The sequence below is a fragment of the Lepidochelys olivacea genome (assembly GCF_965140295.1).
Source record: "Lepidochelys olivacea isolate rLepOli2 genome assembly, chromosome: 17".
NCBI lineage: Eukaryota > Metazoa > Chordata > Testudines > Cheloniidae > Lepidochelys > Lepidochelys olivacea.
This window is the reverse complement of record NC_140427.1, coordinates 4,048,322-4,159,069: the sequence shown is the minus strand read 5'-3', so window position 1 is coordinate 4,159,069 and position 110,748 is coordinate 4,048,322. Positions and strand designations below refer to the sequence as shown.

Here is a 110,748-nt window from a genome sequence, read left to right as displayed (position 1 = left end):
TCGCTGTGAAAATGACCAGAATACAAATGATGTTAGGGAATAAAGGGCAATCCTAACACAGGACTGGGTGAAAGAAATTAGCAGAGATGGAATCTGTTTGAATGCAGAAAGTCGCAGAAGGCAAAACCTTTCATGCAGAGAGAAGCCAGATGCCAAATTAATGTTCAATTCACCAGATGAACCCCGGGGATAGAAGTGCAGCTAGCAGGGAAAGCAAGAGAACAAAGCAAGGCAGTATAAGGGTACAATGGCTTATACATTGAATGAAATCCCCGGCACTGGCCCTGTGAATGTGGGGGGAGGCCAGGCTTACAAGCTATAGGACCAGTATCACCTCTGACCTGCTTCCTCCAGCCTTGGTTTTTCATTAACAGAGCTAGGCTAAAAGGCAACAATGGTTTCCTTCAGCAGGAGTGAGCAAGCTTGGAACTGAATCCAGCAATGTTAAAGAGGAGCAGAGATCACTGTGTGGGGCTGCTTCCCAACTGCAGATAGACTAATCCAAAGTTAGGAGCCAGGTGATTTGGGGAGCAACCACGAGACTCTATAAAGAGGACAGCACAACCATCACTGGAAGGGATCAGGTGAAAGCCTCAGCCAACCAAAATAATAGGCGGGCAGCTCTTTAAGGGCCTGATCCTGCATCCATTGAAATCATGGGGTGCTTTGTCACTGATTGCAGTGGAGTCAGACCCAAGCAGCAACAGTGTGGCAGAAAGCGTGTGCCTTATCTCAGTGGAACCAGGGGATGCGTAAGTTGCATTGGGTCCGCAGCTTGCCTGTGACGCAGTTCCGTACCAGTGGAAGCTGTAGTGTAGACAGTACTCTAGCGTTGTTACCACCAGCCCCTCTGATCCTATTCTGCACAGATCTAGATGGCGTGGTGGTAAAAAAAAAAACCAAACCCAGAGTCCTGGCTAGGCCCGTGCAGTAGTACGGCTCCACTATTAGTCAGAAACCTGGGTTCTGTTCTTGGCCCCGACACTCATCTGAAGTCACTTCACCTCCCACTCCCTTTCCAGCTTGTCCCTGGCAATTACAAGTGCTCTGGCAGGGACTGGCTCTTGCCTTGTGTGTACAGCGCTTAGCGTAACGAGACCTCGACCGCAGCTGGCACTGCTGTCACACAAACAATTGCCAGTGCAGACACGGCCTCAGGTTGGCAACGTGCAGTCCACAGGGAACAAATCCCGCTTTCCTCCCGCAGCCAGATCTCCCCACTGCATCCAGCACGCAGCCCATGGCCAGGACACCCATGCTAAGTGCCAGGGGTTTATTAAGGAGCATTTCGTCAGTACTGACTCAGAAAGAGGAACGCCACCTTCCGGATCAGCCATGCTACTTTTTGCAGCACCTCTTCTGTCCTTAGGTCTCCCATGCAAATATGGACAAGTACCAGCCTTGCTTAGCATGCAAGACAACATCACAAGGCAGTCTGGCTGCAGGAATTCCCCATCCCCAGAGGTTGCTGTCTCCAGCTGCCCCCATCAGGGCTGTCCACGCCGCCCTGACATAGAATCATAGATGTGCAGGGCTGGAAAGGACCTTGCGAGGTCATCTAGGCCACCCCACCCCCCTCGTGCGGAGGCAGACCCAAGCATACCTAGAACAGAATCCGACTCTGCTCGAGGCTGTCCTGCTTCCCAGCCCTCCTGCTCCTCCTCCATGTGTCCCAGGGACTTTACTCATCACCTGTTCTCAGGCTGTGCCAGCAAGAGCGGGTGGCGGATAGGGGCATGCTTGCTCAGCCATGGCCGAAGTGCACTCTGCTGTGGTTACGAAACCGTTGCCCGCTCGGGTCAAGTGAATCAAACGGGTTTAACCAACGGGGAAGAAAAAGAGGGTTAGTTATTCCCTGGCACAGCAGCAGCATGGAGCTTGCGGGCCCTGCTGATGAGAACCCCTCCAGAGACACCAGGAGCATCGTCCTGCACGTGCCATCCTCCGGCCAGAAGAGCAGCTGCTGGATTCGCCAGCTGATCCCATTCAACTTCTGGGAAGAGGTGAAGAAGCTGCTGGTGCTGTCGGGACCACTGGTGAGAGCGAGGGAGGGCTAGAGATAGCCAGGTTTGTCCAGCGTCTTGGTGCAGAGCCCCTTGCTCCGGGTCTGCGACTCCCCTCAAGTTGGATCGGCAGAGCCCTGAGTCACATGGGTTTGAATCCTGCTTGCTAGGTGGGAGGCGGCTGGATGGATTCCAGACTTCCAGGTGATGAGCTCCTGTAGGTTTTAAGTGGCATTTGGAGGTTTGACCCTCATTGTCCTTCTGGCCCCATCCTGGATCTTCTTCCCTAGCAGGCAGACAAGCTGGCCAGCCCAGCTCAGTACATACCCTTCTTCCACTGCCTCTCCTAGAAAGTCCAGGCCCCCTCCCATTGCAAGGCTCAGAGCCCCAGACCCCTGGTTCAATTTATCCCCTGGTCCTGCCCCTCCCCTTTGCTGTGTGCTGAAACGACCACTTGCCGCTTCCTGGAGTATAATCAGCAAAGGGGAAATGGGTCAGAGAGGAAAGGGAGGTAGGAACCGTAGGATCAGGTACAGTGTGGCACCTTAAAGCCCCCAGCACTGGGGACGCGGGTGGATGGTGCTTGCTCGGAGAGGGAAAGGGACGAGACATCACAGAGACGCTATCGGGAAAGCCCCTGTTCCTGGAAGGAGCAAGAGATCCATGGGCGCTGCTGAAGTCTTCTTGGCTTGTGCCTTGGGGCAGGTATCTTGCCTACAGTAGAGCAGGAGGCGAGCCGTAGGCTGCACAGAGGTGGTTGAGGAGATGCTGCAACCCAAAGGGAATGGAGCAGGGGTAGTTTAAGCATTTAAAATGGTGGCAGCAGCTTGGGGCCCATCTTGACTAAGACTCTTCCCATCAGTGGAGCTGATCAGATATTCCCAAATGTGAGACACGCCTGGGGTGCGGAAATGCAGCTCCGTCGCACCTGTTCTGATCTGGGCTCAATAGTACTACTCCGGGCTTACCCAGATGTAGCAGAGATCAGAGTCTGGCCTATTTAGCCAAAACACAGAGTTGCTGGCATCACCAGCCCCTGTGGAGCGTCAGGTGGAGTGATTAACCCTGAGCTGACCAGGGACTGGCTAGAACCGCGAGGAAATGACTTGGTGACAGAGAGTCATCGCATCAGGCCGAGTCTTTCAGAGAATTTCCAAGGGCTGGTGGATAAACCTAAAACCAGCTTAATCTGGGGGTTGTTGTTTTTTTTTTTTTAAATATTCTAACGTTATTCGTTAAACCCATTTGAATGCAAACAATCCCACGCGCTCTCTTTTGTACAGTACAGGAAGAGTGTGTCCTCAAGGAGCCTCTCGGTGTAATCACACCTCCAATTCTGCAGCCTGCAGTCACCCTGATCTGTTTTTCCTCCCCCCTCCCCGCCCATTTCTAGACCTTGATCCAGTTGCTGATCTTTATGATACACGTTGTAAGCTCTGTATTCTGTGGCCATCTGGGGAAGGTTGAGTTGGCCTCCGTCACGCTTGCTATCGCTGTAAGTATTTTAGTTTTGAGTCTTTACATAGGTTGTATCCTTTCACGCCAGCTCATGTATGTGAAACGTCTCTTATAAAATAGCAACTATGTAGTTGAAGAGGTGGGTTGGTGGCTGAAGGGCTGGTAACAGCCTGGGATAGAAGGGGACCTTTGACATCTCCTTTGCCTTTCAAACCCAGCCCTAGATGAAACTTGTGACCATCTGAAATTGCACTGTCATGTTTTCTCACTGTTGTTTTATTATTATGACTATTTCCAGGTTATAAACGTTACTGGCATCTCTGTGGGGTTTGGTTTATCTTCAGCATGTGACACGTTAATATCCCAGGTAGGTAACAGCTGCTGGTCTCTGATCTCTTTGTTTTAGAGATTGTGTTGTTGTTTTTTAAAGACACTGGCTGAATATAGTCACCCATATTGCACAGGGCTGTCATAATTGGTGTCTGAGCTTCTATAAGAGTCAAAGCCAAGTAGATGAACCCTTAGAAGATCCAAACTCCATAGGTTTTGCCCTTCAGGACACCCAGGTGAGCGGATCCTATGAAATACCAAGGAATGACTCAATTGTCTAAGCAATGACCTAGATGCCCTAGAATATGCAGTTCAAAGCTCCATCAGGGTCCAACGTGGCTCTTCATCTTGCAAGGATCCATCACATGTCATGCTTCTGCAGAATGAGACTGCAGTGTTCTCCCAGGACAGTCTGGCTGCTGGAGTTGAGCCCAGGACTTTTGGATTTAAAGATGTGAGCCTCTTACTCTTGTAGCAAAAGGACCAGGTCCATTAACTCCAAGGCTGTAACAGACTCATAAGCTACTAAGTGGGGTCAGAGAGCCACACTGCGGCAGCAGCTCCTAGACTAGTGGGTCTCAACCTTTCCAGACAACTGCACCCCTTTCAGGAGTCTGACTTGTCTTACTTACCTCAAGTTTCACCTCACTTAAAAACTACTTGCCTACAAAAATTAAACATGAGAATGCAGCACAGTTACTGAAAAATTGCTGAGTTTCTCATTTTTACCATGTAATTATAAAGTAAATCAATTGGAACATAAATATAGTCTATAGAGCAGTATAAACATGACACTGTATGAAATTTTAGTTTGTACTGACTTCACTAGTGCAGTTTATGTAGCCTGTTGTAAAAGTAAGCAAATATCTAGGTGAGTTGATGTACCCCCGGGAGACCACCACATAGCCCCAGAGTTACACGTACCCCTGCTTGAGGACCACTGTCTTAGACCACCCTAAAAGCCACATCCTACCTGTTTTGCATGGACACTGAAGGATCCCAGGGCATGTTTTTAATGACCCTCAAAGTCCTCACATGCCGCTGTGCTACAATAGGCAGTGGGTGATGCCTGACACTCCTGTGCAGTTCCTGTATGGATCCCCGTCCCCAAGTGGGAGGAGCATGCAGGCTTCTAGGCCATGGAGAGAACTGCCCAGCAGTCCCTTAGTCAGCGCAGTCAGGGGGTTGGAGGTGGAGAGGGTGGCTGAAGGATGCCATTGGATTTAACCTCTTGTTTTCCAGACATATGGCGGTAAGAACATGAAGCGGGTGGGAACCATCCTGCAGCGTGGGATCCTCATCCTGCTGCTTTGCTGCTTCCCCTGCTGGGCTGTCTTCATCAACACCGAGCAGATCCTGCTGCTGGTCCGGCAGGACCCGGAGGTCTCCAGGTCGGGCGTGTGCTCCAGTTTGTACAGCTCCGTGCTGCGGGTCACACGCTCTCCAAGAAACCAAGGGGACGGGTGCCTTAAATTACGTGCTAAGGCCTCAGGGACACCGGAGCAGCCCCCTTATGGACCAGGCCCAGCCCTCGGCGACACCGGTGGAGCGCTCCCTTCTCCCCGCTGGCCGGGCCCAGCCCTCGGCGACACCCGGTGGAGCGCTCCCTTCTCCCCGCTGGCCGGGCCCAGCCCTCGGCGACACCCGGTGGAGCGCTCCCTTCTCCCCGCTGGCCGGGCCCAGCCCTCGGCGACACCCGGTGGAGCGCTCCCTTCTCCCCGCTGGCCGGGCCCAGCCCTCGGCGACACCCGGTGGAGCGCTCCCTTCTCCCCGCTGGCCGGGCCCAGCCCTCGGCGACACCGGTGGAGCGCTCCCTTCTCCCCGCTGGCCGGGCCCAGCCCTCGGCGACACCGGCACAACCCCTCTCTCCCTATTGGATGGGTTCTGCCATCAGCCCGCCCCATGCAGCCCGCCATTGTATTAATTGGGGTCACATCCATGGGTATAACCCAAGGGAGAATTTGGCCTTGAATCTTGATGCCTTTTGAAGGTAAATTCTCTGCCTCCCTCTTGCACAGCAGCTGAGGCTTATCAGACAGGTCTCCGCAGGGGAGCCATTTCTTGTAACAATGCTGCGGAGCCACGGTAGGAGGGTTTAGCCACAGTGGAGGAAGGCAGAGGGTAGCTGGTCCTCCTGTGAGCCATACCCCCCCACGTTACCCAGCGAGCATGGAGGGGCAGGCCAGGGCTGGCAGGGGAAAAGGGATGTTTTGGAAGATGCCCTGTACTAATTGGGGGGTTTTGTATCTTCCCCCAGGTTAACCCAGGTTTATGTGATGATTTTTATCCCAGCTCTTCCTGTAAGTTCCCATTACCCTCGACTTCCTCTATCAGTCACTGCTAGGAAGTCACTTCTCTCAGAGCCCAAAGCCAGATGCTGCCCGTCCCCTCAGCTCCATGGAGTCCCATGGCCCCTTTCTCTGCCTGCAGTGGCTTCTTGCATGCAAAATAGTCTCTCTCCTTCCTGCAGGAATGGTCAAAATTGGAGACAGCCCTGGGTGGAGCCTCACAAGAATCTACTTATGTACTGGCCCAGGGCGAGTGCTCTGTGGGATTTTTAGGACAGGCTAGTAAACTGTCTTCACTTTTTCATGCCCTTCAAGGGCTAGTGAATAGATAATATTATTGCTACTGTTATTTTTTCCCTAGTGTCCAAGAGCGTCTTAAGGGTTTTTGTGCCAGGGCTGCTAAATTTTCATTTACCAGTTTTGCCAAGCTGCCTTGGTAGGTTTAATTTGGGGTGCAGGATGAGTCCGGCATCTCACCCCGACTTTGCAGTTAGCCCCGAGCTCTGTTACCCTCTAGGTCTTTTGAATGGCGCTGGAAGTATGTTTTTGTCCTGCACCCCCAACCTCAGTGATGCCGTCCAAATCAGACCCTCCTTCCTGTGCCCCATGAATGCCAGCTAGGCACTGTGCTTTCTGCTTCTCCTGTAATCTCTAGACTCTGCTCTGGCCAGTCCCCTGATCTCACAGGCTGATTCACTGACTTTTGCAGGCGGCTTTTCTGTACCAGTTGGAGACGAGATATTTGCAGAATCAGGTAGGATGCCCCTTTACCTTCACGTTCACATCTTTGTTAAGTAAAGGGGGCAAATCTCTCATTCTGTGCAATTGCTCAGGGTGTCTCTCTCAGGTAATTTGCCCCGAGACATAGTTGTTTTGCACCGTGTCCAGTAGCCCATATAAAACACGCACGCCCAGTAGTATCCTATTGCTGCAGTTTGAGCCGCCCACCTGGGCCTGTGTTCAGTGCAGCAGTTTCATTTGCATTTGTGCTAATGACTGGCCAATCCTCCCTCTGTTAGGAGTTTGGGAAAAACAAAGGTTCTCCGACATGATGTTCCCATTGGAGCTCACTCTGAATGCATTTAGCTGCCCTTTTAGAGTCCAGCTAATTAAGCTTCTCACTTTGCACATGCTAGTATTTCAGTGGATCACCTACATGTCTCCTACTTTCCAAGGCAATAGCGATATTGAATTTTGCTCTCTGGCTTTATTTTCCACAGGTCAATCTTTTTAGCCAGTTCTGGTTAGGTGGGTTTTTGTGGGCATTCCCGACTCTAGCTAATAACTGCAGCAAGACGGTAGGGTATTAGTTCTGCATCTGTATTCCTTCTCTGAGGAGCTCTCTGTAGCAAAAACTGCCACTCAACTTGGCATTTCCATTCCTCAGAAACAATAATATTTGCACAATCCTGAGGATCTCAGTCACGCTTTGCAAGGATGTGCAAAGTACCATTATGCCTAGCCTACATGTAGGGAAACTGAGGCACAGAACGGTTAAGAACTAGACATTTCAGGAGTGGCCTGTAAATCTGTGGTCAGGTTTTCAGAAGAGCTGAGCACCCATAGCTCCCACTGACTTAAATGGAGTTATGGGTGCTCAGTGCTTCTGAAAATCAGGCCTTGGGGTTCTAAAGTTGGGCACCTACAGACTAAAGGTACCCTAAATTAGAGGCCCCTTTTGAAAATTTAGGCCTAAATTACTTGCCCAGGATTACACAGCAAGTTAATGATGGAATTGGGAACAAAACTCAGATCTCCTGCTCTCACCACTCAACCTGCTGCTTCCTGAATGGTGTTTGTAAAAAGCCATAATTCTGATGGAACTGGAGGCTCCTAGCCAATCAGAATACAGAGCTACTTCCCATCAATGCAAGGCTGCTCTCTTGAATAAAATTTCACTATAGCATCATCAGTTCTATCCTCCCCCGTCACTCCACATCTGCCTCAATTGCTCCCCAAGAGTTTGGTATTGAACAGATTGGTGAGGCACTAACATACGCCTTTCTCCAGAAGCCATGTTTATATTTTAGACAAGGCAACAGAAACCTAGGAGTCCAGTTAAAAAAACACAGATCTGTATTTTGTTTAATTTCAGAGGATAATCTGGCCAGAGGTGCTAAGTGGCATCGCTGGAAATATCATAAATGCAATTGCAAACTATGTCTTTCTCTATGTGCTGGGCCTCGGAGTCATGTGAGTAGTGTCTAAATATTTGGAAGAAAAAAAACTAGACGTCCAGCTATGGCTCGATCCTGAGTGGTACTGATTTTGGGGGGCCAACTTGAGACCTCTTTAAAAGGGGCCTGGTTTTTCAGAGACCAGATGCTCAGCACTTCAGAAAAATCAGATCTCTTTAAAGGTGTCTCAAGTTGGGTGCCCAAAAGCATTAGCCACTTTTGAAAAATCTTGGCCTAAGTGAACGAATGTGACTTGGTCACGGATGGCTACAGAGACACAGCCTGGATCCCTAGAAGATACTAAAGCTCTCTTAACTTGCACATGGATTCCAGCTGAGGCTAGTGGGACTTTGCTTAAAGGATAAAACCAAGCAAGGGCCTCAATATTTGGCCCAGTGGTACGACTAGCTCTCTTCATCCAGAGAACCAGGCCCCGAGACGATCCACAGGTATCCCGTTGGCCATCGCAGAAAGGCAGTCCCCTCTCACTGGGTACATTCACCAGATACAGAACAGACATTGCCCTGACGTCCTTCCTCTGTAAAACCCCCCACTTGCTCTGTCAACGTTGTCTTTGACTGAGACGGGACTTCAGGACCCGAAAGCATTAGCATAGGAAGTGAAGCAGCTGTGAGTTCATGTTTGTGCAATGCTTGGGAGATGGAAAGTGCTAGTGATTTGTAGGGCAGAGTCATTTCTCTGGGTAAAAGCACAGGGCAAATATACACATGCCAGCTGGAAACTGACTGGTAGCAAAGGGTACCATGGAGACTTCTGGGATATGGAGTCCAGGCCAATCAGATCGTACGTAGTGATATGTTAGTGCCGTAGGAAACCAGCCCCTGAGGATTAGCCATAACCAGCTGGGGTGCTAGTCCATCCACTCCAGCATTCTGCCCCCAGGGCCCGATTCCGAATGTTTCAGGGGGAGGTGAACACCCCACTCACTGAGTACCTGCTCAGCAACGCACCGCTGTGTGTGGAGTGGGCGAGATGCTATTGTCGTCTGGGCAAGTGTCTTCAGTTCAGCTCCTTAGCGAGGCTTTCGCTGCAGCTAGAGCAACTGCCGGCGAGACAGGGCTCTCTGCAAGAGCCGAAAGTCCAGCTTGCTTTCTCTCTCTCTTTCCCAGGGGTTCGGCCTGGGCAAACACTATTGCTCAGTACGCACAAGCCATCTTCCTGTTCCTGTACATTGTCGCGAAGAAGCTCCATGTGGAGACCTGGGGAGGTGTGGTATCGTTCTCTTATGCTTTTGTGTGTCTGCAAAAATCTCCGCTTCACCTGGGAGACCCTCTCAGCTCCCCCTTCCATTGATTTGCATTCTGTTGGTGAGAAGGGTTAATGTTAACCTTGGTATAAGCGTGTCTGCCAGATGCTGTGTTACGCTGTGTTGGTCTGAGCTGTAACTTGCGCATCACGAGCGCTGGGTGAGCCTGGAAAGAAAGTCTCGTCGGTGATCAGCGTTCCTGGGGAACTGAACCTCGCTTCTAAAGCTGCCAGAGGTCCCCGGGCTGCAATCAGAACAGCACCCATCCCATCCTGCTCTCAGTTCTGTACACGTGCAGGAGTGACCCGTAGAGCTGGGGCCTGGGTTTGTGAGTTTCAGTTAAGGCTCTGTGGGCCCGCTGGGATGTGTTAACGGACAAAGCGCACTCGGCATCTCTGGAGTTCCTGCTGAGGTTACACGTGGCTTGGTAGGGCCCACTGAGTATGGAAAGGGTGGCTGTTTCCCCCTGGGATTTACAGAAATGTCCAAGCTGGTCCCTGTCTCTCTCTCTAATATGGCCTAGGCCCCGAAAAGATTAGGTTGAATTCTAAACGCTCTTGGAGTTTGGGTGCATCTGAATTGGGGCTTTTTCTCTTTGCACGTCACTTGCTCTGGAAAGTGGAAATAGACGCAGTCAGTTTCACTTCCTGGTTCTCCATATGCTAAACCTCCGGGCTGACTCTTTACACCCTTCATCTTCTTATCCCAGGCTGGTCCAGCGAGTGCCTCCAGGAGTGGGACACCTTCGTCACGCTGGCTGTGCCCAGCATGCTCATGACATGCATTGAGTGGTGGACCTACGAAATCGGAAGCTTCCTGATAGGTCAGTGATGGGAGGAGCATGCTGATGGGGCACTAGAAATATTATCACCAAGGAGGATCTACCACAGTGGTTCTCAAGCAGGGGTACGTGTACCCTTGGGGATAGGCAGAGGTCTTCCCGAGTGCACATCAACCCAGCTAGATACTTGTCTACTTTTACAACTGGCTACGTAAAAAGCACTACCGAAGTCAGTACAAACTGAAATTTCATACAGACAGTGACTTGTTTACACTGCTCTATAGACTATACACAGAAATGTAACTACAGTCTTTTATATTCCAATCGATTTATTTTATAATTATATGGTAAGAATGAGAACGTAAGCAATTTTTCAGTACTAGTGTGCTGTGACACTTGTGTATTTTTAGGTGTGATTTTCTAGGCAAGTAGTTTTTAAGTGAGGGAGTTTCTAAACTTGGGGTATGCAAGAGAAATTGGCCTCCTGAAAGGAGTCTGGACAGGTTGAGAGCCACCGATCTGCCTGACGTATCACCTGCCCTTTAAAAGGCTCTTTTTCTGGGGATCAGAATACAAAATTCTGACTTTTCCCCCCGAATTCAGGCCTGCTGAGCGTAGTGGAGCTTTCCGCACAATCCATCATTTATGAGGTGTCCATTGTGTCGAACATGGTAAGAATTTGGGGTTATTATTTACGTTCCGGCACCACCTAAAGGCCCTCCCTGAGAGTGGGGCCCTGTCATGCTGGGCTCTGACCAGCAATGCAAGACAGCCCCCGCTCTGAAGCTCTTATGGTCTAAATTGGCAGAGGAAGCCAGACAGCCAGTCATACTGAAGCGTTAGCCTTAACTACAATCAGCCTCAAACATGTCCCACATCTATCTCCTGGGCCCAGCTTCCACACTGTCACCCCATGTGCCCAGACCTGTCCCTGTCTCCTGCTCCCAGCCTGTCAATCCATAATACCCTGCAGTCTGGGGTTCAGAGAGACGTTACCTGCACTCCCCAGCCGTCAGGTAGGCCAGTGTTATCCCTTTTTTACAGATGGGAAAACTGAGGCTGGGAGGTGAAGTGTCTTGCCCAAGGTCACAGATGGGAATCGGGGTCAGAGGCAGGATGAGAACCTCCGCTTTTGTGGCTACCCGCCCGTGTGCCGATTACACCTGGCTGTTGCCCCTCCCTCTGCCCGACCTAAAGTTTTAGATCATGCTCTGCAGAGCTCCGTCCACATTCACCTTCATTAGCTCACGGGCCACCTCCTAGCAATTGTCTCGGCTGGAGGTGTTTGTAACACTTGTCCCCCTGGGTCGCCCACGACGTCCCCTCCCCAGACCAACGTGTGTTGGTGCTTTGGGATTTCAGATTCACTATGGACTCAGTGTAGCCGTCAGCGTTCAGGTGGGGAACGCGCTGGGTGCTGGGAACCCAGAGGAAGCCAAGAGATCTTCCATCACCAGCATTCTGTGCACAGGTGCGTGACTCTTAGGGTGACCAGATGTCCCAATTTTATAGGGACAGTCCCGATACTCGGGGCTTTTTCTTATATAGGGTCCCCACAACCCTGTCCCGATTTTTCACACTTGCTGTCTGGTCGGCCTAGTGACTCTGCATTGGCTCCATCCCTCCTGGGTGGTCAGTCTGTATGCTACAGTGCCAGACAAAGCGAGATGCTCATGGCTCTGCCTAGTGCTGGGCATAGCAAGGGCAGCTGGTTTTGCAAGCTTCCTACACTGATCTTTGCCAGTTGCACCTCAGTTCTCCCCTGCAGTATCCTATTGTTTCCAGCCCTAGGACTCAGCCGGATTGCCTGCAGTTATTTAGTGATATGGGCACCTAGGGACCAGGGTGACAGCCCCAGTTTTGTTTACACTTGTGGCCTGAGGCAGGTTGCTCAGGCCCTGACAGGAACTGGATTTCACGTAGTCATCCGCTTGTGATTGCTCTGCCCGACTGACTCCTGACTCTGCTTTTCAGGGTTTCTTTGCCTGGTGGTGGACGTCATATTAGCAGCCACAAAGGATGTGCTGGGATACATATTTACCAGTGACAGGTGAGTTGCTCCGATTCGGTACTACGTCTTTCGCAACAAAGATAGAAGTTACTATTAAAGACTGAGCCAAGGGAAGAATTGTTTGGGGGCTTAGGAGAGCCTGCTCCCAAGCCCACTGAAGTCAGGGGAAAGGTTCCCAGTGACTGCAGGGGACCTTAACGCATGGGGTGGACCCACTTGCCTTCTCCTATGCTCTGGCTCATGCATCATCTGAGTACAAAGCAGGGATCTCGCTGGAAAAACGATGCTGCATCTGAGCAGGGATTCACTCGAAGGAGAGAGCACCTTGGTGTATGTTCCTCTTTATTTGGATCAGAGCAAATTTTGTTTCGGAAGACGTCAGCTGATCAAGTCACGGGGAAAGCCTGCTGCAAAAAGCTTAGTTAGCAGGGCGGTACAGATGCCACCCGGCCCAACAGACTTTTCCTGATCACACCCAAAGACACCCGAAACCCTCAATCGCTGGTTAAAGACCAGCCAGCCGAGAGCGAAGAGTGATTGATGAGATGCTGACTTTTCCCAGTGCCGCAGCAGAAATGAGGGTCAAGACTTCCTGTAACTCCCAGCCTGCGGCATGGCCCTGTAGTACTGTTGTGCTCGGTCGCACTGTAAAGTGTGTGCTGTAAGCAAGTCTCTCTCCAGGCACATCTGTGCAAGTCTGTGAGGGTCAGCAGGTTGTACAGAATGCAGCAATGTGTTTGGGGCATGAACTAGTTTAGCTGTGACAGATGCACTTTCTGAGCCTGATTGCCTCCTCCATTCCTTAAACAGAGAGATCATCGCCCTGGTGGCTTGGGTTATACCAGTGTACATGGCCGTCCACGTGTTTGAAGCCGGCTGTGTAAGTACTTCAAGGAATTAACCGTGCTGCTGCATTTGCTCTCAGACATTATTTCTGATGCTGGTGGAATTCGGCTCCAGGTTGATCAAGGAGAGAGTCCAGAGTTATTCCCATGGCTAAGAGCCTGGGTAATGTCTGCCTCCAAGATCACAGGCCCTAGGGAAGGACTCAGAGGAACGAATACGTCCAATGTAATGGGGAAACTGGCCAAAAGGAAAATCCTTTTAATAGAAGGGCTAATAGTCAATGCATGGTGCATTCAGATGGAAGGGAGGGGGTAGGTATGGGGAAAGGAAAGGAAACGAATGCAGGAAACATTCCCTGCCTGTGGGCCTACAGGAATTACTGTGTGGCTCATCTGTGAGCAGGAGACAGAGCAATGAGTACAGAAGAGAGACAAACAGTGGTCATTTGCCAGGGGCTGTATTGAAGAAAGCTGGTTCTCCTGGGGCAAGGCTCTTATACAAGCTTCCAGGGGTTCCCAGCTGCCTGGCTGCAACCAGCCATGAAGCGAGAGCTCAGCTGTGGGGAGGGTGTCCCCCCGGGGGTTCGATAGAGGTCAGTAAGGGGAAGTAAAGCAACCAGTATGTGTGGGCAGTGTTGCTGCCAGCACCAAGCCTAGGGGACTTACTGCAACCAGTGCACGTCCTTCAGAGTCATCTTGTCCTCCCCCCTCGCAGTGTGTAACCAGTGGAGTGCTAAGAGGCACAGGGAAGCAGAAGATCGGTGCGATCTTGAATACAGTTGGCTACTATGCCGTGGGCCTGCCGTTGGGAAGCGTGCTGCTGTTCGTGGCCAGGATTGGAATGATAGGTACAAACATCAGAAGGGTGGGGAAAGGGAATTAACCCTTTAGCCCTGGAAATACCAACGCCCAAATCCCAGGACAAAACGAGCCCAGCACCAGATGTTCTAGGTTAGACTCCATTGGTCGTGTCTCGGAAACAGGGCTAAATTGTTGCCATGCGTCTTGGCTGCTTTTTTTTTTTTTTTTAAACCCAAGGCATAAAAACTTTAGTGCCTTTAAAATGGGCCTAAAGGTTACTCAGTCCTTGTGCTGGCTGGTGTTGGGAGAGGGGTGGGGTCGGAGGCTGGGGGTGGGTTTCGAGGGAGTGGGTTTTGGATGTTGCTCCTGTTTGGTGCATACTAAACACAGCTGAAATTTGCTTTAGAAGCCGGGTTCTCATAGACTCCAAAGCCAGAAGGGACCCCAGTGATCTGTCCCTTTGCCCCTCCTTAAACCAGCCCAAATCCATCTAGCTTCCAGCCCTCCCTAAAAACCCAGTCCCTCACAGCCCACATCTTGCCCCCCAGCCTCCCAGAATAGTTCCATCGCTCCCTGCACAGCCCAAGAAAAATTTCATCTTCCATCCCCACAAAATGCATCTCTTTTCCTTCCCCCTGAGGGGTGCTGGGAGCCATTGAACCAAACTGCAATCCTGTATATAACGAAACCACTTCAAGCCAGGGAGTGCAGCAGCACCCCTTACACCGTTAGTTCCACCCCCAACCCAACCTCGGCTTCAACACCAATGTCCTCTCCAGCTCTCCCCACCCGCATTCCATCTCCCACCACCCTATTCATCTACACCCTGGCTGGCTAACACCCCCCTTTCCCTTCTTACCTGGGCTGGGGGAGTCTGGCAGAAACAGGAGATCCCTTAGGCTGCTGAGGGCTGCTCTGGGCCTCTTCCCTGGCTGGGTTGAGTGTAGAGGGTTCCTTTGGGCCTGGATCTTCCAGCTTCCCTTGGGAGTCCCTCCTAGGTTTGGGGAGGAGCCACCTGAGCAGGCAGGTGTAGTATTAAGGACCCTGACTGTACTGTGCAGCAGTGGCCACGAGGTGGCAGTGTTGCGCAGCCCCCCCCTGCAAGGTACAGCCTGGTGCCTCGAGGCCAAGCCCATGGTCGGCGCGCACCTGCCACAAGGAGCAATTCCCTGGTGGCCCTGTCCTAAGCGTTGGGCACTCGTGTTCTGGCCCACGATGGGCGTGTATAGGCAGCAAAGCACTGGGAGACACAGGCTTGCGGGGCCAGGAGGAGATTCCGTCTGCAGTGTTTCTGTAGCACCTGCCGCCCTAGCTTCATCTGGGTACCAAGTTCAGCTGTTAACACCAGTGTTCCCGCTACCAGGCCTCTGGGTCGGCTTGCTGATCAGCGCCTTTATCCCAGCCAGCTGCTCTGTCATCTACATTGGGCGGATGAACTGGAAAAGGGCCTCCGAGGAGGTAACCAGCTTTACTTCAGTGTATTGCAGGTTATATTTGGCACGCATGCAAGTGGGGGGGACAGGAGGTGATGGCGCAGACCTATTAGTGAAACATCTTAGGGTCCCTGAATAGCCATGACTTAGCAGCAGTGGGCTCAATGCAGACATTGGGTGAGGTTTCCTGCCGTTATGCCGCCATATTGGCCATATCCATGTTAAAAATCACAATGACCTGGCTAACACTCGTCACCATATTTATCCCTCTTGAATAATCAGTAATCAGTTACACTCCTTTAGGGGCCTCCCAGTCACGCTTCTTTAAGCGTTAGCCACAAGTGGTGTCGCCTGTTCCCACGGCAGGGAGCCAGCTGGCCATGTCGTTAAAGGTGAAAGGGAAGGAAGGCCTTGTCCCTGCCCTGTTCTGAGTTCCACGGAGCTCCTGTAATCTTTGCTGCAAGCCTGAGCGAACACAGCCCAGCAAAAGGTGCCAGACCCCACACTGCTGAGTGCTTCTATGTTGCAGGAGAAGGCTGGACAGCACCATGAAAACTGATTTTTAGCTATTTTGGTTTAATGCAAGGGGTTTGTATAGCCAGCGATTCTATTAATGATTTGGGCTCCTGCTAGTTTTTCATATATAGTTAAAAGCAGTTCAGGTCACCTATTACTCATTGGGTCCTTGCGGGCTTTTAATGCCAACCCTGGATAGAGAACTCAAGAGCAAACCAGTCTGGATAGAATCATAGAATATCAGGGTTGGAAGGGACCTCAGGAGGTCATCTAGTCCAACCCCCTGCTCAAAGCAGGACCGATCACCAATTAAATCATCCCGGCCAGGGCTTTGTCAAGCTTGACCTTAAAAACTTCTAAGGAAGGAGATTCCACCACCTCCCTAGGTAACGCATTCGTGTTTCACCCCCTCCTAGTGAAAAAGTTTCTCTTAATATCCAACCTAAATCTCCCCCACTGCAACTTGAGACCATTACTCCTTGTTCTATCATTTGCTACCACTGAGAACAGTCTAGATCCATCCTCTTTGGAACCCCCTTTCAGATAGTTGAAAGCAGCTATCAAATCCCCCCTCATTCTTCTTTTCCGTAGACTAAACATCCCCAGTTCCCTCAGCCTCTCCTCATAAGTCATGTGTTCCAGTCCCCTAATCATTTCTGTTGCCCTCCGCTGGACTCTTTCCAATTTTTCGACATCCTTCTTGTAGTGTGGGGCCCAAAACTGGACACAGTACTCCAGATGAGGCCTCACCAGTGTCGAATAGAGGGGAACGATCACGTCCCTCGATCTGCTGGCAATGCCCCTACTTATACATCCCTAAATGCCATTGGCCTTCTTGGCAACAAGGGCACACTGTTGACTCATATCCAGATTCTCGTCCACTGTAACCCCTAGGTCCTTTTCTGGAGAACTGCTGCTGAGCCATTCGGTCCCTAGTCTGTAGCGGTGCATGGGATTCTTCTGTCCTAAGTGCAGGACTCTGCACTTGTCCTTATTGAACCTCATCAGATTTCTTTTGGCCCAATCCTCCAATTTGTCTAGGTCCCTCTATATCCTATCCCTACCCTCCAGCGTATCTACCTCTCCTCCCAGTTTAGTGTCATCTGCAAACTTGCTGAGGGTGCAATCCACACCATCCTCCAGATCATTTATGAAGATATTGAACAAAACCGGCCCCATGACCTACCCTTGGGGCACTCCACTTGATACCGGCTGCTAACTAGACATGGAGCCATTGATCACTACCCATTGAGCCCGACAATCTAGCCAGCTTTCTATCCACCTAATAGTCCATTCATCCAGCCCATACTCCTTTAACTTGCTGGCAAGACTACTGTGGGAGACAGTGTCAAAAGCTTTGCTAAAGTCAAGGAACAACACGTCCACTGCTTTCCCTTCATCCACAAAACACACACAACCTAAACCTCTCAGCCCTTGGATACTTTTTGGGCTGTTGTTGCTCTTGGGGTTCTTTCTTTAGTCAGAACGTCCATGCCAGCAAAAGCTCCATACTCATGTAACACAAATCTCATTGCTGGGCAGTGATATCTCCTGTGAGACAAACTATATCTGAAATGTGATAGTAAAACTTGCTTTGTAAGACAAATATATTTTCCCTTCCGACCTGCTGCATACAACAGTGATCATCTGAGTACAGTGTGTTTATGTTCCTAGGCTCAGCAACGGGCAGGTGTGAGCCAGTTGGCTGGCGAGGATTTGAACTCAGCTCCTATCTCATACACGACGGCTCTCCCCTCTGGTAGGGAACAGGTTTGATTTACTAATGGCCTAATAGTGTGACCTGCAGATGTTTAGGTAGCACATATATGACCCGAGTAACTGAAGTGTTGGCCAGTGGGTAGCTAACTAAAACCACTACCGTTCTTGGCAAGCGTGTTGAGCAGTGTGTATGCACGTGCCTAAGCAGTTTGTGGGAAGTGGAGTTTAATTGCATTGATTATATAACATGTAAAGAAGTATTACCATGCTCTGCACTAGTTACAATGCAAGCCACACTAGGGCTAGTGTTAGGAAACGAACCCTTGAGTCCCAGTGTGGAAACCTGACATACCTGCAGGGAAACTAAGGGTGTTACGCCGCATAGCTCTGGGCTGAGTGGACTCTTGCCCTTGCTGGTTTAGAGTTGCTGTCTCTCACCCCACGAAGATCTAGGCTGCTCAACAAGTGGAATTTCTAGGCCGCAGTAGGCTGAGCCCAGAGTTGGGCCTCCTGTTGTGCATCTGGGAGGGTGGAGCCTGTTCCGTTGGCAGCTGGCCTGCAATCCAGTTTATTTTAAAACAATAAATGGGGTTTAAAGAGCAGAAAGCGCAAAACCCCTCCTACTTCTAGTAAGTGCTTGGCCTGCTCAGCTCTGTTTTCCCTTGCACCCTGCACTGAAGGGCAGGCACAGGGCTCTTCCTGCAAGCTTGGGAGAGGAGGGGAAAACACCAGCTATAAGCATGGGAATTGAGGCATAAAGAAAGCAGAAGAGGAGGGGATCAGCGGGGTTGTAAGGGCTGCAGAAGGCCTCGTTCACTCCCCGCCCCTTCCAAAGAGGAAAAACAAGCATGCGGTGAAGCAGTTTAAGTTCAGTACTCCCAGAGAGAGTTGGCAAGGAACTCTTCAGCATTGGGCCAGGGCTTAATTTAATTTGTGACGTCTCTGCTGGCTATCCTAGTGCTGCCAGCTACAAACTCATTTCTACAGCCTGAGCAGCCCTGCAGCACCACTGCCCCTCCACCCCCCCTTGTTGTGTTGCAGTGGAAGCAGAAGCCCAGAACGGCGTTGTTCTGACGCGCATCACTAAGAACGAGGGTCAGACGTACCAGCTAACGCTCCAGGAAGCCACGCCTGCCCTTTCCACGGTTGGTGAAATGCTGTCTGTGAAGCAGCTGATCATACGGCGTGGGCTGGCTGTCATTGCAGCTATTGCTGTACTCGCAGTAGGCATTCTAATTAGGGCCATGACTATCCCTCACTAGCGTCACGCCAGCGACCAGCCAGGGGTGTGGATAAAGGGAAGGAGAGCCCCTGGCTCACTAGGTAGCTGAAGCATGGACCCAGCTACAGAAGACTAACACTCCACCAACACTCCACCGGTCCTACTGTCACAGCAAGGGCAAAGAGTCCACTTTATCAGAAGACGAGAGGTGACCAGTGCTATGAGTTGCTCTACATGGTGTCTTTGGAAATGGCTAAAGGTTGCTATGGGAATCTCATCCCACAGCTGGCTGAATAGGCTGGAAATACTTTGGAGGACTGCCCTCTCTACCTGCAACAGCTTTTCAATTGCAAGCACTGATAACTTATCACCACAGTGAACTTCTATTGCTTGTAATCCGCTAGCAGCAGCAGCAGCTTGTGTGTGTTCAGGACTGCTGGCATGGTGATTCAATTGCCTTTAATGATGAATAAATCTCTCAAGCTGCCAATTAGGGTATTGCAATACCTCCTTTGGTTTGAGATTCATATTCGTGTTTGGCTGCCATGGCAGAAGACAGTCACTGAGCTCGAGTTAGCTGTGAACCTCTTCAGAGCATATTCTCCATCTCCGCTCTCAACAGTGGTGTACCTGCTTTAGATGCATGCTGTCTTAAAGGACGGCTCCATAGGGGGAGAGCTGAAGGAACAGTTTCCAAAGGAGTTTGCATTAGCATCAAATCATTTGACACAGGAACACTATGTGCAGATCTCATTCTTCCTTACCTCACTGCCTATCTGTGGGTGGGGAGGAGATTTCAATAATACTTGTAGCTGTAGCGTGAAGCTTCCAGTATAGTTTTGCTGGCTCCCTCCCTAACCTGTAGACACGTACACCACAGCACCAGGCTATACTGACAACAGATAGGGTTACATCTGTAATAGCTTACCACTCAGAGCACTGTTCACCAAGAGGTCAAAGGCCTTTTTCTGGGGGGTAAATATTCCCAGTTTACGAATGGGGGGAAGTCAAGTGAAGAGACTTGCCTGGGATCACACAGTGAATGGGTGGCAGAACTGCATATAAACCTGGTTTCCTGACTCCCTCTCAAGTACTTATCTGTATTGCCTCCTCTACTGAACCAACAAAGCTCAATTCATTCTTGTTTGTCAGGCAGTGTTTATTTAGTACGTTCAAAATATATATATATATTTAACTAAACATCATACATTTATATCTACTGAACAAAAGGCAAATCATTTTTCAATATAAATTCTTTAGTTAAATTTAATAGTATATCAAGTTGTTTATTTTCCTTATTGTTTAAAAATATTTGTTTTAAAAAGCTGGAACCTCTTCTAGTGCTTAAGTTTACCCAGTATTGTCCCCTTCAGCTGAAATACATCCCCTGTTAATTAACTGATGCCTTCCTAGGATTAGGTATACTTCACTTGGAAGTATGTTCTGGTTTCTCTCCAGCAGCAAATGGAAATATGCCACGAGTGAGTTCTCTTAATTCCTAATGCTCTAAACACTGCACCTGAATGTCAGAATGCAAGCCTGGCAGATAGGAGCACAGGTGACTGCAGCATTACGAGAGAGACCCTGCAACTCTCTAGCAGCTGTAGCAGGTCCCTCACTTCGGAAGCTGCAGCCAGTTGAATGTGCGGTCAGATTAAATCACAGGGCTAACAAGTGGACAATCTCTTTTTCTGGGGGAGATTCTAAGGACACATGTCCTAGGTTAGAATGTGAGCAGCAGCCTCAATGTACATTTAGTCAGATTTTACTAATACTCAAGACCAATTCTGTCTCCACCACCCCAGAAAGGAAGAGATACCACACTAATTATGAGGTGTGGAAGATAGTTACTACAACCCAAGGAAGGTACCAGAAAAGGGAAGAACTGTAAAGAAAACGTCTCTGTCCATTAAGATGTAAAAAGGCTACTTCTGTTTTATTTTGGGCTTTTACTCTTTACATTAAGTGGATCAGGTCCTGATTTCCCTCTTTTTGGAGGACTCTGGAAGAATCATTGGAGGAACTGAACTGTGATGGCTCACAGACTGAAATGTAAGCCCAAGTTCTAGTTCTCCAGCAAAGGTGATAGTCCTGAGAAGACATACGCAGACCGCCTCTGACATGGTCTTTATACAGCATGGAGTAGCAGCGGAGGGTGCTGCTGTTTCCTGCTTTGCAGTTCTCTTCTAACTCACTGCTGGTTGCATGACCAATACTTTATACCCACTGCTGCATTAATCCCTTTATTGACGCATGGCTTTTCAAATCACATGAAGTGCCAGCCCAAGCAGTTACTAGCTAGTGCATTCTTACTTTACTTCTCATTGTTTTGTGCACTTAACATTTCATAGAAAAAAGTAAAACTCTTAAGCGGAAAAAGGTCATTACATAAAGTGTGCGGTCAGGATACAAGTACTGCGGCTTGGTTATAACAGGTCAGGTCACTTCTTTTCTTCAGGAGTAGGCTACCTGTGAAGGCAAAGAAAGATATTGTATAACTTCAGTAAAGAGATGGAATAAATTCCAACTCCTAGATATTAACAAAGGTGGGTGCGCATTCCCCACTTGAACAGACTCTAGATCCAATAGACACTGCTTTTCCTGGCCCACTTGCCATTCTCTTAATCCCTATTATCATGCCCCTTTTGACTCTTACTTTGAGTACTGTATAGAATCCACAGCCTAGATGCTGCATGCAAGAGAAGAATCATCCCTTCACAACCCCCATGTGACCAGGCTGTAAGGGTAAAGAGTCAAAGTGATGGACGGAAGGAAAGCCTGCATCACTCCAGGCTGTACCCACATCCGCCGCTCTGAAAGATTCCCCCCTCTACAAGCAGGGTCTGTAATACACCACACAAGGAAAGTCCTATCTTGCTTCAGCAGGACTAGCAGGGCTTTGAAACCTGCTGCTCCTCAGCAATGACTGAGCCAGCACAGTCTCTGCACTGCCAAGGCACCACCCAGGGCTGCTCTCTTCAGCACAGGTCACTGATCTTGGGAAAACCCAAATGCTTTTAAAAATGCCTCTAGTCACCCTCTTCACTGAGAAGGCACGTAATGAGGTGTGGGGAGATGGCAGAACAAGGCCTTATTTTAAAGAGAGTTGGTCACAAGACTGGCACAATAGGTTAAGAGGGAACTCATTCCATAGTGCATGGTAACAAAGAATTTGGGAAGGGACAGAAAACTGTGTGCTTCAGGGCTCATCAAGCCAATCTCTGACGAGTGGAGACCTAATGGTGGGCAACAATTAGCCTGCAATTGCCTGATGTGGGGATCTTGCACCTCTGGCTGGCCACTGTCAGACAGGATATTGCACTAGAGGGACAGTGGATGTGATCCCCAATGGCGATTCCAATTCAACCAGTCTTTACTGACATACTGATCTACAATTACCATTCCCTTCTGTCCCCAAGTCCAGCCATGCTGCGGCAGGAAAGATTCACAAGTTAGAGTTGACATGTATGCTGTGTGGCATGACAGCACACGCAGCCCCTGGTTACCCTCACTTTCCCCAGGCAGCATGTACGGCCTGGTTTGCTGCATTACTGGAGGCTGTTCATTTGGAATTTTAAGACATTTTTCACAATGGACCGTCTTGAATCATAGAATCATAGAATCTCAGGGTTGGAAGGGACCCCAGAAGGTCATCTAGTCCAACCCCCTGCTCAAAGCAGGACCAATTCCCAGTTAAATCATCCCAGCCAGGGCTTTGTCAAGCCTGACCTTAAAAACCTCTAAGGAAGGAGATTCTACCACCTCCCTAGGTAACGCATTCCAGTGTTTCACCACCCTCTTAGTGAAAATTTTTTTCCTAATATCCAATCTAAACCTCCCCCACTGCAACTTGAGACCATTACTCCTCGTTCTGTCATCTGCTACCATTGAGAACAGTCTAGAGCCATCCTCTTTGGAACCCCCTTTCAGGTAGTTGAAAGCAGCTATCAAATCCCCCCTCATTCTTCTCTTCTGCAGGCTAAACAATCCCAGCTCCCTCAGCCTCTCCTCATAACTCATGTGTTCCAGTCCCCTAATCATTTTTGTTGCCCTTCGCTGGACTCTCTCCAATTTATCCACATCCTTCTTGAAGTGTGGGGCCCAAAACTGGACACAGTACTCCAGATGAGGCCTCACCAATGTCGAATAGAGGGGAACGATCACGTCCCTCGATCTGCTCGCTATGCCCCTACTTATACATCCCAAAATGCCATTGGCCTTCTTGGCAACAAGGGCACACTGCTGACTCATATCCAGCTTCTCGTCCACTGTCACCCCTAGGTCCTTTTCCGCAGAACTGCTGCCTAGCCATTCGGTCCCTAGTCTGTAGCTGTGCATTGGGTTCTTCCGTCCTAAGTGCAGGACCCTGCACTTATCCTTATTGAACCTCATCAGATTCCTTTTGGCCCAATCTTCCAATTGGTCTAGGTCCTTCTGTATCCTATCCCTCCCCTCCAGCATATCTACCACTCCTCCCAGTTTAGTCCTCCCAGTTTAGTCCTTTAGTCCCAGCAGAATCCTCCACCTGCTCCAAACTGAAAGAGTTTCATGCCACCCAGACAGCCCTGCTCCCCCTCTCCAGAGCTCAACAGCACCTCTGGGAGGGAGGGAAATATCCCCACATCCACAGGGGGTGTCTGCAGCAGAGCCAAAAGCCAACCTTCCCCTCTCAGCCCAGTCCCGCCACAGTATCCCTGTAAGTAATGCGCAGCTGCAAATGCCACATATTCAGTTCGTTAGCCAGGTAGCCAACCTACTCCCAAAGAAAGCTCTCATGCCGAAAGAGTTGCGGAAGCAGCTCATGCAGCCCTTGCAGATCCCATCCAGCCATGTCCCAACCCCTGTTCTTCAGGAGGAGGACTCAGTTTCTCATACGTTACCCATCAAATTAGAGCAATAATGGCCTAGCAGACTCAGAGGGTTTACCCAAGAATCAGCTCAGCTCTGTTACCAGTCTGGATCCTGCTAGCATAAGTGAGAGAGAAGCAGATTTGAGTGCTTCTGGCTGGCCCTGCTGTCACACAGATCTCAGCTCAAAAGTTACAGTAGAGCAGCTTCTAGGAGAGGAGCAAGGCTGGGAAGTGGGACCTCCTGGCGCTAAATGGGCTCAGAAATAAACCCTCATTTAAAACACACAATGGTACAGAAAAACAGAGCCCCAAAGCTCACCTTTATCACCGCAGCCAGTATGGCTCCCAGTAGGGCCAGGGCAATGAGCCCCAGTCGGCCTTTGTTAAATTGCTTCAAGAAGAAGAACTTTGCCCAGTCCAGCTTCCTCTGACTGTTTGGCGGGTACCGGATTTTGTTCATACTTTCCATCGTCAGAGACTTAATTAAGCAGGAGCGGCGATGGGAGAAGGTCTCAAAGCTGTGTCTGCCGTGGTAGTTGCCCATTCCACTGTTCCCTGAATGTGTCAACACACACACTAGTTAGCATGCAGTTGGTTGGGCAAGTTAATCAGTCAGGCACATCCAGGCTTGCAGTGTGCCACATGAAAACAAAGGCACAGAATGTGCACCATAGGTGGGAATTCACTAGACAAGTTCCTTTCAAAACCCAGCTCCTCTTCAGTAACCTGCCCCCCGTCAAACCTTTGGTGGGTCTAAGTCCCGTTTCCAGAGGACAGGTGTCCACATCACAACAGGACCCCCTGATGGCATTTTCAGCAGAGAGACCAAGGACTGAATGGGCCTGGAAACGGAGTTAGCAGCTCATCCACAGAAGAGGTCATTCCAGGCCAGGGTGGAGGAATGTTGGTGCAGTGCAGGTGTATGCGCTGGAAGCTGCCTATGGGTGTGTGTCTACCTGTTCTGAGGATAAACGGGGGGAATTCAGGCCAGCAGGTTTCTATGGGAACCTGCTGTCTGTCTGTCTGTCTATTTTTTAAGAAGGACTAGGGGCCACCTGCTGTACAGAACTCCAAGGCTCTGATCCATCACGAGATCACTGGAAAGAACCAGTGGCTAAGATACAGAGATCAGCTCTACACAGCACACTCATGGTTTATTACACAAAGTTCCTGTAACTCACCGACTCCACCGAAGGGCAGATCTGGGAGAGTGTAGTGCATAATGACATCATTTGCAGTGACACCTCCGCTGGAGGTCTCCGATATCATCCTTTTGATCAACTAATAAAACACAAACAGACGATACAATACCAGATAACCCACCGGCTGCGTTCAGTATAAAGTTTTAGATGGATGATCAACACTGTGATAGAAACTATCTTGACAAAGAAATTTAGGGATGATGGGAACCCGCCCATCAAGTTTACTACTTGTGGCTTCAGAAATGTTCTGTTTCTCCAGCCACATTTCATGGGCAAAAATTTTTGAGCTGGAAGTCTCCAAAACAGCACCATGTATTGGTCGTGTAGCAGCCAACACTTTCCTTGGCATCTTGTCAGATTACAGCATTGTGATGAACGTTTTAAGATCACCACTATAGAGTCAAGTTTTAGAAATGTTTAAAGGGACTAATATTTCAAAGCTAAATGCAGTGAGCATCAAGAGGTGAGAACGGGTGCATGATCAGGGTTACATCACACAGCTCTGCAATTCAGCTGCTAATTCATCAGCTCTGACTAAGGAAGGATTGAAAAGTTCCCCTGAGAGAACCCAGAGACTGGCCAACTAGGGAAATGCCCTAAGAAGCCACCCATAAAGGATGCAGGTTTTATATGGCTATAAATGTAATAAAATCTCAGAGTGCTGAATTAGCAGCTGTATTCCAAGGGCTGGCAAGCAGGCTAACTAGGGCCAAGTGTCACAATGAAGAAGTTGGTGCTGACTGCACAAGATCCTTCCATGCTCAGACTTTGAGATGCCTGATAACTGTCTTTTCCAGGAGGAGCTACCCTTTGTACAGAGTTTTAATACTCTGCATTAACCGAGTTCTTTCCTGTTTTAGAACTAGGAGTTCAGATTCAAGACAACAAATTCTCTTAGCTATGCGAGTACAACCCCACTGCCCTCTGTGGAACTGCACCAGCAGCTGGGTTAGAGTTAGCTTTCCTAGGCAGACACACACACCCCCCTTTCCCTTTTGGTTATAATGTGTTTGGCTTTATCACGTTCCCACTAGCAATAGCTGATTCAATGGTCTGTACAAGATCTGTACTAGCTACAGTCTTTGCAAGTCCGGAGGCCTCAACTTGCTGAATACTGTAATGAAAGATTACCAGCCGCTGTTACTGACTGTGTCCTTACCTGAGCTAGTATTTCAGTCTCTGCTATGTTGCCAAGCTACACATTCTTACATAACACTCGGCTGGTGGTGTATGAACAGGCCTGACCCACTTTGAGAGCCTGGTCACCCTGACCTATTATGACGAGCAGTGGAGTGGTGGGAAGCCGCTTGCCAAAATGACCCATCTATGTTGCGTTCCCACCCGGGTGTGAGGGCAAAACGGATTGATTTAAGTTACTTCCTGCCCCCAGAGTTCCAGAAGCTTTGGGAATATCTGATTCCACAGGACCCAAGAGCTGGGGTTTAACATGAGCTAAAGCCAAATGCACTCAATGAAGCTGTGCCAAGGATGCACCTGGCTCTGTGTTTATAATAAACAGGGCAGAGTTGTGCGTCCAACTGCGCAGTGCGGCCCAGGACCTACCTTTTTATCATTGGAAAATAAATAAAGGGCGAGTGGCTTCTCCCGCTGATTTATGAATTGAATGGCTTCATCTGCACTCTTTATCGTCACGATAGGAAGGAGGGGGCCAAAAATCTCTTCTTTCATGATCCTGGATTCTGGGCTAACATCCGTGAGTATAGTCGGGGCTACGGCAGACAGGGGAGAAAACCGAGTTAGGAATAGGGAAATAAATGCTCTGCTCAAGAAGCCCCGCCTGCTCTCCTGCATCTAGCTCAGCAATGGTCAAGCACAGCTAGTTTCCCCATCTCAATTTTCAAAGAAAATAAATGCAGTTTTGTTGATCTAGTAAGGTGGGTATGCAGCCCGTAGGGCCAGATTAGCCTTATTTCACGAGCAGTAACGCAAGGAACCTACAGGCCGGCATCCTGTAAGACACTGGCTTAAGCAAGTTAGCGTAAGTGAAGCATAGGCCTCTGACCTTTAGCACAAATAACGTGGCCAACGGTCACCCTAGATTTTGAGGAACTGGGAATAGCTTGCTTATGAGACAAGTTGACATAAGACTAAGCAACCGCAGGAATACTGAACTGATACTAAGCTTGGATATTTTTGGACAGGATTGTGGGCAGACATCTAACCACAAATTTGCTTTAGCAATAGGGATGAGTCAATAGGGATGAATATGCTAGCCTATCAGGGAAAGGCACCCCAGTATTATAAGGGTGAGGAAGCTGGATATGGACAGAGGAGGCAGAGTGTTTGTATGAACATTCAGGGTGATTCCCAGGCCTTATATAAGCAAGAACCCACGTGAAGAAGGCAGCTAGCCCTCCAGCTTTCAATCCTTTATCACCTATCTTCAAGCACTGGGGATCTGGACCATCGGACCCATTTTGCGTGCCGGAGACAGGGCTGGTCCTTTGTCTTGTCTCTGACCACCAGATCTCCAAGAAAGGGGTCTGGGTATATAAGTATGAGCATATGCTAGGCAAGAAATAACGGTTAAGATTTCTCTAATGCTCTATTATTGCTATTTGCTTCTGTGGTTTGGAGCTTTCTTGTCTCTATTAATTGTATTAATAAAAGGTGGTTAAGGTTGTGTTTTGCTCTCCAGGTGAGTGCCCTTCCCATACAGCCTGGGGTTCCCTACAAGATACTGAACTTGTCAGTTTTGACTCTGTTGTGTCTGATCCTGGGGCAAGAACCTTAGGGGACTCCTCTCCTTACCTGAGTACCAATTGGCATTTATTATAGGACCAGGCTTCAGTATGCATCGTTAGCAGTTAGGCCAAGTGACTTGCCCGAGGTCACACAGGAAGTCAGTGGCAGAGCCGAGAACAAACCCAGGTTTCCTGGATCCCAGCCCCATGCGTTATCCCTTGTAAAAAGGGAAGGCAATAGGCAGACCTCATGGCTGTGGTGTGGGCACCACCTGAGCACAACCAGAGGCTTTGCACCACGGTGTGACTTCCAAACTGGCACCAGAAGTCTCTGTGACTTAGAAGAGATTTGTACAGATTAATAGGAGTCTGAAAGCTTGGGGTGGGGGGGAAGAGACCTGAAAATGAGGAAACCGAAGCTGGTCTGTTATTCTGCCATTCACCAGTGTTTTGTTCATACTAGACATGAGGAGAATGAATAGCTATATCAAAACACTGAAACAGCTGACAGAAACACCTCTCCTGTAGGAACATTAGGCTGCAGAGATATTCCTATGTGTTTGCTTTTTATTTTAATCCTCTGCACCAACTGGATTAAACACAGGCCAAATGAGCCAGAAGTCTGACTACACATCAGCTCGGAGAGGAGAGAACACTAGCTGGGCATAAGGATCATGGTCACACCTATATGCCACCTTGTTGTCCCAAGCAAATGTAGAAGGAATACCGATAAAACACGAAGCCTCCTCAGTCTCTCCTCCATAAGCTATCTTCTGCCCTTCCAGCAGCGTCACGAGCCTTTTAAAGTGGTGCTTGTTGACGATCCTTTCGTAATCTGGAGATTTTTTTATATCTTCCCCATGGAATTCCTGTAAAAAAAAAAAAAAAGAAGAAAAGAAAAGAAAAGGGGGTGGGGTTTAAAAATTGGACAGGTTGATCAATAATCTGGCACCTACCCGCCTAGGCCAGGGTCAGCACAGACATCAGCTGGACTACTGCAAGGCTGCAAATTCTGTCATTACTCAGATGAGGCCATTTCTCAGCCTCGGAAGTGTCTGTCATCTCCTTGAAATGTATTAGTGTGCTCTCAGCAGGTATGGATTTCCAGTTACATTTGCACAGCACAGATCTGAAACTCTACAGGCTTGGGAAAACAGAATGGATGCCAGGAAACACAAGTCGGGCCATCTGACAGAGTAAGTCCCCAGACCTGGCACTGCTATGACAAGGGCTTTGGAGTTGTCAAGTTGTTTACAAACATTCCAAAGCACACACTTGACACCATCATGAGCCTGAAATACAGGTTCGTAATTACGGGAACTCCAGGGGCAAAACACACACAGCTACAATTACAGTGAAAGCAGCTGCAGATTTGCAAAGCAAGCGTCACTTAACACTTACCTTGAGAGTCTTCTTGATATTCTCCACTATTTTGTTCTGGATAGATTGGTCACAGAGGATGTAATCGGGGGCAATGCAGGTCTGCCCACAGTTCAAATACTTCCCCCAAGTTACTCGTCTAAGGACGGAAGAAAAGGATTGATCTCCATTTACTAGTGTTTTACTGACAAGAGGAGCCATCTCTACATGGGGCACTACCCACGCACCACACCCACCCCGAACCATTCTAAGTGATTACTATCTTGCTGTTCAGCTTCTCCCAGGAGCACACCTCCCTGCAGGAGGATGACTCATGTGGGGGGAGATAAGGGATGTTTCTCACCAGAGATTACACCCCCATGATGCTGTTTTCTAGTGATCGGCAAACAAATTTTGAAATCTAGATAAACCAAGCTCATTGGGACCCCCATTACGAGTCAGAGGATTCCCCCCAGCTGATGCTGACAGAGGATTCTGAAGCCAATGCTGCATGCAGATGCTAAAACGCAATGGATCAACTGCAGCATAAACTCCAGCAATTCAAGAGCACCTGAACTCTGCAGTCTGCTGCTTTAATTAAAAATAGCCAAGAGTTAGAGCAATAGCCTTGAACAAGGTACAGTAACTATCTTTCTGTAACATTCTGCATCAAGATTGGTGATCAGTCGGTCATATCTACAGGCTGCAGCCTTCCAAAGTCTCTACCTAGCAAGACCGTTAGTACGTTTGTACGAACAGTACAGGTTTTAGTCTCATTTTACAAGATTAAACAGCATTTGTACCATGCTATGATTTTCTTGTGTTAAAGAACTCTGCGCTCTTACAATGAACACAAACCTTGGGGCCCCCATACTAGATCCTCAAGCTCTGCTCAGGCAACTGGAGAACTGAGTTATGAGCGTACAATAGAATATGCTGCTTCTCCACAACTTTTCAATCTGAGCCATTTTCTTTTGCTGTGCTGCAAGAAAAATGTTAATACCCCAGCATCCATAGTAAGCCGAGTTACTGAATTAGGCCTCTAACAGCTGCTTTAAAGAATGCTGCCTCCTATTTTAAAACAGACCTCCCTAAATATTTGGTTTTGTACTGCTCAATAATTCACAGAGCAGGGTCCCATCAAGGCACGGCAGCTGCCATACACCAGTCTGGGATCGCTGTTCTGCGGGACTCTGAGATCGCTGCTGTGGGACTCTGGACATGTGCCCTTTGTTCTAGATTCTGCAGGATGGCTGTGAAACTGAATGGGATGATACAAACAAAAATCCAAAACCACGGCCTCGATCCTGCCAGTATTGCACATGGAGCAACTTGCAAGACTGGGGTCTATTTAAATAACGAGGGGGCAGATTAAGCTAATTTTTCACCTTTTAAAGTCTCCTCTCTCGCCCAATGTGGTCAGTCAAGTATAATCTAATTTATTTAAACTAATTAGATAAAAGCTTTTAAAAAACATTAACAGAGCCAAATATGCTAAAATAAAAGTTTCATCTTTCAGTTTCTATTTGTTAAAACTCAAACATGCAGAAGTGGGGTCAAGTGGGAGCCAATCAATATCCCAAGACAGAGAGAAACCAGTGTAGGAAAGGACAGCCCGGCCATAAGACACCACCATAGTCACGGAGGCATGTGTCCAACGCTGTGAGCCACAAACATTCCTCATGGACTTCACCCCGCCCCCAGCAATTGAACCTTTAGAGGATGAGCTCACCTGCAGGCAATTTCAATATTGCAGTCCTTATCAATATAACACGGACTTTTTCCACCCAGTTCAAGAGTGACAGGGGTGAGGTGCTTGGCAGCAGCTTCCATGACAATTTTGCCCACTTGGGAACTCCCGGTATAGAAGATGTGATCAAACCTCTCCTTTAGCAGCTCAGTTGTCTCCTTGACTCCTCCATTAATAACTGGGTACAGGTCCTTCAAATGCAGACAGAAATAGCAAGACGTTTGTGTAACTGACTTGACTTTGGTGCAATAAATGTCAAGAGATTTGTAACACGATATCGTTACTTTGCTGTTGCTGCATGGCAAGTTCATTGCAAATGCAGCCCCCATCCCGTTTGGACTGTTTGCTTGGAAATCTCAACACTGCAAAAGGTCTCCCATGCCTGATGTAAGCGGTTAACTCCAGATTCAGAGTCTGGCTCCTTCAAGCAAAGCACCAATTGCTTTAACAAAGCTACAGCCACTTGGGAGGCAATTACTGCCAGCACCAGGTTACAGAAGCCAAGATGGAATCAAAGCCAACAGCAGTGGTTTTTGGTATGGAAATGGCAGTTGCTTCTTAGCTCTTGGACATTTTTACTGATGTGTCAGTAGAAGTCATCGGATTAAACACCACAACAATACAGCATGATGGGAAGTTTGGTTTACTTTCATGGCTTCATTATCTTTAGACAACTGTCTAAACAGGCATGACTGCAGCATCGCAGGAAATACCTGCAACAGACTGCAACTGTGTCTCCTGGGCCATCTGGCGGTGCTCATTAAAAAGAGGGCTGACTTGCTAATGCTGCCTGGGGCAGGGGGAGAATTAAGCCTCTGCTGCTGATAATCCCACTACCTAGAATTCCTTTAGCAAGGCATGGACTACACTGAAGTGTTCACTGCCCGGCGTTCGAGCTCACGGAGCCTGTTCTCTTCTAGCCAGGGAGTGCCATCCCATCCCCATTCTTCAAAATAGCAGACACATGGAGTCAAACGTGCAGGTACTAGCAGGCATTAGTGCTTCACAACCACCACCACCAGCAGGTAGGAAACCTCATGCTGTAGGGCTTAAGCAAATCTCTAACTATTAGAGACCAGAATGAGACCTCAGGTAGGTGAAAGATTAGCACACATCTGCCTCTGGCAGGGTTCTTGCACCTCTGGAAGCATCTAGTGCTGGCCACTGTCAGACAGGATGGAGAGCTAGGTGGACCTTGGGTCAGATCCAACGTGGCTAGTCCTGTGTTCCTAAGAAGGGGAAGCCTGAACTGTCTGTAAGAAAGGACACATAATGAAATGCTCCGTGGCAGCAGTCGGGGAAGAATTGCAGCATGTTAACTGGGTCGCAGACAAAACCAGGCTGAATGAGAAGCTGGTTAACAGTTCCCCTTGCAAAAGGAATAGAAGACTCTGGTTTGGTTTAATATTGTGGGAAGAAGGAATTCCCTTTTGGCAATCCACCTGCCAGCCCTGCACAGAGCTAGACAATAGAGGAGATGGGAAATGAAAGTCTGCAAAAAGTCTGGCATTCAAGCCACCTCTCGACTCTCCCCCCCAATACAGAACCACTTGCAGGGACCCACCCCTCACTTATCCTATTGTGCCAACTCTAGTAGGTTTCGGGATCTCAAGGCAGCTCTCCACCAAAATGAGGCTGAAGCAGTTTCCTAGCTGGGGCCAATCAAATTGGTAGTTTTTACATCTATCCCCAGTGAGATTTTAACACTCAAACACCACAAGTCCTGTCAGGGCTAGGATATGAGAATCATTTACCTGCCTTAAAGAGGAGCACAAGCAGCGCAGCAAATCTCACCCTAAGAGGGATTGGTAGGACACATATGGGCCCAGAGGTGGACTGGCCTTTATCCTCTCATAGAGCGCTCAGAGACCCACTAGCCCCCCAGAGATGGCCAGGAACGGCCAGGTTTCTACACCCAAGTAGCTATGACTGCAGACTAAGAGTCGTTGCAACATTTTGATTCAATGTCACTAGCACTAAAGCAGCAGCTGTTCACTTTAGAAATACTGCTGCTTCCCCAACCCTGGTGCTACCAAACAGTAATGCTATCCTTCTCCAGTGCCTGAGTTAACTTGCAAAATAATCCTATTTAAACAGAGCAGGGTTTCACAATAGCTGTCAGGATACAAAAGTGCTGGGATCCCCTTTGTGCTATAATCCTAATTGCAGCATCCTGGCTTGCAGAGTTTGGATACTTTTGGAGAGAGCAGGTCACCATTCATGACAAACTTCAGGAGGCCTGAACCTGTCATTGCTGAAGTCAATAGCAAAACTCCTATTAATTTCTAACACAGAAGCAGGACCTGAAAGGAATGATACCACACTTGGTCCCACAGAGAACCCTGTCCTTCAGAGGCAGTTCAGAACAGCGAACGGAAAGGCGAATAGTCTGCTTGACTTTACAATACACTAACTGCCTGGAACATTCCCTCGTGCATGAGTTCCTCATGGACACCTGCAAAGCCACCTCATTATTTTCCTTCTAATCCCTCCATAAACTCACCTCTGTTGATCCTGTTGTTCCTAATAGTCTCACTGTTGGCCTGTGCTCCCCTTCCACCCTGTCTGTTTGCTGTATCCACCTGCAAACTCTTTAGGGCAGAGACCATCTTTGTTACATGCCTGTATAGCACCTAGCAAGATGGAACTTGCATTGGCAGAGCCATGCAAATCCACGGATATCCACTATGTCCGCGGACAATGTGTACGGATGGATGCGGATCTAAATTTTATGTCTAGAGCCCTGCAAATATCCTCAGATATCCACGGATCATGTTTGTGGATCGTGGATCAGATACGGATACAAAGCTTGTATCTGCACAGGGCCCAGGCACTGCAAGACAAATGAACAACAACTAAAAACAACAGCACTGTCAGGAATGTTGGCTTTTACTGACCTTGTCAATGTACTGTGGGATCAGCTCAGCTACAAGCTTTGCTGTATTTTCACTTATCTCTGAAGGTTTGATCACTACAGCATTTCCTAAGAGACAAAAGTCAAGACAATGTGTTGTCTGCTTGAGCCTGGAACACACTAAGGGGAGAAAGGATGACGGGAAAGGCCAACAAAACAAGGCACAAGGATTGTACCATACCTGCTGCGATGGCCCCTATTAGAGGCTGCATAATCAAGACAAAGGGGTAGTTCCAAGCCCCAATAACCAGGACCACGCCCAGCGGTTCATGGTGGATGTAGACCTCATCTGTCAGCGTCAATATATTCTTCGAAACAGGCTTCGGGGCGGCCCACGTAGGAAGCCTGTCCACCATCAGGGCGATCTCCCCCAACACTCCCATAATCTCGAAGCTGTATGCATTGCATTCACTCTGTCACAGAGAGCAGGGTGCTCCGTCAGTGAGCGCCACAGCAGGGGTGCCACGTTACTGGAGACACCCGGAGCAAGAGGCAGGATGATGGCAAATCTAATTAGCTGAGGCTGGCGGCTGGCGCACGCACCTACTGCCTGACTGCGGGGGGCGGGGGATGCCCCCAGAAGACACATGTCTACAACAAGAAAAGGAGGACTTGTGGCACCTTAGAGACTAACCAATTTATTTGAGCATGAGCTTTCGTGAGCTACAGCTCACTTCAGCGGATGCATACCGTGGAAACTGCAGCAGACTTTATATACACAGAGAATATGAAACAATACCTCCTCCCAGCCCACTGTCCTGCTGGTAATAGCTTATCTAAAGTGATCATCAGGTTGGGCCATTTCCAGCACACAAAAAGGTGGAGGGTGAGAAAACCTGGATTTGTGCTGGAAATGGCCCACCTGATGATCACTTTAGATAAGCTATTACCAGCAGGACAGTGGGGTGGGAGGAGGTATTGTTTCATATTCTCTGTGTGTATATAAAGTCTGCTGCAGTTTCCACGGCATGCCTCCGATGAAGTGAGCTGTAGCTCACGAAAGCTCATGCTCAGGTAAATTGGTTAGTCTCTAAGGTGCCACAAGTCCTCCTTTTCTTTTTGCGAATACAGACTAACACGGCTGTTACTCTGAAACCTGTCTACAACAGACGAGCCCCGGCTTCAGAGCCTGAGCCCAGACGCAGGCAGTGGCCCAGACCTGAAATCGCCCAGGGGGAAGAGGAGGCTGGACCGAGCCTGCAGGGAGCAGGGGGGCCACAGCCACCCCAGGCCCGCCGCACCCACCTCCCACGGGGGGGGGGGGTGTTTTAAGCCCTGAACCCGGAGCCAGCCCCTGAGGGCACCGCGCAGCGGGGTCTTGGCGCCAGGTCCCCCCCGCCGGCAGGGGGGAGGGGTCGCTCAGTGGTGTGAGCACCAGCCTGCTAAACCCAGGGTTGGGAGTTCAATCCTTGAGGGGGCCATTTAGGGATCTGGGGCACCTAGGGGGGACTGGCCCTGCTCCGAGCAGGGGGCGGGACCGGATGACCGCCCGAGGTCCCTTCCGGCCCTGAGAGACGGCGATCGGCGGGGCACCTTGTGCAGATCCGCGTGCAGGGCGGCGGCGATCTCCGTCTCCTTCTCCTTCACCATCCGCTCCAGGGCCCGCAGCTGCCGCAGCCGGAAGGCCCACGGGCGGCAGCGGCCCGAGCGGAACGCGGCCCGCGCGCGCGCCACCGTCTGCTCCGGCGTCTCCATGGCGGGCGGGGACCTGCCGGGAGAGGCGGCGGTCAGGGGGCGCCGCGCGGCGCTTCCCCCGGGACCGGCCAATCAGCGGCCGGGCTGCGGGCAGCGCGAGGCAACGACCCCCCGCGGCTGCAGGAGGGAGTTGGCCGCGCTCGCGCAAGGGGCGGGGGGGGGAGTTTCCGGCGCTGGTTCCCGCTCGGGCGGGGCCCGCCCACCTGACTCTGCCGCGCCTCAGCTGCGGGCAGCCCGCCGCCCACCTGACCCTCCCCCCCCGCGCTGACACCGCCTCCTTCCGGTCACCTGACCAGGTAGGGACGTGGCCGCACTTCCGGTCCAACCAATATAGGGACCCACCCCATGGAGATAGTGGAAGGACCTCGGGGGGAAGAACCTAGCCCCCCATAGAGAGAGAATGGAGGAGCCCCTGTGGGGAACCAGCCCCGCATAGAGAGAGAATGGAGGGGCCCCTGTGGGGAACCCAGCCCCCCCCCCGAGAGAGAGAATGGAGGGGCCCCTGTGGGGAACCCAGCCCCCCCCCCGAGAGAGAGAATGGAGGGGCCCCTGTGGGGAACCCAGCCCCCCCCCCGAGAGAGAGAATGGAGGGGCCCCTGTGGGGAACCCAGCCCCCCCCCCGAGAGAGAGAATGGAGGGGCCCCTGTGGGGAACCCAGCCCCCCCCCCAGAGAGAGAGAATGGAGGGGCCCCTGTGGGGAACCCAGCCCCCCCCCCAGAGAGAGAGAATGGAGGGGCCCCTGTGGGGAACCCAGCCCCCCCCCGAGAGAGAGAATGGAGGGGATGCTGGAGGAACCCAGCCCCCCCCTGAGAGAGAGAATGGAGGGGCCCCTAAGGGACTCAGCCCCCCCAGAGAGAGAGAATGGAGGGGATGCTGGAGGAACCCAGCCCCCCCCCTGAGAGAGAGAATGGAGGGGCCCCTAAGGGACTCAGCCCCCCCCAGAGAGAGAGAATGGAGGGGCCCCTAAGGGACCCAGCCCCCCCGAGAGAGAGAATGGAGGGGCCCCTGTGGGGAACCCAGCCCCCCCCAGAGAGAGAGAATGGAGGGGACGCTGCAGGAATCCAGCCCCCCCAGAGAGAGAGAATGGAGGGGACGCTGGGGAAGAGTCACCCTGATGCCTCCCCAAACACCCAGGAAGCGGAAGGACCCACCTGCTCCAAAGCACCCGGAGTGTGTAGAGGATTCTGGATGTGGGTCCTTGCCAGGGTGTGCACTGTGTTGGGGTGGGGGTTATGTGTGGGTGGGTGCAGCAGCAGGGTGGGCGTGGGTCCCTGGTGGGGTGGGAGGAGAGTCAGGGTGGGCACATTAGGGCAGACATGGGTCCCTGTTGAGCGAGTGCAGTGTTGAGTGGGGATAGTGTCAGAGTAGGTGGAATGGGGGAGGGGGTGCATGTCCCTGTCATGCAGAACCAGTCACTACCCCATAACACCTGCTTTAATCCATCTGTCTGTGGTTTCTGCAGCCCGTTCTGCTTTTTTTAGGGCCTGATTTTCAGAAGCATTGAGCACCTGCAGCCCCGTGACTTTATTTGGAGCTGTGGGAGCTTAGTGCCCTGATGGTACCCAGCGCTGTGCAGCTATGCCACAGGTAGCAAGTCCATGCCTGAGGGACTAGAGTCTAAGAGTATGTCTACAGTGCAGCTGATAGTGTGCCTCTTTGCCTGCAAAGACTGACTCCAGCTAGTGCCCTAAAAATAGCTGTGTGGAGGTTGTAGAAAGGGCGAGCCACCCGTGTTTGAGCCTGCCCACCCCCCGGGTCTATACTCGAGTGGCTAGCTTGTGCCATAATGTCTACAGTGCTATTTTTAGAACGCTAGCTGGAGCAGAGCTAGCATGTGTCTGTCTACCTAGTCTGAGAGTCACACCCCCAGCTGCAGCGGGGACATACCCTAAAGGCCTGAGCAGCAGGTATGATATAGAACAAGCAAAAGAAAGCGTACAGTGTTTGGATCTGTATTTCACATAGAGGTGCAGTTTCACCTGTCCTTTGGAACAGGGGCACTTGACGTGCAGCACCTGGGAGGTGGACGTAGGGGCCTGGGGCAGCACCATGACAATGGATACGAGATCAGGAGTAGACAAAGCATTGAATTTGGGCTGGAAGGGAGGGACTAGGTGTAGGAGAGATGGAGGTAGAGACAGACAAGGTTGGAAGAGATAATGAAGGAGCCATTGCAGTCTAGGGTGTGGGGTAAATTACTTTGCAAATTTGTAAACAACAGTAGGGCCCTTGCAGGTTCGGGCATGGCCAGCCCAAGAGGCATGTTCCCTTTGACCCATTTAGCTTGGTACAGTCCTGATCCTGAGTCAATATTAGCAGAGCATGTCGAGCTCATTTGAATAAACAGGTGTATAGGCATTTACATGCAGCTCGTTCAACCCTCCCAGCAGGTAGAGCTGCAGCTTGGCCCAGGTTTAGAACACCCGTCCCAGGGAGCTGGCATCTCTGCCGGTGCCCTGCAACGGTTGGCAAGGGTACTAATCCTCTGCTCATTAATTCTGAGATCGTAAAGTCACAAGATTATGGGTGCAGTTGGGGAATAGGTAGCAGTGGGCAGAGGGACTCCTGAGCAACAAAGGACCCTATGTTCATACAAATCATAGAAAAAAACCTATGGAAAACATGCAAACAGAACACAGCTGCTCAACCTATAGGATTCTCTCTATGTCAATGTATTTCAGAGTGGTCTCTGGGGTACCAGCTGCTCTCTTGCCCTTTCCCAGGGTCAGGTAGGGCAGCTGAGAAATCTGCCCTGCCTCCGTTCTTTCCCGGAATTTATTTAAACATAACCCCCATCCCTTTTATTTAAATGCTACTAAAAAATGGTAAATATTAAGAATGAATTTGTTTTGAAGTGTAGCACCATTTACTCTAGTGTCTGGGCATCCACACTGCAAAACACAGCTTGATCATTGCAAATTTTACAGGGATAGGAGCTCCTGGTTATAAAGAAGCCATTTGTGTTTACAGAACAACTTCACTGTAAAAGGAGACTTCATTCTCTCCCCAGCCTACTCTATTAAAACAATACAGGCATTTCATTCTATGTCTTTGTATGTCAGAGTTTACCATAAGTAGCTTCCACTACATGAAAATACCTATGCAAGAGGAGGAAAGCTATTCCTCCAGAAGCACTCTTCCTTGCCTGAGAAAATAAAGGGCAGGTATTTCATAGTAAATACCCGCAGTGGTTCCCCTTCCCTGGGCGTAGGTAGTTTGCTATTAAGCTTTAACAAAAGTGGCGTGTTATAAAAAGACATTACCTTAATCGCAGCTTCTCCCTGGACTGCTCGACAGCAATGAGGGCAAAGAACACAGCCGTGCCCCAGACACCTCCCTACTTTGACTTCATCCCTCCCACTAAGGAAATTTGGCCCCAAGCCCAGCGTCAGCTGTATAGTATTTGCAAGAACACACACACACATTTTTATATGTAATTGTGGGCCTTTAATATTTAGTTGCCAATTATTTTCTTGCCTGTGGTTTCTGGCAGATTCTACAAAGTCCAAAGTACATTGGCCCAGATCCTGAAAGGTATTAAATGCCTAACTCCTGCTGGAATTAATGGGAGTTAGATGCCTAAATACCTTTTAGGATCTGGGCCACTGTTCCCACCTTGAGCTCCTCAACATCTCAGTTCCCTCTCTCCTTAAAATCTTAACTCCATTCCCTCCAGGTCTCAGTCCATCTCACTTGATTTCCTTGCTGCATCTCAGAGAACTTTCTTTCACTGCACCTATGTCCGAGAGAGGAGATTTAAGGAAGAGGGGATGGGCAGAGAGGGTAAAGAAGATAAAGACAGGAAAGGAAAGAAATGTTATGATTTCGAGGAGGGAAGATTACAAGGAATCTCCATACACCTCTAGCAACATCTGATCCAGTCATCTGTAAACCTGTTTCCTAAGGGGTTTCTGCTCTCAAAGATAAACTTTTGAATTCTCCATTTCAGTTTTGGTTTTGTTGTTTTTTGGGGGGTGAGAGGGTTTGAAGGAAAAGTAGTTTCCATTGAGATCATGTGAGAAGAGTCCATCTGGGCAATGCCCATCGGCTTCATTCTGAATGACTGACTGCCAGGCCGGTGAAAGAATGAACTTCCCAAAGCAGACAGGTGCACAAACAAAATCTCCCTCGAGCGAGTCCTCCCACATATTTTAACACCAAACTAGGTCAGGCAGGTTATTATATGTATTACCATGGCACCTCGCAGCCCCAGTGCGAGGTGCTATACAAACACACAACAAAGATGGGCTCCTGCTCCAAAGAGCAAACAAATCTGAACAGAAGATAAGAGACGACAGATGGATGCAGATAGACAGTGGGGGAATCCATGGAAACAATGAGACAGAGTGGGTCAGCATGGCAGGCGGTGGTCTCAGCACACCAAGAGCCTAACCCTTGTCAATCGTTTTGTAGGCATCACACGATTTGAAGGAGCAATTTGAAGGAGAATAATGAATGTGTTCGTTTTGTGGCTGTTTACGGGGAGCTCCTCCCAAGCACGAGTGCGTGTTTGAAAATTGAATGAGTGAGTGATTGAGGCTGCACCAAGGGCTGATCAGAGGCGGGAGCTGATGTTTCAGTATGGACTAAAAGAGATGACAGGGGTGGGGCTAGGTCTTGAAAGCAAAGACAAGCAGCATATGTTTGATGCAATAAAGAGGCAGCCAATGGAGGGATTCAAAGAGAAGGGTGACACGGTCACTGCAACAGGCTAGGAAAACGATCCTTGTAGCATCAAACCAAATGGTTCTGAGCAGGGCGAGACTGCATTTGTCAAGGCCACAAAAGCGTGTTCCAATCACCAGGATCTGAGATGATGAAAGCCTGGATGACAATTTTGGCTGGGTGGACGGATAGGAAAGGCCATCTCTTAGAGATGTTGTGCAGAAGGATTCTGCAAGACTTCAATGCAGCGTGGATGTGAGGACCACTATATAGAATAGGCTCTCCCCTGGCCTCTCACAAGCTGTGAGATTCTTTACATGTGGCTGATTGCTCTCAACAGTGTGACATTCTGCCCAGTTTTTGAAAACAAAGAAAATCAAAGAAATCACTTCCAGTGAGTAGTATGGGCAAAGGGCAAGTGACCTTTGTAAGCAGTGAGCCTTGGAACCAGCTTCCATTTGATATTGATCTGTTCACATGGTTCAAAAATATATGCAGACGCTTCTCTGACTTCTATTTGATGGCTGACGGTGAGGCAGCCAAGCTGTGAGGAATCCACAGGCTTGTGGACACTCCACAGACAGGACACATAATGGCCTGGAGAATGCAGCATCCACTTATGTGCATGACTGGAAAGGGAAGGAATTTTCCCAATATGTTTTGGGCAATAAATCACCTAAACCACGTACAGTGAAAACACAGGCGGGGGCAAGGAATGCCTGGATTTCCCCACATAGCCAAAAAGTGCCTCCCTGTCCTTGGTGAGCCTTGACATGTGCTGGGGCCACGAGGCCAGAGTAAGGAGCTTGAAGCACCTGGCCAAAGTCGCATAGGGTGTTTTTTCAATTTTCCGTGTCCCCAGCCTCTGTATGGCATGTTCCTTTGTAATGCTAGGGAAACCTGCCAGTCCTGTTCAAACAAGATCACCCCAGTAGGCAGCTGCCTGAGCAGACTAACTTAAAGTCCAGTTAGGATTATGTAACATATTGACTCAAGTCCAGTGCACTCCATAGTCCCCTCAGGCTGGTGTGAAGCAGAGCTGTATGTTCATGTAAGAGGTCCTATTGCATAAAATTGTTAGTAACTCACCTTTGTACACCATCTTTAACCCCGATGGATCTCAAAGTCCTTCACTGATTGAAACTCCGAGTCTATACAGATGGATGACCACACCCACCACTGAGTTGCAGCCACCTCTGGGGGTTGAACACAAGCCCGTGAACTATGTACAGCAACATTATACAATAGTTTTTGATGGGAGGTAAATACTCCCAATAAACAGCTGAAAATGCACGTGTTTTGTGAGGGAGTAGCATGTAATCACCTTAACTGAAATTTGGCCAGGATGTTTGTTAAAAAGAGGTGCGTTAACTCAGTCACGTTCAGAGTGCATGCCAACGATCCAGAAGAGAATTGGGACAGGGCGTGACTTACTTTAGGTAAATTTCTGAGCTGACTTGCTTTCTGTTGCTGTGCCCTGTCTGAACAGCTCATTTATAATTCTCGGATACCAAGGTTACTTGAAATTCTCCCCAAAGCATCAGTTACTACACATTGTCATATTTAGCATGGAAAAATCATAGGTTAAGGGGAGATTAGGCCCAGTTAGGACCCGAAATAGCTTTGTGGATAAGGGCCTTAGACAAGGTCTACACCTACAGATTAGGTTGCCTGACCTGCATGGTGCAGGGCTGTGAAAACTTTTGCGCCCCGTGCAGCAGTTGGGTCAACCTAACCCCCAGTGTAGAGGCAAGCAGGTCAATAGAAGACCTAGCTACTGCCTCTTGGGGAGGTGGATTACCTCCATGGACAGGAAAAAAACGGCCGTGGTTGTAGCAAGTGTCCGCACAACAGTGCTACAGCGGCCCAGCTGTGCTGCTGCAGTGCGGCCAGATTCTTAGTGCCTCAAAGGGCAGAGACGTTTGTTGCCAACATGCTAGGTAGATCAATCCAAAACCAAACCTAACATGGCTGTAGCTTTGCTAGGGTTGTTGGGCCATGGAACCTGTGTTAGTCTTGCCCACTAGGTGGTGGTAGAGTGCTACAGGTTCTCTCATTGATCTCACTGCTGGCCCTAGTCAGGGCAGCAGCCTAACCCCAGCCAAGTTCTACAACTTTACTCCACCCTGGCTTTTGGCTCCCGCTGGCTGCCTCCATCCCTCCACGCTCCAAAGGTATCTAACGTTTTGTGAGTTGTTTTTTTAGGGGACCGGGTGCAGAGGCAGGAAAGGGTTTTGTGGTTTTTATTGTAGTGAGTACATTGAAAAGCACCTGGAGACTAGCTCTGACCACAACAATCAAGCCACAGATCCTAATAGCTCTTTTGCCTAAGCAGCCCCCTTCTCCCATTTCTCTATTCAGAGGGTACCAGGCCCATTTCCATGTTATGTGGGGCAAAGGGATCCCGGATCAGTGTCATTCCATGCCGCACGCAGAGTCGGCTGCTTCCTGCCAACCCAGCTGGAGTCTTTGCCTCTGTCCAGTCAGCAGGCTTAGCTCATGAATCTGGCAGGCTGGGGACGTCTGCACATGAGCATTGCACAAGCCGTTGCATAAATCCAAATGGAGAGAGCTTGGAGTGGGAAAGATTGACGGGAGCAACTGACAGCAGCTCCACAGGATGGAGAATCTGTAAGCCAAGGAAACTGCTTACATTCTGCGATTTGCACTAAGAGGAATGGTCACTGAGCTAGGGCTGGGCTGGCTTTTAGAGAACGCCCTACAGGACTTCAGAGTGAATGAAGATCTGAGTAGCTGAGACCGTGGCTTCCATGGAAGTTTCACCTGAATAAAGATTACAATATCAGACCTGTTGTAATACATATATCCCCAGAGCACCATCACAAACGTCCCTCCCCAGAGGCCCTGTCAGAATTCAGGCACCTCAGTTTAAACAGATTGGAGGGAAATTAGACAAGGAACTAATTCTGCTGCAGGCGGAGCAAAAGTCTTTCCTACGCCGATCAGACAATTATTATGGGCCTCTGGAGAAGGCCATGTAAAGTGCCCATTTGCAGTCAATGCTTCAGAGAGAGGGGATAGTGCAGTAGAAAAGGGAGTTTGTTTCTTATCTGTTTTTCCCCAGAGTGTCTTGAACAAGCGAGTCTGTTCCTTGGAATATAACTGACCCTTTAGCCCAGGCATATTATTAACATTACAGTAGTGCCTTGAGGCCCCTATGCTTGGCCCTCCACACAGGCTGAGACACAAACTGAATAGATAGGGCAGAGAAATGGTGGGAAGAGAAACAAAGGTGATGTGATAGAACCAAGGACAGAACTCAGGTCTCCTGACTCCCAGTCCAATGCCCTGTCTGCTAGACACCACACTAATGTTCTGCCATGCCTTGAGGGACAGTTGGGCTCAGTCACTGGTTTCCAGAAACTGGAATGCTAAAGAGGCAGCATGTTGAGTCCTTGGGGAAAGAGAAGGGCCCCAGGTGCCTCCCCACTGACCCCTCGAGCTGTTAAAGCATCAGCCACTGCAGATTACTGGGACGTGGATTTAGAAAGCATCCAGCATCTCTAGAGATCTGTGTAGCCCTCCTTGGGTGGCAGGCTGGTGAGACGGACATGTGATACAAGGAGAATGGGGGAATCCTTGAGTTGGAACATGACAAGAACACATGCTGGCTTTTTGAGGGCTTGCTCATGGTAGTTTCTCATGGCTAGCAGCTTGGGGAATAGTCTGTTTTTACTCAGTCTCCAAGAAACAAGGCAGAAGGGGTGTTTGTGGACAGGTAACTGAACTCTAGAGGAATCGTATGGCAGACATTACTGGGGTGCCATTAGTCCCCAGTGTTATAATTATGGCATCAGGTGACAGGTTTTATTGAGCGACTGAACGTGAGAGAAGCCCTCTCCCCCACCAGACTTTGTTCTAGCATCTTCTCCCCTTGGACCAATTAGCAAGACTGTCATCTTCCATGCCCATAAATTACAGGCACGCACAGGGTTTGGAGAACAAACCTGTCTGTGTTGTTCTCTTTCCCACTCCCAGACGCTGCTCGAGATGGCTTGGCAAAGGAGTGGATGGCTCAGGAGTGTGAGAGCAGGGTACAGAGCCTTCTCCCACTGGCTCTCATCACACCATTAGCTTGGAGGGAGGTGGAGTTCTAAGCATCGTCTCTGCCAATGTTTTAGTGTACATCGCCTACACCTTCCGTAGACAGAGACCATTTGGCCTCTTCTGGGAGGAAAGAGAAAAACAAGGAGAAAAGGAGCTCAAGGGCTGAGTTGGGAGGAAGGGAGCCACAACTAATAGCAGTTGGAAGCCAAAGGAACAAAGCACAACTGCAGTGAGCTGTCTCTCAGACTTAGGAGAGCCATAATAAGCAAAGCATCCTGGGAAAGGCTCTTAGCAAAGGGTTAAACCAAAACTGCAGTCCAGCAGTGGGCAGGGAGTCAATATGCAGAGAAAGGGCAGGGATCTGCCTGAAAGATAGACCACATCTAGCACCGTGATGTATCTACAGATCCCTCTGAGGCATCAGTTTCTTCCTTTGCGTTAGGCTACATCATAACAGAACAAACATGAATTTGTTTAGTGGGAAACATTCAAGAGACAAGCACCGCCTGGGTGAGACACAAATACGTTCTCACGCTCTGCTTGAAATTACTCCAACTATCCCCTCTGTGCAGTGATCCTCCAAGAAGAAAAGGATTCTGTTCCCAAGGGACTGGGAGGCTGGGGCTGGGCCAAGGCCAGCTGCATTGTATAGGGTTTTTACAGCTTTTCCACTGTATTCCTAATATTCTTTTGAAAAGGGAAGTTTGCCTCCTTTCAAGTCCTCTTGCTGGAGGCAACACTTTAGTTGCAGCTGCCTAAACACAGAGCGGAATAGCTTCTAATGGAACTTTTCCCTTTGCTGGTGTGAAGTGTGTGGCAGTTGGATGTCAGTTCTGTACGCATCACGTTTCTCCCCATAGCTCCAATTGCTTACCAGGCCTGGACTTGAACTCTGGCCCTTGCAAATACTAGGCTAGTTCACTGGCATTTTCTCACTCTGCGTCATTGCCAGGCTGGTACGAGAGAAGAGCAGGGGCCTTTTCAGAGTGAAAAAGGAGAGTAAACAGTTTCTTTCTGTGGATTTTTACTCTAATCTGTTGCCTCAGAGTGAAACAAATAAAATAAAGGATGCCTCCTTCTAACTGGGGGTTGGGTTTGGCTAGTGAATTCACTACCAGGAGGTTCAGTTTTGCTACAAACATTCACTGGTTATTTCGGTGTATAAACTTTTTGGTCCCATCCGAATTCTATAACCACCTCCCCATTCCCATAGTTTATTCTGCTCATAGGAGATGCATTTCATTGTAGTTCCATGCTACTATATGCACTGGCTTCTGTCTATAGCTTTCTTCTTGTAGTGTTTAAAAAACGAGGTTTGAGATGATCCGTCAGAGGATATATGTTGGTAGCTGGCACTGTATGGATACAATTAACTCTGCTGGGATAGCTTAAAAACTACACTTGACTTGTGTCCAGTAACAGCGCAGGCTAAGTTGGAGTCACTCGACTGCCAGCTACTGCCTCCCTGGTATCACATGATGTGAAGTGGTAATTTCTTGGGTCCATCAAGCATGTTCTTCCAGATACCTGTGGTTCCAAAACTTATCCAGAAGGGGCCAAATATTTCCTTTCAGAGGCAGGACCTCACCCCAGAGTTCCCTGCTGCCTTTCTAAGCAGCAGATAGGATTCACTTGGCATTGGAGCTACAGCCTAAGATCACCCAACTTCAAGAGAGTTCTTATATATTGTTAACAAAACTCACTAGAAATGACATGGCATAGGTGTTGGAATGACACTCACTCCAGAATATAAACAGAGGTCTGATGACTGTATACTGTCTCTTTAAACAAAAGCTCAGTCTTGTAATGATTGTTGTGTTTGTGATATTTAGATGGCAAGGGTTGGTAAAGCTGTCAATACTTAGTAAATAAATAGTATAAGAAAGTTCTTACCCTGGTACAGGGTTATTCCTGGGTCATCAACTTATGTTAGCCCTCCTTAGGCCTGGTATAGCGAAGCTGAAAGCTTACAGGCCTCAGCCTTGCATTGCAGCCTTACTTTGCCAATATATTTATATATATTCATCACTCAGAAAGGCTTGTCAATCTTACATTCCTGTCCTACTTAACCCTGTCCCTCACACATTACTTTATTATACTTAGCCACAACAACGCCTCTATTAAATAATTTGGCCACACATGGATCTTATTACACCTATGCACCATGATCTGCACTGGCTTCCTACATATTTCTGGATACAATCCAAGCTGTTGATTTCAACCTACAAAACTTTACAGGGATTGGGTCCCAGTTACCCTAGGGATCCTCTCTTCCTGGATGATCTCAATTGTTGTGAAACTGCATCAGCTATAGAAAATGTCCAATTTTGGTTAATCAAACGTGTTCAACTTGAGATCACTGGGCAAATCCAATCTGCATTCACAGCCTTTTCCTGGGGGGGGAAGCAGGGGAGAGAACATGCTTTGGTTTTGGAGCAGTTTGGCAAGACCCTAGACAGTGATCCTCAATTTGTGTCTTTTATAAGTAGGGCCCTACCAAATTCGCGGCCATGAAAAACGCGTCATGGACGTGAAATCTGGTCTTTATGTGCTTTTACCCTCGACTATACAGATTTCATAGAGGAGACCAGTGTTTCTCAAACAAGGGGTTCTGACCCAAAAGGGAGTTGGCAAGGTTATTTTAGGGGGGTTACGGTATCGCCACTCTTACTACTGTGCTGCTTTCAGCGCTGGGTGGCTAGAGAACAGCGACTGTTGGCCCGGCAGCTTGGTCTGAAGGCTGAGCCCCACCAGCAGCGCAGAGGTAAGGGTGGCAATGCCATACCAGGCCACCCTTACTTCCGCGCTGCCGCCTTCAGAGCGGGGCGGCTGCTGACCAAAGGCCCAGCTCTAAAGGCAGCAGCGCAGAGGGAAGGGTGGCAACACCATACCAGGCCACCCTTGCTGCTGCCTTCAGAGTGGGGCGGCTGCTGACCAAGGGCCCAGCTCTGAAGGCAGCAGCGCAGAGGGAAGGGTGGCAACACCATACCAGGCCACCTTTACTTCCGCGCTGCTGCTGGCAGTGGCTCTGCCGTCAGAGCCGGGCTCTCGGCCAGCGGCCGCCACTCGCCAGCCACCCAGCTCTGAAGGCATCGGCAGCAGCGGTAAGGGTAGTACTGCAGCCCCCCTACAACAACCCTGCGACCTCCCACCCCCCAACTCCTTTTTGGGTCAGGACCCCTGCCATTACCCTACCATGAAATTTCAGATTTAAATAGGTGAAATTGACCAAAATGGACTGTGAATTTGGAGGGCCCTATTTATAAGGGTGCATCCACACTGCAAGAACTACACGTTGGCTGCCTGCCTGAGCTAACTTGTATCTAGCTAGCTTGGACAAGAACAGGAGTGAAGGCTGGGGAGCCAAGTATGTACCCACATCTGTGCAGGGCTTGTGCTGAAGCCAATGTTGTCTTCACTCTCCTCGTTACCCATGCAGCTGGATTCAAGCTAGCTTGGGTTGACAAGCCTGTGCCTAGCTTTTGCTGCATAGAGCTACCCTTGGCATCCATGGTGTCTATCATACTGTCTGGGTGCATTAAAAGAGTCACAAAAACCAGGCCAGAGAGGCACAACAAGATGGAAGAGATGTAGTTACAGAAGGTACAAATCCAGGAAGCTGGCCAGCATACACATGGAGATAAAGGAGAGTCTGGAATAGCTTCTGAAATTGCTGTTGAAAAGAAAGAGGCTTTAAAGAGCCTAAATGAATAAAAGCAGCTCAGTTCATTTTATGGTGTCAATAGTTTGGAGGGCAGAGGCTGACCTCATGTTTGTGAGAGCAGCACATAGTCATACAAAGCAACAATCTGTAGGCTGCATTGTAGACATAACTGGAGCGATGGAAAATGTGAAAGCAAGCAAAAAAAGAGAAGTGACTGGTGCAAAGACTTGAACAAGACTCAGCAGCGTTTGCATTCAATTCGCTTTCAGCTGAAGACGGGAGAGTCTGCTGCCTACAAAAGGCAGTGCCAACATTTAGCTAGACTGGGCTCCTACTGAATAAGAGATGTTAGTGAAGGGGATACTCAGATAGGCCTCGCTGCTCTAGGGTGTGGAGTAGCTAAGCATATGCCCTGTGCATTTATTAGTTCAAGTAAAGGCTGAGGCATTAGAGAGGATGTAGTTTAGGATAAAAGAAGACTGTTTAAAAACAGCCAAGGAAATTTTGGCCATTTGAGAAGATAGTGTCAAGCAGACTTCAAAGGAAAGGAAATTAAGGATGAAGGAGGGAAAAGGGGAGATTGAGCTACAAAGGAATGAGGTCTCGTGTCAGCCTGGCTGTCCAATGCTCAAAGCATCAACAGGCTCTGAAAACAGCAGCATCCAACTTTGTACTAGGAGAGGAGAAAAGCTGCCCCCCTCTTCTGTCCTGCTGGGCAAATGGAGTCTTGTCTTTCCTCTTCCTCAATCTCCCCCTCCTCTCTGAAATGCAAATCAAAGAATTGGAAGATACTTTTCAAAATATCAATTGACTTAATAATCAGTGCCTCAGATGTGACCTAACTTAAAATGCAGCACAGGAAGGGAAAAGAGAATCTTTTGAGATCTCACTGATGGGTTGAAAGAATCTGTTTTGATGCAATCTACACAATGAATTTAACCAGAATTCATTGTCTGCACCAGAGGAAAGGAAAGGAATTCAGCTTTCCCACTATTAAAAATAACAAAGTCAGAATGTAAACAGGTTTTCAAGATGCTCAGTGGACATTATGCACTGTGGAGAGGAGAAAAATGTAGGTAGCACTAAACATGATCCTCTTAAGGGAGATAAAATCCACTGCATTCAAATAAGAAATACAGCACTGAAGGGTGAAATGTTTCCCCTTGATTTCTGTTTTTTTAAAGGGCGAGAAAAGCTTCTAGCAGAATCAGATACCTGCTGTTCAATACAGAGAGCTGGAGCTAGGAGAATCTGTGTTGAAAGTTTACATAGGAAGACAGGCCATGTTCAACACTGGTCATCTCCTCCTCCTGAAAACCAGAGAACAAGAATGGCCCTTTCTTCTCCCTCCTGTTTGTGCAGCTGTAGACTGTTGGCAGGAGGAGAGTAGGGAAAGAGAGAGCCTGAATTCTGTGGAGGATGACAATGAGTTCTTGGGAAAAGTCGACTATCTCCCAGACCTTTGTATTAGGGCCAGAGGCATGTTCAGATATTCCGGCAGCACACTGTGCTCCTCCCTTTCCTTTTTCTTTTATAATTAGGGTCTAGTTCTGAGCAGTTTTTTTCTTTTTCTGGTAAATGCTGGAAAATCCTGCTAGTACAGCAAAGAAAAAACAGCCCTTTCCCAGCTACTCCACCACACTCAACTGGGGAAGCAGCTTCAGCAGCACAATGGAAAACTAAATTTTGCAACTTTTAGCAGGCAGAAATGTCATTTAGAACCAGCCCGTCTATCAGGTGTATGTAATTACACGTGTTTCTAGCAACTCGAACAATGAGCCTCCTTGCTAAAGGCAATTAAGAGGCATCTCACTGAAAGATTTCCAGCTCTTATCCAAAAATCTGTTCAGCATCTTAGTTTTCAACTCCATGACATTTTTAAAAAAAACAGGGTTAACAGGTTGTTGCTTTAAGGAAAGGTAACTGCTTAAAGCAAATGCTGGAGACCATTCTGTCACCAAAGAGGTTGAGCACAAGCAGCAATGCAAGCTCCATCACGCTGCGCTGCCAACATGCCTCAGCTGATTGCTGCCAGCCGCACCTCTTGGCTTGTGAAGCACATTCAATCTCCAGGGCCTGTTCAGTCCCTGATTTAAACACTAGCCAATATTGCAGTGTGTTTTTTGAATATAAGAGTCCCCAATTATAGTGCAAGATACAAACTAAGGTTGTACCATAGAAACACATCTGGTGTCAGTCTTTATTTTACCTGAATATACATTTATACAGGCCATAATAAAAAGGCTATTATGCAACAGTTCAGTGAGTTATTACCTAGTTTCAAGAATAATGCATGCAGTTACAAAGGAGAGGTAGAAACACTGTATTAAAGACCTAAAAATACAAATATTATATAAATAAACACTTTCAAATTAACTGTTGGAATTTCATACAGATAAATAAGGGTAAAAGTACATTACTTTGTCAAAGAAAAGGAAACACATGGTTATCAGTACACTAAAACAATACTGATGCATGAGAACTGTACAACTTTGTAAAATAGTTCAGACCACGGTATCTAAAAGAGGATTAAAATGATTTTGTCCTGGAGAATGGTTTATTCAAGTATTCAAGCAGTTGAGTAACCCCCCAAAAAAACTTCCAAAAGTAAAATATAGGAACCATTCCAGAGAAGATGATCTGCCTAAATACTTCGTGAATTACTGTTCTGATGATCTGAAGGGATGCTTGAAATGATAAGTGCCTATGAGGCTATGGGAAGCTTCCCACCTCTCCCTAAAAATGCACACACAAATACCCTGATTTTTCACGCACTGTATGTAGAAATCCCACATCACTAAATCAGCATCCCAATTCCCAACCTACTTCTAGTCTCACACGGCTCCTAACAGAGCCTCTCAGTTTACAGTATTTGTTTTAATACTGCCCAAGGAAGAGGATTCAGAGAGCTGTTGTTATACTCACAGAGACTGCAGGCAATAATGCACATACTGCACGCACAACAAAAGATGCAACCAAACCTATTTTGAAAGCAAACAACCAGCAACTCAAAACATTTCCATTACTGAGAAAGTCTGTAGCAGTAGTTACTCAAGTATTAGATAAATAGGTATAAAATGGAAAGGTTCACATGAATACAAGTTTTTACAGTTTGTCTGAAAGTCTTCTAGAAGCTACATTGGAAATTCTGAAAAGGATTTTATATACACTGAAATAAAACTTTTTCAGCTGAGTCCATTGTGCCTTTTCTCATTTTTTTTAAATTAATAGTTCTTCAAAAATGAATGTACAGTTGCTTTAGTAAATTAGTGCAATACAAACTGTTTTGGAAGAAGAGCATCAAGTTGTATCCACATCAGCTGATAAAATTGTTTGAGGATTTTGAAGAGGTGGAGCAAAATTTCTTCCATTGACCTCTTCCTCTCCTTCTTTAAAAGGGACTTACTTCCCATCCTTCCTCTATTCACTGATGAGCTGTATTTACACGATGTAAGCTTGGATCCAAACAAGCTTAGCCAAAAAAGCTTCAAACTGCAGGTTTATACATTTGGAATTTCATACCTTCATTCAACAGTCTGATACTGGCAATTAAAAAACAGTCTTCTACAAACCTTTGAGTGGAATCTCCCTACAGAAACACAGCTTTGCATACTTTGTGAAGAAGGATCCATTCTGAATAGTCCTTAGTAAGGAAAATAAAATTGATCGCTGTAGTTGAAAGTACATGTACAAAGTTCAGTTAGAAAGTGAAGAGTGATTTCTTTTAAATTCTGCTGCTAGGAGGAAAAAGGGACGAGTGACTGTATCAGTAAGGCAGATTTTCGATAAATGTACTTTTGGATTTTTTCCTCTTTGAATTTCACTGCTGTTTCTTTGGTAGTCACCACAGAACTTTAAAAACTGTCTTCCACAGAGCAGTGGGACAATGACAACAATTAAGCTGTAGCAAAAAAAAAAAGGTACAATGTCACTGAGTGGTCCCTTCTGTTCACACCGCCTGGTCCTTGGGATACTGCTAGTGTTCATACACAGCCACTGTGCTATAGCAAAGTGCAGAGAGCCGTCGCTCAATACTAGATTTATCTGAAAAAAACCACAAATTATAAAGTTACAGTCAAGTTCTGAACACATCAAGCGTAAATTAATTTCAATGCAGAAAGAATAAAATCATTGCATCAAAACAGACATGGCTCTTCAGGTTATGTAGCAGCATCAGCTAAGGACGAGCATTTGAAAACCATCCAAACTGGCTACTCCTCTCATGCTTGCTGCTTTTAAAGGCTATGCCTAATCATGAAATTACAGATTTATATATATTTAAAATATATACAAATGTAAGTGCTCATCTTACACTATAGGTGCCTCCCCCCCCATGAGTTAAATATACAAGGCAGATAATAAATATCAGACAAAGAAAGTTCATCTGCATTCAGAGGATTTTATTAAGAAAGTTAAACACAAAGCTCAGCACAATGATTTTTACCCACTGTTTGTGTTTAGTCTTGTTTCAGGAGTCCAGCGTTTATCCTTCGGATTAACTTTTTAAATTGAATTTATTACAAATCTACTTTTGCCCTTCATTTTCCCAGTTTTCCACTTTTGGAACATAGATTTGTTCCTCTGAGTTCTTATGTTTTAAAAACTCTTGTCTCAGTCACCAGTAATAGCTTCCGCTACAAGTGCAATACTGTGAATGGCTTTGTGCCTTGAGATGCATGGATCAGGATTTGCCTTGTGAAGAGGCTTTGCATGGATTGGCAAACAATACTGGAGGTAAAATCCTAGCTCTACCGAAGTCAATGGCAAAGCTCCCATTGACTTCAACTGGGCCAGGATTTCACCCAAAATGTTAGATCCTTTTATTCTGTTCTTCACAGCCAAATGTTGCTATTTTTATAGTAAAGAAACACTTTATGCATTTTGAAGAGAAGTACAGGATCAATTTTTTTACACTCTCCAGAATTTTCAGTTACTACCAAGGTACACAAAATACACTCTCCAAAATAACTTACATTTGTGAACATTTTCTATATCTGCAGGGTCCTGCAGTATCTTAGTCAGTCCTTCCAGCAGCATGGCTGCTTTGTGGTATCGAAATGTAATATCTTCTGTCTGCTGAAACATCTCGTCTAGTGCTGCTGACTGAACCTGGAAGCATTCATTAACATAAGCTATATGAATTGTTCTAAGCAAATACAATTATAAAAAGTTGTCTCGGAGAACTGACTGATAAATGAGCATCACTCTGTGGATACTAATTAACAGTGCTTCTGTACCTTAAATATACTGGTCTGGTTTTATAATTTTTAATATAATCTTATGGAGAAGTTACAGGAAAGTAAGTTTGTGTGGCATTAGGTGAAAAGAGTCCTGCATGTATAGATGTGAAATGCTTTATGTTCCTTTACTATTAAGCATGGTACAATATATACGTACATTTCAAATTGTAACTACTCACATATACACACCTGTTATCAAGCTTATTTTATTTGTGAGGGAGACAAGCTAATTTGTGTGTGGCTACTGAATCATGAAGGTTAAGTACAGTGGATACTTGCCAAGATCTTACATCTAACACCACTATTTATCCAATTCCGTTTCACCAGAACTTCCCCTTATCTGAAAGGTAAGTCAGTCTCCTAATGCGATACACTTGCTGCACCTTGTTCCTGGGATTATCCAAATATCTGTGTACTCAAAACTTGTCAGATACACAGATACCTTTTCCCCATATTTCTTGATTAACATTTTTATTTTGCATAGACCTGCTGACATGCTTCTCCAACCTAGGAGTCCCCCCACTCTAAACAACTCCCGAAACTAAAACCAGTTGATTGGGAAGCTGTGTGTGTCTTCTGTTTCTGTGCTGCAGTAAGCTTTATTGTGTGATACTCCAGCACACAGAACCCCATCATGGACTGTATAGCTTAGCAGTGCATTTTGTAGCATCTATATACAAAAGCTGCTGATGTGGGGGAAAACCTCAGAGCAACCGTATCAGCGAGGAACTTCAGAAATGATCTGGGGGAAGATTACATCAGCCCAGGCATGAACAGGATTAAGGCCACACATGCAGTGCTGTCTGGTTACATTAGAGACACGTGAGAGGAGGTTGTGCCCATCACCAAGTGTTACTACTTTTACTGATCTCAATACCTTAAACACAGATGAAAGGAATGATTTACCATTTCCACAGCACAGTTGTAGATGAGTTTCTCTGCAGTTACACTGTTGATTTCATCTACAAATCTTTGCTTGTCAGAGAAGAAATGATTCAACTTTTCTGTCAGCTTCTTACACATGGTGATGCAGAATTTATATCGTTCATTCAGAGTTTTGACAACTGGAGAAAGTCAGTGTTAAGAAGAGGTTAAAACATTTAAATTCAACTTTACAGGGTAGCTTTCTAATCAAGTAAGTCTGTTTATCTTTGTAGTTTTATTTTACCATCTACTGTGTCATTTTTGCTGTCGGGAGAGCATGTCAAATAATTTTCACTTCATATTAATAATCACCCATTCCCTAACCACTATCACCATCTTTTTGTCATAGTAATTAAGCAATTCTGTGTCTGCAGTTCTCTCTCTCCAGAAGTACAATAAGCACGGTCAGTTCTGGAAAGCGCTAAGACACCTCTTTGCGCAGCTGATTTAGTCAAGGTTTCCTGACTGACTAGTACAGCTGCAGGCAGAAAAGGCATATGGTGCCTGGCCACAGTGAGATCCTGAATGTTTCAACTTCATTCTTTTCACTGATGGGCCAAAGAAATGTCAATAAGTCACAAGCAAAGGAAATCAGTGTCCCAAAACAATGGCTGCATATACCTTGTTTAACAGCAGTGGATGGGTTCAGGTTTCCCGATTTGATCTGTGCTTTGGCCAGATGCAGAGAAGATGCTAGTAGCTGTGCTGCTTTCATATACAACACCAGCTGCTCTACTTGTCTGGAAAAAAATAATTTTAGCATGTCTGATGTTTAAAGATTTTCTTCTTTTTCAAATGAAGATATTCAACCCACAGCCAGACGCTCCCCACACTATGTGCTGACAAGAAATAACTGTCGGGAGTGAGGAAACAGGTGTACAAAAATGACAAAGCACCCCGGGCGCTCTGTGCAGCACTGGTTGTGAGAGAACCCATCTCTCTGGCCAGGAGAGAGTGCACATCTAAACTTTGTTTTCATGCACAAAATAGAAGAAACCCAATTTGTTGTTTGTAGGTTAATTACATGAGGCCAATGTCCTTCCAGAAAGCCCCTGCTTGCACTTTTCTCGAGTGTCCTCACACACTCTCCCCACCCCAGGGGTTACTTTCATAATTCCAACATTTGGGACCATCACACACACTAGTTCTTTTTTGCAGGAAGGGAGAAACAACTGAAATTTCCACTCCCATCACCAGCATTTTCACCTTATTTCTCCTCACTTCTAAAGGTTTCACATCAGGACCGAGCTGATTCTCTGACAGAGGCTTAGATGTGACTCCCTTTGGAGCTCAGTATCGCCGCTCCTGGTCAGCCAGAGATAGTTACTGATGGAGTCATGCAGAGAGCTCCCCTTTCCCCATAACTGAGGATGTGAAGACTGGAGCTCAGATTCCCAGGCATGACGAAGTGTAACACTGCTCTAGGCAGCAGCCACCAGCCTCGCCCTCCTCTCATCTGACAGTTCAGAGAAAAAGAAACAAGCCCCCACCCCTCACCACTTTCCCTTTTCCAGGATTCCTAGTTATTCACCTGCCGGCCCATTTCAGTCTTTCCTCTGCTACGCTGTTTCTGGGCCTTTTTGCTTTTCAGTTGTTAAAAAAATGTTCATACTACCACCAAACATTCCCTAAAGCAGAAAGGTCACTTCTGACAAAGTCAGAACGAGGACGGTCATGCGCAGACATACGAATTGATCTGAAATTCACTAATTCTAGAACAACTACTTAGCCAAATACCTACCCCCATTCTTTGCTTAGTTGGCTTATCTGATCAACCACCACGCTCTCCTGAATCTGATACAATGACACTGCAGAGGTGCACAGTTCTGGGTTTCCTCCCCGTATTGCTGTCAGGTCCAGTACACATTCTATAAAAGTCAGCATCGTGTTCAGATGACGCAGTGTATCCGTATGTTCTCTCTGCCAGAAGGAAAGGAGAAGACAATTTAATCACAATAGGCCATGTGGCAAATACATGGCAGCTATCTGGAGAATAGTCAGCATCTCAGCAACACTGTGCAACACACACACTATTAATACCAAGAGCAGGAACTCAAGAACTCAGGCAGATCCTCAGCCTTATTTCCATCATTTCTAAGTACTCGTTTATTGGCATTAAACATGACAAAACATTAATTTTTCTGTACCTCCATTAATGTTTCCTCAGGCAATTCAGGAGCTTCAAAAGTGATAAAACCCTCTAAGCTGGGAGGTGAAGTACCGTAAGACATGTACTTCAGACTTGGAGCTGCCTCTGCTCCAGGAGGAGATGACCCCATATAAATACCGGGAGGGGAGCCCATATATACACGGCCACTAGTAGAGCAGAGAGACCCTCCAGAACTGTTTGATCCAACTATAGGAAAAATAAAACACACTCAGTCCAAACAGCTTGGTCCAGGATAAAGCAGAAGTCACCTAAATTCACCAGGGGGAGTTTTTCGTTATGCTTTATACCGTCTGTCCAGTACCTAAGTGGCATTCCTTATTGGACAGTGAAGATTTATAAAATGGGCATTGTGAGAAGAAAAGGTGATTGGCTGACAAGGATTCTGACTGTAGGTACCCAGTCAAATTCAACAGACTGGATCAAGTTCACAAAAAAGCCCTTATGCAGATATGCTGGCCATCCACACTTCAAATGGAGGAAGGCATTTAGCCTGTTGGCGTCTATATTTCAAAGCACACACTAAGGTGTGCTGGAATCCAGTATGCTTCCAAACCCTGTGCATTATTATTATTGTTAAAAATCTACTTTTTTATATCTTGGAACAAACAACCGTGTATGCCATCTGAAACAACGTTAGATCCCATCACAGACATGGCGTAGACTGTCACAAATGTATACTACAGAATGTTGAACTAACAGCTTCATCCCTCTTTTATGGAGAGAAAAGTCAGAGGACAGACTGACATTCCTCTCTAGTCCTGATTATGGTTTAACACTTGCTACAGCATTGTCCTGAGGCCCTACTGTGCTATGCACCTTACAAACACACACAAAGAATCAGGTCCCCATTCCAAAGAGCTTACAAATTTAGACATTACATTTGCCAAAGATGCATTGTTTTAGGGGTGTCTTACCTGAAGTTGTTCTAGTTCTGAGGACCATATGGGTGCAAGTAGGAGGGGTAGCACTATTTGGAGGGGAACCCACAGTAAACATTACTGCCCTAGAACTTGCTCCAGTTCCTATGGAAGGAAGTGCCATTGCAATTCCACAGGCCCCTGCTGGAGCTGGAATAAAAGGTTTACATGGTATGTTAGTCCTTATGATACAATATACACCACTCTCTGAAACAGAGCCAGACTTTGGACTAGACTGGGGAAAAACGAGGGCATCTTTGAAGTCTGACAGCAAATAATACCACATGCCGAAAGTAGTGCTGGGCCCACTTAGCTGAACACAATCAGAACTAAGATGCACCCTTAGCTTTTCACATCTCCTTCCAAGTTCCACTTGAAACTAAATTTGCTCTTAGCTCTAAACTCTTCTCCTCGGGGAAGAGAACTGGAGATGACTTTTGAAAACCCAGAGACAGTGCTTAGACCCTATGGAAATAGATGCTATTGAAAATAAGACAAAAAGGCAGCGCAGGAGGCTGAAAAAAATAAATAAATCAGGCCTCCCTGGATAGCCCCCTGGTTTAAAAAAAAACAAACTTTGGGAATTCTAGCCATAAGGTTGATATAGCATCCTCTGTTGGCTGGCTTATGGAAGGCACAACCACTAGCCGTAGAGGATAAGACAAGCCAGCACGTTGGAAACTAATCTCCATGGGAAAAACAAGCTGGAATAAGAAGATGGAGTTGCAACAGAGGTAGTGAAAAAAACCCCAAATGAGCATACACAGTTCTGATATTTTTATCATCAGGGCAGTTCTGGGATGCTCTTATTTACAGACAGTGCCCAACTATATATGGTGCTTTATAGAGATATTCAACATACACATGCAGAAATCTTCTGAAGAGTTAATGTTTGTGTCAAAGTATTATCAGAACCATCATTAGTGTTCGTGACACAGCAACCACTCTAACCAGTGAGAATGTCCATAAAATCTCCTAAAACTGATGGAATGATAATTTGGTTGTAGGCTTTAAACTAAAATAATACCCAAATTAATCTGTTCTTTACCTGTATCCATTGGTCGCTCAGTATTGAGGCTGTCTGTGCTGCCCTGATATAACTGGCCACCAAGGATAGTCTTCGCTTGTTGATCTGACAACTTCCCAGTACTGACAGATCTACACAGAAAAGCAAATGAAAATGGAAAAATTTCTCAATGTAGTTTCCTCTGCACCTCACAACTGAGGGGGGCTTTCTGGGAGATGTTACACGTCTGATTTCAAGAATTCTCTGTAGTATCAACACTGAACTTCCTGAAATAATACAATTGTGCAAATACCCCACAGGTTAAGAGGGTATTTCAAGTTTAGCCACATTAAGTTTATCAGAATTCTGAAGTAAAAACTGGAAAGAGGCTAATGGTGGGGACTAGAACTCCAAATTTAGATGATCAAAACAAATAAAAGGGAACTTAACAGCAATACGGTGAAGCAGTCTAGGAAGTCAACACTTTTTTTTTTTTACACTGCAGGTGAGGTTTCTGTGGTACACACTAACCTCCAATGTCTCCATAACAAGAAATATCTCAAAACAAACCACAGGCTATAAATTGCATGCAACAGCACTCTGGTTTATAGAGCTGCCATGCTGTTCTGAGACAAATTATGCCTACACAATGTCTGCAGTTTGTAAACAGATATGATTTCTACCTGCCAAATAGAGCCTTGCTGTGCTGTTCTACTGCCTGTTTTTCACTTCCTTGTGTCGAGTGGAAGTGTGTGAAGTCCCTTGGGTCAGTCATGTCTTTAGACTGCAATGGGACATCCGCCGAACCCTGACGACTAACCAAGGCCAGCAAGTTTGAGGATGCTTGAGTCTTCGGTATCTTGAAAGGAGCAGTTGCCTAAACAAGCATTGAATCTGGTTAGCATACAAGCGAGTACTCTCAGTTACTGAGATAGCTGTAGGTAAATACTATATCGTAACAATGTTTTTCAGACAGAATTAAGTTTAAGTTTAACAAACCTTAGTGGGAGAGCCAATAATTGTTGGTAATGGAGTTTTAAACAGCCAGTCTGAGCTCCTAGGTGATGATCCCATATGTTTTGTAGGTGATGTTCCCAGGCTGACTGGCCTACTTGGCTGTGGAGAGTAGCTATACCCATACCCTGCATATGATGGGCATACAGGGTCTGAATGTTGCTTTCGAAGCTTCTGTTTGTTCTGGTAGATATCTGTTAGAGTTGGAGCACTCTGCAGCCTGGCTCCCATCAAGAGGGACTGCGGTGATTGAGACTGTGGTATTGGAGAACCTGTGGAGAGGCACCAAAAGGAAGTGTGATTCTGCTAGCAGTGATTTCAAAACAGCCCTACAAAAAATGAAATATTGAGCTCTGAAGTTAATCTGAAAGGACAGAGTTTTATATTGTTGTGAGATATGTTTGTTCATCAGCTGGCAGGAGGATTGGATTCAGAATGCCAACCGCCCAAACTAAAGGCTAGACATACATCGAGGAGTGATACACAACATGGTCAATAGCCCAAAGGGACAGGATTTCAAGGTGATAGCTGTACAAGCTGCTTCAGTACCTCTGGAGAGTTCAGCCATAATAAATGAAATGGTCAGCTCCAGCAGGTACTAAGTTTAATGAAAGCGTCTCCAATCATAAAAGGCAACTCATCTCATGGCTTCTGCAAAGAATGTAGATACTAGCGATGAAGTGAGCTGTGGCTCACAAAAGCTTATGCTCAAATAAATGTGTTAGTCTCTAAGGCGCCACAAGTCCTCCTTTTCTTTTAACAGGACAGGGTAATGCAAAGGGCTATTACCTGGATCATTTGTTTTCTACCCTCCACCAACGGGAATACTGCTTAAAACCCTCCATACCCCAAACAAGTCCACTCCTTGGCATGAACGTCAGGTTTTTCTTGAGCAAACCCAGACCAAGGAACTTTAGGACCCATTTGGTTAAATAATGAGCTTTGAGTAAGGAGTATTCTCTCAAAGTTGCATCCAAAAAAGGGTGCCCTTCCTAAAGGGGTATTTTCTGTCTGTGCAGCTGAAGTTCCAGATGGATTGTTAAAATGTGATGCTGTAAATTCTAAGTGTTCCTAATGGGAATGCAAGTAGTTTGTTAATATCAAGCTTCAAACTCAAAATGACCAGTTATCAATGCCATCAATTATATAGATTGAAATTTGATGGCATCCTCTTATCTTTCAGATGAGGTATTGCACCAAGTGAGGATTGTACATAATACTGAAATCTCATGGTCACAGCCTTGCAGATAACATGTACCTCTTCACAATCTTAAACAACTCTGACAGTGAAGTGCTAACAGTTTCACTTATCTTTAAGTCAAGTTGCAGAACTTTGAAAATATAGCACAGTGGTTAATTTCTTCGCTTGTTTTTCATGCTATACTGTATAGTAGCATGGCAATGTATCTGTTTCTTAAGAGGCAGCCAAATCAACAGGTTTTTTGAACTCTGGTTCTGTTTCATAAACTGGTGCTTCCAAAGGGCTATTACAGGAAGTGAGGAAGGGAACCCACCCTTCTGACTTTTTCCTATTCTGATAATCTTTTGATCATAAGTTACAAAAAAGTGATTTAAAGTGGCTTAACTCTCAATTAAAGCAGCCATAAACTGGTGCTTCCAAAACCACTCATCTTAAACCTTCTTCCAAGTTCACGCAATGAAGTGCCTGTAACTATTTAGCCAAGTCTTTTAATTACCTTATGAGGCCTACATTTACTATAGTTAAAGTGACTGCTCTACCTCACACCTTGATTTGATTCCATTCCATTAAGCAATGACTGTTTTGGAAATGTTTCAGAGTAACAGCTGTGTTAGTCTGTATTCACAAAAAGAAAAGGAGTACTTGTGGCACCTTAGAGACTAACCAATTTATTTGAGCATAAGCTTTCGTGAGCTACAGCTCACTTCATCGGATGCATACTGTGGAAACTGCAGAAGACATTATATATACACAGAGACCATGAAACAATACCTCCTCCCACCCCACTCTCCTGCTGGTAATAGCTTATCTAAAGTGATCACTCTCCTTACAATGTGTATGATAATCAAGCTGGGCAGCACAAGATCAAATCCGCACAGACACACCCCTGGAACCCTGACCTGGGATATTCTATCTACTACCTAAGATCCATAAACCTGGAAATCCTGGGCGCCCCATCATCTCAGGCATTGGCACCCTAACAGCAGGATTGTCTGGCTATGTAGACTCCCTCCTCAGGCCCTACGCTACCAGCACTCCCAGCTACCTTCGAGACACCACTGACTTCCTGAGGAAACTACAATCCATCGGTGATCTTCCTGATAATACCATCCTGGCCACTATGGATGTAGAAGCCCTCTACACCAACATTCCACACAAAGATGGACTACAAGCCGTCAAGAACACTATCCCCGATAACATCACGGCTAACCTGGTGGCTGAACTTTGTGACTTTGTCCTTACCCATAACTATTTTACATTTGGGGACAATGTATACCTTCAGATCAGCGGCACTGCTATGGGTACCCACATGGCCCCACAGTATACCAACATTTTTATGGCTGATTTAGAACAACGCTTCCTCAGCTCTCGTCCCCTAACACCCCTACTCTACTTGCGCTATATTGATGACATCTTCATCATCTGGACCCATGGAAAAGAAGCCCTTGAGGAATTCCACCATGATTTCAACAATTTCCATCCTACCATCAACCTCAGCCTGGTCCAGTCCACAAAAGAGATCCACTTCCTGGACACTACAGTGCTAATAAACAATGGTCACATAACCACCACCCTATACCAGAAACCTACTGACCGCTATTCCTACCTACATGCCTCCAGCTTTCACCCTGACCACACCACACGATCCATCGTCTACAGCCAAGCTCTGCGATACAACCGCATTTGCTCCAACCCCTCAGACAGAGACAAACACCTACAAGATCTCTATCAAGCATTCTTACAACTACAATACCCACCTGCGGAAGTGAAGAAACAGATTGATAGAGCCAGAAGAGTTCCCAGAAGTCACCTACTACAGGACAGGCTCAACAAAGAAAATAACAGAACGCCACTAGCCGTCACCTTCAGCCCCCAACTAAAACCCCTCCAACGCATTATTAAGGATCTACAACCTATCCTGAAGGATGACCCAACACTCTCACAAATCTTGGGAGACAGGCCAGTCCTTGCCTACAGACAGCCCCCCAACCTGAAGCAAATACTCACCAGCAACCACATACCACACAACAGAACCACTAACCCAGGAACCTATCCTTGCAACAAAGCCCGTTGCCAACTGTGCCCACATATCTATTCAGGGGACACCATCACAGGGCCTAATAACATCAGCCACACTATCAGAGGCTCGTTCACCTGCACATCCACCAGTGTGATATATGCCATCATGTGCCAGCAATGCCCCTCTGCCATGTACATTGGTCAAACTGGACAGTCTCTACGTAAAAGAATAAATGGACACAAATCAGACGTCAAGAATTATAACATTCATAAACCAGTCAGAGAACACTTCAATCTCTCTGGTCACGCAATTACAGACATGAAAGTCGCTATCTTAAAACAAAAAAACTTCAAATCCAGACTCCAGCGAGAAACTGCTGAATTGGAATTCATTTGCAAATTGGATACTATTAATTTAGGCTTAAATAGAGACTGGAAGTGGCTAAGTCATTATGCAAGGTAGCCTATTTCCCCTTGGTTTTCCTACCCCCTCCCCCAAAAAACGTTCTGGTTAAACTTGGATTTATGCTGGAAATGGCCCACCTTGATTATCATACACATTGTAAGGAGAGTGGTCAGTTTGGATGAGCTATTGCCAGCAGGAGAGTGAGTTTGTGGGGGGGGGGGGGGGGGGGGAAAGAGGGGGGGAGGGGTGAGAAAACCTGGATTTGTGCTGGAAATGGCCCACCTTGATTATCATACACATTGTAAGGAGAGTGATCACTTTAGATAAGCTATTACCAGCAGGAGAGTGGGGTGGGAGGAGGTATTGTTTCATGGTCTCTGTGTATATAATGTCTTCTGTAGTTTCCACAGTATGCATCCGATGAAGTGAGCTGTAGCTCACGAAAGCTTATGCTCAAATAAATTGGTCAGTCTCTAAGGTGCCACAAGTACTCCTTTTCTTTTTGTTTTGGAAATAACGTGCTTGCCCACAATTCCAGAGTGCTCATGTCCGATTCTTCCTCTGAATTCTCAGTCAACAGTTTTGATTGCCTGAAATCCCTTCACTCTTCTGCTGGAGAGTTTAGAAACTTCAAAAAAATCAGCCAATGGCTCTTTGAGACTTGGATTTCTGAATTTAAAGTTTTTAGATTCTTTTGTAAATTGCTCTCTCTCCTTTGTTGACCGAAACTACTAGTTAATTACACAAGCTCTACATACATGCTTACATTTCAATTCCTTGGAAATGGTGGTGGTATTTCATTTTATCTCTGGGCAGCCATGATTTCCATGGCTTCTGAATTTGAATACCCATTTAAATGGGTAAGACAGATAATTACCATTAAAAATACCAGAATCTTTTAATATTAAGAAATGGTACAAGTTAAACATGAAAAGGACTTAAGCAGATCATTAATAAGAGGTAAAAGAATGTAAATACTCAAGAGGCTATAAAAAGAGAAGAACTGAGTTGTAGCAGGGTACTTGTTTAAGTGAATTTGTTGCTGGCACTAAATGAACAGTCCTATAAACCCCTATTTAAGTCAAGAACAGATACATGTACAACTTGAAAGTGGCTTAATCATATTCTGGAGGGATCATCTTTTGAACCAAGAGAATATTTCAGTCTGCAGACCTAGTCACATTCCTTGATCTCTGTGGAGACTGCTAATATGAATACTAATGTGCTAGTTATTTTTGTGACATGGAAGCACCGTGGACACGGAACTCATTTCACACAGGCCAGACAGTTGTCAGATATTAAAAAATGTTTGGCTACTAGCTACATTTGTCTTAGAAGTGAAAGAGTTCATTACCGGCGGCAGTTTTGGGAAACAAGTTTCAAGTAAACAAAAAAAATTCAACAGCATATCTTAACATTTAAACATCTTACCTATAGCATAACAGATTTAGATTAAATCTCAGGAAAAACTTCCTATCTTGCTCCTTCACTGGAAGTTTTCAAGAAGAGGCCGGATAGCCATCTTTCTTGGATGGTTTAGACAATAAATCCTGCATCTTGGCAGGGGGTTAGACTAGATCAGGGGTTCTCAACCTTTTTCTTTCCGAGGCCCCCCCAACATGCTATAAAAACTCCACGGCCCACCTGTGCCACAACAACTGGTTTTCTGCATACAAAAGCCAGGGCAATTGCTTGGGGCCACAAGGGCCCACACAAAGCTACGTTGCTTAGTCTTCAGCTTCAGCCTCAGGTGGCGGGGTTCCGGGCCCCAGGCTTCAGCCTATGTGGTCAGGCTTTGGCTCTCTGCCCTGGGCCCCAGCAAGTCTAACACTGGCCCTGCTTGGTGGACCCTCTGAAACCTGCTCACGGTCCCTGAGGGGGCCCTGGACCCCTGGTTGAGAACCGCTGGACTAGATGACCCTTGTGGTCCCTTCTAACTCTATGGTTCTAATTCAATGTAAGATACCTAACATTTTAGATAGTTCAGACATAAGTGCCCCATGAGCAGGAGAGATATGGACCAACACTGGTGGCAAAGTCACTATTTAAACCTCAGTTAGAAATGGTGTAGTTTGTTCTTCTGAGCAATTCTTCTGTATCCCTCGAGGCTAGTGGAAGGACCCATCTTAAATAGTATCAAATAAAGCATCATGAAGTCCTATTTCCTCCTTCCTCAGTTTGCTGCCTGCATGCCCTAATGATTTATGATGAATTAAGTTTATTGAATGCCTATAGCAAAACTAATGTCAGATACTGGTCGGTTCCCTGAGGGAATGAGGATGGGAATGTTGAACACAGACAGTGATATTTCTTGCTGCCATTTCTCATGACATGCTGATCACAACCACATTTCGAGAAGTACTTTACTGTTACTGATTATATTCTAAGTTCATTTCCATCCTTGGTAAATAACATGCAGGGGACCAGAATAAAGAGCTGTCCTTTAATATTGTGAACTACAGAGACTAGTCAATTCCTTATGGTCTTGTGGACGGACCACAGGGATGGAGATTGTAGTATTTAGAAAAGGTACCTAGGTCACCAAACTTACCATGTAACCTTCGGTAAGCCACTTGGGGGTAATGGAAGCACAGAAAGGCTATCTGTAAAGTGGGACTAAAATCCAACTTCATCCAGTGCTTTCAGGTCTATAGTGAAATGGAACTTGGCCTAATGCCACTCACCTGAGGCATTTCTACTCCTTGATTCATGCCCTTGAGGTTGACCACAGCAACAGTGCCCAAGCTGCTCAGGTATGGTTCCAACTAAGCAAATTAAAAGCAAGAATAAAAGTTTACATTTCTACCTTACTGATGAAGGAAGAACAACAGTATGAGAACAATAGATTGCAGGCTTCTTTTAAACAATCACTTAACATGAGCCACTTTTGCAAATGAAATCTAAATAGACAAGATTTGAATTTACCAGATACTCTCATGTCAAAGTTATTCCTGATATACCTCCCCTCATTATCTACTGATTTGTGAGCTTACCTAATGGCGAAGGAGAATACGGTCTTGAAGACCCTGTGGACAGCCTGCGTCCAACACCGTGCGCAGTGTCTGCTGGTACTGGTGAACAGGAGCCTATCTTCAGAAAGCCCATAGGGCTGGTATTAGACCGTCTCACCACTGCAGATCTAAAAAGATCAAACCCAAAACAAACTCATGACATTTTAGGGAAGCATATGAAATTGATGCTTATCCAAATAGGATTTTAAATGAGCCTTAAACTGAACCCTCTACACCAAACAAGCAGCATTTTATATCCTTTGGTCACAAAGTGGAATCACAACTTTTGACGCTGCTGTAATATATTACAAATTAGAAGTCATTTACCACAAATGTTCCCAACCTTTGGACAGCTCATTTTACCAGTTCAGACCCTAGTTGTAATAGCCTGTGCAATTAAGCCCATAATAGAGCATGGACCCCTGTGAACTCCCATTGCTGCATGCACAATTGAGTGGGAAAGCAGGCAACAGCAACAGACTCCAACACAAATGCTGATCATTAAGGCAGGAAAAGGGAGCTTAGAATATACCCAACAGAGGAGTGAAGTACTGGACCTGGTATGCGGATCAGCTGTTGGGAACAAGTTATTAAAAACAAAGTAAGGCCCTTGCCAAACTGCAGTAGTATAGCCTCAAAATTAGAAATCTTGAAAAGTCCAGATAACTGTGATTTTTTTGTTTTTAAAAAGAAAACTAGGTTGCAAGTTATCTGTCTCTTGAACCTAAGGTTCTGGCTCCAGTGGGTACCGAAATAAGATAAATGGGCTGGGAGGCTGGGGATCCCATCCTCACATTGCAAATAGTCCTTACGCATGTGGTGGGGTTAATCAGCCAACAAGAAGCAGAGCAATCTGTTGTCAGAGGACCAGAAAGGAAGAAGCTGAGAAGGGAAGGCCAGAGACCTATCTTGTTAAAGGTACCTTACTCAAAGAGCAGTAATGTAGTAAACCTTTTGAAAGGGGGGCAGTTTCTGTCCCAGTCCCAAGGCTCTATAGAATACTGTACAGGATAAAGAGTGAAAGTCTGGGAGTGGGCCAGGAAGCAGCAAGTCTAGTTTGCCAGAAGAGCTTTTTATTATTATGAAGCACTAATTAACAACTCACATACCATAATCTGTCCCTTGATGTTCTAATAAAACAATGCATGCATTCATTAACGTGTGAAATAAGAACAGAAGAACTTATTACTGACATTTCAGTGCATGTCATAATAGAATATACAAAGAAGGACAAGAGAGCAAGAATTCATCCTTTTATTTCCTTGGGCAACATTTTAGAGTGGAAAAACCAAGTTTATTATAGGGTTTCTCTACTTCTCTTTTTCTGAAAAACTCACTACATTGCCAGCCATCTAACTGCAGATTGTGATGAACTAATATGTTGTACTCATTGTAAAGTCTGTTTTGAATTATTCCGTGCAAAACATTTAAACTCTTCATCTAATTCAGCTTACACAAAAGTAACTCTGGCAGTAATTTACTATGCAACAAGACATCTTTCAGTGTATAAACACAAATGAAGGCCAAGAGAAAAAGAATAACTCACCTAGGTGATCCATGGGGGTTTGACACAGGGCTGGCAGTAGATGTGAGATTCTGCTCTATACGCTGATAATTCCGTAACTGAGTGGGAACCGGAATAGGTGCCGTTTCGCTGCGTGGGGACACTGAAGGCTGACATTGTCTGAAGTTGGAAGGTATTGAGAGAGGAAATGACTCCTGGTAAGTGGGTCTCTCGCTAATTTGAACCATTGTCCGATTTAAAGAAAATCCCAGAAACAGGCAAACAAACTCCCGTTTTGAAGAGCACGTAGACAACACAGTCTGCAGTTTATCCAAGTTTGGCTCAATCACTTATAAAGCAAGATCAAGACCAGTTTGCCACTAATGGGCTTTTCTTACACTGGCCTTTTGCGTGCAGAGAACTGCAACGCTAACTGGTAGAATCAATCATGCAGCACAGTCTGCGAATCAGCAGAACTCCATTCCTCCCAGTCAGACTCCTCTGTTCACTACCTTTCAAAACAAAGTGGTTCTAGGAAAACCCACTGTGTAAAGAACAGGAAGTCCAAGAGCAAAACTGACGGGAATGTTTACAAAAGCTACTAAGGCACAATCAGAGATTTCCCAAGAGACATTGAGAATTCATAAAAAGAAAACATGTTATGTAACCAACTCCTACGTGCACAAAATGACCAGAACACCACACCTGAACACTGAACCATTTCATCAAGCTGCAGACAAGTCTTATGTACTTCAGCTAATAAGAGTCAGTGACTTATGTCTCAAAGTTAGTTTTGATAAGTGGATCAACTTTCTCCATGATAAGAATTTAACTAGCTATCACCACTTTCAAGTAAAAGCATAACTTAAGCACAGTTTCCAATTAACAGATCCCTCCAAGGAAGATCTCTGGTCCCTCATACACACTACCAACTTCAGAGAGAGAAAAAAATCATTAGAAAGATTTAAATCAAACCATTTTTACAAGCATTGTGTGATTGATACTTAATTTCAATTGTTTTCTAATTTATAATGCATTTGTTTATATTAAAAATTGATTCATAGCTTTTCTTCTATCCAGTACGAAGGTAATTTGTGAATACACAATATAAAACCTGTTCAAGTTTGTTTTGTCTTTTTAAAATAAAATCCAGTGAGATTTGTCTGTCCTCTTTAAGGTCTTCTTTTCTGTCTTAGATGCCTTATCCCTTCTGTCTCCCATGGCTCTCTCATGCTTCCCCTTGGATAACTATTGTGTAAAACATATCAGCCTGTATTAGGTTTTCTGCTTCAGCAGACGAAGACAAACTACCTAAATGCACCAAATTTTGTGTAGCATCTTGACGGATGTCCTCTATTCCCAAAAAAAACAATGCTTTCATGCTGACGAAGGAAGCACTGGTGGTTCTAGACTAACAAATCTCACACTTTGCTGAATTTTACTAACAGCAAACCAAACCACAGTACAGGAGAAAACATAGGGTTATTCAGCTGTTGGGGAAATTGATACATATATGCCGAACATAACAGTATTTTTCTAGAATGTACTTCCTTTGGCTAACTCTGTTGCCAAAGCAATGCTCGTACTCTTTTCCGATATTCGTTTCTCACCTTTATAAACTGAAATCCCTCTGCAGATTTTACATACCAAGAAACTGAAAATCCAGCAGATTACCTCACATACGGTACTAGTCCTGTGTCCCATAAGGCTCATAACATTTCTTTCCAGAAGCCAGCTACAGACGACTGAATGACAAACTCCACACAGATACTGAAGATTGGGAAAAAGGACCACCTCAGTGTAACCCCAAAAAAGCAGACTATACGGACCAACTCTTCTAATCTTGGCCTTAACCCCCAGGGTACCTTCATGATGATGTCCCAAAAATCAGCCTCAGCCTACCTCACCCCTAAAGCGGCAGAAGAGAACCCTTGCTAGAAACTAGCCTGTGGGCTGTGGTGGGAGCAACAGGGCATATTTGGCGTTGGACCCACAAAGGAACTTTAGAGAAGATAGTGAGAAAAGAAAGAACGCAACAGTGAGAAGCAAAAGGAAGGGGGGGGGAGTAGCAAACAGAGGAACAGAATCGAAGGCAAACTGGAAGGAGGAAAGGACATCTGTGCACTCCTGTGTGTAAGCTAACTCTAGTCAGACAGCAAGGGTCCACCTGAACTAGTCACTTTCAAAAGAACTTGAACTATTTTCATCTTCCAGATGAACCTTCTGTTCCCTCCCTCCACAGTTAGAATTGAGCTATTCCACCATGCATGTTCTGGTCTAATGAAATGCTCCTCCAAGGAGCTGCAGAAAACCACTGGAAGACAGACTCAGTCATGGAGCAGAGGAGCAGCCAGTCAGCATAACAGAAAGCTGAGAGCCGCAAGCAGGCAGAAGTGCCAAGTCATCAATTATTCAGAAAAAAATTCACTCTCTCAGGAGAAGGAAGTGGCAGACAGAAGTTGACCAAAAGCAACAATTTTTCCTACCCACCTTGCTAAAGCTGAAGGAAATGAGTAGTCACTGCAACCACGGCCTGGCTTTGGTTCTATTGAAAGCTGGATTCTTGATATTATTTTGAAACAGCTGCATTCATTACTTTGCCATTCCATTATATGAAATATTCCTTCCTTATACAGCACTGAATTCCCATTCACTAACCCTTTTAAGGATCTCATGACTTGCTTTACTCTAACACAGTGAGGCAAAACAAATGGATAAAACTGTTGTGAAAATACCTCCTAACATAACATGATCTACAACTCCCCTGGGGATGGTGCTTCCTTAATGATAGAGAGCAGTGCCTAATCTTGCTGCTATTCAGTGACTAGATACTGTTGTTAATTCAGGAGTTGTGAGCACATTTGAGCAGATAATACTCTGTCAACAGTTTTCTGGCAGTCTCAGGCTGCAGAACTCCAGCTCACATTTATAGAAGTTTCTCAGCTTTGCAACAATTAAGATATTCTGCACCTCATCTGCTGCAGTGGTGAATCTGCCAAAAGATAGTAATGAAACCACAGCTTTAGGGGTCACATGCTGAATGGAAGGGCCTAAAGCTTCTGTGCATAGAGGGCAGGCTGTGTACACAGAATCTGTACAAAGGCATCCAGTGGCATGGTGGGGGAATGAAGCAGATGCCCCACATCTAAATTCCAAGAGCAGGGGGAGCAGCAGTTACTATATCAGTAGCAGGGGTGGCAGCTATGCAGATGCTTCAGGTCGTGCTGCTGGGTTGGGTGAAGTTCTCTCCTCACCTGACCCCACTCCCTCTTAGTTATGTGCAAAGCTCATTTACTTAGACTTTGTACAGCAAGTTCTTCATTTTGCCCTGAAAAAAGTGAGTTGCCCCTTTTTCATCTCCTGAATATTAACTATAAAGTCATTTAAAGTCAACATTGTGACCTATTTCCCTGCTCCTCATTTCGTTGAAGAAACATACAGCTATTCTTGGAGGGCAGTGGAAGCCTCCACCCAAAGTCCAACTCTGGGTATGATTCATACAGTTACACAGTTTAGTAAAATTAAATTAACCAGTCAATCAGAAAAAAATCATTTCTCCATGGAGCTTAATTATACCTGATGAAAAATTTGTAACTAACTGTAAATTAATATTTCCCAGCTTGAAAAACAAAATTGCATTGTAGTTTAAACTGTATAAAACCGAAGTATCTTGACCATCAATAATATACACACACTACTTTTTCAACAAACTACATCCAAAGCAGCTCAATATTCTTAACCCTGTTTGGCTGTTAGGTCACCTGATACCAGGTCACCTATAGTAACCAGACTTAATAATTCAAAATTTGATTAAGCAGTAATTAAAAAATCTGTATTAGGAATACCAAACACCTGTTCCTAGCCAGCACAAATAAGTGGCTCTCTGACATTACCAATGTGGAAATGCACCTAAAATACTTTTCGTAACTTCAATTAACATTGACTTTAATTTAGAGCATAAAGAGACTTTCAGACTATACTTACAGTATTTTGCATACAAAACAACTCAGACCTAAAAGGCATTCAAAAATCAGCTATTCTGTTTCTCTGCCCTTAATAGGCATAAGCTTCACCTTTTATATTTAACAGCCCATATGTTAGCAGATTTTGCAAACTGCTCTGTGATCAGCACAAAGTGATAAGTTTATCTTCTTATGACAAGCCTTTCTAAACAAAACAAATGCAATATCATCTTCCTGTAACATTAGCATAAGCCAAGGAAACAGTCATTATCTGCAGTCGCTATTTGGATAATCATCCCACTTTTTCCCTTGTAACAAAAATAGGATTATGAAATGTATTATTTCATCAAATGACAAATTAAATTCTTCTGTTTAGGTACTGATAGAAGCATGGGTACACATGACGTTTTCCAAATGTCACCAAGTCAAAAAAAAATGAATTGCTATTTGTCATCATCATCTGACAAGCTGTACCCAGAACTTTGTCTTCAGTTACAAAGTGTTTTGAACATTTAAGTCTGGTATATTGCAAAGCAGAATTCCACATACAGAAAAAGGGACTGTAAACCATTCTCTTTGCAGATAGCTATTCAACACACACAGTTCCAAGATACTGAAGGATGTTGGTGGATCACTAACAATTAAAAACTCTATGTCGAGTATGTCTGAAAACGAGTATGTCTGAAAAGCCAATGTGCTAGCAGTGTACCAGACACACAAGGTGGGTGAGGAAATACCTTTTATTGGACAAACTTCTGTTGGTGAAAGAGACGAGCTTTCAAGCTACAGAGTTCTTCCTCTCATTTCTGTGTAGTTCGAAAGCTCATCCCTTTCACCACCAGAAACTGGTCCTCACCCACTTTGTGTCTCATATCCTGGGACCAGCACTGCACACATCAGTGTACCAGTTTATCAACATTTAACTGCAGCAGCCTTACTTTTTTATAGCTCAATAGCTGCTTTTAATGGCCAGAATCCCTAACTGGAGGTCAGTGTGGTTTACCACATAATGCTAATCAGACATGTCGACCCCTTTTCTGGAGGGCTGTGCCTGGACACCTAATGCTGCTGCTGACATTCAGAATTAATCAAAAAGCCAAACACAAATCCTTTCTTTCCTCAAGGAACTTCTGTTGGAGGAGAAGGTATTTGTGGGAGTTCTGTTGGAGGAGAAGGTATTTGTGTTTGTTTGGTTTTGTATTGGTAGTATCTGTATGTGTAGAGGCTTGTAGGGGCTTTGTGCTGGGAGAGAAGCTGAGCCCTGATTAGGGGGCGGGGCTTCACTGACTAGGGGTCCTATAAAGGTAGCAGCCAGTCAGGCAGCGGCACAGACAGCTGCAGTGGCACAGGAGCTAGCAAACAGAGCTGTAAACAGGGGAGTTTGAGTGGGAGTTTGAAAGGGGAGTTTGTCTTGTGGTGCTTGTGTGGGGTTTGGTTTTGCTGTGGGTGGTGGTGTTTTGGTGTGGTTTGTGTTTCCCAGATTAACAGGATTTAGGTGGGAAGGCTATGACAGATTCAGAGGTGGCAGTGGGAGTGACCCATGTAGTAGATGACACAATGAAGATGACTGGATGTGGAAGCTGTGGTATGTACATGATCCTGGAGGGGGCACCTGGTAAGAGTTTTGTCTGCATGAAATGCCGTCTGATAGAGCTGATGGAGGAAAAGATCAGAGGTTTGGAGATGCAGGTGGAAAGTCTGGTAGAGTTTAGGAAGGGGTTTAAGCAGATTATGGAGCAAAGACATGAGGTATCTGAAGGGAAAAGCTCAGACTTGCAGATGGAAGCAGGACTAGGGAATTCTGAGGGGAGACTGGGTGAGGAAAGTGGTCAGTGGAAGCATGTGACTAAAAACTAGGCAGAGGAAAAGACGGGCTAGTGAAGGAGAAATAGAGCTTCAGAATAGGTTTGCAGAGTTGGAAAATGAAGAAGGGGCTCAGCAGGTAGTCACTGAAGGTGACAGGGCAAGGAAGAAGAGAAGAGCGGTTAGTCCTATAGGAAAAGGGGAAGAGTTAATGGAGATTACACCAAATATGAGCCCCAGGAGGATACAGGATGGGTTAAAAAGGATTACAAGGAAGAATGGGAATGGAAAAAACTTGCAGCCAGAGGGAACAGGGGATAGACTGGAGAATAGCACCGTCACTAGGAAAAGGCAGGTCTATGTGATTGGGGACTCTTTACTGAGAAGAATAGATAGGCCTGTAACCAGAGCTGATCCAGAAAATAGGAGGGTGTGCTGTCTTCCAGGTGCTAAGATACGGGATGTAGACCTGAGGTTGAAAAGGATTCTAAAGGGAGCGGGAAAGAATCCCCTAATTATCCTTCATGTGGGAACAAATGATACGGCTAGATTCTCGCTGGAAAGTATTAAGGGAGACTATGCTAGGCTGGGGAGGATGCTTAAGGAAATTGAGGCTCAGGTGATCTTTAGTGGGATTCTGCCTGTTCCTAGAGAAGGGCAACAAAGGTGTGACAAGATTATGACTATCAATAGATGGCTTAGGCAGTGGTGCTATAAGGAGGGCTTTGGGATGTATGGCCATTGGGAGGCATTCATGGATAGAGGACAGTTCTCTCAGGATGGACTTCATCTGAGTAGGGAAGGAAATAGACTTCTAGGATGGAGGCTGGCACAACTGATTAAGAGAGCTTTAAACTAGGAATTTGGGGGAGATGGTTGGGAGATGTCCAGGTAATCTCCACGCCAGAATTTAGCATAGAGTGGAAAGAAAATGAAGTAAGAGTGGATACAGCTGTAGGTAGGAGGAAGGGCAGTGTAGATACAAGTCTAATAGGTTATACTGGTAGTAAAATAACTGTGCCTAATAGGGTACAGAATGTGAGTGAGGCCAAACAGCAAAAATTAAGATGTTTGTACACTAATGCAAGGAGCCTAGGTAACAAAATGGAGGAACTAGAGTTACTGGTGCAGGAAGTGAAACCAGATATTATAGGTATAACAGAGACCTGGTGGAATAGTAGTCATGACTGGGCTACAGGTATTGAAGGGTATGTGCTGTTTAGGAAAAACCGAAATAAAGGTAAAGGTGGTGGAGTAGAACTGTATATCAATGATGAGATAGAATGTAAAGAAATAAGAAGCGATGAAATGGATATGACTGAGTCTGTCTGGGCAACAATTAAATTGGGGAAGAAAACTATTAGAGCCTCCCCTGGGATAGTGCTTGGGGTGTGCTATAGACCGCCGGGATCTAATTTGGATATGGATAGAGCCCTTTTTAATGTTTTTAATAAAGTAAATACTAATGGAAACTGTGTGATCATGGGAGACTTTAACTTCCCAGATATAGACTGGAGGACGAGTGCTAGTAATAATAATAGGGCTCAGATTTTCCTAGATGCGATAGCTGATGGATTCCTTCAGCAAGTAGTTGCTGAACCGACTAGAGGGGATGCCATTTTAGATTTGGTCTTGGTGAGTAATGAGGACCTCATAGAGGAAATGGTTGTAGGGGATAATCTTGGCTCAAGTGATCATGAGCTAATTCAGTTCAAATTGAATGGAAGGATTAACAAAAATAAATCTGCAACTAGGGTTTTTGATTTCAAAAGGGCTGACTTTCAAAAATTAAGGAAATTAGTTAGGGAAGTGGATTGGACTGAAGAATTTATGGGTTTAAAGGTAGAGGAGGCCTGGGATTATTTTAAATTAAAGCTGCAGAAGCTATCGGAAGCCTGCATCCCGAGAAAGGGGAAAAAATTCATAGGCAGGAGTTGTAGACCAAGCTGGATGAGCAAGCATCTTAGAGAGGTAATTAAGAAAAAGCAGAAAGCATATAGGGAGTGGAAGAAGGGAGGGATCAGTAAGGAAAGCTACCTTATTGAGGTCAGAATATGTAGGGATAAAGTGAGACAGGCTAAAAGTCAAGTAGAGTTGGACCTTGCAAAGGGAATTAAAACCAATAGTAAAAGGTTCTATAGTCATATAAATAGGAAGAAAACAAAGAGAAAAAGTGGGACCGCTAAAAACTGAGGATGGAGTGGAGGTCAAGGATAATCTAGGCATGGCCCAATATCTAAACAAATACTTTGCCTCAGTCTTTAATAAGACTAAAGAGGATCTTAGGGATAATGGTAGCATGATAAATGGGAATGAGGATATGGAGGTAGACATCACCATATCTGAGGTAGAAGCGAAACTCAAACAGCTTAATGGGACTAAATCGGGGGGCCCAGATAATCTTCATCCAAGAATATTAAAAGAATTGGCACAAGAAATTGCAAGCCCATTAGCAAGAATTTTTAATGAATCTGTAAACTCAGGGGTTGTACCGTATGATTGGAGAATTGCTAACATAGTTCCTATTTTTAAGAAAGGGAAAAAAAGTGATCCAAGTAATTATAGGCCTGTTAGTTTGACATCTGTAGTATGCAAGGTCTTGGAAAAAATTTTGAAGGAGAAGGTAGTTAAGGACATTGAAGTCAATGGTAAATGGGACAAAATACAACATGGTTTTACAAAAGGTAGATCGTGCCAAACCAACCTGATCTCCTTCTTTGAGAGAGTAACAGATTTTTTAGATAAAGGAAACGCAGTGGATCTAATTTACTTAGATTTTAGTAAAGCGTTTGATACTGTGCCACATGGGGAATTATTAGTTAAATTGGATAAGATGGGCATCAATAGGAAAATTGAAAGGTGGATAGGGAATTGGTTAAAGGGGAGACTACAACGGGTCCTACTGAAAGGTGAACTGTCAAGTTGGAGGGAGGTTACCAGTGGAGTTCCTCAAGGATCAGTTTTGGGACCAATCTTATTTAATCTTTTTATTACTGACCTGGGCACAAAAAGTGGGAGTGTGCTAATAAAGTATGCAGATGATACAAAGCTGGGAGGTATTGCTAATTTAGAGAAGGACAGGGATACCCTACAGGAGGATCTGGATGACCTTGTAAACTGGAGTAATAGGAATAGGATGAAATTTAATAGTGAGAAGTGTAAGGTCATGCATTTAGGGATTAATAACAAGAATTTTAGTTATAAGCTAGGAACGCATCAACTAGAAGTAACGGAGGAGGAAAAGGACCTTGGAGTATTGGTTGATCATAGGATGACTATGAGCTGCCAATGTGATATGGCTGTGAAAAAAGCTAATGTCGTCTTGGGATGCATCAGGAGAGGTATTTCCAGTAGGGATAAGGAGGTTTTAGTACCGTTATATAAGGCACTGGTGAGACCTCACCTGGAATACTGTGTGCAGTTCTGGTCTCCCATGTTTAAGAAGGATGAATTCAAACTGGAACAGGTACAGAGAAGGGCTACTAGGATGATCCGAGGAATGGAAAACTTGTCTTATGAAAGGAGACTCAGGGAGCTTGGCTTGTTTAGCCTAACTAAAAGAAGGTTGAGGGGAGATATGATTGCTCTCTATAAATATATCAGAGGGATAAATACCAGAGAGGGAGAGGAATTATTTAAACTCAGTACCAATGTGGACACAAGAACAAATGGATATAAACTGGCCACTAGGAAATTTAGATTAGAAATTAGACGAAGGTTTCTAACCATCAGAGGAGTGAAGTTTTGGAATAGCCTTCCGAGGGAAGTAGTGGGGGCAAAAGATCTATCTTGCTTTAAGATTAAACTCGATAAGTTTATGGAGGAGATGGTATGATGGGATAACATGGTTTTGGTAATTAAATATTCATGGTAAATAGGCCCAATGGCCTGTGATGGGTTTTTAGATGGGGTAAGATCCAAGTTACCCGGGAAAGAATTTTCTGTAGTATCTGGCTGATGAATCTTGCCCATATGCTCAGGGTTTAGCTGATCGCCATATTTGGGGTCGGGAAGGAATTTTCCTCCAGGGCAGATTGGAAGGCCCTGGAGGTTTTTCGCCTTCCTCTGTAGCATGGGGCACGGGTCACTTGCTGGAGGATTCTCTGCTCCTTGAGGTCTTCAAACTACAATTTGAGGACTTCAATAGCACAGATATAGGTGTGAGGTCTTTTTTAGGAGTGGTGGGTGAAATTCTGTGGCCTGCATTGTGCAGGAGGTCAGACTAGATGATCATAATGGTCCCTTCTGACCTAAATATCTATGAATCTATGAAACTTAATTGGGTGCATCTGAGCCAAAAGTTAATTGAGCAACCTTCTACTGCTAAAACCCAGTTAACAGCAAATAATAAAGAAAGATCTGGGATAGTTGCACTATCCTAAATGAGTTTCCAGTAGGCAACAGCAGTGTAAAAAAAAACCCTACAGCAACAGAGAAATCATTAAAAAGATGGGAGATCAACTCAATAACATACCTGTTAGCTGAACCAGAAGAACTACTTCGGGTGGAGCTTGAGGATGGTTTCTGTAAAGTTCCTGAGCTTCCAGAAATGGTTAATGGTGACTGCCTGTTAAAACAAGAAGCCACAAACACTGTCACAGAATATGAAGATCTATCTATAAAAAGAAAAACATTTAGTTCTCTGTCGAACTTGCTGATCTCGAGCTATTTAAATAGTCAGTGTGTGTTCTACTGGGCATATTCATCTTCCACACTCAGCAATGTAAAATTAAACCAGTCACTGCCAAAATCCAACAACTGTAAAGCCGTGCTACAATATCAGTTTTAGACTATGAAACTTAGTTCGATAAAACCCAGCACATATACCCTCCACACATCATGAAGTCGCTCGAAGCCCGTCTGCCAGCTGCTCCCAATGGCATATCATCTACAGAAAAAAGCAGAGAACAAACTGAAACCAACATAATTTAGTCAAGTCTTGAAGATACATCCTTCAATAGTCTTGCTTATATGAAATCTTTTTAATGTCTATTATACTTTACATACATGCAAACTAAAAAACTTTATCGCCATATTAGCTGCAAGAAATAATATGAACTGCTTCACAGAAGATATCCCAAATCTAACCCAAATGTAAGCTGTTCCAGAGAAAGTTGTTTCTGTAACAGACAGTTGGTTTTGAAAAGGAGTATCGAAGATTTTATTCCCAAATAACCCTAATGTTTAAGGCAACATATAACTAGCTGCAGCACAGTATGTCAGCGCTGCGAAACCCTCCACCACTGATCTCCAGAAACTCCTCGGAACACAAAATCACTTAACTGAGCCAAAGATCCTGGACAACATTTTTTAAAAACGGAGATGTTTGCAGTGGCCTGGGGAAAGCAGGTGATTCAAACAAGCCACTAAACATTCATGGCTTATGTTGCCATGATGAAAGTTTAACAAAAATGAAAACACTGAGTACCACGAAACACAATATACAGTATAAGCCTTGTGTGAAACTGTATGGTTGTGAAGTCTAGTCTTTCATTGTTTCTTAACTTGAGACAGTAAGTTGCTGTAGATGGAAGAAAGGCAAGGAACTGAACCTTATAAACTTGACTGGCAATGCTCAGCTGGTCTACAAGTCACATGCTATAGCATGCCCACAGTCAACTGCTAGGACACCTAATGATTCTATGCATCCCTTATTCACGATGGGCTTGTTTTTCCAGTGTTAATAAATCAGAATTCTCTGTGAATTAAAGGACCCTGATTTCAACCCCATGCCATCGTTGCCCTCAGGCACTCTGATAAGCAGCTCAGAATAAAACCTAGGATACAGGGGTATGTGCACAGAAACTAACCCTTCTACCTCTGGTGCCACCTCCAATCCTCACTCTTTTACAAATGATGAAATACACTCTGCAATAAACAGAAGGGTATTCTTAGGAAAGAAAGCACAATAAAATATCAAGGAACATGCTCCCAATATAAATTAAGATAGGTTTGGAGAAAATAAGAGCAACCCCAACAATAGGATACAAAAATATTTTTTAAAACAGTGTGGGAAGCATTCTTAAGCATCAAAATAAAGAAGATTCTTACATGAGTGATCTGAAGAGACGTTGTGTGGAACCAGAACAAAATCATCTGTGTCACAAGAAGAGTTCTTGCTACTGGTGCTAGCGGAATCTTTGGACACCTGAAGATAGTTAGGAGGACCCAATGGTGGGGAAGACAAGTTGTCTTCTTGAATATGCTGCATGTCTGGCAAGGACTGAAGAAAAAGTGAGAATCATAAGCCCAAATGGTTCACGATGCAGGATCTCCCTTTAGAGGGCAGGCTCCCAATACAATAGGGTGAATGCTACCTTGTGCATAGCTAGCTGGAAAGAATATAGGGAACAAAAGTAAAGGTGAAAAATATATGCATTTAAATTATAAAATTTCTCCGAAGTCTTTTAAAAATACTAATTTTAAATTTGAATTGTGAGACCCTTTTCAGATGGCAAGGAACCTTATTACTAAATACGTATGTAAAGAAAACCTTTTTTGAAAGATATATTGAAGCCAACTTAGGTGTCGTTTCAGATAGACAATTTCATATCCAGATAGATAATGTGACTCTGAAGTTATTCATTCAGTCATCATTCTTCATGGACCCAGGAAGAGATCGTGGCACTTACTCCAAAAAGGGCTAGAGAACTGACAGCCATCAGTCTCTGCCAGTGTAAGGGACCTTGTAAGAGTCCAGAAAGAGGCTATCCACGGATTACCGGGGAAGCTTATTCACTGTGTTGGAATTCACACCAGCACAACTACTGATCTGGCACAGTCTTATTAAAAAAAAGCATGAAGAGTGGGAAAGGATTGAAAACCTTTAAAAAACTGCTGCACTAAAAGGCAGCAGTACGGCTTGCTCTGCCTTTTATTTTTGTTTTTTAAAGTAACTGTTTAGACTATGAGAGCTGAAATTAAAAAACGTGTTAGAGGAGATTTGACAATTTCTGCCTGCACATAATAGCAAATGGAGGAATATGTTTTTGACAAGGGTTATTCTGGAAGCAAAACAGAGAACTTACGGGAGGAGAAGCAAAACGACAAGGAGAACTACCGCAGGAGCTGCCAGAGATTGAGCCTGCATACGTGGGCACTGGAACAGGGCAAGCTGGAGGAGGAAGAGAGGACTGAGATTTGATTAGATGAATTTTCAAACAAATGAATTGACACAATACAATGATTTCCTCATGGCTGGTTTTAATTTATAAACACTTTCAGAGCTTGTAAGTACACAGTTAACGCATTCACACAGTGCTACTTAAGACCAGCTGAAATGCCTAAGAAATGCGTAAATGGCAACTACATTTCAACCAAACATGACACTCAAAGATTTCACACTTTTTTTAAACTAACAGTGGAGCATGACTGCTGATCTGTGGAAGATGTTTCAGAAAGAATACGCCACTCAATAGCATAATTTTTTTCTAATATGGCTCACTTATGACAATAAGTGGGAAAATGCAACTACTTACACTTTTTGACTGTTGAAATCTGATCAAGGAAAGGATGGTTGAAGAATGCTTCTGCAAAACAAAAGGTGATACAAACGTCCGTCAACCTACAAACCATATTAGAATCTGCATTATAGCGTACAAGGCAATAAGTGGTTACCCTTCCACAGAATCAATACTTCACACCCAGATGCTGAAGAGCTTATAAAAGATTAAAGTCTTCCAGGTTATGTGTTGCTATTACACTTGGAAAGGAAATACAGTCACAAAAGCTTTAAAGAAGTGGCTTGCACTGAGAATCAGACCAGATGTTTAAGGGACATTTTATGACTCAATTTTAGGGTTGTAAATAACTGATATGTACAAATGGACAACGTTTGGACAGTCACTAATAGATGGGGTTCTTTATATTCAGTAACCCTACAGTAATTCAATTCCACGTTGCTAATCAAGATGGGAGGCTCCCTTACCTTTTGCACCACTAACTACTCCTTCTTTTGCAAACCCTCATGTTGTGGCCAGCGACTAAGTCAAATAAATTTTGAACTCCTCAGTGCTACTCCACAGCAGCATGAGGCATTCTCCCTTCCACTCCCCAAGGGGCAGAGCACGCTGCCTCTGTAGCTGGTTTCACAGTTTAAAGTGGAATTAATTTAATTTTTCCTCAACCATTTGTGCAATGAACTCGAGCAATTCATTGGTTATTGCTTCAATAACAAATCTTTGAATTTGTCACTAGTAACTGGGTACACTGAGATATGTTTAATTGCTTTGGCACATCCAGTTTGGTAGCACTTTGCATGGTTTATTTTATATTTCCAGAAGAGACAGCTAATTAGACAGGGAAAATGAATCAACTATGCAAAACAGTCCTAGATCTTTGTGAGCTTACAATTTGCTTAGAACAATTAAGGAGGAAAAAAACAAACAATGCTGTTCACTAGACTTAAGCAAATCTCTCTTTCTGCAACAGCACGATACAAGGAAGTGAGCATAATTGCATAACTCTGGCAATCTAATGATTAACTTTATCTGAGGATGAGGTGTTCTTGAGGTTGGGCACAACATCTGCTATTCCAATCTGTTCTTTTGTGATAGGCAGGATTTCAAATGCTGTTTATATTTTAGCAAAACACACAAGCAATTCAAATGATCACTCTTCATTTGTTTACAAATCACTGCTGCCATATTTAATGCACTCCCCTTTAAAGTCCTTTCCTGGCTGTGCCTGAGCTAAGGCCCCCCACCCCCTGCCAAGTGAAGCACACACTACAATAGGGCTTCCCTTGCTGATATCAGGTGGCCCCCCCCAAAACCCAAATCGAAAGTAAGGCGTTAGGTGACAGCTAAGCTATATGTTCACTTTGGCTAGTACTGTTTGCATTTCATTAATCAATTCAATAACTCATCTGTATCAGAATATCTGATTGGGAAGAAGATTTACTACTTTGTGCTATAGATTAGTTGTGCATTGTTACTTATTAGTATCAGAAAAATCAGCATTTGTGATGTGTTGACTTCTCTCTTAACCCATGTAAGTTTACAAATCAACTTCTTCTGCAACAGTCAATATGGCATGTGGTATTTTATCCACATTTTGCTCAGGGCCTGATTCTGCAGAACTTCCTACTAAGGGCAGCTCTTACTATGAATACTGTTGCTGATTTCAACAAAACTAATCGCTGTAGTAAAAAACTGCAGGATCAGGCACTTAGCTATTCTGTTATTGATTTTTTGGTCTGAATTAAGTAAAATGCTTTTTTATTTTTTGAGATATCTTGCCAGAACTCCGATAGCGAAACATAACAAGAATTAAAAATATTCTTATATGAAGAAAGAAATCTAGTGAAGAATTCAAAAGCCTATTGTGAATATTCTCCCCCACTCTCCTCATTGCACATACACAGGAACGACATAGGCCAAATTGTGATTCAACTTCTATATTTGCATAAATGATATATAATACCTAGGCTTGTGTATGCAGTTAAGTTGTGATCGCACAGTTTCACAAGCAGAATCCACAAAGTTGTATTTATTGTGTAGAGAGCAATCAGCACATAAAGCATTCAGATTTTACAAGCTCACAGCCATGTCTATTACATTTCTGACTGGATTATTTTCTGCTCCTCCTAGGCTTTAACAGTCATTGGTAATTCTCTACTAGCACTAATTCTGATCATAAGAAAAATATACAAATCTGTAAACAAATCATCCCAGGCATAATAGATACTTGGGAACTCGTTCTCTGCCAAATATGAACAAAGCTAGTGTTACATCAGTCTTTCATGCCCCTTCTACATATACACACAGATCATATAGATGTGAGCTCAAACCAGACATGATCTATACACCACTGTTAAAACAGAGATGTGTTGACATAAAGCATCATGTATATGCTTTACACAGGAAAGCAAAGGGAGAATCCAATTTTGTGGAAGCTGTATTTCTCTAATCAAAGTGGAAAATGTTTTCAGCAAATCTAAAGCCAAAAGAGCACTTTAAAAACAAATTATAAATCACTGTAACATGAAGTTTAAGGTATCTCACAATGAAGGCAGCTGTATCCATTCGAAAACAGTATGCAAACCAAACCAGACAGAAAAGCACAGCTCCTCTGCACACAGCTACCATGTGACAGCTGGCCAGCGAGAGATAGAAATCTGGCCTGGCAGAACAAGGGTTTAGTTGGAAACATTCCCCAACAATTACAGATGACAACTAGACATTAGAAAAGAAATGCTATAAATAGTACACCAGCCCACTATTTCAATGCTCCTTTTCTTTTTTAATTAACAACATTTAAAAGCTTGCAGGTTGTATAAGGTTTGTTCATGTTTAGAATGATTATTTATGAAATTCTGTTTCTTAGAAATAATCAAGGATTATGTAAGCAGAGCATAAGTAGTTGTTTACCACCTAATAAAATATGACTGGCTGCTCCACACCAACTGTTCTTGGGCACGTACCCAACACTGAAGCAAGCAGCAACAAGCAATTTAAAAACAGAAGTTGCCCACTCTCAGATATTTGTTTTCTATCTACTGTCACTTTTCCCTTGACTGCAACAAATTAACACTGGAGAAAAAGACCACAATTGAAAGTGGTCTACCAATCTACATTTAATAACTGGTCGTAAAAACAACCCAATCAAAGTCATAGATATAGATTTGTTTTCATATGGACATGAAGACATTCCTGCTAGGTGACTGTGATGTTAATTATCTAATGATTTGTGGATGAGTATCTTGTGTCCTCTGAGATGAGTGAGGGGAAAAAATATTTCACCTGTGTCTACATCCAATTAAATCAGATGACTGGAAAATTATACTGAATCTGTATATAAACAACAGAGTTAACAGAGAAAGTAAAAAGTCCCTGGAAATGTTTATCAAAAAATTACATACCGAAGTCCATTCTATCTTTTTGGTTTCTCTGAAGTAAACCCAACAGTAGGTCAGCCAGATATGCTGATGTTTCCCTAGGAATACTATATACAAAGAGAAAGAGAATCAAATATGCATTAATTTCTATTAATATTACATTCCTACCCAGGAAGCTAACATCCTGGAATAATACTGCATCTTCACAACAAATGCTTGACTGCCTTACGCAGGATACACATTTGGACTCAGGATGGGCAGTGAAAGGATGGTACATGTGCCACAGGTATTACATTACTCCCAAGTCAACACAGCAACATTAAATATCAATTCCTACTGGGTCCAGGCATCACAAAGGAAAGGAAAGTGGGATGGCTAACTCATACAATTGTCAAGAGGGAAATAGTGGCCCCAGAACCAAGGTTGTAAGAACTCAGCTGGTCAGCAATTAAAGCCAGGCATAAGGGGAATTCATACTTGATAAGCCTGGAGTAAACCAACTAAGACTTCTAATTTCAATTTATCAAGATAAACCCATTCCCCTCTCCCCAATATTCTCCTGATTATTCACATTTCTGAGTGGAGTTTTCAACTCCACGACCAGACTTGTGAAGAGACTCCCCCTTCAAATATAGATTTGGGAGAGGCTCCGCCTTTAGAGGTCTTTGGATGAGAACTATACAGTTGGGCCATGTTTTTCAGAAATGACTAGTGATTTAGGACACCTTGAGAGCCCAACCTGAGGCACTTGAAAGAGAGTAGTGCTCCAAACTTTCAGAAAAAGAGGTCCCTCTAACAGGTCTTCAGTGGGGCACCCAAAACTGAGGCACCCAAAAATCACTAGTTACTTCTGAAACTCCACCGTGATCTCTGGAAGACTGTCAGATATACACCAGTAGCTAATAAGTGCCTTATTGTACGTTAGTAGGGAAGACACCTTTTGATTTGGTATTTTGATGCTACAGTGCAGACAACAAAAACAAATGAAAAACAAAATAAAGCCAAGATGAAGAACTTCACAATATGTCACGCTCTGAAACAGTTCCCAAACCAGCACATAGTCCCTGTTTGTCTCCATGATTTATATAGCAAACCTGTTTAAAAAAAAACAAAAACAAAACACACCCAACTGTTGTCTGTCAGCCCTGCAAACTGAAGCTGAGATCTGAGAGTCAAGCTGGGTGCTCTCTCTGGTTTGTTCATCAGTAAAAGACTTCGCAAATGGAACTTAATTAACAATTCTGCTGATAGACTACACCCAGAAGAATCTAACTTGCTCGCCCACAGTTGTGTTGGCTCTGCAGAGCCAACAGGAGTAGTAAAAACGTATTTGTCACTGAAGTCAGTAGATATGATTTGACAGGCACATACAGCAGATGTGTTGGGTGACGTGGTTCCATCTTTATATAGTCACTTTGGGAAATCCATAACTGTATTTTAAAAGAGATGTAACCATCCAAATCACTTGATTTCCATAGATATAAAATTACTACACAAAATATACATACCTAGGAATCAGATTCCTGTTTTTTTCATAAAACATTCTCAAGTCTTGAGGACTATTGGCCTGTCAAATAAAAATGTGAATTTGTTTAAAAACCTCACTTCAGCAGAGAGAATAGCCTTCCCACATGTTTATGCACATGCACACAAAAAAGGAGACTTGGACAGTTCAAGTGGATACGTGGAAAGAGGCGTACAGTACCGTAAGGGAGATATGAGCTCAGAACTAACTTTACTGAGCATCCTTAGGCACATGCATCCCAGACTTCACATTCAGATCTCAAAAGGACCGAGTGTGAGCCACCCTTCTCTTCTGACTACGCACAGCCACCTGGTCCTTGAAACAATATCAACAACGTACCATGACGACATTATGCATCCTCATGGCTGGCTGCAATACCACAGCTGCTTCTGTCAGATGAAAATGACCAATCAAATGAGAGGCTGGGAAAATAAGTCTTACCTGAAAAGGTGGCTTCCCAACAAGACACTGATAAATCACAGTTCCTATACTCCACAGGTCTGCCTTGGCATCATAGTGTTGCGACATAATAACCTCAGGAGCCTGGAAAACACAGGAAAGTTACAGAAGGGATTATGAAAAACTGGCAGCCACAATGGTACAAATCAAATAGTTAATATTTATCTCACTGCAACAGGATCAGACCACAAATCAAACTGCAGTAATAGAAGGTCCAGTTTACTGCAACAAGGTCAGTATTTTGATAAGATAAAATTTAACATTTTAGTCTGTACCACTGTATGACTTCAGACACCAGACTGTTTACTTTTTAAACTCTGAACACCTGCATTCTTGGAGAAAAAATGTAAATCTTGGTGCTATTAATATAGGAAAAGGAGGCAATCTGCATGCATGGAGATATGCCAAATGATTAATATCTCATTCTTATACAGTGCTTTTTCATCAGCAGATCTCAAGTGCTTTACAAAGAAAGCAGTAAGTATCATCACCGCCACTGTACAGATGGGGAAACAGAGGAACCTAAAGGTGAAATGACTTTTTCAAGGTTACCCCACAGGCTAGTGGCAGAGCTGAAAATAGAATTCAGGTCTCCTGAGTCCCTGTCCAGTACTTTATCAACTAGGCCACACTGGCTCAGAAAGACAAAAGGTAATTAAAGTGAAATTGCTATCTGGAGTTATGAGTATGAAGGGAGAATACATAAATGCCATTTTCACTCCAACTACTGAAATAACTGTTCGTTTGCTCCCAGTCTTCTTCCAATGTTTGCATTCTAGCCATTTTCCCTTCCTCCCACTCTTATTCCACAGAAATTGGGAATCAGGCAATGCCCTACTTCAGAAGACAATGCCAGCAAGTACAAAAGCAACTAGTATGCAAGCTTACGGATTAGTTTCTAGTGCATCAAGTAGTATGCAAGAACCAATACGTCTCATAATCCATAATATCAACACAGATATCAAGGCTTATTTTAATTTACCAGAATATTTCTTCACCGCACTGCTAAAGAAATGCTCAGTTTTCCCCTCATTCCCTCTCATTTTAACAGTCATGACCTCCAGGTCTCAGAACAGCATATGCTGAAGAAATAGTGGAAAGGTGAACTGTATGCTCCCCTTATCCTCATTAAATAGCACACACTCACCTGTCTCTAAATGGCAAACCCTATTTCTTTGATAACAGAATATGTATCAAATACAGGATGTAGTTTAAAATACCACTCACCATATACATAGGGGACCCACACAAAGTGGCAGCCATCATGTTACTATGCAGGTAACGAGCAAAACCAAAATCAGCTGTTTAAAGAAACACACAGTCATTGAAAAGAAAAATAATGCTTAAACCTATGCACTCTATAATGGATTTAATCTTTCGTTATCTGCTGTAATCACCAGTTAAGAGTGAAAAGTAAGTGCAGTATTATCATAAAATGCCAGCTTAGTGGAGTAGCAGAAGGCTGTGTATAAACTCGAAGAGAAGCAAACAGGAACAATGCACCAGCCTCCTTAACAGCAAGCCAAGAAACAGCAACAGCATCATTTGTACAAATTGCTACTCAGCCAACTCTCCAGCTGCAGAGTACGCTGTTTGGCGTCAGCAGGAAAGGATTAAAGACAGTAGCTAAATATAAATGGTTCATTAAGAGTGATAAATACATGTCTACTTAATTAAAATCACATCAGGTAAAAGTTTGGAAATTTAAATTTCAGATGCCTGAACCTTTCTGCACAAACAAAAAGGTTGGAGAATTGTCAAATATGGCGGCAAGGGGAGGAATTTTGCCTTTTCTATACTGATTAGAAGACAGGAATGAATTTATTGGAATGGGTCATATCCTAAACAGGAATCTCATTTTTCAACAACAGAATGCATCATAAAAGAAACAAATTAAATACAAAATGTCTGTTTCAATGGAAACTCACTGCCCTAATTCATCGAGATAGAACATTTTCAGAAATTCAGTCAGGGTAAGGTCAGTACAGTTCATATCCCATGTCAATTACAATGCCAAACTCTTTCCTACCAAAAATATACCAAAAACTAAATCTAGAATCTTTTTAAAGAGAAGTCTTAAGAGTCCTACCGCCACAAGCACATTCTGAATTATAAACAAACTGCCGATTCAGACACATTCTGAAATGGACTAAAAATTAAGCAAGTTTTTAAAACTACAGAAAACCAAAGATTCATGTTCTCTCAATTAAAATAGTTTAATATTAGAACCATTAGTCAGCATGATTTTATAACTGTTCTTCAGGATACCTGTTTGATCAAATTTAACCAAAAAGTTCATTATAATTCAAATTTCTTAATACTGGGGACCCATCTGATAGCATAGACTTCTATTCTTCAGGTTTGTGTGATCTGCAGCAATTTAAATGAACAAACTCCTAAGGCAGAACCTTTCATTCTACTGCACTATAAAGTCGCAATTGAGTGGATTTCACTGTATTTGAAAACAGAACAGGAGTACTTGTGGCACCTTAGAGGCTAACAAATTTATTAGAGCATAAGTTTTCGTGGGCTGTAGCTTATGCTCTAATAAATTTGTTAGTCTCTAAGGTGCCACAAGTACTCCTGTTCTTTGTGTCGATACAGACTAACACAGCTGCTACTCTGAAAACTGTATTTGAAGTTTATCTTTTAAGGAGAAGAAGAATTTACCTATTTTGATTCGTATGCCACTGATGCTTGACTTCCTACGACTTGCGTAAGACAACAAGATGTTCTGTGGTTTAAGATCTCTATGAATTATTCCCTTACTATGTAGGATACGCATAGCGGCTGCAATCTGCTGGAGGAAAACTCGGATGGTGTCTTCACTAAGTGTTCCTTTAGCTGAAAATACATATATTTAAACACATGATAAAGTAAACACCACCTGTATTTATCTTGAGCAAAACGGAATAAATGTAACACCACTGAGCTGCACTGAAAGTCTGAAAGAAAACCAAACAAGTCACATTCCTGCATTCAATTAATAACAATGGTATTTTAAAGTTTTTCTATAAATGCATAATCCCCAATTACACATTCAATATGCATTTCTACAGCTTTACTACTAGTGATATTTTTGAGTTATCTGTATTTACAGTAGTCTACTCAGCTTTGTGGCATTTTGATTGTAAAGCTTGTCATCACTGCGGAATGCTGTTCTGAGCCATCTAAAAACTATAGAACTACAGGAGGCAAGCAACAGGAAAACAGTTTACTAAACATTTACTTAGAATTGCACAAGTATAAAAGGTGTGCAAGACCATGCTGCCAATATTAAACCCTAAATCTGTTCTCTCTGTTAATTAAGTTACATTCCATATAAGTAGCTAAAGTATGCTGGAAATAACATTCATATACAACAGCTGTGCTTCAAAGAAAATAAACTAAATTTTTTTTGTATAGCTCTCAGAAAGATGTTAGATGACTTGTGCAGGAACATACCATGCAGTATGAGAAAATATGTAGCTTTTTAAAAAAAACTAAACGTATGGTCCGATCCAACTCTCCTTGAAGTCAACTGGAGTCTTTCCAATGATTTCAATGGAAGCTAGATCAGGCCCTTACTATACATAGATGCAGTAACAGCAGCTGTTAGTAAACAAAAATCCATTCCACACAAAAAGATAAATAAAGAATGTGATAAAGATGATACAAAAATGTTACTTTCCAGGGAAGGATGATTTATTTCTCCCCAAAGAGAAAACTTTTAAAAAGATGATTTTAAAAAATGAACTCATGTCATGATTCTGAAACTTGTGTCATCACCCTAAGCAGAGGCATGCAAGAGGGTGAAATCTCTGCCTAGTAAAACAAAAGTGCTTTTTCACAAAGCCTCATTATCCAAGTAATTCAGCAAATTTCTAGAGGCAATTCCTAGAAAAGGGAGTGGGGAAGAATCAAAACAAGGTCAGCAGCACCACAGACTCAGATTTAGAATATAATCTGACAAAAATTTGCACCATGTTACCGAAGTGTTAGATTAGAACTTTTCTTCTTTCAGCTCTACAAATAATGGAATGTTTTAAATTCAGCTGTTTCAGGATAGGGACAAAGGCATGACTTAGACCAGCTGTGCATGGACAGAATTCTTATAGATCGATCACTTATTTTATTAGCTTTTGGTAGAGTTAGCATTAAAAGAAACATTTACAATGGCTAAAAGACATAACTTTTATACAAATGCAAAACCTGAAGCTGTAAAGACAAATAAGAATTTGTTTTCCAAATTCTTGGAGAGGTGTGTTATAACATAAATATAATAGTTGGAATACTTCTTCCACTAGATTTAAGAACAGCTACCGAACATAAACAGAGCCATACTGGGTCAAGATCAATGGTCCATCTAGCACAGTATCCTGTTTTCCAACTGTGGCCAATGCCAGGTGCTTCAGAGGGAATGAAAAGAACAGGAAATCATCCAGTGATCCATCCCGTTTTCCACTCCCAGCTCCTAGAAATTAGAGACTAAGGACATCCCTGACCTTCGTGGCTAATAACCATTGACGGACCTATCCTCCATGAACTTAACTAATTCTTTTTTGAACCCTGTTATAGTTTTGGCCATCACAACATCCTCTGGCAACGAGTTCCACAGGTTGACTGTGTGTTGTGTGAAGAAATACTTCCTTTTGTTTGTTTTAAAGCTGCTGCCTATTAATTTCATTGGGAAATTTCACTGGAAAGACTATACAGTAGAAATAGATGGTGGCAGTGTAAGTTTATATCAGAAAGTGGAGCAACTGATGGGTATTCGTTGGGTACATACAGTGATCCATGTTGCTAACCAAAAAACCATAACCTCCTGACCCAACATTAATAGTAAGTTTCACCATCTTAAAGCATTTTCTCCTAATTCAGCCACATAGGAGCTCAAATCTCTGACTTCCTATGTGCTTGGGCATCACAGAAACTTAAGTATCCTGGTACTTAACCAGAAACAGTAAACTGCATTGCCCTCACATACAGGATTGCAACAGGGTTTCCCATAGCATTCAAGACTCCCCAGGACAGAAAGCAAAGAATAAACCAAAAAGGAAAGAAAGTCCTCAAAACATAGCCTCATTAAATCCTTCTCAAGGCACAAGCACCTCCTTACACTTGGAAACTGAGTTAATTAAACTGGGTGCAATCTATCTAGAATTTATTTCAAACAGAAATCACTTAACATATTCAACATTAGCTGCTTTACTGTAATAGTGAAATTTGGAAAGCAGGACATTCAATGACCACATTCAGTGTCGACACTGATGACATTAGAGATATTACACAAATAAAATATCTACATCAGAAGCAAAAAAGGAATACTGATGGATTTTACAACTGTAGACTACAGTGTTTAGCATGACAGTATAAAAATAGAGAAACACGGTAATCAAATACCTTGCAAGTAATCTGCCAAGTCTCCACCATTGCAATACTGTTGAAAAAAAGGAAAGGCTTGTACTCAAAATGTAGATGTCTGAATGTTCACTCCATTTATTAGATGTTAATGTTCATTTCTTATATGTTTTTTCCTAATAAATCTAGAAAATCTTTTCCATCTGTTTGACTTTATTATTATTTTTGTCAATTATTCATAGTTATTAATTCTAGTGTGTAATGGAAACATTCCATTAAGAATTATGGTATTGTGATCATAAACACTGCATAATTTATAGAACACACAATTATTGCCATCTTGAACAGTGCATATGAAATTAATGATCCAGCTTTCAGATTTACAAATTTCAGCCGGCCAAGGTTATATTGCAGCTATATCTGCTTAGTCAATACATTTTTATAGCACTTTTGTAAATTAAGACTAATTCAAATCCAGTTAAACAGAAACATACACAAACATACCTCCATTACCAAGAAGACAGAGTTGGGCATTTCCTGAAAGAAAAGCACAATAAATCTTATTTAGGGAGATGACAAGTTAGGGCCTTCAAAACAAAAACAAACACACACCTCTTACCCTAACCAAATATAGTATTAGATTATCAATTAAATGAAGTGACCTTGCTCAAAATCATTAAATTTTAGTGTAATAACTGATGTTCCTAAGTCTTCATACAACAGTCATTAAGATTTTACGTTTAAAAGTGTATATTAGTTCTCATGAAGATTGCCAGACAAATCAAAGAATCTCTAGCCATACAAAATACACTGCGAAGAGAGCAACAGTGTGAATGTCATTCACACGTTGTCCCTTTAACCTTCATACCTATTCAGTATCTCAGCCAACGCTATATTAATAAAGGGCCAGTCAGGTATCCCCCCATATTTGGCCACCTCTTCAACTGGACACCAATCCAATCAATCAGCCATTAGATGATATCTGTTGGTTTTTAACATCCTGGCTCAAATTTGAACTAGTGGCCATTGCAAAAGGCTGTTTAAGATTTTCCAGAGCCAGCCAATCCCCTGTGAGAGAGATTTCAAAGTAAGGTTCCCTGCTCCTTGGCCAAACAAGCATTGGTCCTGCCACTTGAAAAACTGAAGGTCAATCAAAGAAATCACATATCAGTTTGCCAAATACCTGGAATAAACTGGATACCCAAACGTATTATCAGACTTGCAGGGTACTTAATCCAGGCTCCTTGTATACTTCTAGAAATTATCTCCCCAATGAGTCATTGGCTGAGGCATGCTCCAGACACGGATTTAAGCATCTGACGGCAAGGCTGCAATTTGATATGGCAGCCCTAGTGAGATTTTCCAAGCTTCTGACCTCTTCCAACTCATTTGGAACTGGGACTCCCAGTCTGATAATAGGGTAAGAGTTATTCAAAGGCTGATTAGCCTAACCCCTAACTGTAAACTGTGAGTACCCTTCACAAGTCTGCCTGCAACCTTTCCTGCTTTTTAGGGTGGAAATAAGAACGTGGACTTTTTATGCACCAAAGATTCTTTTTTAACCTAAGAGAAAGTCTGCTCATCTGTACCAACACAAATTGTATGTATTGGTAACAATGTGCTGCAGCACTCAGATTTCTATATTGATTCATTTTCAATTTTCTAACATATGCCTATAGTGCCACAGGTGTTCCATGGCATTTATATACAGTCAAAATTCAGTCCTGGTCTCAGAGTTTGCATTCTGACTGGGTAGCAGTAGACAGAATGCATGAGGAGTCAGAGGGAGCTAGGAGGAGATAACAAGTGAGAAGGAGAAAAGAACACACAAAATAAAGTTATGGTTCTTCTTAAGTGGGACAATACATTCAATCCCTATACAATAGAACTAAAGTTAATATAAGAATGGGAGTGGTTGGAAAATGTGTTGGAAGAGATGGTTTTTGAGGAGTTTGAAGGAGGAGAGGGAAGTACCATACCATACAGGATAAGGGACATTCCACATTTGGAAACAGAATTATACACAGTTTGACTGTATGTATACTAGTGACAAAAGAAGTCCGAAGGGGCACTATACAGCAAAACAGCAGCTGTGAAATTAGTCACTTTTTGATGCTTATATTTAAAGTCTTCACACATTTTGAATCTGAGCATGCTGTCAAGAACTTCTGTGAAATGATTAAGTGATTTTTCAGGTGTTCACAGACACCTGGTAAACATTTGATTGTACACTGAACTCTCAGCAAAAAAAAAAAAAAAAAGTATTTAAAAAATTGTGCTTTGATGTGCTATGTCAGAGCCTGATCCAAAGCCCAATACAGTCGGTGGGAGCCTTCCTAGTGACTTCAATGAGCACTGGATCAGACCCAGAGCAAGGAAGCTGACTTGCCTAAGTGTGACAATCAAAAAGTACAGTACATAACCTCTTATGGGTTCGGACTTCTAAATTCTACAGACATTACACAAATGAGAGAAAAAAAGATACTCAGCTAACTTATGTTTTTTAATTACAATAATTTATAATTGCTGGTTTGAAACTGCCAATTACTAAACAGCACATTTTAACCATTGAAAGCCAAACCAAATTTGGGGTGGATTGCTTAATGCTGAAAATTTGTATTCCTGTGTTTGAGAACAAAGTACAGTAAAGTTGTTCCTACTGTAAAGAGCCCAGGCATTTCAGCTGGTATCATGAACTACAAGACTGAAAAATGAAAGCTTACATAAAAGCGCTGAACACATCAAATTACTGTCAAGTAGTATTAGCATTCTAATTCCTGGAATCTGTTTTCTAAAAGGATCCTAATTTCTATTCACTTGCAAGAATAAGTTACATTTAAGATGAACTAGGTATTTTAATGTTTGTTCAATACAGAGGTAGTCCAATTAACCTTTTGGAAGCGTTCATGTTAGCCACCCCCTTTAGCTGTGCATAAAGGCAATCAAGGTGCTCTTTCTCCAACTCAGAACATTGAAAGCATTACAGATTTGTTTGCATCTTGAAGCAAGTTTCTTGGAAAGTTAATCAAGTCTGTTGGAACTAAGGGCTAACTCCCACCAACAAACAACCAACACTGAAGCAGCGGTAGATCAAATTACAGGAAGTTCCTGTTTGTTTTGTTTCTTGGAGCATGTGTCCTCTACAAACCACAATGTTTTTTCCAGGAAGGCAATACACTAAGTCAGATAAACATGTACATTAGGGTTGCCAGGCATCCAGTTTTCGAACAGAACGCCCGGTTGAAAAGGGACCCTTACGGCTCTGGTCACCATCACTGACCAGGCCACTAAACGTCAGGTTGGTGACACAGCGGGGCTAAGGCAGGCTCCCTGACTGCTCTGGCTCAACACAGCTCCTGGAAGCAGCCGGCATGTCCGGCTCCTAGACACAGGGGTGGCCACAGGGGCTCAGTGTGCTGCCCTAGCCTTGAGCACTGGCTTTGCAGCTTCTATTGGCCAGGAACTGCGGCCAGCGGGGGCTGCGCCTACGGGCGGCATACAGAGCTATCTGGCTGAGCTTCCGCCTAGGAGCTGGAGAAGGGACATGTTGCCACTTCTGGGAGCTGCGCGGCGCAAGGGCAGCCAGGGAGCCTGCCTCAGCCCTGCTGCACCGCTCGGCCAGAGCCCGCACCCCCTCCCGCACCCCAACCCCTTGCCCCAGGTCAGAACCCCCTCCTGCACCCTAACTCTCTCCCAGAGCCTGCATCCCAACCCTCTGTCCCAGCACTGAGCCCTCTCCTGTACCCCATACCTCTCAACCCTGGCCCCACCCCCCCAGCTGGAGCCCACACCCCCACCCCCTGCCCCAGTCCTGAGTCCCCTCCTGCACACCAAACATCTTGGCCCCAGCCCAGAGCCCCCTCCTACACCCCAACCTCCTCATCCCCAGCCCCACCCCAGAGCCTGCACCCCCAGCTGAAGCCCTCAGCCCCTCCTGCATCCCAACCCAGTGAAAGTGAGTGAGGGTGGGGGAGAGTGAGCGAGGGGGGACGGAGTGAATGCGGGTGCAGCCTTGAAGAAGGAGCAGGGCCTCAGGAAGGGGTGGGGAAAGGGGCAGGGCAAGGGTGCTCAGTTTTGTGCAATTACAAAGTTGGCAACCCTAATGTACATATTTTCTCTTGCTCTAATTAGACGACTAAAAATATTTCATGACAATACAAGCTGTCTTTTTTCTTTGATAGTGGTTCTTGCTGTGTGTCTTGTTAATAAAGTCTTCCAACTAAAACCATTCATATTTTCTTCTAGAACTCTCCTGGAGACACCAAACAACATTTAGAATATTCAGAGCACAATGCTTAAATTGCAAACTATCTGCACTAATTAAAGTACTTGTGCATTCCAGTTGATTTCCATCATTCTGACGGATGAAGAATGGGCAAGTACTTAAAGAAAGAGTACTGAGAGCCAGGAGACTTAAGTTCTATTCCTGGCTCTCTCAGACTTGCTGTGCAACCTTCAACAAATCTTTTTTCCCCACCCATAAAAGGGGATCAATGTCACCTCACAGAGGCATGATGAGAACTAATTCATTGTTCGTAAAGTTCTGTGTGTTCTTTGGGTGGAAGACACTAAACAAGTGAAAGTTATAACAAGCTGTGGCACTGGCGGTAATTCCTCTCTTGTGCTTTAACAAGAGTGTAATGTACCATAAGATCTCAACTATAGGTTTCAGTCAGCAGGTTGAGAGTTTAGGCAGCTGAGGAGCCTGCCATCAGATCATACTGCACTACAACTCTTGAAATTCTGTTTCAGTTATCTTACCCTGTTACATAGCAAGTTTTCTCAAGTTCCAATATCTACTCTCCACTGGCAAACAGAATGGTTGGTGCATAGAGCAAAAATATGAACAATCAGAACTGAAGATTTCACATAATTAGCAACTCAAATTATGCAGTTTTCTTTGTACAAAAATGGCAACTCATGACAGAATCCAACAATCAGCTAATGCTAGTTATTTATTCACCACAGAACTAAAGAGCAAATTTTCCAGAATTCCCTGTCAAGCAATATCCTTTCAACTGAAATTGCTCCCTTCAGAAACAGGAAGCCCTTTAGTTGTCCTATGACAGTGACTGTTCCTTCTCCAAATAAGCAGGAGGAATCTAAAGAGCGGTTAGTTTAATATCACTTAAAAATCAAAGTAAACACTGCAATGCCACAGTTATTTGGACACTACCCTCAGACAGTTGAGGAAGTGGTTGGTGCCAGAGAGCCCTGGATCAGAAGTACACATTTTTTGTACATAGGAACTTGAGAAAAGTCAGCTGTTTTGTGCAGTTTGCATGATCACTCTTTTCTTCTGCCAGTTGCCCACTCTGAAGGCAGCCCATGTGTCCCTTGGAACCATAGGCGCCGACTTCTGTTAGCACCAGTGGGTACTCGACCCCCCTCTCTGCCCCCCCGTCCCTCCATTCCAACTCCTTCCCCAAAGTCCCTACCCCATCTCCGCCCCCTCCCTGCCCTTATTCCAACCCCTTCCCCACCTCCTCCCCTGAGCGCACCACGTTCCCGCTCCTCCCCCTTCCTTCCCAGAGCTTGTTACACCGCGAAACAGCTGTTTTGCGGCAGCAAGCACTGGGAGGTAGGCGGAGAAGAGGGGACACGGCGCGCTCAGGGGGGGAAGGCAGAGGCGAGGTGGGGCGGGGAAGGGAGCTTGGCTGTCGGTGGGTGCAAAGCACCCACTAATTTTTCCCCATGGGTGCTCTAGCCCTGGAGCACCCACAGAGTTGGCACCTATGCTTGTGGCTACTAATACAGTATGGCCAAGGATTTCATTTACTTGTTTCTGGGAAACAGTGACAAGTGGCAATGGATCAAGATTACAAGATCTGTAATATTTCCAATCCCCTCCCGTCCAACAACCCCAGTTAACCTTAACTCAAGCCCCTCACTCCATAGAACCCTATCCAAACGTTTAAACACCTAACTGAATTTCCCAATTTTGTTTAAGTTCATCCCTAAATATCAGTTCCCAAAATGTTTAAATTTTTAAACCTGTATATCTGAAACTGAAGTCTTAAATGAAGCTTCAACCTGTCTGTGCTCTAGAGTTCAGACAATTTATTTGGAGAGAATCTATATTATTTAAATTAGTGGTCACATTCCCCCACTTGCTCGCCTGATGGCTTTGTTTACCTTACTTGTAAACATGCTTTCACGGTCTTTGGTCTCACCTTGCTTAATTTATTTTGGAGATTGTCAAGCCTGCAAAACAACCTTCTTTTGCCTACGACAGACTGGGCTTAGGCACTATCTGCCAAACACATTTTGGGAACATACTTCCAGCACACATCTGTAGTTCTTTAAACATCCTCCATCCAGACATCACACAACAATATTAATGACTAGTGTGTTACCAATTTGCACATGACACCTTACACAACACCTTTTAGATACAGATTATGACAACAGAAAGTTGGGGCAATGACTGTGTCAGACCTGATGAAAGTTATGGTAGGAGGTTCCCTCTGCTAGTTAGTGCTGAGGGGTCCCTAGGTCACAGTACTATTTTTACATTTTAACGTTGTGGGGCAATACTGTTTATTAATATAGCACAATCAAGAGTTATCTTTAACTCTTCCCCAGTGTATTTAAACTCTAACCATTTCAGCATAATCTAATACTTGGATCTTGCCCTACACACTGCGGTTTGTTTTACACCACACTAAGGCTCTAACCCTTCATATGCACCAACTTTTGCTCACCTTGGTGACATGAGTTATTTTCCAAGTTTTTTCATAACTAGTATCCCGACTGCAGATACAAGTTTGGATTAGGTGCTAGAGCACAACAGTAAGATTTAAAATGGGAAAAATACACCAAGATTTTCCATTTAAAGGTACACCTGTGTTGTTTCCTACAGTTGTTTAAACAGTTAAACTAGGTTAAACTAGAGCATTCTCCATAAACCCAGGCAGTTAGGTAGCTTTTCCTTAACCACTATTCCTAGAAAAGGGTGTTTGATGTGTTTTGGCAGCCAAATAAGATAGCTAGTAAGAATCATTACTTCAGATTAACTTTATTAATCCTAGGTTGGTAGCCTTAATCTAGGACAGATTAATCCTTTTCACCAATCAGATGAGTAGATTAAATATTTCACAAGGAGTTTTCTCCCATCTGGTCAAAAGTCATATCTAGTTCATGTCCTCTAAGTAAAACTTTGCACACTGCTGGCTGTGGGTTGACCAACCACACAGAGTACTAAAGTTTACCTCGAACCCGAACATCTTTCAATGTCCCACCAATACAAGCTCCCTAATACAGAACAGCTGAATTAGCTCACATCACCATTTAAATTCACAATACATTTCTCTAGTATACATCTTGTATCAACCATATTTTTGGACAGCATGAAGAATATAAACTCCATGTTGCAATACATTCAGAAACCTTTTGAATTATTTTGCTGAGGAGCAGAACTATGCACATCCTCCATCATTCCTTCAATTTGTGGTCTTTGGTTTGACCTGCTAAACAGAGCATAAGATAAAGTATTCAAAATATTGTGACCCAATGTGTTACAGACCTAACATTCAAGAATAAAACTGACCTAATAAAGCGGTTTTTGAAAACTTCATTTTTAAAATTTATAAATTTATAAACAGATCACAAAATCATTACAGTTCCAGCCTATGCTTCTACTTGCTTTAGATGAATAACATGCAAAACAAAATTTATATTCTGCTAGTCACATGAACATCCATTCAAACATTTTTTTCTTTGCATGCCTTGCTTTACTGTCTCCAGTCCCTCTTTTTGCCTGTGATGCTTCTGAATCAATTGATTCAGGGTTTCCGCAGCAAGGACAAGTAGAAGATAGAAAATGCTAACAAAACATTCCAGGTCTTCTGAAAGCTAAACACATACATTTAGGAAGGGAATATTAGGCACTAAGTCCATCAAAACACACTGCCTTTTAACCCCTGATATTCAGGAGGTGTCTCAGGACGAGGATGTGGATGAAGTCCCAGCCCAAAGCAAGGGTTTGGTACAGAACAAAATATTTCCATGTAGAACGCATTCATTTTTTAAAAAGCAAAGCGCAAGTCAAATATCCAAGATTAACAATTGTGGCCATCAATAATCTATAGCTCTAGTTATATATCCTAGATTTCTTTTGGTTTATGAAACTGTTCTTTGTAATGAATTAACATCGGCAGAGAATAATCTTAATGGGCTGCCAATTATTTTAACACCCTGGAAGAACAATCTCAATAAGGACCCTGTGAACACTCCCTGCCTCCTGGAAATGGCAGCAAATCAAATGGATACTCTCTTGCTCTATGTCTATTAGTTCCATTTAAACACACATTTATGATCTGAGTCCCGAGTGTATGTATGTCAGCATGACAGCTCGTATACCCATCATCTTCTGATTAACGAATCTGAAAATTAACTTGCCGTATATTAGTTATAATTTCTTGGCCAAGCTTGCTTCTCACCTCTCTGGGACACTGAGATATTTGGCAAAAGCACTAAAGATTTAGTTAATAGGAGTTTGCTCAATATAATTTTTAGCGGTTTCTCACTGTACTGCAGTCATGGGTTAAGTTTTTTCCTGTGTGTACATCACAGCAATAATCCTTCACATAGGACTGAACATTTGTTTAGTCCTGCCTAAATGTTAAGACTCAGACGAAATGTCAATTGACATCTGACAGTAGGATCAAATAGCATACATGCTGCCAATTATTCATATAAAAGAGCTATCAGCCATGGCAAATGTACTACAATAGCAAGGCCAGTCACTTTCTGGTACATGAAATGGTGTACTTAACTAACAGTTATGGTAGGAATTAAACTGAATAGTCACTCTCAGAATGGCCTACTACATAATACAAAATAATGTTACTGTCGCATCAAACATCTGCCTTTCACAAATTATTCTGTGCACATACACACTTGTAAGTTCTTGAAACAGGGCCATGACACACAAACTGTAATAACTAGTTTCAGAGTAGCAGCCGTGTTAGTCTGTATTCGCGAAAAGAAAAGGAGTACTTGTGGCACCTTAGAGACTAACAAATTTACTTGAGCATAAGCTTTCGTGAGCTACAGCTCACTTCATCGGATGCATCTTTTTGTAATATTATTTTGTAATAACTAGGCACAGCAGGGTAAGTTAAGGACAACATATTAGCTTTGCTTCAACAGGATCAAATAAACTTTTAAAAGGTTGCCCCTATCCCTCAATTCCTTGTCATAACCCACCAATTTTAGACACTAATTCTACCTCATTCTTCAAAGAGCAGCATTATGGCAGCCGACCTTCCAGCTACTACTAAGTGCTATGTGATTTAGAAATTCAGATTCTTGAGTGAATTTTTTTTTGATCATGTTTTTTTTTTTTTTAAATACATTATTTTTAGACTTCTGCAGCCTTCATTTTAGAGGCTGATTGTATTTTCCACCACAGAGATGCATTTCCAATAGGGAAGTCAAAGAAGAATAATATTTGAGGCCTGTCGGCCACGAGTGTCTTACTAAATAAGTAAGAAATTAACTATTTAAATAATGCCTAAAAGCAGGAGAGATGTCTCCCAGTATAGACGAGAAAATATCTTTACCCTAAGAAGTTTACCAACTAGTATTGGACACAACACAGCATACCACAGAACGAGAGAGTAAAGAGACGTAGGTGAGGAATCACTATTCAGTTGCTCAGTGAGGTTAGTGCATAACATGCTGGAGCAAAAATAATTCATTTGTTGAGAAATTAATACAAAGCATAAAAATTTTTTGTGGCACAAGAGAATAAGTGGACTTTGGGAGTGATTTTAAAAAAGAGGAGAGGACAGTGGTTTTGTGGCTCAGCTCAGAAATGGTTTTCAATGTTTAAGGGGATGTACGGAATGGCTGTGCTGGGACAACAGAGCAGGAACAGACATTTCTGAGTTTAGAGACCTTAGACAAGAACCTGAGAAAAATATGGCACTGGAGCATCCTAACTTAGATGTTGGTGCTCCGAGAAGAATCCTGTGCTGAAGTGCCAAATCAAAGAAACAAGGGCAGACACATTGAAGTAGGTGTTGGAGCAAGCACCAAAGCCCCAGAACAAGCAAAGAACAAGAACATGCCAGAGTGTCTGAAGCAGCCACCTCAAAAAATGTAGGCAGCCACGCCAGACTGATGGAATGTTTGGGTAAATCTAACAAGGATACACAACTAATGATGGTAAAACAGAATGATACAGAAATGCAGTCTCCAACAGGGACTTCCTTCCCTAACCACGGTCTAGAAGGAACTGATATAAATACTAACATCTGAACACTTCAATTTAAGTAGGGGGTGATGTACGATGGCCAATAGGTTGTCTGGCTTGTGCTCTATCTTGCTACCACTGCCCTCAAGGACAACAGGAAGGGCTAAGGGTATTCTGCCCAGCGGTAAGCTAAGCCCCAGAAAAGAGAACCCTGCACAGGTAGTATCTTTAAAGAAAATTTATTTCTCTAACAGACCAGAAATCAGTGATCTCTGATCTACTATTCAAGCAGCAAACTCCAGTCTCCATATGGTGGAGACATTCATCCACCCCATTATATCATTACTTCCAAGATGTATGTCCTACTTTTATTCAGATGTCTGATATTTTAAATAACTTTCTGAATGATAAATTATTTGCTAAAACAGGAGCAGCCTGGCTCTACATAAAGGATCATCTCCATTCAATACACGCAGTTGGGATCATCAACTTTAAAAAAAAGCACAAATTCACAGCCTGAATATAGCTCATTCTAAACAGCTATTTTCCATCATATTGTTGTGTACAGATAATTAATATTTTCACTTAAGTAGTATCTTTTATCCAAGGATCTCAATGCACTTTACAAAAGATGGGTTAAAGTGTTGGGAGGGAGTTGTTTGTTTTGTTTTTTTAATTAACCTGTCAAGATCTGAGTCAAGGTTTCTCTGTTCCTCCTATAAAAGTGAATGACATCCCAGAAACCTAAAGCAGGGAAAGGAGATGGGTTCCAGATGCTGCTTAGGGGTTTGGAAGTAATCCACACCTCAGTAAGACAAAGAATGCTGAACTCAAGTTCTAGAAGGCAAATACAGGAAGTTATTTTTAAATATTTTATTTTAAGACAAGTCTTCACATGTTAAAGACTACCTATCTATTTCATTAGTGATTTAGAATGTTACAGAGCTCTGTGTTTATTTTTAAAGTTTTAAGTTCGCCATTAAAATAACCTTTCAGAGTCCCGGGACCTCAAACTCATTGTTCCAACTAACTACTCATCCTTTGCGCACAGATAAAGCAAAATAGTTTTTAAAAATGTCTCCAGTAATAAAAATAAGAAGCACCAGCTTAAACCACTTCTTTGGGCATTTAACCTTCCCTACTGGTCCTTAATGGACTGATACGGGGACAGGTATCTGCAGCCTTATCGGTTTTAAATATATTATAGCATTCCAATACGATTCTGAGGAACTACTGTCAGCGTTACCGATTTGCTCTAGATACCAGCTCTACTAAAAACTATCCTGCATACTTTCTAATACTATAGCTTGCTACAGTTATCTTGGCTCCCACGATAGCATAAATACCAAGTATGTCTCTGCTTATATGAAATGCTTAACTACAGTTCAAACCTGCCAACACTGCATGTAGTCACCTTATGGAAATCAATGGCAATTATTGTGCTGGCATCAGTACAACACAATATTAATGCCAAGCAATGCATGCACATTAATGGCTCACCAATTCATTTGGGAACATTTCTAGATGAATGGGCACTTTTAGTATTATAATGGAGTGAAGGCTACACATGCTAAGTGGTATATCAAACCTCTGAATTCAGAGAGAGTTGAAGCCAGAGCAATGTATGATGCTTCCAAATGCCCATGTGCTAATAGCAGGATTGTTCACAATCAAGGTCCCTTTAGATTTCATTAAAAGCTTTAGCAGGGTATGCTTCTCATTACTGATTGTGGGACAGCCAATAGGCAATGCAATACCAACAAAAGTGTATCTGGACAGAGATAAGGGGAGAGGGAATCTGTGACAAACTACCTTACAAAGAAATGCATCAAACATGAGAATTATTTCAAAATAAAGCAAAAGTTCAGTGATTCATTTTAAAGGATCTACTATCCCTTTAATTCACAGACTTGATATATTCCAGAGTAGAATATAAACAAATATATAGCTATAACGGCATTGTGTAAATAGATCGCTTACCACTAAGTGGTACTGAAAATATTTGTTCTGTATTAAAATACATTTATATTTTTCACCACATGGTTTTTAGCTACTTATAACCCACCAGCTTTTCACTCTGAAGACCTAGTAAAACAAAGTCAGTTCTTTGATTATTTAGTAAACTGGTCTGTCAAACAGCTCTGTTTAAAACATGCGCATTTTCTGCTTCAAACTGCCTAAGGTTAACAAAAGCTACAGACCTAGATCTATAAAAACAGACTCCCAGTCACACTGGGAACTCCCTGCTGTGATACAGTCTTCACTGGCTCCAACATTCAGACCCAAAGACACTAGTTTCTGTGATTTGATAACTGCTTGATTTCCAAAAGTCTAATCAACTGTATTATATTCCCAAAATGTTTGATGTTATGGGAAAGAAAAAGTGCAATACATGCTAGAACATGAAACACTAAAGCAAATGAGTAGGTACAATGGCTGCCAGATGTGTGAATGCCTAGTATAGTGCTTTTCTTTCTGGGATATAAATTAATGTAATCTCATAAATTAATGATGTATAATATTTCACAATCATAGCACTATAGAGAAATTGAAAATCTATTTGTTTGATTTACATATTCTTTAGCAAATATTTCATCAATAAAAGCAACCTCAGCATGCAAAGTTTTATTTTTTACTATGCATGTGTCTGAAATATATCCAAGGTCTGACATGCAGTTTTCCCTTCTCCTACTTATAGCTGTGCCTTTTAATTACGCACAAGGCTGAATGACAAGCAGAACCATCCCCATGTCAAACGGAGACTATAGGCCTGATCATATGAGAAGTCTCATGACTAACATTTACTATATTGGCATCTTTCCAACCCTGACAGACCAGAAAAGTATGAGACTTTCCTTTCCAAATAAACTTTATGTAAAGAAATGGCTTCCACACACAAATGTAGGTTACTATTCTCCCTTCACAGCACACTAGTGGGAGTTTTGTGCATGAATCAGAAGGAGAATTAGACTCCTTGGAGTTTATAATGGAAAGAGACACAACGATTAGATCATCAAAACATGACAACATATCTTAAAGGTGAACTGCAAAGCTTTTTTTTTTTTTTTTTTTTTTTAAAGTAAAGGTTGGTGAGTTTAAACTAATATATTAACAGAACATGTGTACATTTAGAAGTTTTAAGTTATAGGTTTTATGCAACGGGTTTTAAAGTCAGCTGCCCCCTTACTTCCCAATATCCAATGCTCAGGATTCAGAATTTCCCTTGCAATGGTTGAGGACATCATTCAAGTCCAGATGCTGAGAGCCTGCTATTCCTACTCAACAACCCTCAGCATCAGGCCCTAAACTCCTCAATAAGCAGGGCAGAGAATGCAGAAAAGTGATCAGTACTCTGTCTAAGGTGGTCTTGATGTTATCAAATACTGTAAGAGAAATCCACAATGCTGAATATAAGAAACAGTGGAAAAAGTACTGTAGGTCCCACACATCCCAGTGTGTAGTTTGGAAGGGGATGGGGAGAGAAGGGATGTCCGCACACCACCATCTTGCGCCAAAAATTTAGAGTTTATTTTTGGCATGGTTATTCACAACCATGAGATATGAGGAAAGGTCAATTTTATGCAGGTTTAATTATATTTTAACTGTGCACTGTCCTAAGGATTCTTTACAGTAATTTTATTCACAAATATGCCTATGTATTTAAGATTAGAATCAAGCCCAGGAGATAAATGTATAGTTCCTATTCAAGTAGAAAAAATAACTGCATAACCTACATAATTACATACATAGATGTATTCAGCACTTGCAAGTCTTAGAATACAGCATCTCTCTCTAAGGAGAATTCATTTAGGCATGCACTCCACATAATATGCTAGACTAAACCATTTCAACCTTTACAGGCAGATTCCTAGACATACAAGAAAGGGGGAAAATAGGATCGAAGTGGTTTGCTACATTGTTTTCCCATTCCAAGAGGCCCAGTCACACACCTGTGTTATACACGTCATTGTATATCTATGTTCCACTAGCTACATCAGCAACATTTAAATGTCACATCACTATGCCTTCAATTGCTTTCAGTTTTGCCCCACTGACACAGGATTAAACAGCGTATTTCCACACTACAGGGATCTCAAAGCCACTTCTACAGTTAGGATTCTAAATTATGTTAACTCCTTCATGTTGCCTGCCTTAACAAATGAAAATCATTCTTTCTAATCAACAACTGTTCGAAAAATGTCCTAATTGATGAACACACCCATTCTCTGCCAGCTGCCACTTCCCAGTTAGCAGCATTTTCCTTCCTTCTAATTAGGAAAGGAGAATAGCTGCTACCACTAATGTAACTTCACCCAGTTACCTATAAGTGCCAGCTGATGCTCTCCCTCTGGGCCAGACTACACAAACGGCCTCTGCAGAGATTCACAAGCTTCCACTTGCTCTTGGAACCCTGCAGCCTACAGTACATTGTGCTCCTTTCACAAGCTTTGTATTTGCTTTGTACAAGTTTTGTATTTAATAGCAAACACCCTTTAAAAAGTGATTAAATCTTTCACCAGAATGATCTGAGCATTCAAAAAAAGCACAGAAATCAGTTTCAACATTCCCACACGGTATATTTTAATACAGATTTTACAGCAGAAAAGGAGATTGTTTACCTGGACATCATAGAGTGCCACAATATTCTCATGCTGAAGTTCCTATAAAACAAAATAATTACATCATGAAAATATAGTCTGGCATAATGAACAGCTAAAGAATGACTTACTCTACTAGGAAGAATTCATGGGATATGTACATTTCTTTGAGTGTTTGTTTCCAGAATTTATTTTCCATATTTTGTTTTAAGTATTCCATTATAAAATACCTGAATTTATACCAAAACCTGACTGAATTTACTTTGTACTCTTGCATAACATCTTGCTTAGGGGAAAATAAATTGATTAGACTATTATTTTCACCTCAACAATTCATCCTTTTTAAAGTGATTGGAAGACAAGTTAAATGATACTAAACAAAACTTCCAGGACACTCAAGTGGTTAAACTTCATTTCTAGCTTGTTTTAAAGAGGATGCCACAGGAACTAAATAAATAGAGCCACAATAATGTACCTAACACTGGAATTTCCAGATAGTAATGTGCCATGCCATGTTTGAAAATATCAGAATAAAGCAAATTCTGATAATGACTATCCAATAGCAGGAGAGATGACAGGTAGGGAAGCTTGCAGAGTTGAGGTACAGGATCACTAAGGGCACTTTCTAAAGAGCACAGCCTTATGCAGGGTTTTCACATAATTCAGTACTGTCAAAATAAATTAGGTTTCTGTTAAGTTTCCTCCACCGAACATATACTGTGAATTTTGAGTTAACATTTTACTTAGGAGTGGGCAGGTTGTCCTGAGAATCAAATCCCAGCACAAACACTCTAATTTTCAAGTAACCACCCTGCCTTTGAGCAAAGAAGGTGATGAATTCAAGTAATCTTTACAAAGAAAAAACCTGATAACATGTTCTCTCCTCCTCTCTCACATTATTTGCAGTAAATGTAGTCCTAATGAAATGTGCCAGATTAACAGCCCTGCTTATAAAATCCTCTATCCATACAGCCGGTACAGAACAGAAGCTTCCCCACCCCACCAGCCCACTATGTACCTTACACCAGTTCTGGGACCTTTTCTGGAGATAAAAGGAAAATTCAGTCTCTTTTCTTGGCCCATTCATTTATTGACCACTGCTGCAACTAACAAGGCTATGAAAACTAGGACTATGGTGATTGTTATATGGCCACCCATCTCATAAGAACTGGACCGAAATTCCCATTTCCTTTCAAACAAAGCACAGTGAGAAGGCTTTAAAAATCACTGCAAATTAACATACCTTTAAGATTTTTATTTCTTTCCCAAGCAGGATTTGTGACTTTGACAAATTCTTTTTGTTAATGCTTTTTATGGCTACTTCCCAATCCGTTTTCTGCAAAGGAAAAGAGTCTTTTTAAAAACAAAAAGATGTTTACTTTCCCCATTAGCGACTGGCCAAAGTTAGCCCAATGAAACAATAAATGGATCCCTAATCTGTCCCTTTTGTGATTATTTTTGTGATTTTCAAATAAGGCCACCAAAACCTCTAGTGTTCTTTTCATTCGGTGACACTTTACACATCTATGAAAACCATTATAAACTACAATGGTGAACTGTTTTGAGAAAGACAAAATTCCAGTTTAAAAAAAAAATCACATTAACACCTTAGATTGTTAAAATGGAAAGGATTGTATAAATCCAGTTTGCTTTTCACTATTGTTGCTGTTTGTTTCTTTCTTTTCCTCTTATCTTCCACAGCTAACATCAACAGTGTCAGTTTCACAGTTATTTATATACTTTCACCTTCAGGCTCTTAATGCTGCAATATCTGCATTGCACACAACCTGGGGGAATATTTGTTTAAAAACAAGTTATATGCATATTTATTTATGATGTTGTGGAGTAATTTCTACTGACCTTAGATTTTGTAAGAACTTGTTTTTAGAAAAAAATCTAAATAATTTGGCCACTGCGAGTTGAGAGTGCCCCTCTAACATCCATGAAGAATAAAACTGAAGTGTTCCTTGACACTACATAGATTTCTTTGGAAATCAGAATTGTGCCAGGTTCCCTCTCCGCCCCCTCCCCAACACACACAGGCTAAAATCTCAGGATAAAAAGTGTGAAGGTGTAGTGCACCTAATGCTATCTGGGCTAATGGGGAAGCAATGCTGGGAAAGGAGACACCTTTCAGTTTAAGAAATCTTCAGCCAATCCAACTGGAGCCAATTTTCCATTAGGTCTCCAGTTATCAAGTGAGATAAACACTGGTGACTGCTGCAAAACAAAGAAACCAGTCTCCTGTACAGATGATCCCCCTCCCCTCCCCAAAAGCAGCACCTGCATTTGGGAGCCACCAAACCCCGCAGGAAAAAGAAAGGGCAAACTACCTGGCTTTTAACCTTTATCAAAGCTGGCCAACTGTTTCTACAGCTTTTTGTGAGAGGAGAACTGAAATGGTGCAGGAGTCCAGATTCCCAGGCTGCCAGAGAAGCCCATCTCCCAGGCAGCGGTCAGTAGATGGAGCTCTGCTCTTTGGCAGGTAGGAGCCCTGACCAAGGAAGGACTCGGTGCACTGAGCTTATAAAAGCAGTGGAGTCACACACATTAAATAAAGGCAGACAAGCCTCCCCCTCCCCGTCACACCGATCTGCGCGTCTCCCCGCCACAGCCAGTCCACCTGCCTGACGAGCAAGACACGCCGGGGTTCAAACCTTCCTGTCTGGCAGGATCCCATCACAACAAAGCCCCCGGAGCAGCGGAGAGGGGAGCCCCAGGCAGCCCCTGCTGCGCTCGCCGCCTGGGGCTCTGGGGAGCCGGGAGTGGCCCGACCTGGCCCGCCGGGTGCACGGCCCAGTCCCGGGGGGGCGGTTGTGTGACCAGCCCGGGAGCGGCGGGGGGCCAGGTTACCTTGCGGTGGCGGCCTTTGAAGACCACGGCGAAGGCTCCGTGCCCGATCAGGTCCTTCTTGCTGTACTCAAAGTCCCCCACCGCCTCCATCCTCGTCCCGCGGGGGCATGGAGGGCCGGGCGGGCGGGCAGGGGAGCGCTGGGCTCACGGCAGCCCCCGGCGGGGCGCCAGGCGGTCTCCCCCCGGGCCGCCCCCGGGGGCGGGGGCAGCTGCTGTCATGCCGCTAGGGGCGGCGCGGACCCCCCCGGGCCTGGCGAGCGGGGGGCGGCGGGCGGGCGTCTCCAAGGCGACGGGCGCTTTCTGTCATGGGGAGGGGGAGGGGGGCTGAGCTCCAGGCGGGGGGGTTCGGCCCCCTCAGGGGGAGAGGACCGGGGACGTCACTGTTCCTTGCGGCGGCCGCTCCTCATGCCCCCGGAGACCCTGGCCCCGAGCCCGGCAGCATCCGGCGGGCTGCAGGGGAAAGGGTGGCCCGGCCCCTCGGGCTGTCGCCGCCGCTCCCCGGCGCTGGGGAAAGGGCGGGGGTTATCTCAGGCCGCCACTGCCTCCCCTACAGGCCCTGCGAGCGCCGCCAGCCCCAGCTCCGACTGCCGGGGCCGCCGCGCCGCCTCACGGCATTTATAGGCCGCGTCGCGCCAATCCCAGCGCTCGGCTCCCTCCGCCACCGGCCAAGGAGTCCGCTCGGCACGTGCCGGCTCCCCTTGCCCCGCTGAGCCAGCGCGCCTCCCCCCCCCCCGCACCTCCCCTCGGGGTTACCCGACCAGCCCCTCCTTTCTCCACCAGTCCCTCCCCTCCCAGCGGGGTTACCTGACCCCCCATTATCCCAGCACCCCCACCTCCCCTCCCCACTGAAATACCTGACCCCCGTCATTATCCCAGCACCCCCACCTCCCCTCCCCACTGAAATACCTGACCCCCCCGTCATTATCCCAGCACCCCCACCTCCCCTCCCCACTGAAATACCTGACCCCCGTCATTATCCCAGCACCCCCACCTCCCCTCCCCACTGAAATACCTGACCCCCGTCATTATCCCAGCACCCCCACCTCCCCTCCCCACTGAAATACCTGACCCCCCCGTCATTATCCCAGCACCCCCACCTCCCCTCCCCACTGAAATACCTGACCCCCGTCATTATCCCAGCACCCCCACCTCCCCTCCCCACTGAAATACCTGACCCCCGTCATTATCCCAGCACCCCCACCTCCCCTCCCCACTGAAATACCTGACCCCCCGTCATTATCCCAGCACCCCCACCTACCATCAGGGTTATCTGACACCCCCCACCCTCCCTCATCCCATATTATCTAGCCTAGCTTAAGCCCCCAGTACACCAACACCCCCCACTTGCCCCAACCCCGGTTTAGCCATCAGCATGGAGAAGTGGAAGAAGGTGCAAGGATAACCAGGTTACCCTCCGGCCGCCCTCAGCTCATGGCCACTTTCTGTGACACCCCACAAAGACCAGAGTTACCCCAGCCAACACCCACCAGCCTTCACTTGAATTCTCCTACCACCCCCGCCCCCGACGCACACTGGTTCAGAGCAGCAGGAGGTCACACTGAGCCAGAACCCCTGCCCCTCTGCTCCACCAGGGACAGACCCTATTGCCAAGGGAGAAGAGAGACCTTAATGACCTGAATCTACCTGTTATCTACATAGTCCCATCCCTGTGCAGGGCCCTTGTCCAACTCAAAACACTGTCAAGGTCACATGCATCTCTCATCAAATCCCCAGTTAACCCCACTTATGAGCCAGGTCCCAGACAGTCCAAGTGGATTTAATACAAAATACACTTTTACCCTACTTTCAGATCTAGCCCCACTCTCGTAGGTGTGAATCTGTCATCCAGTAATTGTTCATATTAGTGTAGTACCCAGCAGAGCCCATGTCAGGAGTCAGGCCCCCACTGTGCAAATGTAACAAAACCCAGCCCCTGCCCCATGGAATTTAAAATGCAATGTTTCCCCTCACTCCACATTTACTCAGCTCCCTCTCCTTCAAAGTGCCCTTGTAACAAATGCAGTTATATCCTCTC

At 44.6% G+C, this 110,748-nt stretch overlaps 3 protein-coding genes and 1 long non-coding RNA gene across 5 annotated transcripts; 2 read left to right on the top strand and 2 right to left on the bottom strand.

The window, feature by feature from the left end:
- Positions 1–1,871: 1,871 nt before the first annotated feature.
- Positions 1,872–19,745, top strand: LOC311532492 (multidrug and toxin extrusion protein 1-like; the record flags this gene model as incomplete). Its single annotated transcript, XM_084650983.1, has 17 exons — positions 1,872–2,036; positions 3,397–3,498; positions 3,760–3,828; positions 5,034–5,182; positions 6,049–6,091; positions 6,789–6,833; positions 8,175–8,272; positions 9,387–9,484; positions 10,233–10,346; positions 10,908–10,975; positions 11,667–11,775; positions 12,279–12,354; positions 13,126–13,195; positions 13,876–14,008; positions 15,325–15,419; positions 17,585–17,669; positions 18,671–19,745. 17 exons carry the CDS (start codon positions 1,872–1,874, stop codon positions 18,889–18,891), a joined length of 1,740 nt encoding a protein of 579 aa, XP_084507109.1. The 3' UTR covers positions 18,892–19,745.
- A 1,023-nt stretch (positions 19,746–20,768) lies between these two features.
- Positions 20,769–38,654, bottom strand: ALDH3A2 (aldehyde dehydrogenase 3 family member A2). Of its 2 annotated transcripts, XM_084650982.1 has the most exons (12): positions 38,590–38,654; positions 36,478–36,597; positions 35,165–35,339; positions 33,813–34,044; positions 33,615–33,700; positions 30,700–30,908; positions 29,010–29,127; positions 28,336–28,477; positions 26,467–26,633; positions 24,883–24,982; positions 24,021–24,256; positions 20,769–21,320 (listed from the first exon to the last, which is right to left on the bottom strand). In XM_084650982.1, the coding sequence occupies exons 3-12, from the start codon at positions 35,324–35,326 to the stop codon at positions 21,306–21,308; spliced, it is 1,467 nt and encodes a 488-aa protein (XP_084507108.1). In that variant the 5' UTR covers positions 35,327–35,339; positions 36,478–36,597; positions 38,590–38,654; the 3' UTR covers positions 20,769–21,305. The 2 variants fall into 2 exon arrangements, with proteins under 2 accessions (XP_084507108.1, XP_084507107.1); XM_084650981.1 differs by lacking the exon at positions 36,478–36,597 and having other exon boundaries at positions 38,590–38,642.
- Positions 35,322–39,269, top strand: LOC311532491. The gene is made up of 2 exons (XR_014714392.1): positions 35,322–35,622; positions 39,003–39,269. It is a non-coding gene; the product is annotated as an uncharacterized lncRNA (long non-coding RNA).
- Positions 39,270–49,905: 10,636 nt separating this feature from the next.
- Positions 49,906–109,297, bottom strand: ULK2 (unc-51 like autophagy activating kinase 2). The gene is made up of 28 exons (XM_084650717.1): positions 108,714–109,297; positions 107,104–107,196; positions 105,882–105,923; positions 91,566–91,598; positions 91,104–91,140; positions 88,392–88,565; positions 86,949–87,022; positions 85,704–85,805; positions 85,246–85,304; positions 83,762–83,844; positions 80,379–80,429; positions 79,929–80,014; positions 78,952–79,123; positions 77,728–77,788; positions 77,375–77,467; positions 67,178–67,315; positions 65,614–65,759; positions 65,305–65,385; positions 58,980–59,266; positions 58,664–58,857; positions 58,023–58,132; positions 56,972–57,124; positions 56,035–56,243; positions 55,629–55,807; positions 54,509–54,627; positions 53,870–54,027; positions 52,697–52,832; positions 49,906–51,767 (listed from the first exon to the last, which is right to left on the bottom strand). Exons 1-28 carry the CDS (start codon positions 108,801–108,803, stop codon positions 51,700–51,702), a joined length of 3,228 nt encoding a protein of 1,075 aa, XP_084506843.1. The 5' UTR covers positions 108,804–109,297; the 3' UTR covers positions 49,906–51,699.
- Between the last annotated feature and the right edge of the window lie 1,451 nt (positions 109,298–110,748).

Coding starts and splice junctions, on each gene's coding strand:
- ALDH3A2 (XM_084650982.1), bottom strand. CDS start 35,326: ATGGAGACGCCGGAGCAGACGGTGGCGCGCGCGCGGGCCGCGTTCCGC. Junction 34,045..35,164: donor TGCACGCGGATCTGCACAAG/GTGCCCCGCCGA, acceptor TCTCTGTGACAG/AGTGAATGCAATGCATACAG. Junction 28,478..29,009: donor ATATCAAGAAGACTCTCAAG/GTAAGTGTTAAG, acceptor TTTTTTTTACAG/GAATTCCATGGGGAAGATAT.
- ULK2 (XM_084650717.1), bottom strand. CDS start 108,803: ATGGAGGCGGTGGGGGACTTTGAGTACAGCAAGAAGGACCTGATCGGG. Junction 80,430..83,761: donor AAAAGATAGAATGGACTTCG/GTATGTAATTTT, acceptor TTTGTTTTGCAG/AAGCATTCTTCAACCATCCT. Junction 79,124..79,928: donor GTCGTTTTGCTTCTCCTCCC/GTAAGTTCTCTG, acceptor CTTTTTCTTCAG/TCCTTGCCAGACATGCAGCA.